This window comes from Panthera tigris, chromosome A3 (genome assembly GCF_018350195.1).
Source record: "Panthera tigris isolate Pti1 chromosome A3, P.tigris_Pti1_mat1.1, whole genome shotgun sequence".
Lineage (NCBI taxonomy): Eukaryota > Metazoa > Chordata > Mammalia > Carnivora > Felidae > Panthera > Panthera tigris.
Window position 1 is genome coordinate 8637873 of NC_056662.1, and position 143385 is coordinate 8781257.

At 46.0% G+C, this 143385-nt stretch overlaps 1 protein-coding gene and 2 long non-coding RNA genes across 13 annotated transcripts; 2 read left to right on the top strand and 1 right to left on the bottom strand.

The window, feature by feature from the left end:
• Nucleotides 1-53276: 53276 nt before the first annotated feature.
• Nucleotides 53277-60649, top strand: LOC102950011. Its single transcript, XR_001510831.2, has 3 exons — nt 53277-53613; nt 54695-54785; nt 60419-60649. It is a non-coding gene; the product is annotated as an uncharacterized LOC102950011 (long non-coding RNA).
• Nucleotides 58451-80433, bottom strand: LOC122237148. Of its 3 annotated transcripts, XR_006215356.1 has the most exons (4): nt 80264-80433; nt 71910-72110; nt 59642-59920; nt 58451-58806 (listed from the first exon to the last, which is right to left on the bottom strand). It is a non-coding gene; the product is annotated as an uncharacterized LOC122237148 (long non-coding RNA). The 3 variants fall into 3 exon arrangements; XR_006215355.1 differs by lacking the exon at nt 58451-58806 and having other exon boundaries at nt 58971-59920; nt 80264-80370; XR_006215357.1 differs by lacking the exons at nt 58451-58806; nt 80264-80433 and adding an exon at nt 76553-77949 and having other exon boundaries at nt 58971-59920.
• ZNF217 (zinc finger protein 217) lies at nt 65181-109670 on the top strand. 9 transcript variants are annotated; one of them, XM_042980120.1, is made up of 8 exons: nt 65181-65834; nt 67271-67334; nt 76381-76457; nt 90827-92595; nt 95994-96110; nt 96753-98171; nt 100069-100200; nt 102119-102631. In XM_042980120.1, exons 4-7 carry the CDS (start codon nt 91203-91205, stop codon nt 100176-100178), a joined length of 3039 nt encoding a protein of 1012 aa, XP_042836054.1. In that variant the 5' UTR covers nt 65181-65834; nt 67271-67334; nt 76381-76457; nt 90827-91202; the 3' UTR covers nt 100179-100200; nt 102119-102631. The 9 variants fall into 9 exon arrangements, with proteins under 9 accessions (XP_042836054.1, XP_042836056.1, XP_042836061.1 ...); XM_042980127.1 differs by lacking the exons at nt 65181-65834; nt 102119-102631 and adding exons at nt 66745-66833; nt 107230-109670; XM_042980118.1 differs by lacking the exon at nt 65181-65834 and adding an exon at nt 66745-66833.
• The last annotated feature ends 33715 nt before the right edge of the window (nt 109671-143385 follow it).

Sequence of the window (143385 nt, forward strand, 5' to 3'; positions counted from 1 at the left end):
TCTGATCGTCTGTGCAGGGAAGTGTCTCTGGTTTGTCCTTGCTGCATGAGCCCACCCAAATCAAAATCGTTCCGTTCCACTCAGATACGCTGGGGCTAACGGTTCCATAGTTAAGAACCAGCACTACCCTGGTCAAGGAGGAACGTGCTTTCCCACCATCGACACATCCAGGTCAGTTTCTACGGCTGCGGTTAGGTCCCAGAGCGTGCCTAGTGGATCCGTGAAAATAGGATTGTTTCCCTCGGGTTTTGATAATCATACCTCGTGGATGCCGAAAAGTTTTATTATTCCCTTTTTGTGCTGCTCCTTCTAACCATTCACCGGCCTCCGCCCTTCCGTACAAGTGGGCAGATTTGAGGGTATTGCATGCAGTGTGTATTCCTAATCTCACTCTGCCTATGCCAGACAGCATCGGCCAAAGCACTTAGGGCCGATGTCCTCCTGGAGCCTTCCTTTCCTCACAAGGCTTTCACCCTACAGCCAATCAGCGACTGAAACCTATTGACTCTTTTTCCTGCAGCGCCCTGGGGACTCCTTCTGCCCGTCCTACTATCAATGCCTTGGCATCTGCATGACCTCTTACCTAGATAATTGAATTCCTCCCTTCTTCCAGCCTCTCCTGCTTCCCCGGTTAAAAAAATTATGAGTCAGTCTTGACCACGTCTTCCTCCTCACCCTCCCTCGTCCAAACCATCCGGTCCTACCAATTCTGCTGCCTAGAAACGTCTCAGGACGGTCCACCAGGCTGCGCTCCCCACCGGCACCCGTGGAATCCAGATTGGACGAGTGCGAGACCCTCGAAACTGGTCCCCTGCTTTCATCTCTGCCCTTGCACAATCCACTCTCCCTACTCCACGGCCTGAGTAGACTTTTAAAATTGAAGACCTCAGGGCCACCCGGGTGGCTCAGTTGGCTGGGTGTCCGACTGCAGTTCAGGTCATGATCTCCTGGCCCACGGGTTCGAGCCCCGCGTCGGGCTCTGTGCTGACAGCTCGGAGCCTGGAGCCGGCTTCGGATTCTGTGTCTCCCTCTCTCTCTGCCTCTACCCAGCTTGCACTCTCTCTCTCTCTCAAAATTATATGAACATTAAAAAAAGAAGAAAAAGAAATAAAATTGAAACTCTGAGCGTGCTGCTTCTCTGCTAGAACCCTTCCCCTTGGGCCGAGAAGAAAGACCAAACTCCTTAACATGACCTGTGAGAAGCTAGGAGATCTAACCCTTGCTGCCTCCTCCAGCCACATCTGGGCTCCAGCCTCAAGTATTTTTTCAGCCCTCCACACACGTTAGGCTTCCTTCTTTCGGGAGACATTTGCATGTTCGTATTCCTGCTGCCAGAAATGCCCTTCCCATCCCAGGGCGCCAAGTTAAAGCGCTGTCTTCTTCAAATCCCAGCGTAATCGCCATTTCCCGGCAGAGCCATCACTGGCCCCTTGGACACAACATCAGGCTGCTCCATGGGGTAGCCTTGTAAGTCCACGCAGCTCTCTCCCGACGCACCTGTCACGGCTGCGACGTCATATCACCTTTCACCCCCACTAGACCGTAGGCTCCATGAGGACAGTGACTGTATCGTCACATAACAAACGATCCCCAAACACAGCAGCTTCAAAAATGGTGATTATTGCAACTGGTATTGCAGGGAGTCAAGAATCTGGCTGTGGCGTAAGGGGACGCATCCAGCTCAGGGCGCCATCGAAGCGTTGGCTGGGGATGCAGCCTCCTGTGAAAGTTCAGCTGGGGAAGGACCCGTTTCTGGCCCATTCACATGGATTCATTCCTCATAGGCTGTTGGGCTGAGGACACAGCTCCCGCCAGGTGGGCTTCTCCATAGGGCAACTCACAATATGGCGGCTGGGTTCCCTCAGAACAAGCAAGCACATGGGAAAGAGCAACGGAGGGTAAACAGGACGGAAGTCTCATCGCTTCCAGTCTCACTTTACCTTTGGAATGACAGTCCCTGACTTTGGCCATCTTCTGTTTATTAAAACTGAGTCACTGGGTTCAGCCCACACCCAAGGGTGTGAATAGTAGGAAGCGGGGGTCATTAGAGCCATTTTAGAGACTGCCTACCGAAGACATTGTGTCCGTTGTGACTCATCATTATTTTCCCAAATTATTTTACTATGGGGCTGGCACACAGTAAATATGTAAACAGTCCATAGCAAACCCCAAGTGATTCTGCCTAAAATACCAATTAAATCATGCTACACCTGTGTTCAAAAACCTTTAATGGATTCCTGCTTCCCAAACGTTGTTTTTATTTCAGATCCTTTGAAACCTGTTTATCAGCTACTTTTTAATTTCAGAAACTACCTGCCCTTAACTAACGACATCTACACGAGCCCACCACCATGGCTTGGCTCACAGCCTTTTCTCTTCCCTACCCATTCATTCCGAATTTCATCTTCCAATTATGTCCTGAAAGTTCATTTATTTCTAAAATTTCAACAAGTAGCAAACTGTCAAAGTCAGAAGTCTAGGGCTTTTTATAAAAAGATTGGTGGGGTGCCTGGGTGGCTCAGTCGGTTAAGTGTCCGACTTCGGCTCAGGTCACGATCTCACATTTAGTGAGTTCGAGCCCCGTGTCGGGCTCTGTGCTGACAGCTCAGAGCCTGGAGCCCGTTTCAGATTCTGTGTCTCTCTCTCTCTCTGCCCCTCCCCTGTTCATGCTCTGTCTCTTTCTGTCTCAAAAATAAATAAACGTTAAAAAAAAAAAAAAAAAAGACTGTTGTTCGGTGCCTGGGTGGCTCAGACGGTTAAGCGGCCAACTTCAGTTCAGGTCATGATCTCGCGGTCCGTGAGTTCGAGCCCCGCGTCGAGCTCTGTGCTGACAGCTCAGAGCCTGGAGCCCGTTTCAGATTCTGTGTCTCCCTCTCTCTGACCCTCCCCCATTCATGCTCTGTCTCTCTCTGTCTCAAAAATAAATAAACGTTAAAAAAAAAAAAGTTCTCATTATAAAAAAAAGATTGTATTGCAAAAACACATGTGGCATAGAGGGAGAGGAAGCAGAGCACAGAGGATTTCCAGAGCAGTGAAAATACCGTGCGTGACACCATAACGGTGGGTGCATGGCATTACACGCTTGTCCAAACCCGTAGAACACGCACCGCCGGGAGCGAACGCCAGGGTAAACTACGGACGCTGGGTGATGATGATCTGTCCGTGCAGGGTTGTCAGTAGTAACAAAGGTACCAGTCTGGTACTGATGGTGGGCAAAGCGACATGCACAGGGTCCAGAGGGAGATGGGAGGTCTCTGAATTCTCCACTCAATTCTGCCGTGCAGCGAAAAGCGCTCTAGAAAAATAAAGTCTTTTCAAATACCACATGACTTCACTCATATGAGGACTTGAAGACACCGAACAGATGAACACAAGGGAAGGGAAGCAAAAAGAATGTAAAACCAGGGAGGGGGACAAAACAGAAGAGACTCTCATACATGGAGAACAAACTGAGGGTGGCTGGAGGGGTTGCAGGAGGGGGGATGGGCGAAATGGGGAAGGGGCACTAAGGCATCTAGTCCTGAAATCACTGTTGCACTCTATGCTAACTAACTTGGGTGTAAATTAAAAAAATAAACGATAATAAAGTCTTTTAAAAAATAAAAATTAAAAATTAAATTGGGAGCACCTCGGTGGCTCAGTCTGTGGAGCGTCTGACTTCGGCTCAGGTCATGATCTCACAGCTTGTGAGTTCAAGCCCCGCGTTGGGCTCTGGGCTGACAGCTCGGAGCCCGGAGGCTGCTTCAGATTCTGTGTCTCCCTCTCTCTCTGCCCCTCCCCTGCTCTCTCTCTCTCTTTCTCTCAAAAATAAAGTTTAAAAAAATAATAACATAAAAATAAAATAAAAAATAGCAAAGTTCTTAGCACAGGACTTCAACAAACGTTAAGAGTGAAGTAATCACGTTTCAGACTGAGTCTTCGTTGACTCAGTGTTCCCAGGGCTAGTCACAGGACCTAGCACGTGGGTGTTTAAAAACACATTTGGAAAACAAACAAATGAAAAACAACAAAAAGAAATAAAAGAAAAAAAGAAAACAGTTGGGTATTTGTTTCATTTTCCAGTCTGCAAGTTATACTTAATACAGTCGAGCTCAATTACTGTGAGCTTTTTTTTTTTTTTCTTTTTTTAAGTAAGTTCTGTGCCCGGCCTGAGACTTGAACTCATGACCCAGAGATCAAGAGTCACAGGTTCTACCGACTGAGCCAGCCAGGTGCCCCTAGATATATATTTTTAAATGCAGTGTATTACTATTATTAATGAGTTACTCATGAGAGGAAGCCAACTCATGCCCAAAATTATCGAGTAAACATATAACATACAAAAATGAGAAGCTAGTTGCTCTATTTTAAAAGAAAGAGAGAGGGAAAGGAGGAGGAAAGAAAGAAAGAAAGAAAGAGAAGAAAGAGAAAGAGAGAAAGAGAAAGAAAGAGAGACAGAGAAAGAAAAGAAAGAAGGAAAGAGAAAAGAAAGAAAGAAAGAAAGAAAGAAAGAAAGAAAGAAAGAGAAAGAAAGAAAGAAAGAAAGAAAGAAAGAAAGAAAGAAAGAAAGAAAGAAAAAGAAAGAAAGAAAGCAGGCCACAGGGTTTCCCCATGGAAAGGGAAAAAAAACCTCACAAATTGGCATAATGAGAAAGGTCAGAAGCTCCACAGCCAATATCATAGAATGACGAACTTAATTTTAATTCTCATATTATAATAATACAGTTTTCAAAACACTTCTTTCCTTCTTAATCAAATAGTTATGGGAACAGTATACCATTTGGCACAGAGAAAGGTGAACAGTATTTTATTAGAGAAGATTAATTAGAACATGTAATATTTCAGCATTTAACGGCACCACAGATTTTCTTTTCTTTTTTTTTTTTTTTTCTTTTTAGTACCAAAATAGAAAACTTTCGGTTCTCTTTTGAGTTAGCAATCCATTTTGTTTTTAAAAAATCGCAACTCGGCAACGGACAGAGAGCCTGGCCGTGAACCGGCTTGGGTAGAATAGCCTGTGAACTGAAATCGGAATTTCTGAATTGGGGCCTGAATTGCCAGCTTCTTCACAGAACTGGCCAGGAGTCAGAGGAACTCCCAAGTTCAACAGAATGACAGCGTCCTCGCCCACAGGCCACCTGCTTCCAGCTGTGAGAAACCACCGGCCCGTCCTCCCCTCCCTGCGCCCCCCCACACATCACAGCTGCCTCTAGTAGGCCCGGGACATAGTCTGAGCTCAGTCTGGGGGCTTCTAATCACGTCCATCATTACGGGGAGCTGGATTCTAGCGTGATCAATAGATGAATCGAGATCAGCCTGCCTCCCGAATTCACGCAAAGACACGCAAGACGGCAACTCAGTGTTTTCAGAAAAAAATATCTGCACAGCTGGGCGAGGTCCCCAGAGATTCAACTTTTTTTGTGTTTAAAATAGATGGGGAATTTAGACAAATTGGCAAAATTCTAGACTCGATTCTCATTAATAAGGCTCACTGATCACCAAACACCAGCCTCTTCAAGGACTGACGGTATTTACAAAATGCTTCCCTGACCTGTGGAACTAGAACCTGTCCCACTGGCCACTGTGACAGTGGAATAAACTAGTATCTGCCCAGTAATTATTTATTTCCAAGTGTTCGGGCCTCTGGGGGCCGGGGGGAGGTCTCGTGTGAGTGTCACAATGTCTAATAAGGACCAGCCCCATAATTTACAGGGACCAGTGTGAAATGAAAAAGGCCCCTTGTTCAGAAATTATTAAGAATTTCAAGACAGCAGGGTGCCTCGGTGACTCAGTCGGTTGGGCATCCGACTCCAAGCTTCAAGTCATGGTCTCACGGTTCTTGAGTTCGAGCCCCGCCTGGGGCTCTGCACTGATGGTGTGGAATCTGCTTGGGATTCTCTCTCTCTCTCTCTCTCTCTCTCTCTCTCTCTCTGCCCCTTCGTGTGGTATCTCTCCCTCTCTCTCTCAAAATAAATAAATTAAAAAAATATATTTCAAGACGGGAACAGCAGAGCATTAAGTGTGGGGTCCTTCTGATGGTGGGGGCCTGTGCAGGGGCCCAGGGCACACGCCTGCGATGCCAGCCCCTGTGTCTAATGATTCCAGATTAGCGATAGAATGCTGAGCCAAAATGGTCACTCGACTGGTGTAAGTCACTACCCAACGCCTCAGCTAAGTCTCATGCACGAATCGGATCATTCTGTGAGTCCACGGGGGCAAAACTTGGGCGTTAGGCTACAAGATCAGGTGTCCTTAGCTTGGGAGGTGAGGAGGTTCACAAATAAACTTGGGGGGTGCCCACGACGCTCCTGAAATTGTGCCCCGAGTGCTGTGTTTGCGTGCTTTTCTCCCGGGGAAACAGTCCGTAGAAAATCCGTGACCGCGAAAACGGGCAGCTGGCACCCCGCCAGGCTTTACCTCCATGAGACCTTTGTACTCACCAACGCTCAGCACCTTGTCTGGCATCTCACGGACGATCAGTAAATGCCAACTGGTGAAGGGTAAGTAGGAGAGGGTAGTGGGTAGGAGACCACGTAGCCTCATTCCGAAGGTGGCTCATGTTCAAATCCCAACTCCGCTGTCACTCGATGCGTGACTTTACCTGAGTCACTTGCATGGCGAAGCGACTCTGGCAACTAAACGGGATAATCACTGAGCACGGCAGCAGGTATGTGGTGAGCCTCAGTCTACGTCAGGGTTCATTTTACCTTTCCTCAGGCCTTCCCGTATTTCTTCTGCTTAATTTGCTCTAATGCCAAATCAGTCCCGAGAAGAAAAGTAAAAACTTCACAGCTCTTACATTGGTATGGTATAGCTCTTCTCACGGCAGTTTATAAAGAAACAAACAACAATTTTTTTCATTTTTAATGTTTGTTTATTTTTGAGAGAGAGACAGAGCATGAGCGGGGGAGGAGCAGAGAGAGAGGGAGACACCGAATCCGAAGCGGGCTCCGGGCTCCGAGCTGTCAGCACAGAGCCCGATGCGGGGCTCGAACCCATGAACCGTGAGATCATGACCTGAGCCGAAGTCGGACGCTTAACCGACGGAGCCACCCAGGCGCCCCAACAACAATTTTTTTTTAAATTAACTTTTGTTCTTTAATTCTTCTTGAAGGGTAGAAATTATCTACTGACTGCAATTACCTAGTAGGAAAACTATAGACTTTTCATTTTCTACTGTATTCCTTTCTGCAGTGTATGTGTTTTATTTTAAAGCAAGCAGATACTGCTTTTGCAAATAAAGCCAAGTAAAGATATACATTTTATAGGTCTGTGGATCTCCAGGTGTGGATCCCAGAACCGGCAACATCAGCATCACTCTAGAACTTGAGAGAGATGCAAAATCTAATCCCCACCCGGGGCTTACTGAATCTGAAACTCTGAGTGTGGGGTCCAGCTCCCTGCACCTTCATGAGTTTTCTGGAGGATTCTTTTTCTTTTGTTTTTAATGTTTTGTTTTTATGTTTATTTATTTTATTTTTTTTTTTTTAGAGAGAGAGAGAGACAGAGCGTGAGCAGGGGAGGGGCAGAGAGAGAGGGAGACACAGAATCCGAAGCAGGCTCCAGGCTCTGAGCGGTCGGCACAGAGCGCGACATGGGGCTCAAACCCACGAACCGTGAGACCACGCCCTGAGCTGAAGTCGGACGCTGAACCTGACCGACTGAGCCCCCAGGCGCCCCTAGGGGATTCTGATGCATAAGTGGAGTCGGAAAACCTCTGCTGCACATCCTGCAAGACGCTGAAGGGGAATCCTCAGCACCCCCTAAAATGTGTTCCTCGTGATGCCAAAAACTCTACCCTCAGTATATCAGTATCCTCTGTGGGGTTTAATGTTTTTATTTGAAGGCCAGTTAGTGAACATCCAGTGTCATATCGCTTTCAGGTGTACTCCTCGTAGCAGGTGCACTCCTTACTCCCCGTTACCAGTTTAACCCATCCCCACACCCTCCTCCTCTCTGGTAATCACTACTATACGCCCTGTAGTTAAGAGTCCCGTTTCCTGGTTTGCCTCTGTCTCTCTTCCCCCCACCCCCCGCCTTTGCTCCTTGGTTTCTTCAGTTGCACATGAGAGTGAAATCATACGGTATTTGTCTCCCTGACTCAGTTCGCTCAGCATTATACTCTATCGCCATCCATGCCATTGCGAATGGTAAAATGTCCTTCTTTCTTCTGGCTGAATAATACAGTATCGTCTGTGTGAACATCAACTGCCTTCAGCGCGAGGATTACAGCAAGAAGTTAATTCAAGGGTCTGAAAGTCCAATGCCAGAAGAATTCGGGAAGATCCTGAAGGATAATAGATCCTAGCAAAGTTCATGCCGATCAAAGTCAAGTCTTTGTTACTTAGCTATAGTTGCCGTGGCGGGGGCGGGGGGATGTAACGGCCAAGTTGCCGGATTTTCCTATTTTTCTAGGGATGGGCTGAATGCGTATGTGAATCCACCCCATTCGAAAAACGTTTAAATACTCAGCGAAGCAAACGCAAGTCTGCAAATGCAGTGTGGCCTCCTGGGTCACCAGTTTGCAGCCTTAAATTCTCACGTGGGAGTGTGGACATCTGGCTCACTCTACCCAATGCATTCTCCAGAATTGTTAATAACCCGTAATAATATAAGTGGTGTTCTATTATTCACCTCAGTGGTATTGCTCGTTCATTTTCTCATTTAATCCTTTTGTCACCTATTAGACCGGTGCCATTGTCACCCCATTTAACAGATCAGAAAACTAAGGCTCCCAAACCTTCCAAACTAGCTTGCTCAAGGTCACACGGCCTGTCAACTACCGTCTTCAGGACTCCCTTGCAGGGCGGGTGTATCTAAAGTTCACGCTCCTAACGGCAACGCTCCTGATAATATCGTTGGTTAGTTCTCCTGACACTTTTGACCTTTTTCGTCTTTCACAATCAGCCCTGTGCCTGCTGAACGGCCCCTTCCAGGCCTTATCTGTCCCTCTCCGCGCAGTGCCTTTTCATATCATCTGATATTCCAATTGCTTCGGGTATAGTTGACGGCTTCTGCAGCGAGGTGCACGGCGCAGACAGGGACACGGTGACACTCATGTCCTCAAACGACACCAGAGTGCATTAGCAAGTAGATAAGTAGACGTTCAGGAAGCGTGTTAGCCGGTTACATCAAACAGCCAAAAGACGTTGACATTTCTGGGAGGAGGGTTTGTGGAGAACTCTTCCTGTTTTACCTGATGCTGACTGTTGTAGAACCTTCCTAGTCTCCTCTGAACATACAGCGCCTTTACGGGTCAAAGGAAAGAAGGCAAAAAGCCATGCTGAAAATTACACTCGTAGTGCTCCTTTCCCCTTCTCCGCGCCCCCAGAATACATTGCGAAAAATTAGCGGAAGCTGTAAAATTCACAGAACATGCAGAACTTAGCCCTCAAGAAGCATTACAGCAGAAGGGTTAGGAAGCTGGGCTCCTACCCACCCACAGGTGCCACGGTCACTGCTATTACTATTGAAGGTCTGTTTTTGGACATATTTCCCTTTTTTTCCTAAGTTTTATTTTTATTTATTTTTAAAAAATTGTTAAAGTGTATTTATTTATTTTGAGAGAGAGAGAGAGAGAGCAGGGGAGGGGCAGAGGGAAAGGGAGAGAATCCCAAGCAGGCTCCACACTGTCAGTGCAGAACCTGATGAGGGGCTCGAACTCACAAACCGCAAGATCATGACCTGAGCCGAAGTCAGATGCTTAACCCACTGAGCCACCCGGCTGCCTCTCTTTCCTCCCTTTTAAAAAAAATTTTTTTAATGTTTTTTATTTATTTTTGGGACAGAGAGAGACAGAGCATGAACGGGGGAGGGGCAGAGAGAGAGGGAGACACAGAATCGGAAGCAGGCTCCAGGCTCTGAACCGTCAGCCCAGAGCCCGACGCGGGGCTCGAACTCACGGACCACGAGATCGTGACCTGAGCCGAAGTCGGATGCTTAACCGACTGAGCCACCCAGGTGACCCTCCTCCCTTTTTTAAAGTAAGCTCTTTGCCCAATTTGGGGCTTGAACTCATGATCCTAAGATCAAGAGTCCCATGTTCTGTCCACTGAGCCAACCAGGAGACCCCTCCCTCTTTTTCTCCCACACAACAACCAATAGCTATTCACTAATACCTATCTAGCTTTATTCCTCCAAGCCCAAGTTAATTACGCTTTCCATAAAGTATTTTTCCACAAGGAAAGAACAGAAGTAACTATAAAGGTGTTTATGTTGGTAAGAATTAAGTCCAACTCCCAAACACTGTGTTTTCTAAAGCATACGAACATTTTCCAGGTACGTGGATTCACAGGCAAACCATTCTATTTTAAGTTATTACCAAACACACAAAAGCTTACTCATCAAAACAGAAGCTAAAGAAATAATTCTAAGCATAATCGTGACCACATACTAGACAACTTCTGATAGCTGCCTTGAGCCAGGTGCTAGCTGAATGCTCTAGACATTTCTCCTTGAATCCTTGTAACAAATACAGCTCATCCTGGAATAGCACAGGCTTGGACTGTGTGGGTCTGCTTTACACGAATTTTTTAACGTAGATCAATATATACAGTACTATAACTGTATTTTCTCTTCCTTACGACTTTCATAATAGCATTTTTTTCCCCTAGCGTACTTTATTGTAAAAACACAGTATATAATACAGATAACATAGAAAACACATGTTATAAGGCTTCTAGTCAACAGTAGCCCATAAGTAGTTAAGTCCGGGGGGAGTCAAAAGTTATTCATGGGGGGGCCTCGCTGGCTCAGTTGGTAGAGCCCATGACTTTCGGTCTCTGGGTTGTGAGTTCAAGCCCCAGGTCAGGCAGTGTAGAGCTCACTTAAGAAAAACAAGCGTTATTCATGGGTTTTTGGCTGTGAGGGGCATCGGGTCCCCCGCACCGTGCTATTCAAGGGTCAGCTATAGGTGGGATGAGTTATTATTAAACGAGTCTTATAGCTGAGGGAATGGGGGTGTAAAGCAAGTGCTTAATTAATTTGCCCAAGGTCTTAAACAGTAGAGCAGGTCGGGTCAACAACTGACGAGTTCATTTTTTTCTTCCAAAATTGTTATCTTGTGTGAAATCGCAGTAGCTTTGAGTCATGGAAAATTCCATGGTGGCAAGCAAAAGTTAGCTCTCTTCCCACAATTCCAATCTTTTGGTCCTTTTGTGTTATATATTTTTTTATTTTTTTTTAACATTTATTTATTTTTGAGAGACAGAGCGTGAGCAGGGGAGGGGAAGAGAGAGAGGGAGACACAGAATCTGAAGCAGGCTCCGGGCTCTGAGCTGCCAGCATGGAGCCTGACATGGGGCTCGAACTCACGAACTGTGAGATCATGACCTGAGCCAAAGTCGGACACTTAACCAACTGAGCCACCCAGGTGCCCCTGTATTTTTTTGTTTAAAAGTAACATTCTCCTACATAATCACAGGAGACTCATCGAGATTAGCACTGATACAGTGCCCTTATTTAATTTAAAAGTCTTATTCAGGAGCCCCTGGGTAGCTCAGTCGGTTGAGCGTCCAACTTTGGCTCAGGTTCATGATCTCAAGGTTCATGGGTTCGAGCCCCATGTCGGGCTCTGTGCTGACACCTTGGAGCCTGGAGCTTTCTTCAGATTCTGTGTCTCCCTCGTTCTCTGCCCCTCCCCCGCTCACAGTCTCTCTCACTCTCTCAGAAAAATAAATAAACGTTGAAAACACTTTTTTAATAAAGTAAAAACAATAAAAGTCTTATCCAATGCAGCGCCAGGCTGGCTCAGTTGGTAGAGGGTATGACTCCTGATCTCTGGGTTGTGAATTCGAGCCCCACATTGTATGTAGAGATGACTTAAAGATAAAATCTTAGGGCGCCTGGGTGGCTCAGTCGGTTAAGCGTCTGACTTTTCGGCTCAGGTCACAATCTCGCGGTCCGCGGGTTCGAGCCTCGCGTCGGGCTCTGGGCTGACGGCTCAGAGCCTGGAGCCTGCTTCCGATTCTGTGTCTCCCTCTCTCTCTGCCCCTCCCCCGTTCATGCTGTGTCTCTCTCTGTCTCAAAAATAAATAAACGTTAAAAAAATTTAAAAAAAATAAAAAATAAAAAAAAATAAAATCTTAAAAAAAAAAAATCTTATTCAAACGTTGCCTATTGTCTGATGAATGGCACTTATAAGAAACACTTGTAAATCTGATCCAGGATCCTATTCATATGTTACACCCAATTTTTTCAAAGCGTAATCTATCACCTGTTTTTGCCACGTTAAACAAGAAAGCGGTCCTTGGCCTGGAGAGTCTCATGCTCTTTCTTTCCTTCCTCGAGAGGTGCTGTTTGTGTCTATTCTCCTCCTACGGTCGCCCAGACCCTGAGCGATAGGTGATTTATGTTCGAAAATTCCACACACATTCCCTAAATCGTCTGTGCCTTGCATTCAGTATTTTATCACTTTGGAGTCGGCATGGCACGCGTTATTTCTTTTTATGATCAAATCCTTTATGATCGGGATTAAAGAGATCTTCCGTCCATTTGTCCGTATTCTGCATCATCACCTGCTAACTATATTTCAACGTGTTATTTGTTTTCTCTTCTGGTGCCACGAGCTTCATCTCTCACTGCGCTCCAACCTCAGGAATTTCCCAAATAAATCACAAAATGGAGGACAATGCAAGTGAAAACCCCAGCATCCAGAAAGAAGTAGCCTGGGCAAACATTTGCTTATATGTCCTCTCACGTCCCTTCCCATCCTAATCCCATCATTTCTCCTCTTAAACAAACACGCACAAAAAAACACACAGCACTTCATAGAAGCTCGGCGGGAAACCCTGATTTATTTTGGTCTCCGGAGGAGTTAGTTATCAGATAGTCTCTGGATTGCTCTGTCTCTGGCCTGCTAGGACCAGCTGAACCTGTCCTTCCCTCAAAGATCCCTCCTCCGCCTCCTTGCAACCCTAATTTTATTTGGGAAGCCTGTGGTCAGAAAGGGCCCTCGGTGGCTGAGATCACCCTTCCCCTTCCCCTCCTGAGATCGTTCGAAAAGCAGCCTGCAGACTGGTTTGAAACTGCAACTCTGTCTACATAAGACTCAGAATCAGCCCCCCAAGGTTACTACGGATCCCAGACGCAGGCTGGAAGCAGGGCTGGTGTTTAAGAATTTCAAGGTAAACAGTGCTTTGAAAACCAGTCTTTAAATTGGCCTTCAGGGAGCAAGTTAGAGTGAGTCCACATTTTTTTTTTTTTTTTTGAGCGTGTGGCAGATGATTTTTCCCTTCTTCAGAATGAACATTTAAATCTGCCGTTGTATTGTTAAGCACTATAATTAGCATTATTTGAACAATGTGGCCATAACTAAACTAGATTATTCTATCCGGACTTAATCTAGCCAGAACAAAGAAATCCATTCACTGTGCCCCGAAATCCGATTTAATACATAAACATGAATGGGGAAAGTCAACACTCTGCGTAACTTTAACGCAGTCCTATGATTTTTAAAGTACGGTATGCCAGAGAACGGCAAATGTCTGAGATGAAAAAAAAAAAAAAAAGGCCACAAACTCACACCTGCCATTACTGTTTCTCACTTAAGGGCCTTCCTAATTCAGGAGGAAACCATTCGGGCCCTTTAGAGCAGCTAGGATGAAACGTATTTATAGGAAATTGCTTTCTGTATCACAGCCGTTTGTATTCCGACGCCCCTCCCGCCCAGAAGCAATGCTCTCTAAACTGGTTTCTTTCATCAAGATGTAAACATAAACCAGTGTTCCATAAAAGGGAAAAAAAAAAAAAAAAGAATACAGGCCGACACGCAAAATAGCAAACTTCTGATAGCAGGTAATGTTAGAAGCAAAACCAGCACGCGTGATTAGAACACGAGTGCGCCTAGTTCTTAAGGCTAGGAGCACAAGACTCACAAAAAAGCGAGTCTGTGGAAAAGACATGTACTTCTGCCTTTTCCCTCCCCTTTATGTCATTTTACTTTGTTAAGTCCGGGCATGTATCTTTCTTTCTTTCTGCCTCTTTTTTTTTTTTTTTTTAACCTGGCAATCCAAGTGTTGGATTTGTTTGTTATTATTTTTTAAATATCCAATACGTTCGAGCCTCTTCTGCCACCACTGCTTTCTGCTTCATGCTATTAATTATATTCTTGTTCAGTCTGCTATAAGCTGGCCCTATCGGCAGAGATTCGAGGGAGATTTGAAAGAGCGAGCATATTTATCAAAGGAGAAAAAATGAAGAAAATAAAGACAGCACGAGAGCATATTGGATATATAAACTGTTCCTTCTGAAAAGATAAATGATTTGGTAATGAATAGATCCTTTAGGCCATAAAAAATCCATTTATTTTCTTTTGAATTTGAATAGAAGAGATTTGCATTTTTCCTGAGCAGTTACACTTAAATTAAAATGCAAAGCATGGCTCTAGCATACGATCAAACTAAATAATAACTGGGGCCTACTGTATTATTCATAAAAACAAAATTAATAGTGTGGGGACAGGAAGCATTTTGGCTGGAAAAAAATGGACATCGACACCAAACACCTACTTGTCGGTGGAAAAAATTCTACAAATTGGTAATAGAAGTTTGGCATTTATTCTTACGTTATTAGGGGAGGAGGGGGATGGGATGGGCAATGTGTTTATCTTGTATGCAATGCCTAAAATGTCTGCTTTTTTGAAAGCAAAATATTAAGAATGTTTCTCTGTATTTTTGACGTCTAATTATATAATAGTCAACAGTTTTGGGGTTTTTTTTTTCCCCTCAAATCAGAGTAGAATCATGATTCCCGCCCCCCCCACCCCCCCCCACCCCCGCCCTCCAAAATAAATATTTCAAGTAAACGTCTTGCTGGGGTTAGTCTGAAGACCAGGATTGGCCGAGAGCAGGAAGATTGAGCAATGACCCTCCATAATCTTGTGTCTTTTCCTTTCTCGGAATCTTCCCCTCCCCCACTCCACGTGCCCGGGAGAAAGTATTCCGATGTCTTTGATTGTCACCATCCTACAGTAGAGAGTTTGCCGAGAGACAGTCTCTCTAGAGAGTCGTCCCTGCTAGTCTGGTGACGACAAAGAACAAAATACAAGCTCTAAGGGAAGGCTCAGAAATAGCACGGTCTTAAAAATCAGGAAGAGAGAGAGAGAGCATGTAAATTTCTTTGAGTTGGGGTAATAATCTAAGATAAGAGGATCTCCAAGGTACACATTCCAAACTTAAAGGAAAGAAAGAAAGAAAGAAAGAAAAGAAAGAAAGAAAGGTGTGGCAAAATCAAGATGCATACAGAGACGAGGCAGGTAGAGAGAGAGGTGAGCCAGGCAGCCAGGTGGGGGCCAAATCGGTCTGGAGGAGGGGCCACCGTTCCTCACCCCTGGCCCCCTATTGCCATGGGGCTGCGAGTTCAGACTTGGTTTGGCCAAAGCTCACGTTTTGTTGAGAAAAGCCAGAAATCCCGATCTTTATGTAAAGGTTACTTGAAAAATGCTGGCCACTATTTCAAAACGTTTAAATACCACCTGAGCAAAACAAAACAAAGCAAAACACGCGTGTGGGCCCCCTTGGCCACAGCTTTGCTGTTGCTACTTCTGGACAACATGAGAATCCGGGAAGGATTGTTCAAAGCCTATACTTACACCCTTCGGTTACCTATTAATAGCTCCTGAATAACTCTGGCTGATTAGATAGATCCTGACTGATAGCGTGGATACTTCACTCTTTAACTTTGTCATTTGCCATGTATTCACTCACCTAGATTTGTTTGTTTGTTTGAATGTTTTATTATTCATTTTTGAGAGAGAGAGAGGCAGAGCATGAACAGGGAGGGGCAGAGAGAAAGAGATACACAGAATCTGAAGCAGCTCCAGGCTCTGAGCCGTCAGCACAGAGCCCCACGTGGGGCTCAAACTCATGAACTGGGAGATCATGACCGGAGCTGAAGTCAGACGCTTTACCGACTGAGCCCCCCGGGCACCCCGCACTCAATTAGGTTTTATTGAATATTTACTAGAGGCCGGGAACTAGGCATTGTATAGTGTGCTCTTGTCGAAAGGGAAACCCAGCATTAGAAACCCATTCTTCGGGACATACCCAGTCAATAATGCCAGGAAAGTTCTATAAAGCAGGCTTGGAAGATGCTATTCACCCTTACATTAGCAACTTGCTCGTTGTACGTGACATAATTAAATCCTTGATTCAATAGATCGATTCATATCTACTTGAGGACACTCATTGAGGATTCCCAAACCTTGGAAATCTTAGAAAAGATGAAACTCTGTCTCATTTGTGTTTGTGGTACAGTACCGAGCTCGGATTTGACCTCTATGCTGCTTAAAACACGAGTAATTCCCTGAAAGAGACATTCACGTTTATCGTTTGGTATTATGTGGGCAAAATGGAAAATTAACTGGTTTCTGTATTGTAGGCATTTTTCTCCCCTCTGGAAGTGATCCACTTCACAAAAGAACTAATCTTTTTCCCTAGGGATAGTAATACTTTTAAAGTGGAGATCGAGAGTGGTCTTATAAATGGTTTAAAAATTGCAGGTACCAAAAGAAGCAATTTCTTGCACATTTGGAATGGCGGTCATTTGGTATAACCCTTCCGGAAGGCAATTTGGCAGTATGAAGGCATATATAAAATACAAGTACCCTTTGATACGGATTTCTTGCCTTTAGAGATTTACCTTAAGGAAAACCTCTCTCAAGTGTGAAAAACTACTCACACGAGTGTGTTTGAGCAAGGCCCAATCTGGAATAATCATAAACTGCAAACAACTGGGAGGTCCCCCCAAAGCGGACAAAGGGTTACAGACACTGCGACCAAGCCACACAGTGGAATATTTGAAGCCATCGGCAAAAATAATGTCTGCCTATGTTTATTATTGCAGAAAAACGGTCTCCGACATACAGCACAGAATTCGTGTACAATTACTGTCAGAAAAGTCAAGAATGATGGTCACAAGATGTTGGGAGTGCGCTTTCCTGTGTGGTAGAATCTTCCTGATTTTTACTCTCCAAGTACTTTTCTCTACGGCTGAACACAGGTGGCTTAAACAACAAGAAAGTTCTCTTTTCCAAAGAATTAGGGATGCATTAGGCAGAGAAACGACGTGGGGCAGGGTAGGGAAGAGAAAAAGCAAAGAAGTAGAAATAAGAAAGCTGAATAAGTAACTTTCTCGATTAAAGAATAGTGTTGACCCCTATTAGGGGTCAGAGGTTAGAACGGTTCACACTTAGGGTACACAGCCACCTCCCAGTACTTCCGCCTGGGGCAGGACAGCATTTCCCTGAATGCCCCCCACCCCTGCTAAAAGGACAGAGAGCCTTTTTATCACACTGTACAAGCCACGCTCAGCGCCTTTTTATTATTTTCTTACAGATCTAGTTCCTGTTCACCAGATCTTCTGTGCTGTCGATCAGCTTTTAAAGCCACCTCTGCCAACCACAAGAATCAGTTGAAAAACTCATGAGACGGCTATTCGGTTGCCTTCCCTCCTGGATTACAAACCCTCCCAGCTCACAGGAAGGTGCCTTCTGGGTCAGGTGCGCATACTCAACGTTTGCTTGAGTTCTTGCAGATATATAGCAAATCATCTAGAGGGTTCCAGACTATGTTAGCCATGATAGAATGAATATACAACAACGATTGCTGTGGTCAAATCAGCGGAGGAAACTTTTTGTGGATTTTCAAAGGGAGGAGGTTGTGTTTCCTGAATCTATTGACCGTGGAACTAGTCCCTCCCCAAAGAACAACTCAGTTCTTCAAAAGGATAATAATGAGTGAGTCATCCTTGCCTTAAAAAAAAAAAAAAAAAAAAAAAAAAAAAAAAAATTTCCTGGGGCGCCTGGGTGGCTCAGTAGGTTAAGTGTCCGACTTCAGGTCAGGTCATGATCTCACGGCTGGCGAGTTCCAGCCCCACTCGGGCTCTGTGCTGACAACTGGGAGCCTGGAACCTGCTTCCGATTCTGTGTCTGTCTTTCTCTGCCCCCTCCCCCATTCCCGCGCTGTCTCTTTCTCTCTCTCTCTTTCTCTAATACAAATAAACATTAAAAAATTGTTTTTGAATTCCTTATTTTTTATATTCTACTATTTCCTGCTGATCCACAACTATTTTATTTCTTCACCCCACCACACGTGCAAAAATTTTTGTATAAGGGACAGTTCGGAAAAACTGAAACTGTTTGTAAAGGCATATACACGTGTGTCATCAAAGTGAAAGAAGTTTATTGCATGGGGTGGGATGTATTTTCATGACATGATCTGCCCACCTTGATGGATTCCAGGGGCCATGATGAGGGATGAGAACATGCCTGACATGGAATAAGTACCAATAAGTATTATAACAAACACAACCATTCTCATAACTATAGTAACTCAGTGAGATGGGCCTTGTTGGCTCACTCAGTTGACAGGCGAGAACACAGAGATCCAGAGCAATTAAGCCAAGTCGCACAAATTCCCACAGCAGTAAAGTCTGAATGAAACACAAAAACCCACATCAACTGATCCAAGAGTTCAAACCAGAATACCTTTTTTTTTTTTTTTTTAATGCTGATGTATATAATGTACGTAATGTTTATTTTGGGAGAGAGAGCGTGAGCAGGGGAGGGGCAAAGAGCGAGGGAGAGGCAGAATCCCAGGCAGGCTCTCTGCACTATCAGCACAGAGCCCAACGCGGGGCTGGAACCCAGGAACGGGGAGATCACGACTTGATCTGAAATCAAGAGTCCAACGCTTGAGCCACCCAGGCGCCCCACCAGAAAAACTTTTAATGAACGTAGCCCTGGGCCCAGCAGAAAGCAAAATCTCACGGGCTCCCTATTATTATGCTCACATTGTGCTAAATGCTTTATTTGAGGGAGTGGTTCTCTGGGCTAGATCGGACTTCAGTCCCACAGATGAAAGACTCAAGAACCAGCTCTGAATGCAGCACAGGTTTATAACCACCTGCAACAGTGACATAAATCCTGTAAGCATGGACAAGATCTCCTCCAATACTCACTCATTCACTCATCCACTCAATTTCCTTTTCATCAACATCTTTTTTTTTTTTTTTTTTTAAAGAATCTCTGTGCCCCCCTGTACCCCAATGTTTATAGCGGCACTCTCAACAATAGCCAAATTATGGAAAGAGCCTAAATGTCCATCAACTGATGAATGGATAAAGAAATTGTGGTTTATATACACAATGGAATACTACGTGGCAATGAGAAAAAATGAAATATGGCCTTTTGTAGCAACATGGATGGAACTGGAGAGTGTGATGCTAAGTGAAATAAGCCATACAGAGAAAGACAGATACCATATGGTTTCACTCTTATGTGGATCCTGAGAAACATAACAGAAACCCATGGGGGAGGGGAAGGAAAAAAAAAAAAAAAAAAAAAAAGAGGTTAGAGTGGGAGAGAGCCAAAGCATTAGAGACTGTTAAAAACTGAGAACAAACTGAGGGTTGATGGGGGGTGGGAGGGAGGGCAGGGTGGGTGATGGGTATTGAGGAGGGCACCTTTTGGGATGAGCACTGGGTGTTGTATGGAAACCAATTTGACAGTAAATTTCATATATTAAAAAAAAAATAAATAAATAAATAAATAAATAAAAAGAAAAAAAAATAAATTTGTAAATATGAATAAAGTAGAAATGCACCAAATAAATGTTTGGTCAAATGCTGAAAAAAAAAAAAAAAAAAAAAAAAGAATCTCTGTGCCCCAACGTGGGGCTCAAACTCACAACCCAAGATCTAGAGTCGCACGCTCCACCGGCTGGGCCAGCCAGGCGCCTCTCTATCTCGAGTATCTAATTAGAACCTAGGTAATTGTGTCCAACCTCATGAACAGTATGTTCAGCCCACAAAGACAAGGTTCCGTGATCCTCATTCGAGCACAAGGGACCAAAACATCGTGAATTAAAAGAGGCTGGAATTGAAAATTAAGTCAGGTGTTTGTTTTCGACCATAAACTTGAAGATAACTTTAATGTGTCCTTTTGGGTCTGAAAATGGATTTCTACTATCCGGCCACAAAGACGCAAGTGCCTCCTAGGCATAACTGATAATGTGTGAGCAGCACAGTGGAATTTAAAATAGTGTGCTTGCCCATACAGTGTTCACGTAGCTGGTAAATCTTAGAGGAAGGTAAGATGTGAAAACCAAGGCTCTGGAGGGCTAAGTGACAGGCGTGAGGTCACACAGTCAGTGACCTTCACCCGGCTATCAGCAGGATGCTATTGCTGTCATTCCTGGTGTATACCGATCATCCATACTTCCAGGTAGCTGGGACGTAATCTCCTTCTTACAAATTTGAAAGGTCTGGGGCACCTGAGTGGCTCTGTTAAGCATCTGACTTCTGCTCGGGTCATGATCTCGCAGTTCTTGAGTTCGAGTCCCGTGTCAGTGCTGACAGCTCAGAGCCTGGAGCCTGCTTCGGATTCTATGTGTGTGTGTGTGTCTCTCTCTGCCCCTCCCCTGCGCACATTCTATCTCCCAAAAATAAACAAACCAAAACAAACAAACCAAAAAATACAAGTTTTAAAGGTCTGGTCCACCTTCCCAAGATAGTAGGGGGTACGCATGTGATTATACACGCGTGAAAACGCCCCAGGACCTACTGTAACACCAAATTGAGATGGAAGTCTTGCTGTCTTGAGAATATGCCAATTCTATGTACTTTCAGTAGCATTAGATATTAAAAAAACATATATATGAAGTTTGAAAGTAATTTTAAGATTCCTTTAAAAAAAAAAGAGTTATATTGGGGCTCAGCCAGTTAAACGTCGACTCTTGCTTTCGGCTCAGGTCGTGATCTCACCGTTCGTGGGTTTGAGCTCAGTATCGGGCTCTGTGCGGACAGTGCGGAGCCTGCTTGGGCTTCTCTTTCCCTCTCTCTCTGCCCCCACCCCCACTCACTCAAAATAAGTAAATATTTAAGACATAAATAAACATAAATAAACTTTAAAACGCATTAAAAAATGAAATAAAAATGGAGAGTTACAACAGTTTTTCTTACAGAATTTGGTCAACCATGATTGCCAGTAACAATGAGATTAACAATAACAGTAATGGTTAAGAATAACTAACGTGTGATGAGGGCCTATCACGTGTCTGACGCTCTGAGCACCTTGTAGGCACTATAGATATGACCCTCCCATGGCTTTATGAGACGAGTACTGTTATTAGCTTTATCTCATAGATGCAGAAACTGAGAAGCAGAAGATTTAAACATTCACTCAAAGTCATATGGTCTAAAAGAAGCTCCTAATTCGCCCTGGAGATACAAAACCCCATGAGAAGTGATCCCTGCCCTCAAAGCTGAGAGAAGGCGGCAGTCAAACAGAACCTTGCCATTTGCAACGATGTGGATGGAACCGGAGTGCATTATGCTAAGCAAAAGAAGGCAGTCAGAGAAAGACAAGCGTCATGTGACTTCACTCGTATGTGGAATTTAAGGTACAAAACAAATGAACATAAAGGAAGGGAAGCAAAAATAATATAAAAGCGGGGAGGGAGACAAACCGCAAGAGACTCTTCAATACGGAGAACATACTGAGGGTTGCTGGCCGGGTGTTGGTAGGGGGATGGGCTGGATGGGTGATGGGCATTACGGAGGGCGCTCGTTGGGGGGAACACTGGGTATTGGGTATAAGGGACGAATCGCTAAATTCTATTCCTGACATCATTATTACACCATATGTGAACTAACTGGGATGTAAATTAAAAAAATAATAATAGCAAACATTTAAAAAGTCAAAAAGAAACCCCACAAAAAACTCAGCATATAGAGCGTCTCTGAAGTGGAGAGGGTGGTTGATCCCCTGGGTGGCAAAGGAAAATATTAAAACTCCCACTTCTACTTGCTTCTTATATAAAAATAGTAAGAAAGACCCGAGGCTTTAATTTAAATTTGACTTGCAGATCAACAAGTCCTTTTTTAGCGTAAGTATGGCCCAACTATTGTATGCTGATAGCGCTTGGCTAAATCGTCTCTCCAATGTTTACATTCAGCAGTCACTGTCTGCCAGATTCGGCTGATTTACTGATTGGATTATTTAGTTTTGCCTAAACCAGTTTTTCCCCAACCGGAATACTTTGTTAGCATTATCTTCAAGGCCTGGTGATACGGGGCAGGCCCTGAGCCCGGGCCTCGAGATGCTTTGTATGTTTCCCTCTTCTTGCCCTTTGGGACTTTGAGACCGTCAGGTGCAGAACTTTGGGCTACTGTCCTGGAGGATGAGGGTGACAAACCGTCCCAGCTGAGGACTCCTCGACTCCCCAGCTGGACGTGAGGGAGGCCATCCATCATCATCCAGCAGCTGGCCAGCTGGCCACAGATGCATGAGCGAGAGCCCAACTGTGACCAGCCTGCCTGGCTTCACCTAGAAGAAGACGACCTAGAAACTAAATGGTTGGGGAAAGGCCGTGCCTGGCTGGGCAGGAAAGGATGCGTCCTTGTGGGAGCAGAAGATACACGGAAAATCTCTCTACCTTCCTCTGAAGTCTGCTCTGAACCTAAAACGGCTCTACTACTTTTTTCAGTTATTAAAAATTAAAATACTTGTTTGTCTCTGTTTTGTTATTTTTTGGTGTTTTTATTCATGTTTGAGAGACGGAGAGAGCCGGGATGTGAGCGGGGGAGGGGCAGAGAGAGAGAGAGAGAGAGAGCGGAGAATCCCAAGCAGGCCTCAGGCTCTGAGCTGTCAGCGCAGAGCTGGACGCAGGGCTTGAACTCATGGACCTCGAGATCATGACGGGAGCCGAAGTTGGAGGCTTACCCAACTAAGCCACCCAGGCGCCCCCAAAAATAGAATAATTTTTGTAACAGTTGGTTGCTTCAAGGTTCTACATTTTGGCACGGTTCATCACACAGAAAAAGCAAACCAACATACTGAGTCAAGATACTTAGGTGGCTAGACCTTGCATTGGCCTATTGGCCTTCTTTTTTTTTTTCTTTTTTTTTCTTTTTTTTTTTTGGCCAAGGCCCAAATTCTCTCTCAGAGGCTTTGTGCTCTAAGGAACTTAAAAAAAAAAAAAATCTAATTGCATTAATTTTTGCATTAATTTCTGTTGTTTACAGAAAAAAAATTTTTTTCTGTTGTTTTTCACTCCTGGGATTTCTGTAACGCTCACCTCTCTCCCACAGGTATATGAATTTCCTTGTTGTTTCTTCTGTTACAGAAAACCCAGTGTATTTCACACACGAGGTTAATTACAGGGGCAATATGTACACAAGCAAAACTGTGGTTGGAAACTTTTAATTGGGCATACAAGTGGCCAGCTAGATGTTCAAATTAAATGGTTAGCCATCCAACCACTACTTTGTAACAAGCAGGGAAAATTTCTCCCCCAGCTGTTCATGATCTCGATCGGTGCCTAAAGTTCAATCTATACAACAGTCGCTGGGATAGACTATTCATTCACTCGCTCATTCATTCATTCAACACAGTTCTTTTTAAGATTATTTTTAAGTAATCTCTACCCCCAACGCGGGGCCTGAACTCACAACCCTGAGATCGAGAGTCATGTGCTCCACTGACTGGGCCAGCCAGGCGCCCCCATCAGCACAGTTCTTGATCGCCTACTATGCGCCAGGCATTTTGCCAGGACGTGTGGGATAGAGCAAAGAACCCAACCTGGCTGTTCCATGGCATCACGAAGCCTGTGTTCTACACCCCGAAGGCTCTGACTTTGTGAAGTTTCGCGGCTAAGGTCAAGTCTAGGAAACTTTATGAGGCATCTACACTTTGAAGACTGTCGGGCGGAACGAGACCAAAGAAAGAATGGCTACATGCTATCTTGGCAATTCTTTATGATACCAGATAACGCATTTTCCTGATAGGTTTGCTTTTTCATGCGGTTACCTGATTTTTGAATAAACAAAGAATATACTGTCTTGGGCACTGAAGATACATCCAAACCACACGGTGCGCTATGTGGGGGCCCGAAGCTGAACGCACACTCAGCGCAACTGGAGAATCGGTAATAAACACCCACCTAACTGAAGCCTCTTGAGTCCTAACTCAAAAGAAAGTGTACTTGGGGGCGCCTGGGTGGCTCAGTCGGTTAAGCCTCCGACTTCGGCTCGGGTCACGATCTCGCGGTCCGTGAGTTCGAGCCCCGCGTGGGGCTCTGGGCTGATGGCTCAGAGCCTGGAACCTGCTTCCGATTCTGTCTCCCTCTCTCTCTGCCCCTCCCCCGTTCATGCTCTGTCTCTCTCTGTCTCAAAAATAAACGTTAAAAAAAAAATTAAAAAAAAAAGTGGACTTAAAAAAATTTTTTTTTGAGATATCACTGACATATCACATTATGTTAATTGCAGGCATACAACATGATGATTCAGTATTTGTATATATTGTGAAATGGTCACCACGCGAAGGCTCCTTAACATCCATCACCACACACAGTTACAAATGTTTTTCTTGTGACGAAAACCTCTTTAAGATCTGCTCTGCGCAACTTTCCGATAGGCAACGCGGTATTGTTAACTAACAGTCACCACATCCCCAGGACTTATTTAGTAATTAGTAATCTTTGGTTTGAATTATTTGGATGGCTATCTCAGTTTTCCCCCGTCATCATGACAGGAAGTGGGCAAATGGGTGTCTAGATTGTTCAGCCAACAAATAATTTTGGAGCAACGGCCGACAAATGGGTGTCGTTCCCACTGCTGGGGATATAGCAGTGAAGAAAACAAGACAAAAACTCTGCCCTCGTGGAGCAGACATGTTGAAGCTGAGGCAACGGGTTAACACAGTAAATAAGAAAAATACGTATCATTGGCGATTATAGTAAGCGCTTTCTAGGAGTATCCGTGTATTCCACAGTGATGCCGGACACATGCCATTTTTTTTCTAATTTTTAAAACGTTTATTTACTTTTGAGAGACAGAGAGAGAGAGAGAGAGATAGCATGAGCAGGGGAGGGGCAGAGAAAGAGGGAGACGCAGAATCCGAAGCAGGCTGCAGGCTCCGGGCTGTCAGCACAGAGCCCGACGCGGGGCTCGAACCCACAAACGGTGAGATCATGACCTGAGCTGAAGTCGAACGCTTAACCGACTGAGCCACCCAGGCCCCCCATGACACATGATATTTACTGTGTGACTGCCAAATACTCCCGATATAATCCTAATCGTCTTTTTTTTTTTTTTTTTTGGTAACAATTTATGTCTTAAGTATGAATTTCACTGTTTGATCCTTTATTATTTTTTTAATGTTTATTTATTTTTGAGAGAGACAGCGTGAGCGGGGGAGGGGGCAGAGAGAGACAGACACACACACAGAATCCGAAGCAGGCTCCAGGCTCTGAGCTGTCAGCACAGACCCTAATGCGGGTGTCGAACCCAAAAACCATGAGATCATGACCTGAGCCGAAGTCGGCTACTTAACCCTTAACCGATTGAGCCACCCAGGCGCCCCTTGTCTTTTTTTTTTTTTTTTTTTTTAATAGCGAAGCAGATGCTGACCACAATGTCTGTCTTTGTTCAGTTCAGATTGACAGACGCGTGCTGAGCTCCGACAAGCACAGGGAGGTGAGAGGAACATTGGTGAAGAACACATTTCCTGCCCCTAGGGAGAGGCAGGTCCACAAGTAAATAGTTTCAATATAACTTGGTTGGCCCTTCCTAGAGCTAACTGTAACACCGATGTTTTCTGGAAACTGCTGAGTTTCCTCTTGAAGTATAGGAGGGAGTGTCCAGTAAAGAGGCATGGAAAGGACATTCCAGGTGGCTAAAAACAGCATGAGCAAAGGCCAGGGGGCCAACACCTGCTCCATAGGAAAGCCAGCAGTAGAGACGGGTAGCTCTCTGATGGCCACAGATCACAAAATGTGAATGGATATTGCCACAATAGGGGAAGCTAAGACTGCAAAAGCCTTTCTATAGTGAATCCAAAGTTCAGCATGCCACAGTATTTACTTTCGTCGAACTCTTTGACAGATAAGTATAATGCAAAAATAAAGCCATCTCTTTTTTTTTTTTTATAGGAAGGGGCTTTATTTGTTTAATGCTTTTTTGATTCCTATTTATTTTGAGAGAGAGAGAGAGAGGGAGGGAATCCCAAGCAGGCTCTGCACTGTCAGCACAGAGCCCAACAGGGGGCTCGAATCTATGAACCTCGAGGCCATGACCCAAACTGAAGTCCGATGCTCAACCGACTGAGCCACGCAGGTGCCCCTCAAACCATCTCTTTTTCACTCCCATTGAAATCTTGTCCCTTTTCAAAATCTTTTAAACAAATTCCTCTTTACCATGGAATCCATTCTGTTGATTTAAGAAAAGATCTCCCCTAAAGAAAAACCATCTTTGATCTCATTTGACAAAAAGAACTAATCAGGGGCGCCTGGGTGGCTTGGTCGGTTAGCGTCTGACCTCGGCTCAGGTCATGATCTCACGGTCCGTGGGTTCGAGCCCCGCGTCGGGCTCTGTGCTGACAGCTCAGAGCCTGGAGCCTGCTTCGGATTCTGTGTCTCCCTCTCTCTCTGCTCCTCACCTGTTCATGCTCTGTCTCTCTCTCTGTCTCAAAAATAAATAAACGTTAAAAAAAATTAAAAAAAAAAAAAAAGAAAAGAAAAGAACTAATCAAACAATACAGTCTATGAGGGGCAGGAAAAAAAAAAGAAGCAAGCTTCTTTGAGCCACATCAAATATACGACAGAGAAAATGCTTTATTTAAATGCTGAAAACTAACACAAACCAGCTTGAAATGTAATAACCTCTGCTGAATAAGTGAAACCACATGTTGGTCTGACATGAGTTTCTAAGGCACAATTAAAGGTCACTTCGTGTGCACACATCTTATTCTGCACTGAGAGGCTTGAATGTGTTGCCGGTGTTTTTGGCCACCGTGGGGCAGGTGCTGCAACCTGGCACGGTCCACGTACCGGGATGAAGGTAATAAACACTCCACAAACCCGAAGCCTGAAACCCAACCATCCCAGGAACCCACCAGCCCGGGATTTCAGCTGTCCCTGCCCCGAAGTCCTAGGAGACAAGAACTAAATGCGTTTGGCAATCCTTGCTAATTCAGAGCCAAGAGCCCTCCCACGGAAGTGGCTTTGCTCAAAAATGAAAACACAGTTTCCTTTCTACTCTGCCCACCTTTACCTTCACCAGGCTCCTGGGTCCACAAGGAGAAGTCTGGGTGCTCCCCTTGGGAGCGTGGGGTGGTCCAGCCCCAGGAGGTGCACTTGAAGTGATCTCCAGGCAGCTGGCCGGTTTCAGTTCAAGAGTCTTTCATGGAAAGACAGGGTATTTGGAAAGTGACTTTTCAAAACGGTCTTCCCCCCCCCCCCCCGTTTGTCCCCCCTTTCCAAGTCCCTTTAAGAAAGGATGTGCTGGAGGAAGACTTCAAAGTCGTTCTTTCAAAAGGGAAATCACATCTAGAAAGCTTTTTTCAGAATGAGAAACAAATTATTTGATTTGAAAGAAAAGTAAATCTTCAGAGCAATGAGGGAGGATCAAAGAGTCAGTTCGTGTGAACTTAAGAAGTGACCCTTTCCAGTGGAACGTGACTTTACTCTTTCCATGCACTCAACGCATTTTGGAGATAGTGAGTTTGCTAGAGAATCAAAATAAAGAAGCTAATCTGCGTTCCAGAAAATCACGTGATCTCTCCCTCCCTCCCTCTCTCTCTCTCTCCCTCCCTCCCTCCTCCCCCTCCCTCCAGCCAGGCTGTGTGCCCCAACTTTTACACAGTCACCGTGGCCCCTGCAGCGTGTTGTGAGGTGCAGGTCTTTGCACACTTGGGGGAAATTCGTGGGTGGGGGAGACAGAAAACGGCTGAGAATCAGGCCAACCGAGCGAGCAGCTGAGTCCCCAGAGTCCCCACCCCACCCCCCACCGCCACCCAGCCCACGCCCTCCGCCCCCGCCCTCGCCCTCCGCGCTGCAGTCCAGCCCTCTCCCCGCCTCCTGCTCTCCGGACCCAACAGGTGAGCCCACCCCACAGCAGATGGTTCAGGAATCTTGGCGTGTTTTCTTTGTATTTTTAATTATTCAAGCCATACCTAAATACTTCCTTCTGGTAAAAAAAAAAAAAAAAAAAAAAAAAAAAAAAAAAATCTCAAAGCCAACCACCCCCCTTCCCACCCCACCCCTCTGTGAGGGCTGAAATCATCTGCTAAGTGTATTTTCCTTTCCTAAGTTCTGGCTTCCTGGTTTCCCCTCCATACCCAGTGCGATTCTCAATATACCTTAAGGCGATATAAATGTAGATATTATCTATCAATATAAATGGAAGAAGGAATGAGCACACTTAAAAGCAGAAAATTTTGACATAAATAAGAAACAACCAAAAAAAAAAAAAAAAAAAAAAAACCAAAACCCAGTATCAATTCCTGGTTCTAAAAAGTCCAATAAAATTATGACACATATTTGGCTGGAATGGGTAAGAAAGACGAGAAAGTACTCACAACAACATCAAGAATAGAAAAACAAATGTAATTACACGCCAAGAGCAGACTTTTTACATTTGTAGATATTCCTATGTTCCACTTGGCTTGAAAACCTACCTTTGTCTAAGCGGGGGGGGGGGGGAAATGAATGACCAAATTAGCCCAGTAAGGTGTCCTGTTTACATCTGGAAGCTGTTACTTTTCCTTACCTGCCTGTTGGATGCAGGTACCTGTTAAATGCTCACTGTAGGAAATTGGGGGGCGGGGGGCAGGGGAAGCACTTACTTTTCTCATGAACTTGGACGTTAGGAGACAAGATGGGACCAACAGTCTAGAATTTCATATATAAAAATAATACCAAGCTTTTAGAAGTTTCTGTGGTAGGTAAGTCACGATATGGGTGAGATAAGTTTTCTCAAGAATCACTGGTTTTTAACACATTTTGAGACTCTTACTATTTAATCCGGTTCCAGACTGAAGAAAGTCGGTACGTTAGCTTTCCTGGCAGTTTCTGAACAGATAACCTGAAAGGGAATGGAAACACAATGGTCAGGTTTTATCGAGGGCTTGTTCTGTGCCAGACATCATACCATACGAGAATCCAACGATGTTTTTCCCCCTTATCATATTTTAACTGGGAACCTCATAATTTCACCCCCAGGGTTCTGTACCTGTTTCACATAGATGGCGCTTAGGAAGAGTGGGTGTTTAAGGTAGGAAAAACATCAAATGCCCTCAGGAAAGATGACTACGGGATTTTAGGAAACTCAGGGAGTGTCAGCGAGGGGAGGTTTACTTAACCGGAAGTTTAGGGAATAAGAATAGAAAGCCCTTACTCAGCCCAGAACTGGCACTTGGGAAAGGTCCCTATAAGTCACCCGTCCATTATGGTGATGATTACTCCATCTTCCGTCCGCTCCATTAGAAGAAAATTCTTTTCCTTTTTCTTTCTTTTCTCCCTCCCCTCCTCCCCCAACCAAAACTGGACTGACTACTGGTTAATCCACTCAGAAGACCTGATTGGCTGTGAATGCCACATTTGCATCCCAAAGGAGAAGAATTCTCCTCGCTGCAGCTATTCAGGGTAGGTGTGGAGAAAGGTTCTGGAGGCTCTGGATCCTTCCAAACTCATCCCACCCGCCCCACCCCCCATCCCTCTCCACTCGCCCACCTCAGGAAGCCGTTTGCACTCTCACCACTGCCCTCCTATCCCCATCCAGAGACACCAGGCAGAAGTCTGTGGGGTCCTGGGCCCAGAATCACTGAGATTCACTTGAGCGAATATTCTAGAAGGGCAGAATTCTAGTTCTCCGAGCGTTCTGTGTGGTTGTAAACCACCCCCAAGCTGGAATCCAGGCCTTTCTTTCTTTCTCTCTTTCTTTCTTTCTTTCTCTCTTTTTTTCTCTCTTTCTCTTTCTTAATTCTTCTCTTCTCTTCCTTCTCTTCTGTTTCTTTTCCATTTTGCTCCTGCCTGGTTCTAGGTGTGTGTGTTACCTGTTTCCACACCAACTGCCATTTGCTACAGGGAGACTCATTCTTTGAAAGGCCCCTAATTGCTTTCTGTTAAAGGGCGTGTATGTCCCTTTTGATGTGATAAGAACAACACGAACCATTTTCCTTTCTTGAAACCATAACTCCCTTGCCTTTTTAAAACAAACTTTTCTGTGAGCAGGGAGAAAAAACAACCCACCTGCATTTATTTCCTAAGTTCTGTAAAGCCTGAGAGCCAGCCGTGTTGTCCTAACTGAGATAAGTTTTCTCTTTATTTTGTTGTTTTGAGTGAATTTGGTGCTACTTCAGAAATCCTTCTATGGGTGGTAAGATGCTTCTGGCTGACCTTTCCAAATCCTTTCTAATAATGTGAGCCTTGTTGTAAATGTGAAATCAATCAAGAAGCAGGAATACATTAGCTTACCGCCCGTGTTTTATAGTTTCCCCTTCTCAGGCTTGTTATTTTCAGAGAACACACATTGAGCAACTTGTTTCTGAATTAAAGTATTGCTCAATCTGCTTGCTTTCTTAAGAATTACATTAAACCACTAAACTAGGTACGTATGGGATCCTGGTTTTGAACAAGGCAGCCGTGAACTTTTAAAGTTTAGTCTGCCAAGATGAGTCAGTGTGATGGATTCATTAATTAGTAAAAGCCATCCTCTGAAATTACCTTACATTAATCACAATTCATGAAAAATATATTCAATTAGTTTGAAGATATAGATTTGACAAACTATCCCTTCTTCAGAGACCACAGTCAATTTTATTAACTCTTGCTGGATAAATCATTTATGTTCAGCCCGAAATGACGGGTGGTTGAGGGAATTCCCAAAAGGACAACGGACTCCTTCTGGCAAAGCTAAAAGCCGAGGCAGAGACAGGGAGGCTGGGGGAAGCAGGAAATGAGATCCTGACGGTTCTGGATATGCTGGTATCTGTTGCCACTTGTACCAAAGGCATCCACTTGAATTGGGTTTTTCTGAGTCAAAGGCTGGTGGAAATATAGAAACCCACATAGGCAGGAAAACCCCAGCTGCCAGAACTCAACCTTTTACTTAAGGGTGGCTAATGCCTGTCCAGGGCCAAAATAAACAGATCCACTGGAGAAAAGGTGGACTGAGGGGTCACCTGGCATCCGGGACGTCCACCTTTGCGTGATCCACATCCTATGCCTGCAAAATCGTACACGTCGTAGATCTTAAAATCTCAACTCCCGGTGGACCCACTTTACAGATGAGGAAACTAAAGGTCCTAGAGGATCAGTGTAAAATGACATGGCGAAGTCAGGACCAGAACCCAAGGACCCTGAGGCAAGCAAAAGAGCTTTCCTCAGCCTAAATTTCCCTTCGTATAATGACAGAGCTGGGATAAACAAAATTGTATGATTTCCAATTCTCAAGGGCTGTGGTTTTAGTACTTTGACTTCAGGTCGACTTTCTCAAGAATGTCACTGAGCCTGAGTATTTATATGCGTATATACATGTATAAATATACATATATATTTATATGTACATACATATATATATACATATATGTATATATATGTATATACACATGAAAATATGATACTTCAATTTACAGTTCTATAGAAACAAAGCTTAAATGATTTGCATATGACAATTTTTAAAACCTATTTCTCATGCGTCCACTTCCTATTACTACATTTTTTGACCTACTGACTATAGAAGAAAAAAAGGGAAGCCGGATGTTTCTGCAGATTTTTAATTCTCCATTTTTGAGATAGTACGAAAATGATTAGAGAAATAAGGGAAAAGAGTGAGTCTCCTAAAAACACACCTCATCCTTGTACTGCAAAGATTGAAATATCTAGACCTTCTTAGACAAGAAAATGCTGCCGGATGGATCAGTCCAAGTAGCAGGACAGTGAATTGTATGAATTCATCTCCTAAAGATAGTTCACTGTCAGTGGAGTGTGGTTCCTGAGTTCACTTGTGAGCCGAGAGATTAATCAGAAATGTAGTTAGGAGTAGGATTTGGAGAGATTTTTAAAAAGAGGCAGAAAATGCACATAGATAATGTGATTGGAGGAACTCTTTCCCTTTCTTGACATGCTAGACATTTTGTAAAGTAAAGTGCCAAACCCTCTCGAGTATTAATGCGTTCTCAAGTACTCTGGATTATTAAGAGACGGGAAGAGAGAGAGAGAGAGAGAGAGAGAGAGAGAGCACCGTGCCACAGACTGGAAAATGGTACATGCAGAGCCACTGAAACACAAAGGAAGCTTCCATATTTAGAAGCAGGAGTAGTTTGGAAAGACCACCGTTGGAAATGAATCTAGTGTTTCCTTAACTTGGAAACTCTGAGCTCTGGATCACTCTCCCCCGTACCAGGCTTCAGTTCTGCACCTGAGGAAGTTAAATCTGAGGCTGAGCCATCCCTGGGCTGAGCCTGTCCTCCGCCCAAACTTCCCCTGCATCAAGGATCCTCACCCCGGTTCAAAAAAGGAAAGTGTGTTTTGCGGTCGTTCAAATGCCGCCTTGTGAGCAAATACGTAGCAAGGAATGGTACCTTTTAGGATGAATTTACAGAGCAACTGAACTTAGCTGAACTTTTTCCTTTTCTTTCTTTCGTTCTGAAGGCCTCTGGGGAAGTTGATAAAGTTATGATTTATCGTTTGGCAAGGGACATTCCAAAACAGCAGTTTGTTTAATTTTACTTTTTTTTTTTTTAAAGACAAGCAAAGGTCATAGAGACCAACTCAACTTTTAATCTAACTTCAGGAGGATTGTTTGGAAAAAGAGGGGTATTTAGGGGTGCCTGGCTGGCTCAGCCGGGAGAGCATATGACTCTTGATCTTGGGGTGGCGTGGGGCCTTGAGGTTACTAAAAAAAAAAAAATAGAAGAAAGAAAGAAAGAAAGAAAGAAAGAAAGAAAGAAAGAAAGAAAAAGAAAGAAAGAAAGAAAGAAAGAAAAAGAAAGAAAGAGAAAGAAAGAAAGAAAGAAAGAAAAAGAAAAGAAAGAAAGGAAGGAAGAAAGAAAGAAAAGAAGGAAGGGTATTTAGAGAAATCTGGAGCCTTTTATTTGTGAAGAATAATTTCAAAAAATAATTTAAACTCTAGGATAATATCTCAATGCATTCTAAATGTTTAAAAAAAGTCACTATGTACACAAGGTCTAAGAAAAAAATGGATTTCATAAAAGACATCCAAAACTAATCAGTGGGCATCATCATCAAACATATTTAAAGGCAGATTGAGGAAACAGGGTGATAAGTTTCCAAGTGGAAACACCGGAATCCTAAAACCAAATTCTCACAGCTTCCTACACGCCTGAGCTACATTTTTTTTTTTTTAATTGAATTTTTAGCAACCAGCTGAGGCCCTCCGCTTCCTTCAAGTATGGGACAATCCTAGTTACTTCCTCCTACTCCTTCCCTTCCGTGGGCCCAGAGAGCAAAAAAAATTCCCCCATAAACACTGATACCGTGTGAGAGCCACGGCTGTTTCCCTGAGCTTGGGTAGGCCTTTTCTCAATTTTAATATGTGTCGGTTCCCCCATCCCCCACTGCTACTAAAGCAAGTCTTAGTTCCTAACCATGGCTTTGCAAACCCTTGCTTGGCTGGAAAGATCTACCTACTGCAAAACAGAAATGGCATTTTAAGAATTTTAGTTTGCAGATAAACACATCTAAAGGCAGCGATAGCTCTTGAGATTCTCATTCCCAGCTTAATCTTAAATTGCAAGTTCCCGAAATGCAGTAAACCTGAAATGCTCTTAAAAAAAAAAAAAAAATGAAACCCTAAAAGCTTTAAGGATCCATGTCCAAATTACCCTATAAAGAGTCCTTTCAAAATAAAACAAACAAAACACCACAGTCAGAGATCCATGACAGGGGATCTATTGAGAACTATATCATGTTGGTCTGAAGCGATCCTGACAACAGAAGTGAATTTGCCTCCGTTGCAGAACTCACAGTTCAAGGAGCAAACAGGAAAAAAAAGAAAAAAAAAAAAAATCTGCGTGAAAAGTGTTTAAACATCGGCTGCTCTGAAAAGAGGTATAAAAATGGAGGAACTGTTTTCTGCATGCAGTGGGAAAGTTTACCCAAATGACAAGCTGTCATGGGGGATGCTCCAGTGGCACTCTGAGGTCCATTTCCTTAGATCAAAAAGGACAGACAGAAGCCCAACACTTGTATCTATGCTGGTTGGTCATGCTCCCCTTTTCCTAGAGTAATTATATGCTACATCCATGAAGCAATGTGGCTAATACCTTAATGCTCTGAGTACAAAGACGAGTGGGGTCATATGACACTGCTAAATTTAGAAAAGGGCTCTGTTTTCTGTTTTGCTCAACCCTCACAATTTTCTGCTCTGAAGAAAGAGGAGTTTCAAATGCACACTGATCTGTCTCATATCGTGAATGAACCCAACGAGCACCTGTTTTCAACTGCCAAAATACGTTCTTTTTTTACAAAAGGGAAAGAGAAGCCTGTGTACTCTTAATTCATCATAGGAGGTAGAATTTTCCCCCCTGCTTTCTTCAAAAGAACATAACCAGAAAGGTACAGTAATAATATTTACAAAATGTTATAAACGCAAAAGCATAGGTTTAACGAAACAAAACAACAGTGGGGCTGGTGATGATATTCCAAGGCAGTTCAGGTGAAATTCTTCCCCCAAAATACACAGAAAAAACTCATGAATCTTGGGAACGGCTAGCTCATGTCACTATGCAAAGTGACTGTAAAAAAAATCAACGGGGGGAAATAGTTTATTAGTTACAGAAACGGTCGAGTCTCCTTTTTCATAAAATGTCTAGAAATGCTGGTTTCAAAATGGGCAGTTTTTCTTTTAAATTGAATGTCAAAAACCTCAATCGAGTACAATGAGCCCAATCTCTTTGAAAGGATGCTTCTGACTATGAATATTCTCTCTGTGGGAGTAGTCCAACTATTTTCCTCAAGTCGAAACTTGGACTGATTACATCGGTGGACTGTATCGTGTTTGGTCTGAAAATTAGGTCCAGTCTCCCATATGCACAGAATTCTTTCATTTATTTATTCAACGTTCAGTAACATCCACCTCCTAAAAATGGTAACTGCCAACTTACATATCCAGGATAGAGACAGGACAGGTGCTCAGGATTTAGGTGGATTTTAACATAGAATCATTGTAACAAAATGATGTGGAGTTAAAAAAACAACAATGACACGCCGGTTAACCGTGGCATTGCTAATTTAATTAATAAAATGCCTGTGCAAGTCCCCCTCGTGTTTGTATGATGACAGACTTCCATCTACTTTCTTAGAGCATTTGTTGCTGTTTTATGGAATTTGTTAAAGTTTTCTTTCTTTCCTTTTTTTTTTTTTAATTAAGTAATCTCTACACCTCATGTGGGGCTCAAACGCACGATGCCGAGATCGGGAGTCACATGCTCTTCCTGCTGAGCCAGCTATGTGCCCCCATTTTATAGAATTTCTACTGCTGTTTATGAGCGGAGACTCTTTATAATTGTAGCTTTAACGAATTATTTCATTTAGTCATCTTTTGTTCGGTAGTTATTATTAAATGGTACCAGTCTAGATGCCCAGGGATCCTAGAATTTCGATGATATGAACTAGCCACACTTTCCAAAACAAATACTTATTGAAACACCCAATCTTTTGGAAATAGATAATACTTAAGACACGCCTTTCTGCTTCATGGCCATGGAGTTGGGGTGACGGTACCACAGTTGATCAATTCTAAGGTTCACGATAATTTTTACATTTTAACATAACCGAAATTGGTGTGTGCGTTTTGCGATCGATGGCATCTTGCGATTGGAAGCGGAAGCAACTCTTTCTTCCTCAAGAGTTCATACGATAACAGAGCGTCTTACAACGTGATGTTTTCGGTTCGACAAAATACGGCACCTAGCCCCTTTAGTTTTCTGGACTCTTTTGACGTTATTGCTTAAGTATTTCTTCAAGCGTGACGGGTTTCCATAGGCTTAATAACACTGATGGAAATAATACAATAATCATTACTGCCATTTACTGAGCTCCTCCTGTGTGTCAGCAGATGTGCAAATTCCCTGACATTTAATCCGCACAAAGGCCTAAAAGGGTGATGCTGTTTTCACCCCGCTTTGTAGAGATGGCGACCTAAGAATCTCAACGCTGCCCACGCTTGCCTCGCCTGTGCCCCGGCCCTGGGTCGGGAACCAAAATTCAGATCCAGGTAGTCTGGCATTCAGATCCATTAGTCTGGCAAGGGGACACACCCTGTTGCCTTCGTGGCGTTTGGTGCAATCAATAACAATGGACTTGTTCCCTCATTGCTCGTTGATGAATGTCAGCCTCTCCCTGGGATGTAAGCCCCAGGAGGGCAGGGAAAACATTTCTCTTGCTCACCACCGTATGGCCACGACCTGGAACAGAACCAGCCCACACTCCCTTTCAGCGGAGAGCCCCGAAGACCCGCTACCTGTCAGATGCTGTTTTGGAGGCTGGTGATACAGCCGTGAGCTGTGGGGTCTGTCTTCGCGGGCTACAGTCTTTGCAGAAACAAGTAAAAAACGAAAGAGAGCGAGGCCACCTTGGTGGAATGAGCGCTGCTGAACACTGTTTCTTGGCACTAACTGGAGAAAAAGTGGCTAATGCAAAACTGGCTGGTTCCCAAGCGACTTCACGTTTGGCTTTCAACGTACTTCGTTGGGGCTAAGAGCCTTGGTTTTCTTTGTTTCCTTTTGTCTTACAGCAGTAGTAAAAATAAGCTGTAAAGACCCACCAATGGGCAGCAAGACGGGGCAGCCCACGACTGTACGTGGACTGCACTGGGGACGCCAGCCCGCCATTCCCCGTGTGTTGTGGGGAAGCCTGGAGTGTTGCCTCTGGTTAGGTTCTGCTTGGAGGTTAACATGCCTCCCTTTAAAACAAGATGTGCCCGCTGAGCGTACTTAGAAACGCCCGTACTGGATCCTGGTGCGGGACTGCATCCTACTGATCTGCCCCCGGGTTGGTGATCTGATGACACCTGCTCCCATTCTTTTCCTGACGTCTCTCCCGTTCCGTCTCCCCCCTGTCGTCACTGCATCAACCACTAGCCAGTACCCTATTTCTATGTTGTGTCTACTCTAAAAGCTGACTTCCGTGGGGTGGAAGGCACCAAAACACACAATCTGATGGGCGCCTGGGTGGCCCAGCCGGTTAAGCGCCCGACTCCTGGTTTCAGTTCAGGTCACCATCTCACGGTTTGTGAGTTTGAGCCCCGCATCAGGCTCTGCACTGACAGCTCAGAGCCTGCTTGGGATTCTCTCTCTCCCTCTCTCTCTCTGCCCCTCCCCCGATTGCGCTCGCTTGAGCTCTCTCTCTCTCTCTCTCTCTCTCAAAATAAATAAACAACAACAACAAAAGAATGGTTTAGAACCCACAATTTGAAGTTTGCAGAATACACTTATGCTTCATCTTATGATCGTTACAGCCTGAAAAATAATAAAAGATAGCAAAGTTGGTCCCCTACATCAACCAACCCCCCTCTGTGTGAGTGTAAGACAGCTGAGTGGCATTCCAATGTTACATGATTATTTGCATTCTAACTGAAATTACAGAATACTGAAAAAGTAAACGGGTCATTTCAAGTTAGAAATGTGCCTGAAGTTTTATTATTAACTAGTTTCAGGGGCTTCCGGGTGGCTCAGTTGGTTAAGTGTCCGACTTCGGCTCAGGTCATGATCTCACAGCTCGTGGGTTCGAGCCCCGCGTCGGGCTCTGTGCTGACAGCTCGGAGCCTGGAGCCTGCTTCAGATTCTGTGTCTCTCTCTCTCTCTGCCTCTTACCCACTTGCATTCTGTCTCTGTCTCTCTCAAAAATAAATATTAAAAAAAAAAAATTAAAAAAAAACAACTAATTTCATCTGAATGCTGTGCTATAACTATTACATTTCATTATCACTAATTACTCTAACTTTACTTTGTATAATGCACCTAATATGTGTAAGGACTTTGCTGGACCCAGGGAAAGAGTGATAAACGGAACCTGATGTCTGCTCTTGACTTTACATTAAATATAAGTATCAGGTATCTTCCAGGTGCAAAAGACTGTCCCGAATGCTTTAGCTCAGGAGTCAGTGAACTTATTCTTAAAGGCCATATAGCACATGTTTTAGTCTTTGAGAGCCATTCAGTCTGTCTCAGCCACCTTCACCAAGTCATGTGAAAGCAGCCATAGATAATCCACAAATGAATGGGCATGACTGTGTTCCAATAAAACTTTATTTGTAAAAACAGGCACTTGCCCAGATTTGCCTCTGGGGGTGGATGGCCGAGACCTGCCTTAGATGTACTTGGTCATTCAGTGGTCACAGCCCACCCTCGAGGGGGAGCAGCAGCATCCCATTTTATTAATGTATTTATTTAGCAGGATTATTGTATTTTTATTGCATTTATCACATATACTGTAACAAAGCTTTGGACATAATGAATATTCTATGACCTTCATGTAGATGACTTCTTGGCGTCTTTTAATTTATCGATGTTGTCAGATTGTGGCAAGAGGATAGTTTAAAGGGACTCAAAGTTCTTTCACAGGAGACTGATTAAATACAGTCAGATCTTAAAATGAAACATTTTGAAAGCTGTTACCAGGCTGTGATACATCTATGTGAAAAGCTCTCCAGTAAGTTTTTTTTAATTTTATTTTTTTAATTTACATCCAAATTAGTTAGCATAGAGTGCAACAATCATTTCAGGAGTAGATCCCTTAATGCCCTTTACCTATTTCGCCCATCCCCCCTCCCACAACCCCTCCAGCAACCCTCAGTTTGTTCTCCATATTTAAGAGTCTCTTAGGTTTTGTCCCCCGCCCTGTTTTTATATTCTTTTTGCTTCCCTTCCCTTATGTTCATCTGTTCTGTGTTTTCATGTCCTCATATGAGTTAAGTCATATGATATTTATCTTTCTCTGACTAATTTCGCATAATACCCTCTAGTTCCATCCACGTAGTTGCAAATGGCAAGATTTCATTCTTTTTGATTGCCCAGTAATACTCCATTGTGTGTGTGTGTGTGTGTGTGTGTGTGTGTGTATACACCACATCTTCTTTATCCATTCATCCATCGATGGACATTTGGGCTCTTTCCGTACTTTGGCTCTTGTCGACAGAGCGTCATCCCATTTTAGAAGGGGAAGCTTAAACTGGATGGAAGCTGAGTCACTTAGCCAGTGACTACCGACACTGGCGTCTGAATGCCCATTTTCCCTGTTACAGAAACAAGCATCACGCTAACTCTAACATCAGTGGTGCAGACTCTGGAGCCAGAGTGGTGGGGTTCAGGTCCCGACTTCTTCACTCACTACTTGCGAGAGCTTGCGCCAAGGACACGAATCCCCCCGCCTCCTCTCTTCGTCTGTAAGACGGGATCAGCATGGTGTCTCATCTTAGTAAGGTGTAAAGGAGGCAGTGGAGAGGAGCCTGGTGCAAAGTCATTGAACAACTGCTCCCTCTTATGATTACAAGGCAAATGTGGACGAATTATGGGGAGTGGGTGCGGGTGAGAGAAGGGTCGACAGAGAGGCATCCCGCCCAGAGGCAAGTCAGAAGAGAACTGGGAAAGGACGGTGGGGATTGATGCCATAGGCAGGGCAATGCTTCCCCAGCCCCGATGTTTCCTTCCCTGCAGGAGGAGTGCCACTAGCGTGACCCCCTGGCCTCTCGCCACTCGCGCCTCTGACCCCAGGCGGGTCGGGTCTGTGGTTTAATCCGATGCTGAGTTTGGATGGAGAACTGGTTGGGTTAGCTCCGCCCCCTTTGCTCACGTGGGAGCCAGCCAAGAGCACGTGCTGCCAAAGCTTTTTATTGACAAGCTTCAAGTCAATGTCCTGCCCTTGCGCCGACGTCCTCTGGTGGGCCTGGGCCGCCTGTCTCTGTGGGATGAGCCTGGCCAGCCTGGAGTTCGGTACCAAGAACCTCACCGCTTCATTAGGGCTGGTTTGCTTGGTCTCCATTTGTCTCATCCTTTTTTCCCCCCTCCTTATTTGTCATTTGGGTCAAGCCAGTCCTGCTGAGTCCCTTAGCACTTTGGAGCTCTATGACGATTGTAGGCATTTACCCAACTGAGCCCCCCAGACGCCCCCCCAAAAAGTATCTTTTGCAGCTGGTTTACCCAAACCAAGATGCAATCCAGGCCCCGGGCACGGAATTGGGTTGTTATGTCATTCTGGTCTTTTCTAGGCTAGCTCAGTCCCTTCTTCCTTTCTCCGTGCCTTGTTAAACAGGCCAGGCCAGTTGTCCCATAGGATGCCTTTTTGGGGGGATGTGTATGACTGTTTACGCATTCTCCAGGATTTTAAGTGTTAAAAAAATTAATTCATAAAAAGTGAAACCAGACACATACACACACACACGAGATCACTGTGAGAACCCATGGCACCTCTCAGCGAGCCGTATTTAGCTACCAGTGCCCAACCTGCAATGTTGGGGCTGAGTCCCTGCAGCAGGAATCCGAAGCCACTGAGACATTCCAAGAAGGTGAGTGACAGGAATTGTGTTCTAGAAAAATGGCTTTTGGGGTGCCTGGGTGGCTCGGTTAAACGTCTGACTTCGGCTCAGGTCACGATCTCACAGTTCGTGGGTTCGAGCCCCGCGTCGGGCTCTGTGCTGACAGCTCGGGGCCTGCGGCCTGCTTCGGATTCTGTGTCTCCCTCTCTCTCTGCCCCTCCTCCACTCATGCTCTGTCTCTCTGTCTCTCTCTCTCGCTCTCAAAAATAAAATAAAAACATAAAAAAAATTTTATAGAAAAATGACTTTTGTGGCAAGAAGGGAATAGGAGAGATTGACGGGGACCAAGACGCTGGGTAAGTGACGAGTTAGGAGGCCAACATAGTGCCCCAGCATATCCTGAGGCATACTGACCCCGAACGCCTGGGTTCAAATCTCCCACTCACCGCTTAGCTCTGTGAGCATGAGAAAGGCGCTAGAGCTCTGAGTCTACCTGTGTGAAACGGGAACATAGTAGCACCTGCCTCACAAAGTAGCTCCAGGGACTCAGTGAGCAAATGGCTGTAAAGTACATAGAACAGTGCTCAGCACACAGCAGGGTCCATGGAGGTGTTTGCTGCGATCGTTTTCCCCCAGCTTAACCGAGGTGTAATTGACAAATAAGATGGTAATATATTTAAAATATACAAAGGGGTGGTTTGCTGTTGTATATACACTGTTAAATGATTACCATAAGCAAGGTGACACCTTCATCACCTCACAGCTACCTTTTATGTGTGTGTGAGAACCCTTAAGATCTGCTCTCTTAGTGAGGCACCTGGGTGGCTCAGTCGGTTAAAGGTCCAACTTCAGCTCAGGTCATGACCTCGAGGTTCACGAGAGTTCAAGAGCCGCAGGGGCTCCACACGGACAGCACGGAGCCTGCTTGGGATTCTCTCTCTCTCTCTCTCTCTCTCTCAAAATAAATAAAGTTTAAAAAATCTACTCTTTCAGTAAGTTTCAGGTATAGACAGTAATATGGTATTATTTTTCTTAATTTTTTTTAACGTTTATTTATTATTGAGAGACAGAGAGACACAGAATGTGAGCAGGAGAGGGGCAGAGAGAGGAGGAGACACAGAATGCGATGCAGGCTCCAGGCTCCGAGCTGTCAGCGCAGAGCCCGACGCGGGGCTCGAACTCACAAACTGCGCGATCGTGGCCTGAGCCGAAGTTGGCCACCCAACCGACTGAGCCACCCAGGCGCCCCAGTAATACGGTATTATTAACTATAGTCACCATGCTGGACTTTACTTCTAACTGTAAGATGTACCCTTTGACCTGCATCTCCTCATTCTGCCCCCACCCTAAAGGCACCCCGGCCCCCCGCCAACCCCTGGTAATCATCAGTTTACACTCTGTTTCTATGAGTTCAGTTAGAAAAAAATTCTCCATGCAAGTGATACCGTATAGCAATGAGCTCCCTCTGTCTGGCTTATTTCACTCAGCATAAAACCTTTCAGTTTCATCCATGCTGTTGCAAACGGCAGGATTTCCTGCCTGAATAATATTTCAGAGCATGAACATCCCAGAATATCCCGTTATAATATATAGGGGAAATATAGATATATATTCCATGATATATATTCCAATATAATATTTCCATTATGTATCATATATACTTTCCCTTTATCCATTTGTAACCTGGTGGTTACTTAGGTGTTTGCATATCTTGTCTTTCGTGAATAACACTGCCCTGAACACGGGAGTGCAGATATTTTTTTCCAGACGGTGATCCCATTGCCTTTGGGTGCTGTTGTGATCATGCCAGACGAACAACTTGCCCAGGTCCGTGTGCCTGGTGTGAGAAGCCAGACTTTCTGACTTCCGTTTACTCCTCTTTCCATTCAAGGCTATATATGGAAAATAAAATTACCCAAAGCAAAAAAAAAAAAAAAAAAAAAAGATAAAGAAACAAGCTGAATATTTGTATCAACTTAACTCAGTTTCAGCTGTAATCTGGAAAATCAAGATTTTGTCAGATGTATTCAAGTTTCGTAGAAGCATTCACTTGTTTTTAAATTTCATCCACCAACTTGAGAAAATGGCAGCATCACGGAAAAAAAAAACACCTCAAGAACTATATTGTTGCCAGATTCATATTTCAGTTATAAATGTAACGGAAATATTTTTGTATTTTTTTCTAATAATAAAAGTAAGGCATGATCATTACAGAAAATGTTTACAGTACGAAGCAGAGCAGTGCAAACCCAGAAAATAAACATCACTCGCACCTTTACTCTTCCTCAGCTAAGGACCTGAATGGTGTGAGTGCATACCCTCTCAGTATTTTACGTACACATGAAACTATTCTTTGTTTTATATTGTTCGCTGTTTTCTATGTTTGTGGCAGATGCTGTTGGCTGTTTCCACAACACAGCAACTATTCTGTTCTTTCTTGTTCACAGAACCATGACTGTCTCTGGGTGTTTTTCTTCAGAGTGAAGGCGGGACCCACCCTTGTCCCAGAAGGTAAAATTTGATTCATCTAACACGCAAATCTGGATGTCCCATTATCCTTGCCAGTGATCAGTTTAGAATAACATTTCTCAACCTCAGGACTTTCGACATTTGGGGCTGGATCATTCTGTTGTAGGGCTGCCCTGTGCTTGCAGGATGTTTGGCCTCTACCCTCTAGATGGGGTATGCCACCCCCCCGCCCCCATCCACCCTAGCTGGGACAACAGAAATGTCTCCAGACATTGCAAACGTCCTCTGGAGAGCAAAAACCCACCTGACCGACCACCAGTAGCTTAGAAATAAGTAGGTGATGCAATCCTGGTCAATGAGCCATGTTATGACATATCTATGTTACTCTTCTTAATGACTTCATAGTATTCCATAGTGAAAACAGACCATCATTTATATAACCATTTATGTAACCACTAATGATGGCCATTTCCTTCTTGGCTCTCTGCTGTTCTGGTTAGTCAACGATATGACTTTCTATATTTGCACACTTGTGGAAAGGAATTTATAGAATAAATGCCTGGACGTGGAATTTGTGAGTTGGAGACTGTACACAAATTGACATTTCAATAGATGTCACCAATATGTCTTCCAAAATGTTCCAAAAAGTCAATGCTGGTTTACCCATTAAGTGAGTATTTCCATAGACCTTCACTAACTCTAGGGAGAAAATCCATTAAAAAAATTTTTTGTGTGAGGGGCACCTGGGTGGCTCAGTCGGTTGAGCGTCCGACTTCGGCTCAGGTCGTGATCTCGCGGTCCGTGGGTTCGAGCCCAGCGTCGGGCTCTGTGCTGACGGCTCGGAGCCTGGAGCCTGCTTCGGGTTCTGTGTCTCCTTGTCTCTCTCTGCCCCTCCCCTGCTCACACTCTGTCAACCTGTCTCTCAAAAAATAAACATTTTAAAAAATTAAAAAAAAATTTTTTTTGGCATTTCAAATACATTAAAAAATGGTTATTGAAAACTGATTTTCTTAGTGAGGGAATAATATTCCATTGAGGTTCCAAAATTTATTTATATTCCCCTAGTATGAGCATTCAGTTGATTTTTATTTTACATTGAAGGTTTTTTTAAAAAATATAAATGTTTTTCATAATTGTGACAATTCACTGACAGACTTTTTAAAAATATTTTTTTTTAAATCTGTCTTCTGTCACTGGTTTTACGATTATTTAATCTGTGTTTCTATAAAATGACATTTCTCCGGAGAAGACTTCTGCATTAGACACAGCAGGCCCACAAAATAGTTTGGGGGTTTGTTTTGTTTTGTTTTGTTTAAGTAATCTCTCTGCCCACGTTTGGGGCTCAAACTCAGGACCCAGAGATCAAGAGTCACAGGTTCCACAAACAGAGCCAGCCAAGGTGTCCTCGTTTTAGTATCTATTAAAATCAGAAGTATCTATTTAAAATTTATTAAAATCATGACCTTTTAGATTGAAGAAAAAATTTTAATGCTTAATATATTTGTTTTTCTACCAATGCAGTTATGCAATATAGTTTATTTTATTTTATTTTTTTATAAAGGAAAGAACTCATGGAAGTCATATTACAGCCCTACCTAATTTTAGCACGTTTGTTCAAAACACATGGATCAAATCAAACACATAGTCACTTCCATGTGGAATAAGAAGAATTAAAGCAGCAACTTGAATCTCAGAGTGTAAAATATTTAGATAATTTTCCATCAACGGTGATCTATTTGCTTAATTTTTTTGTTTATGTTTATTTATTTTTGAGAGAGAGCGGGGGAGGGGCGGAGAGAGGGGGAGACACAGAATCCGAAGCAGACTCCAGGTTCCGAGCCATCAGCACAGAGCCCGACGCGGGGCTCGAACTCACAAACTGCGAGATCGTGACCTGAGCCGAAGTCGGACGCTTAACCGACGGAGCCACCCAGGTGCCCCTATTTATTTTATTTGTTAATAGATGTGTTTCATTTTTACAACTCTGGACTTATTCTGGGCATTTCTGGTTTTATTCACTTATTCACCCAACAAATTTAGGTACAAAATTAGAAGAGAGTAACCTGAGGGGTGCCTGGCTTGCTCAGTCCAAGGAGCATGCACTCTTGATCTCGGGGTTGTGAGTCCCAGCTCCATGTTGGGTGTAGAGATTACTTAAATAAATTTAAAAAGAAAAAAAACCTTAAAAAAAAGTATTAAAAGAAAAGAGAGAGAGAGTAGAGAGTAGCCTGAGAAGGACCTTGGAGGCAGATGAATGGATGTGGATAATTAACAAATCGCGAAGTTGCAGGTTTCTCTTAAAACTTAAAAATAGAGTTCCCAGCATCAATTTTTTTTTTTTTTAAATATATTTGGAGAAAGGAACCAGAGAACAGGAACAGAGCTGGTGGGAAAAGGCTACACCAGGCGCAGAGCAGTTCTGAGGGCAAAGGCTAAGCTGAGAAGGCTCTGATGCCCCCATAGCTGCTCTGTGCAGGTGACACAGTTAAATGACCTACCTTCTTCCCTGGTATTAGAACACTTTCGGTTACAGTATTGTGGTGAATCATTTCCTTCCAAGGCTCAGGGTGATCTATCACACGGGTGCCTTGTGTAGATTTTAACAATATGAGTAAAAAAGTTTCCTCATTCCAGAAATACAAAACAAATTACATAAGAGATGTGTCCTCTAAAAAAAAAAAAAATCCACATACAAGTGTAATAACTGGGAAGGAAAATTAATGCATGGGAAGACACATCTGTAAAAAGAAAAAGTAATAAAAATGCTTGTCGAAAAAATGAGTTTTCTCTCCCCTTGTCTAATTTATAAGAGTGAAATTCTTTTCTTGCAGGCAGGAACTGGGCTGGGGGCGGGTGGGGGAGGGAGTCTGGGTGGATTTGCCTTTTCTGAGCCGTGCAGGATTTCACTAGGGACCCAATGAATAAGGAAAGGTGATGGTTTAGAAACACTGGCCCTGGTGTATTACTGCATGAATTTTTGGTGCGAAATCAATACCTTGGTTGTCCTTGAAAACCCTATAGGTCTGTTTTTAATAGCTGGCTACATGGCTGAAATTACACTGATTACTTAGCAAAGCCTCACCTTTGATCCACTGATCTAGTTGGGGACGTGTGACAGAAGAGAGATCATTAACAAATTAAAAGAAGGAAGGGAAAGCTACAAGTTACAGAAATACAGGAAGTCTGAGGTTTGTCCGTTGTTGAAACATTTCATACCGTCTTTTAAGAGTCACAGCTCTCTGTGGGCTTTCTTTGGATGACAAAATACTGAGAACAACAACAACAAAAGCAAACTCGCATACAGTTCAAACTCCAGAACAGTGGATCAATATTCCAAATTAAGGCATGGCGGCTGACATTGTTTTCCACCTCATCCTCTCAAGAGATAGCTATGCCTTAAAAGGTTTCTATTTCCCATCTGTATGACAGTAACACCAAGGTTTGCTCTCATTAAAAAGTGCGCCCTTTAAAGTTTTATTTGTCATAATTAATAGACCTTACTGTTTAGAGTGGTTGTGGGTATACGGAAAAATAGAGCAGAAAGTCCAGAAGGTTGCCATATGCACGCCACCCCTCCCCTGCGTAATTTCCTCTTTATTAACCTCTTGCATTCGTGTGGCACATTTGATACAACTGATGGACCGATACGGATACCTGATTATTAACTAACATCCATCGATTACATTAAGGTTCACCCTTTATGTTGTAGTTCTATAGATTTTGAAAAATGCATAATGGTATATACCCACCATACACCATCATCCAGAACAGGTTCACTGCCCTTAACAATCCCCCCTTTGTGTTGCTGCTAGCATCCATTCTGAATTCTGTACTTTTTTCTTTTCTTACAAACAGAAGTCTCACATATTTATTACTGAACAAACCTACTAGTGCAGAAGCATAGGAACAGAGAAAAATCATTTCCCTGATAAAATATGTCTATTGTTCAGGTAGGAGTCATGTTTACAGAATGATAGGATACGAGCATGTGACTTTCATGCGGCATAAATATGTGTCTCATCTCATGTGTGATCTCTTACAGACCCAGCCTGGTACTTCTCCAATGCCTCCTCTTGGAGTTGTACTTTATTTTATTTTATTTTATTTTATTTTATTTTATTTTATTTTCATTTCATTTCATTTCATTTTATTATTTTCTTTAAATATTTTTAATGTTTTATTTATTTTTAAGACAGAGAGAGGCAGAGCATGAGCAGGGGAGGGGCAGAGAGAGAGGGAGACACAGAATCTGAAGCAGGCTCCAGGCTCTGAGCTGTCAGCCCAGAGCCCGACACGGGGCTCGAACTCACGAACTGTGAGATCGTGACCTGGGCTGAATTCGGACGCTCGAGCAACTGAGCCACCCGGACGCCCTATTTTATTATTTTTTAAAATGTGTGCTCATCTTTGAGAAACACAGACAAGACAGAGTGCAAGCGGGGGATGGGCGGAGAGAGACGGAGACGAAGAAGCCAAAGCAGGTTCCAAGCTCTGAGCTGCCAGCACAGAGCCCAATGCGGGGCTCAAACTCACAAACTGGGAGATCATGACCTGAGCCAAAGTCGGGCGCTTAACTGACTGAGCCACCCAGGCGCCCCTGTACTTGTCCTTGATTTTATTACTAGTTTTCATCTGAATCCACTGGGGAATGGGACAATTCTGGTCTTGTTTCCTGGCCAGGAATAGCTTGATCCTAAAAGTCTTGTGAGAAGATCTGGCAAGGGGCACCTGGGTGGCTCAGTGGGTTGAGCGTCTGACTTTTGATTTCGGCTCAGGTCATGATCCCCGGGGTTGGGGGATCGAGCCCCACACTGGGCTCTGCGCGGAGTCTGGAGCCTGCATAAGATTCTCTCTCTCCCTTCCTCTGCCCCTCTCCCCCACTCACATTCTCTCTCTAAAATTAAAAATTAGAAAAAAAAAAAAGGTAAAGAAAAAGACATAGCGAGTAACAATTAACCACTCCCACCACCATGGCGGAGAAGAGGCTAAATTCTGTACTTTCAACATAATTGCCATTCCCCTCCCCCCTTTTTTCCTTCTCCAAGGGACTTTTATTTTAGGAATAGATGACAGCTGATTCTCCTTTCTGGCAGAGACCCACAGAAAGCCACTTTGTTTGGCTGCAACTCACATATCTCTGGAAGATCTCCTCTCCTGGTGTATTTTTGCCCAGACAGGAAAATACCAAAACTTGCTTTGCCAAATACCCAAGAGGAAGCCCCTTTCCTCCAAATGACAGAGCGAACAAGCCAGAAACTGGAAAGGGTGTGTCCAACGAGCATCTGCCCCTCACCAGGTTTTATAGTTGCACAGCCTGATTATATATTTTTTGTAATTTATCATTTTTTTAAGCAATTTTCTAAGTAACCTCAACACCCCACATGGGGCTTGAACATGTGACCCCGAAATCAGGAGTCACGTGCCCCCCTGACGGAGCCAGCCAGGTGCCCCCTGATTATCTTACTAAGCTGCAAGGACACAAAATTGTTTCTTGCTGTCTCTGAAGATGTGACATCTTGCTCACGATCCCCTTCGTTGCCGCATGCCTGTCTGGCGTTGAGCTCCTAAGCCTACAGTTGTGACCAAAGACGTGTCAACGGAGGGTGTAGATGGTAGAGGGGTTAGATAGTCTTTGGTTGGACAATGCAGGCTATGAAAAGTAGAAAACTAGGGGCGCCTCTGGGGTTCGGTCGGTTAAGCATCTGATTCTTGATTTCGGCTCAGGTCACGATCTCATGGTCCGTGGGACTGAGCCCCGTGTTGGGCTCTGCACTGACAGCATGGACCCTGCTTGGGATTCTGTCTCTCCCTCTGCCTCTTCCCTTCCCCCGCTCGCTCTCTCTCAAACATAAATAAACATTAACAACAACAACAAAAAGAATTCCATTAGCTAGGGGCGCCTGGCTGGCTCAGTCAGTGGCGCATGATCTTGGGGTTGTGAGTTCAAGCCCCATGTCGGGTGTAGAGATTACTTGGAAAATTAAAAATCTTAAAAGAAAAAAAGAATCCCACTAGATACATCCCAGCAATTCTACCACTTTCCTGGTTCAGCCCCTCATCACGTCTTGCATAGCTTCTCGGAGAGCTCTGCTCTCAGAGCTGGATTCATTGTTTCTATTCTCCCCCACCCCCTTTCAGTCTGTTCTTAAAATAGGGAAATCTGTTAAAAGAAGCCAGACCGGAACACCTCTCACCACACAACCGCGCTGGCTCCCGTCTTGCTCAGGCTCGGACCCCAGTCCCTATGATGGACTGACTGCGTGGGAGCTGGTCCCCCGTGCTTTCTGCCCTCGTCCGCTCTGCTCCCATCACCACCAGGTCCTCGTGTTGCCAGGAATACACCGGGCACGGTCCCTCCTCAGGCCTTCGAATGTACTGTGTCACCTGCTCCTATAGTCAGAGTAAACATGTTAGGCATTTGGGCCACGTGGTCGCTGGGGCAACAATTAACCCTTCCATTGCCGTGCCAAAGCAACCGCAGACCGCAAACAACGAGCGGCGCTGTGTGCCAATAAAACTTTATTTGTGGACGCTGAAAGGGGCTGTCCTGTAATTTTCACGTGTCACGAGATTTTTGTCCTCTTTAAAAATGGTTTTATTCCAACAGGCTGGAAATGGAAAAAGCATGCTTAGGCAGTGGGCTGGATTCGAGCCCTGGGTCCCTCGTGCGTCAACCCCTGCTTTAGGGAGAGCTTCCCCGGCCGTCTGCCCAGACGTCGTACGTACACGCGCACATCCACACGTCCGCACACACTCCCCATCTTTCCTGTCCCGTCTTAACAGCGTGTCACAAGTGGACGCCCCACACGAAGCCGGAAGTCGGGTGGCATCTAGTCTCAAGCATGGCCTCCAAGGTGCCTTTTTGGAGCAGACGCTCGGGGCAGGCGTCAGGCTTTATGCTTCGAACGTGCCAGACGTAGACGGCTTTCCAGCTGAGAGCAGGGGGGAGCGGGGGGGGGGGGAGACGACATGTTTGTGGAGGGCGGCGTCGTGTGGTTGGGCAGGGATGCGGTTCGGTTCCCAGACCTGGGTCCGCCTCGGAATAACCTGACGGGATTTTCCAGAAACTAAGTCTCTCAGGCTGCACACCACACTGCCCAACATCAGAATCCCTCGAGAGTCAGGCAGTTGGAGAGATTAAATCCGGACCGCACCAAATACTGACTACGTGACCTGGGACAAGGTACTTAATGTTTCTGAGTGTTGACTGCAAAGCAGAGATCCTAATGACCTCATAGAATTGTCACGAGGATTCCATGAGCTAATGTAAGTGAATCGCGGCGCACAGTGCTTGGCACATTGTTTTTGCGGTAAATAGCAGGTATTGCTTACTTTTCATTAGAAAGGCGTGCGCACTGTGGAATAAGTAATGGCATAGAGATCAGCAAGAATCAGGCAAAAAATAAGGTCATTCTAGTTCCCCAAAATAACTACTGATAATGTTCTGGTGTACGTCCTTCCAGATTTTGATCTCTCTGTGTGCTTTTTTTTTTTTTTTTTTTTTTTTTCTAACACACTACCTACAATCGGGTTGCCCTGTCATCTTATTCCACCCCAAGGAATCAACTCTGAATTGGATCAAGGTGGTAAAGTCTAACTGCTGGTTTATGGGGAACACAGAAGACAGAGAAGCATGTTAACTGACCATGAGGGGTTGCCATCAGCAGAGTTTAAATTTTTTTCTGTTGATTTATTTTTGAGGGGGGGGGGCAGGTGTGAGTGGGGGAGGTGCGGAGAGAGAGGGAGACATGGAATCCGAAGCGGGCTCCAGGGTCCGAGCTGTCAGCACAGAGCCCAACGCGGGGCTCAAACCCACCAGCGGGGAGACCGTGACCCGAGCCCAAGTCAGATGCTTCACGGACTGAGCCACCTCCATCAGCAGAGTTTAAAATGTGTGGCTCTCTACATGACAAACACCCTCAGCTTCTTCAACAAATAAGTTGCAGGGAAAAAAGGGGTCGGGCATCCTCTAGAGCGGTGCTCTTCCGCTGGAGCGGAACTTCCGGCACCGGTGGAAATAGTCTCTGTCTGCACCGTCCCGCGTGGTAGGTGCTATTGCACAGCACGCGCGGCCGTTGAACCCTTCAAATGTGGCTTGTGTGGCTGACTGAATTTCTTATTTAATTAAAATAAGTTTATTTAAATAGCCACATGTGGCCAGTGGCTACGGTGCTGAGCTGTGCAGCCAGATTAAAAGGTACTTAGAGGCATGCCGTCCGACCACACTGGAAACACCTTGTTGGTTCCTCCCATCCAGGTACTAAGCAGGCCCAATCCTGCTTAGCTTCCGAGAGCGGGCGAGATCGGGCACCTTCAGCGTGGTATGGCCGTAGACAAGACCTTGATGGTTTCTCAAACAGATGAACTTAAAAAAATAAAAAACAAAAAACAAAAACCTGTGAAACAATGAAGGAAATTTATTTTATTTTATTTTATTTTACTTTATTTTATTTTATTTTATATTATTGTTTTATTTTTATTTATTTATTTATTTTTTGAGACAGTAAGGGAAATTCAAACACTGGCAAAAAACCTTCTATCACATTAAAAACTTTTTGATGGGGCACCTGCGTGGCTCGGTCAATGGATAACACAAGGGTTCGTGAGTTGATAGTTGCAGAAACTGTAGAATGGGTAGGTGGAAAGTCATTACTCCCTCCTCTCTCTTTTGCTTGAAATTGTACATATATAAGAAAACCTTTGTAAAAATTATGCAATCATCTGGCTTTATGCATTTGTCTTTCTTCCTCAGGGAGTTGCATCATTAGCGAACGCGGACATTTATAAATGGAGAGCCGTCAATTCTAAAGGTATTATTAGAGTTTGAGGAGGAACATAAAACAGTGCTTTTATAAAAATCACAGCCGGGCCCAATGTGACCGGCTTCCTTTGAGAGGGCTGAGATCATTCCCGTTCTCTGGAGTATCACGTGTCAAACTCAACTGGCCAGGCCGCCAGGACAGACCACAGTGGCCCCAATATCTGTCTCCCCTTCTCTGTCAGTAATAGAATCCCAACTTTTAGCTGGCACATGGCCACCCAGATAGAAGAAGGCTTCTATCAAGCAAGCTTCCTTTGCTTGTGACTATATTCTAACCAATGGTCTGTAAGGGGGAGTGGTATAGAGGACTTCCTGGAATTGTCTTTAAGGGAACATGTCTCTTTTTCTGACCTCCCTGCATTCTTTCTGCTTACTGGAATGTGGTCTGATGGCTGGAGCTTGAGCAGCAAGGGTGGGTCCTGAGGCTGGAGCCACATGAAAGGCTGGCCAAGCAAGAAAATAGAAAGGGACAGGTTCTGACATGATGGAGTGTCACACAATGTTAGACACAAATCTGTGGGGCAAAATAAACTCTTACCTCGTTTTTCTGTTACTTACAACTGATTCTGATCCTAATTAATATCGTTGCTAAATTTTATTTTTATCAATTCCCTAATATTTATTGAATATTTACTCTGTGGGTTGGATCGTGCTAATTGCTTTGAGAGAAGCAAGGTAAAGGTCATCGAATCAGCACATAAAGGATTTTTCCATCTTACTGAAAGATACACGAATATAAGATTAGTAAGATGTGATTAAATAATAAAACTAACTAGCATGTATTGAGTGCTTATTATGTACCAGACATTGTTCTAAGTACTTTACACATATTAACTAAGATAGTCCTCACAGAAAGATCGAGGGTTATTTACAGGTGAGTGTGAGTAAACAGAAGCGGCACAGAGAGGTTGAGCAACTTGTCCAAGGTCACACAGCTCATAAGCTGTGAAGACAGGACAGAGAGACAATATTGATTAGGAAGGTTTCAGAAGGAGAGATAAAGCTAGGGTGGGCTGTCACACCCTTGTGAAAAAGAGACAAGGTCCCGATTCATTCAACACATATTTATTGAATGCTTGTTGTGGGTCAGGCACCTTTCAGGCTGAGAATGGAACAAGCATGGAGCCTAAATTCCAGTGGATATGAAAAATGCTCCTTCCTACCTCAGGACCTTTGCACATTCTGTTCCCTCTCCTTAGAAACCTCTTCTTTTTCTGACCTCCCCTGCTCATTCCTCCCTACACTGCCTATAGCATAGCTGGTTTCTCTTCTCCCTGAAGATATCAGCTCCATGGTCCCTTCTACCTGGAAGCCTTCTCCACCCCCCCGGCACCTCCGGGATCAGATCCCTTGTATATATATTCCCATAGCACCAGGGCTAAACCATAGCAGTTAGGGACCCACAGTATTATTTAGCCTTTGTGAATCCCTTCCTCCAAAAAAAGGATATTAAAAATTCTATTTTGCCATGGCATTGGCCTAAAGATGCATATAACCCCGGCTGGACTATTGTTATATATTCATTATTGTCAGATTCATTTTTCTTCTGGCTTTGGGAGAAATTAAAATAAAAACATGTTTGTGGGCCCTGAAAAGTATCACAGGGCCCAAGTACTGACCCTTATTCCTCGGGGAGAAGCCGGCCGCCCCAGTGCCGTGTAATTTTTCTGATTACTTATTCCGACTGTAGTTAAAGACTTCCTGCAGGGTGCGGCTCAGGACTCCTGCATCTAACTCCCCTGGGGTAACACTCAGAATGCGAGTGACCCCTAGTCTCCCAGGGAGGGCCTGGCCACTATGCATCCTTAATCAAGCTGTTCGTAATCCAGATGATTACAAATGGTTGGATTCCACTAGAATTCGCCTGTTTAATGTCTGTCGACCCGGCTAAATAGAACTTCGCCTCTGGCCAGGACCTTTTTGCGCGTGCAAGTTTGCATTTCTGCACCAACCCGGATTCTGGCACACCGTAGGCGCGCGATACATTTTCAGTGAAGAAGAAAAATCAAAAACAAAAGGAAGGTGCCGGGCCACAGTTTGCAAGACTTCCATTTTGTCATGGCTGTAAGAAAGTAAGTATGGTTTCAAGGACCTGTGAGTCTTTTTTTTATGTGTAGTTATTTATTATCATCATTATTATTTTTGAGAGAGAGAGAGAGAGCATGCTCGCAAGCTGGGGGGGGGCGGGGTTGGGGGGGGTGGTGAGGGGCAGAGAGAGAGGGAGACAGAGGATCCGAAGCGGGCTCTGTGCTGACAGCGGTAAGCCCGATGTGGGGCTGGAACTCACGAACCCTTGAGCTCATGACCTGAGCGGAAGTTGGATGTTTAGGTGACTGAGCTGCCCAGGAGCCCCCAAGGACTGTGAGTCTTAAAGGACTCAATAGACCGCCTTCCCCTAAAATACTGCCCAGCAGAGTAGGTCTGCAATCGAAGTATGCTGTTGAATGGCTGTCCAGGGGGGTACGATTTTCATATATTGCACACGGTCATGATTTCACTCAGATTACAGATGAATCGCTTCGTAAATATTTTTATTTATTTGAATCCAAGATCTGGAATGCCAAAGACGTAAGAAGTCCATGGATTTTACACAGATGACTCGTTTGCTGTATTTTCCTTTGGTTAAGGTTTGGGTGAAGAGTAAACATCCTGTGTTCCTGTGTGTGGTGGGGGGGAGGCGACTTCGCTGTGAAGGCACCGGGGCAGCATTTGGCGCTCACGGGGTCTGGCTTATCGGCGTAAATCCATTTTGCTCGATAAGAAGGAAAAAGCTCGCTGAGTTCCTTCATTCGGTGAAATCATTTCCACTTTTTCTTGTGGGATGTGCACTGGGTTTACTTTACGGTGAGAGCCTTCAGGTCTTTTCAAACAACACCGAATGGAAAGCTTAATTAAATTATGCTTGTCACAGCATTGCATGTGTCCCTTAGTGGTTAGCAACATGATAATAAAGGCAAGTCTTAATGACCCGTGTGAGTGCTGCATACTTCCCTTATGTTGCAGAGACAGTTTTTCTTTCTCTTTTTAAAACTGCACTGTAATATGCATAGTGTGTGTGCTGCATTTAAAAATGTGTGTGTGTGTGTGTGTGTGTGTGTGTGTGTGTGTGTGTGTTTAAAAACCGAGTCCTTTATTTTCGCACTTTCTGTTTAGGAGGAGGAAGAAGAGATAACCATGAGAACAGAACCCATATTAGGAATTTGGCCCCAGGAAAGAAGTTTCCAGGGAAAGTCGTAGAGTCCACGTAGGTACAATTTGACTTAATGTTCTTTCTATTTCATCATGGATGGTTATTCAGTACAGAATGAGGGCACTGAAAAAGTCTGAGTTATCCAAGAAAAATGACACTTTTTCGACTCGTGGTTTAGTTTATTGGCATCCAAACCTGCTTCCTAAAAGATGACACATTTACCACTTTGCGTGTTTAAAGATTAGGAGGTATTTCTGGGGCACCCGGCTGGCTCCGTTGGTGAAGTGTTTGTCTCTTGATCTTCGGGTTATGAGTTCAAGCCCCATGTTGGGCAAATTGGGTGTAGAGATTACTTAAAAATAAAATCTAAAACTAAATAAATAAGTGAAAACGTTCCTTGTATATTTAAAAATGTGCAAGAAAGGGCCCCCGAGGTGGCTCAGTCAGTGAAGCTTCTGACTTCGGCTCAGGTCATGATCTCCTGGTTCGTGAGTTCGAGCCTCGTGTCGGGCTCTGTGCTGGCAGCGGGGAGCCTGCTTGGGATTCTCTGTCTCCCTCTCTCTCTCTGTCCTTCCTCTGCTCACACTGTCTGTCTCTCTCAAAATAAATAAATAAACTTAATTTTTTTTTAATTAAAAAAAGATAAAAGCACACAACAGTGCCTGAGACATGGTGAACAGCATGTAAAAGGGCTTTCCATCACAGCCACGTGAGCTGGTGACAGATTGCTCTCACCCAGTGGCTCTTGCTTCGCAAAGAAGGGGCGGGGGGGGGGGCGGTCTCTGCCCACTAGGGGGAAAGTCATTCGCTAAAAGCACAAGATTTTCTTTCACAGATTTTGAAAATGGAGTCTCTTCTGCATGGTAAAAGCACCAGTAAGGGAGAGAGAAAATGCTGACTTCTCCCAGCCTGCAGCAGCCGGGAGGAGGGACTTTTAGAGCCAAAGGGACTTTTAGCTGAGTAATAAAGCAATATCCCTCGCGAACACCACCTTCCGTCCTCTCCGTGATTGTAAAACTGTAACAGAATGTTCAAGGTCTCCTAGGTATTTTACAAAAATCAGTGGAGAAAGACTGCCCCGAATCATCAATTTTTAACCAGTGCTTACTGGGCATATTCTAAATAAGCCAGACCTATGTCAGTGTAATGGTTTGTCATGAAGGTCTGCAATATTTTTCCTTCTGGTGTTAGTGATAACCGCCCATGAACTACCCCATGTGAGCGACACAAAAACAATAAGATAGTTTTTAAAAATATGCTGCTTCCTAAATGACCAGGAAAAAAAAAAATCTTTGTTAAAAAAAAAAAAAGTGTGAAAGAGCCACACACACACACACACACACACACACACACACACACACACAGGAAATTTAAAATCCCTGGTGATTGTTAGTAACATCTTAGTGGAGGAGAGTCTTTTGTTTTAAAAAGTCCCTCGTACGCGGTGCGGAGTCTGGGATTTTTTTGTTTTTAGGTGTTGGGATCAAATTAATACCGTAATAAATTCAGGGAGAAAAAGAGGAAGTCATTCTACACGAACTCCAGAGCCTGGACCACTTCCTGGTCAAATAGGTACATCCCCCGTTGCGAAAAAGGACCAGAATCTTCAAAGTAGGGGGCAGAAGTAAGATTTTGAATATTCCTGGGAATCCTAGGAATTGGAAACACAGGCTGCGGGGCAAAAGCAACAGACCCGGGAGCCTACAGAGCCCGGACACACAGCCGGGAACATCACACAGAAGGGAACATTCGGAGCCTGGTTACAAGGGACGGGGCGAGGAGGGGGAGGATCGGGCCTCCTTGTCAGGAGTCCTGGACCGAAGTTCGGGCTCTGCAGTTGACTGAGTTTGTGGCCTTAGAAAGGCCGCGGCCTCTCTGGGCCTTGGTTTCCTAATCTGTAAAATGGGCAAGTGCGCTTCCCCCTTCTACCTCGCAGAGTCGTCTGAAGATAATGTATCTGTAAAATCCTTTGAATAGTACAAGGCAAACATAGGGCGTTGTGTTAAGGAGGCGCCATTCCAGGCGTTTCCTGTATTGTTTGGACCAAAGCACTGTTTCCTTGTCTACATGATTTATCTACATGGACTTCTGGGTGTTTGTAAAGATGAAAACGGGAGCTTTCCCCTGTGCCTATTCAGAAAGTTTGGTGGTGTCATTCTTAAAGTACTCTGATCTAGAGTCGTGTTTTTATTTACTAATTTTTTTCAATGTTTATTTATTTTTGAGAGAGGGAGAGAGAGAGACAGAGAGAGACAGAGAGAAAATCCCAAGTCGAATCCATGCTGTCAGTGCAGAACCCACCATGGGGCTTGAACTCATGAACCGTGACATCACGACCTGAGCCAAGAGTCAGACGCTCAACCGACGGAGCCACCCCGGTGCCCCGAAAGTCATGCTTTTAAAAATAAGTACCTGCGGGGCACTGGGGTGGCTCCGTCGGTTGAGCGTCTAACTCTAGATTTCTGCCCAGGTCATAGTCCCAGGGTCGTGGGATCGAGCCCTGCAAAGGGCTCTGTGCTGAGCATGGTGTCTGCTTGGGATTGTTTCTCTGCCCCTCTTCCCCCTTGTGCTCTCTCTCTCTCTCTCCTAAAATAAATGAAATGAAATGAAACAAGTGAAATAAATAAGATAAAATAAAGTAAAATAAAATAAAATAAAATAAAATAAAATAAAATAAAATAATCAAGTACCTGGAAACCCTCTTCCGCAGCAAGAGAGAGAGGAGGGGGTCAGAACGACCTGACTCACACTTTATTCCTGACCCACACGCGTGTTGACTGTCTTTGGACACTATTTAATGGCCTAAGTGGAGACACCCTCGATAAACGGACCGAGAAGCTGCCATTCCCTCCCCGAATGCATTCTCGGCTGTACCCCAGCTCTGGCCACATCGTGCAGGGCTCTTGGCCGTGAGTGTTCACTGCCTCCTTGGAACACGGGCCTGCCTATCTGGGGGCCCACGCCCATTTGTTGTTCCACACGAAACTTGGAGGCAGGCCAGGGGTATGGCCAAATAACCGCTGTGCCAGAACTGGTTAATCACGGGCTCCCTCGGAGGGAGGCGGGGACAGAGGCCCCTCGGCTCTGGACCCAGGGAGGCTGGCAGGCCCTTTCTGGCCTGCCAATGGGGTGAGACAGGAACCCTCTGGGGCATCGGGAGTCTTTGTTAAATTACTCCATTCTTCGGCTAATTTGGCCGGCTCCCTGGATTTAGGCCACAGTTACTGGTTGGCTTTTCTGAGCCTGCTTTTGGCACAGGTAGGAAAGGAGGAGAAAAAAAAAAAAATGGTGTAAGCAAGTTTCGAAATCTTAGATCATTTCATGAATGACTCAGTGTTTCCTTTTGGAAAAGTGCAATATTGGATTTCATTAATAACTTAGCTTTGAGAAAAAGGTTCTAAATATTGAGAAGCCTTTTGTGCTACCTGAACACAGCCACCTTCCAGCCTCCATTTTTTACAGCTTCCAGAGGGATTTCATTCACTTGACACTGTGTGCTTGTTGAAAAATAAACTGTCACATACTTCCTCCTTCAGGCTTCCTGTTCTCTCTGAGAAAAGCATTGGGGTTGTCTTTCTCTTTCCTTTTTTTTTTTTTTTCCATTAAAAGACATCTGTCAAAATCGAATGTATCCGATCAACAGGTTGTGCACCTTCAACTTCCACAATGTCGTGTGTCCATTATATCGCAGTAGAGCTGGGGGAAAAAAATGTTCAAGGTACTCAGCCCTCACTCTTGTTTGAGAGGCTGGTTATAGCCGGCTCAGGAAGGGTATATAGTCTGCCATTTCTCTCCCCGCAGAGTGAGACATTCTCATTCATACCGCATATTGCTTTAGGGTGTGAAGCATGTACCTAAATATATCTCAAGCATTATCTTTAATGTATTTGAGCACATTTCACTCTTCAAATGAAACAAACAAAAACAAAACGGAAACTCTCTCTCTTTCTGTCTCTCTCTACGCACAAACAATCCCGAGGTTTTTAATACAGAAGACATCCATTCTTCTGGCATTAATGCTACTGAATCCAGCGTCCGAGCTGTAAACGCAGAAGATGCCTCCAATGACTCATTCCTGGAATAAATGTTTCTAATGTTAAAGGTATGCAAATAGCGTATAATGGGTGAAGGCAGGCTCTGCAGCAGGAGAAATAAAGCTGAGAACCAGGACGGTGGTGGTCGCTGTGGACTCTATTTGCATACGGGGCTTATCTTGTTTTTAAAGGTGGGGGGGGGGGGTAAAAAAAAAAAAAAAAAAAGAGGAGGAAGAGAAAAATCCCGACTTTCACCACAGTTCCAAACACAACTTCATGACAAGGCACCACGACAGTTCAAGCCCAAAGTGCTTAGTGTGAAAGGATCTCAAACCCATTAAAAACGTTTTCTAGAACGTGGAAAGCCAACCTGCTGAGAATATTGCGCAATCAGACTTTTTGTCACTTGAGTCTGGTGTGGCAGGTTGTTGGGCTCACCACTACCTGGGTCCCTGGCTGGTTCTCCAAGCCAGACACACAGTCTGATGAGAAGAGAGAAAGAAAGACAAAAAAGAGAGACGCCCCGCAGTGGATTCTCACGCTATGTATCAAATTACCAATCTTGCAACGTTTACTACAAGCCAGAGAAGCACCTGTCCTCCCTTTGGGAGGGAAGCTCAAATATTACATGTTTTGTTTTTTGTATGTCTGTCTGTTTGACATCTCTGTAAATACATACTATCCACGTGTGCTCTGGAAGAAAGCGCGCTCCTGTGTTCACCCATGAAGGTGGACATATTTCAAGGAAATGGGATGAACAGAGTCCATACTGACTCAGAAGGAGAGTGCGTCTAAGTAAATACTTCAGAAAATCTCTGAATTAATCCCACACGGCGGAGTGGGAAGGCGTGGAGGAAGCCCTCAGGTGGAGCTCACCGTAGCATCTCGCTCTGGACTGCGACAAATCGACAAATCGGACATCGGTTTCACTCCCAGGAGCCCGCTCACCATCCTCGAGGTCGGGTGGGTCCCGAGAAAGCTGAAACAGGCTGGAAATAGACAAAGTACAAACGCCACGAAGAGTCCTTTCATAAATTACCTGTCTCTCTTTTATGTGGCCAGGTAATCCACTTGGGAAGGCACCTTCAAGGCCTCTCTGACAACGTACTCATGGTCAAAATGGAGCAGGTGTTCTGTTTTTAGTGCCGTTTGATTCTAAAGTGGAAGGTGAGAGGAGGAGGTGAGGAACCTCGGGGGACAGAGGTGGTTACGTTTTTTCTTTAATGCGCTTGATCCCTTAAGACTGCAATTCAGGCATATGTACTTAAAAAATCTACGTCTGTATTTTTAAAAGAAGTGAATGCCCTCTTCTGATATCAAATTCAGGAAGCACAAAGGGTACACAGAGAAACTCGGTACCCCTCCCACTGTGGTTCTCCAGCCACCCAGGGCCCTCCCTCCAAGTCACCAAGACCAGAGCTAAGACTTTTTTTTTTTTTTTAAGGAGACAATTACCCTCTCAATTTGGTTTACCTTTACAACGTGAATACCCCTTTTGTGGTCTTTATTCCCAGATAATTTGCTCTGAAATATCTTAAGATAAAGGGGGGGGGGGGAAGAGTTTCCTGGTATGAAAGTCTTTACCTGTTAGGGTTTGAATTCAACTGTGAGTGAAACTTTTTTTTTTTTTTTTTTTTCTGTTTCACTTTTCAGAGAGATTCTGCACCACCCTCCCTGACCAGAAGGTGTTGTATGTGGAAGGCGGATGGGTGAGCCGGTTGGGGGTCTGTACAGCATTCATATTTTGTAGATTTTAGAAGAGAAAGAAAACAAGACGTGATTGGAGAATCTGACATTATTTAACACCTGAGAAAAACCGTCACTGTGAACCCTCAGATGAGGACAAAGCACGATCCTACCAAATACTGTGTCTTTTTTAAAAAGGTGCAGGGAAAATAAACAAACAAACAAATGAATAAAGGTGCAGGGAGACACAGCAACGTAGGAACCGTGGCTGTTTCTGAGTGTTTGGTGTCAGCTTTCGGGGTATTTTCTGCGGTTTTCAAATTTTCTACAATGAACAGTAAGGCTTCCAATCATAAAAATAAAGTGGCATTTTTACGGACTTGTCGACTGCATACTGGAGTATACATCCTGTAATTTTTCCTACGAGGTATTGTAAAGTTTGAGAGCGCTTGTATTTAAAATAAGGCAGGTCCGTAGACCTAATGATATTCTTCGAGCTCATTGTGGAGTTATCTTGAATAATTCTGATTCATCTCCCGTGGCTTCTACTATCTTCCGTTTACGTGTGTTCCACACACACTTTATATATAGTTGCATCATAGGCCTCTTTTTAGTGTCTATCCCCACAGTTTGGAAGAAGGTATAGTTTGGAAGATGTATTTTTGACACAAGGCAGGATATTCTGTGTCAGGTCAAAAAGTAGGAATTTGAATATTGGGAAGCTGATCAGTGTTTCTTAAAGGGCTGGTCTTGACCCCTCCGATAAGCCAAAGCGTGGATGATAGACATTCCATCCAGTATATTCCATAAAGACCCCTGACAGTAGCTTCTTGGCTTGATCCGCCTGATGACTCATTCATGCTTGTCATATTATTTTTCAGCTGTACACCTCTGTGTGCTTAAAGTAAAAAAGGACAAAAATAAGTTTGGGGTGGGGGGGGGGAAGCATTTTAATTGCTTTCAAATGTTCCAATAAGCTCAAACCCATATAGTTTTGCTCAGGAATGTCTTTGCCAGGTTATGATACACTTGCTTGCCAACTCTCTAGCTCTCTCTTATTTTCCCTAATCTTGAGAACTATAGAAGACAGAGAGTGTTGCTAGCTGCTTGGAAAATGTAAATATTTTCAAAAGACTTCAACATTCAAATGTCATCGGAAAGCTTTAAAAAAAAAATCAGATCTCTGTTCTTAAGAAGAGCTAAAAGTTCAAGAATCAGAAAATAACGAAACAATCTTGAGCCCCCGAGAAGAAAGAGGTGTCCCCCCCCCCCCCACCGCATTCACGTCTAAATAACCATTCTGTTATCTTCAACCGTAGTTCCTACTGAGAACATCCCAACGAACGGCCAGGCTCTATGACTAAGGAAATGCTCCAACTAATGATCCACTGATAGGCAAAGAACTATCAAGAAGGCCAGCAGGGTTTGAAGGTCCTATCTAACAGACAGTGGCAGCAGCAGTGGCCCCAGCTCGATGATGACGTAGCAGTGGCTGTACCCAAACCATTACACGTTTGCTAAGATTATTTTCAGTCCATTGAACAGCTCCAGGTGGGTACCATTCATCTGGATTCTATGTAAACAGAATACAATAGACTATGCTGTCAATGGCGGGTGCCCTGGATTCCAAGCAGAAACTTTGAATGATTCCAGGTTGAAATTCCAGTGTTTCTCTGATATTTACAGTGTTTTGCAGCATACTTGGAAAATGAAGAAAGCCATAAAAATCTTTCATAATTTGGAAAAGTGAAGAAGAGGGCAGAAATTATTTGCTAATGTTCAGAAATGGAAGGAGACAACACTTTTTAGAGTGAATTCGGATATCATTTTTTCTGAGCAAAATTCTCACTGACATGTGAAGACTATCCCCCAAATATTAATTAAAACAATTGTGTTTCAATCTCAACTTCTTTGAAAAAAGACTCAGCTTCTTGGGTTCAGGGTCAGGTCTTACACTGTATTGCTTGTATAAACTTTATTTTCTCTCTCTCTCTCTCTTTTTTTTTTTTTTTAAGATTTTGTTTTTAAGTAATTTCTACACCCAATATGGGTGTATCTCAGACTCACAACCCTGAGGTCAAGAGTCATGTGTTTTTCCAACTGAGCCAGCCAAACGCCCCTATAAACTTTATTTTCAAGAAAAAATTTATATGACCTCTTTAGGTCTCCAAGAAGACAATATCATAGTCATGGGGCACTTTTTATGCCCCTTACAGTGTCTTGTGATATAAGGAGGGAGTAGGGAGACTGAGTCAGGGATAAAGTCAAACCCAGCTCTTACATGACCCAAGAACACCAAAAGGCCAAAGTCGATTTAATTTGGTTCTGGATTCAACTTGACGTGATTGTTATTTAAAGTACATTGATTTTAAAATACGCTTTTCATCATAATTATCATGTAGTGTTACAAGGAATTCATTACTCTCTGGGGTCAGAAGGAAAGGCTTTTGTTCTTAAAAGATCTAATCAGGGGTTGGTCTGCCCCACTAAATAGCATCAGACGTTCTCAAATACCAGAAGAGGTTTTCAGAAGAAATAAAATCCCCAAGTGGAACTTCTTTGCTCTTAGACCCCTGAGAACGTGGGTTTGCCACTGAGGCAAACATTTGCTCTCTCCCGGGGTGTTAGACTATGAGCTTTTCTTATCTACTCTCTTACAGTTAAGGTACTTGATTAAAAAGCAAATATAAATCTATCAACCTGGTGGTCAAAGAGGAGAAGAATTCTTTGAAAAGACATAGATTGAGGAAGGGAAGACTGCAAGGGGAAAATGGAATAATGCATCATAGAATGGATTTTTAGGGTCCCTCAAAGGGCAAAAATAATGTTTTCCAAAGAGTATTTTTTTTTTCCGAGCAGTATTTTTTTTTTCCCAAATAGTATTTTTTTTAAGCATCTGTCAAATCTGTCAGTCACCTGCTTAGGGTTATTGTACATTTCTCCAAAACCTCTGAAGTTCACAGTAAATTATTGTTACAGTGGTTAAATCCAATGAGAATTTGACATTTCAATTAAGGTTGCAATTGTGTTGCCCCTGCCTTTTCAAAGATGATCAAATACATCACATTGGAAAACCGTGTAAAATCTTGTTTGGAAATCTTCCTCATGCACTTGTGTCCTGCCTGAGTCGTGCCAGAGAACTTTAATACAAATCAGAAACTTAATTTAAGTAATTGGTACTAAAAAAGAAGCCTCTGGTCCAGTACTTTGAATCTTTTTGGCTATTAATAACCAAGAGGACTGTATTTTCAAGTGGGTGAAGTGTTCACGTATTCTGTTCCCAACTGTGATCTCAGTATCTCCAGCGTGTCCGTGAAGTCTGGAGACAAAGGACATACATCATGCTACCACGGACACTTTCAATCTGCAAAAATCAGCATACAAGAGGATGAAGAGTGTGACGAATAAAACAAAGCAGGATAAAGAGGAACAAAGGGAATTATTAAGATAAATTAAAGAACACTGTCTCTGTTTCCAGACTTCATGGCACTCCTCTGTGAGAACCTGTGGGGTGGGTTGAGCCCAGGAGTAGCTGGATGAAATGGGAAACTCCAGTGCAGGAAGTGCTACTTTTCTGATGCTGCTAATTAAGGAATGTGGAACCTTCCTTCTGAGTCAGCTTGGTGGCATGTTGAACTCCGTGCTGTTTGATGCTTACATGATTACTGCATGAAACTTTGGAAGTAAAACCAGAGTCTGTTGCCACTTAGCACCGAAGAGGCAAGAAGTGGGGTGTGTGTGTGTGTGTGTGTGTGTGTGTGTGTGTGTTCCTAACCTTTAAAATGGTCCGTGGCAGCTGGACTTTTTATCAGCCGATCACATTTACAGCATAGTCTTAGATGGCAGGGTGCTACCCCAGAGAGAGGATTTGGGCCATTTATGAGTTCAGTGAAGGTACACAGGCATACCACAGCATTCTGGGGATTCACTACTATAACACAGCAATAAAAATGTCTCTGTGGGACTGCCAACTCTTCCTGTTTTCATAGAAAAATCATTTAAGAAAAATTGGAGGTAAGAAAAAAAGGTCCTACGTATTCTGTTATCAAAAAACAACCCCTTAAATTTTTTTTAAAGACTTTTTTTTTTTAATGCTGACATATTTATTTTGAGAGAGAGAGAGACAGAGTGTGAGGGGAGGAGAGACAGAGACACACAGAATCCGAAGCAGACTCCAGGCTCTGAGCTGTCAGCACAGAGCCTGAGGAAGGGCTCGAACCCACGAACCGTGAGATCATGACCTGAGCTGAAGTCAGATGCTTAACAGACTGAGCTCCCCTCCTTAAAAATTTTTAATGAAAATTTTGCAATGCATGTAAAGGTAGAGAGGATAGTAAAATGAATCCCCCCCCATAGCCCTCACCCCGTTTTGCAATTTTAAGCACATCGCTTCAATTCTCCTGTTTTAAAAATTTGCTTAAGTATTATAAATTCTAACACGTCATTCTCCTCCTGTATGTTTCGGTATATATCTCTAAAAAATATGTGCATTTTTTTCAAATAACCTACTATGTCTTTATCACAATTAGTGAATTAACTGTTAGTTCCTGGTATCACATAATACCCAGTCCATACTAAAACGTCCCTGATAAGAAAACCAATTGAAACAATTTTACATATACCTGTATCTGCCTTTTTTGCTTACTAATAAGAAGACTTCTATTTTATTAAAAATGTGATTCTTGCGTCCTGAGTTTTCCACTTGCTATTATAACTATTTCTCAGTGGCATATTTTCGCAGCTTTTAAATTTTGAAATGGCCGTGGGCAAGAGCGGGGATAACTTGGAAGACGAACCCTTTCTTTATTCGCGTGTTTCCCCATAAACGGGGAGGGAGTATGTGTGTATTTTCCTTCCCCTTATAGTAAATCTTGTTGCCATGAACATCTTTGTTCGCAGCCCCCTTGTCCTCTATTAGGACTATTTCCTTAGGACTGATTCCAGGAATGTTCTTGCTGCACCCAAATGTATGAACATTTGTCAGGCCCTTGACTTGCCTCGCGGAGTTGTTTACAAAAGGACTGTACCAATTTACACTTCCACTTACAAAGGATGAGAGCGCCTCTATTAAAATGCTTAAAGGCACTGCTTCCCCGAGCTCTTATAAATCACTGGCTGAGGCTGGCTTCTGTTTGTCATATGGTCGCAGCCATCACAAAATAAATAAATACACATTTTCTATAGCTCTAAAAACACGGCATGCACAGACTGCCAAACAACCACAGACTAACTCTGATTACACGAGGAAACCGGGTCTACTTGTTGAAAATGTGGTAATGAGATAGTTTCCACCCAGACGGGAAGCCCGGTTCTGGCGGGGGAGGGGCGCCCGCATTTCTTCTGGTCTCTGTCTACCCACCCCGAGGAAGGTAGAAATGATCAGGTCAGCGTGCTCTTCTTTTCCTTTACCAATTTTTTTTCTTTTCCTTTTTTCTTTTTTTTTTTTTTTTAAAGCTGGGTGTCTTACTTGGGTCCATACGGCTGAGCGGGCTGATGCAGAAATACTGGTGAAAACTAGCAGAGACTTGTGATGGCATATGTGTTTCCTGCCAGTGCAGCCTTGCAGCTCGGGGGAACCGGGGATTAGGGGCAGAGCCATTTTATCGTCCAAATTCTACTTTGTTTCCTTGGGGACACGTTGTGCTTATTTGTTGACTTCAAATGAGAACTGCTTCGGGAGCGGTTCGTTTCTGTTCAGAGATTCTTAGTTTCTTACAAATCCTCGTAGAAAATTCGGTTGCGTGGGTTTGGGAGAAATTTATGGGACAGATTTTTTTTTTTTTTTTTTGGAGGCAGGGAGAAAGAAGAAACTATCTCATTACTGTCGTGTTTATGGGGGGGGGGAGGGGAGAAAACAAGAAGGAACTTGATAAGAAAATACTTAGCAAGATGGTCCTTAAAAGCCCAGAATCTGAATCTTGAAATTCTTTTTTTTTTTTTTTTTTGTGTGTGTGTTTTGTTTTTCTCGAAAAAGTTCAGGAAAGAGGTTTTATTATCCTCCTTTGCTTTCTTGCTGTTTTTGGCCCACTCAGTGGCTCCGAAGCAGTTCCTCAAAGCGAGTGGGGACAAAATATAATCTCTTAAAATATTTTTAAGAGGACGGGCAGGCTTGGTATTTGTAAAAATACGTCAACAAAATGTGCTAAGCACAAATTTTTTTTTTTTTAAGTTGTCAAAGAAGCCAAAGGGATTCGTTAAGCGGATGGGCTGTTTTAGAACGGAGACGTTCGGAGACAATAATGACTAAGGTCATTTTGGCTGATGTTTACTGAGCTGATGGCCGTGTGCCAGGCACCGTTTTAAGGTTTGGTTGTGATTAGCTCCTGTAACCTTCCAGAGCGGGCCCCGTGCAGCGGGCGGCGATGTTCTTCCCATTGTACAGGTGAGGCAGGCAAGTCGAGTCAGGAGGCTGAGGTTTCCCAGCAGCTGAGCTGGGAGCCAGGGTTTGGGTCTACGCTGGCTCTGAGGACCGTGTTTGATTCAGTTCCGGTTTCTGAGAAAATCTGCATGTTCGTTTTTGGGAGCTGCTGAGCCGAAGAAGAACATTGGCTGCGAGTGAAATAGTGGGGTAGCTGGCTTTGGGTCCACCGCACTACGGAGGACCAAGGCAGACGGCCAATCTTCAGTGTAGACTCCTGATTTCTTGGTCACTCTATACCTACCAGGGGCGTGGCTCTAACCTTAATCTCCTCTCCAGTATTTTCCCCAAACCCCAGCATCCTGTTTGAGGGTGTGGCTGGAGAGCTGTGGTCGGGAGACAGGGGCTCAGCCACCTGGCACGCTTCCCTGGAGCCACTCACCTCTGACCCTCTTCTTTAGGTGCCTCTCCTGTCTCGCTTGACCTCCAGTTTGGAGAAGGTGTCCAAAGAACCCTGAAAGGCAGGTAGGTATCTCCCAGCTTCCTCGAGGATCACTCGGATTGAGGGATCTTTCTTCAAAGCCTTCCACTTGCTTTGTCTACACTGAGGAGTCGTTCTGGTGGTCAAGAGCTGCTCAGGTTCTGGAGTGGACAGACCCGGGGCCAGCTCTGACTGTCTGTCTCACGTCATAGAAACACTCTTGCTTCTCTTCTCCCGCCCAGAATAAGGGTACCAGAATAAGTACCCTGGCAGGGCCGTGCGGTGGTTGAGAACAGACCTGGTTCTGAGTGCGGGCGAGCTCCTGTGTGGCCGTGGGCAGTGGTCTTTGTGACACTAGCCTGTCCTAATTGAACGCTCGCTATGTGCCAAATTCCCCCCAGGGCATTTTAGTAGTGAGGACTTATTTATTCCTCCAAATACACCTGTCAGTGATGACTCTCACCTCCGTCTGTAAAAGGCCAGGGGTGGAGGTGGGGAGGGAGCTCCGGTGAGACGGCAAAGGCAATGGTTGGGTAGCCCGGGGTCTTGGTTTGAACCTGGAAACCCGTTTCAAGAGCTCAGCCCTAGAACTCACTACCTGTCTCACCACTCGGAGGTGTGGCTTCTAATCTGGGTGACGAGGGTACCGATTCTGCCTGGGTATCCAGAAATGGTGCAAATAATGTACTTGGCCCATAAGAAGTACTTAATCGATGGTCACTATTATTATTCTCTAGTCTCCTGAGGCCAAAGTCAACCGCTTAGTACAGAACAGAATGGCATGAGTCAGCATGGGCTTTGGAATTTGTTCGGGCTAGAATTCTACTTCATTCTTGTTGTAGAATCTCAAGCAAGTTAAAGAAGTTAGTAAGGCAGAAAGTGAGTTAACCTTGAATGGCTACGGTCTCCTCATCTGCCAGATGAATTTAAGTCTACAGGTTATCAGGAGAACGAGAAAACACTATGATCGGGTAGATCAGGTGTGGAGTTAAGACTCTGGCACATAGCAGGGGCTCAATAAATTGTTTTATTTTTCCCTTTTTGTTACGCTTTGTCTTACCTCTTCTTACTGTTACTATTATCGTTGTTGTTGTGCTGTTGTACTGAAAATATGGACACGCTTAAATAGCTGAGTGATTGCAGCAAAGGAGGACTCTTGGTTTATCAGTTTGTTTAATAACACTCTTAATACCTCCGCCAGATCATTCTTCCTCTGTTCATACCATTCACCGGCCCTCAGGTTCATCCAGAGTAACGTCCTGTCCTCACAATGCCCCAAATGGTGTGGATCTCGTCCACCCTCATTTTATGACTTGTGTCCTCTTAGTGCTCCATGCCAGCCACAACATCACGCCGGCTTCCTTGCTGTTCCTTGAACCACGGGGCATAACGCTTCAAGGTCTTTGCATGCTGATCCCTCGGCTGGGAGTGCTCTCTCCCCAGAGAGAGCCTCTGCGTGGCTCCCACTGTCACCCCTTCCGATCTTTACTCAAATGTCTCCACCTGAGAAGTCTTCCGGGACTAGCCTGTTGAACACTACCCTCACCGGCTCCCTCGACTCTCTGGCCCCTTTCCCCGCCCCCTGTCTCCATAACATGAATCCTTTAATTCTTTAATTCTTTTCTAAAGATTTTACTAAAAAATTTTTAAAGTTTATGTATTTATTTTGAGGGAGGCGGGTGCAGAGAGAAGTAGAGAGAGAGAGAGAGAACCCCAAGCAGGCTCTGTACTACCGTTGGTGCAAAGCCCGATGTGGGGCTTGATCCCACAGATCATGAGATCATGACCTGAGCTGAAATCAAGAGCCAGATGCTTAACCGACTGAGCCACCCAGGAGCCCTGAGATTTTATTTTTAAGTAATCTCTATACCCAGTGTGGGGCTTGAAAGCACAACCCCAAAATCAAGAGTCCCGTGCTCCACTGACTGAGCCAGCCAGGTGCCCCATAGCGCCGATCATTTAATTCACTACAACATTAAGTGCTAACTCCATGAGGATCGGCATTTTGGCGGGTTTGCTTTCCTGCTGTGTTCCCATCACCTAAAACAGTGCCTGATACCCAGTTGGTCTTACTATTTGTTGAGTGAGACAGTAAATGAATGAGTGAATGGAAGAACCAGGGAGCATATTTACTTCCATTGAACAGCTGAATATTGGGATACTTTCCTGGGTGCTGTGATTTGGAGGAAACTGGCCTTCCCGTTGAGGAGACTGTAGTCCATTCAGACAACATCTGGGGCTGGGCATAACCCAGCAAATGTCATAAAGGAGGCACCGAACAAAGAGAGTGACCGAACAAAGAGCATGGCGGCATGTGGAGAGGAGCATGGGGGATGGGTAGGATGACTACAGACTGATTTTGGACATATGTGGCATGTGGGTTTGGGGAGATTCAAAACGAAGGTGGGACAGGTAGTGGGCACAGAGCAAGGAGAAGGGTAAGCAGAGAATAGTTCATTAAAAAGCAGTATGTGGGAAAAAAAAGCAGTGTATGAAAATACTAAGTATTTTATTCTCCATTTTTAATTTCTCAGAGTATTTAATGTAGTTTGGAATTGTATGTTAATAGGCAGCTAATTTTTACTTATCTGGGTCAAATATGAGTGTGTTTTGCGTGTTAAAAGATTAAAATATTTAGCTGCCAGTAAAGGGTCCTGGATCGTTGCCCGTATTTGAGAATTAACCAGCTTTTATTCATGCATTTGCATATACATTTCTTTCTTATATTGAGACATGATTGGCATATAACCTCTTAGCTTGAGTTGTACAATATAATGATTCGATATTTGTATGTAACGTGAAATGATCAGCCTATATATTTCTGAGCCCTGTGTAGTATAAACACGTGTATATATTATATATAATATACAAACGTACACATACATATATGTTGTGTATATATATATATGCATTTCCTTTAGAGAATATACTATTGTGTGTGTTTAAACAAAAGAATGGCATACCTTTTGTGGCTTCGTTTATTTATTTACTCCATCACGTCTTGGTGATTTAGCACATGGGCATATGTAGCACTATTTCATTCTTTCTAACTGCTGTCTATATTCTTAAATTTGGATATATCATAGTTTATGTGGTCATTTTTCTCTTGATGAACTTGTAGGTTGTTTCTTATTTGTCACGATTATAAACAAGGCTGCAATGAATATCCTTATGTACGCCTCTTCGAGCCCCTGAGTGATTATCTCTTCAGGGTAGTTACTATAATTATATGCTAATATATTTTTTTTTGTTTGTTTTAATTTGTTTAATGTCTGTTTCTCCTATGAAAATATAAACTCCATGAGGACAGCAATCCAATTTGTTTTGTACCTCACTCTTTAATTACTACCTAGCCAGTGCCCGGGACAAAGGAGTGGTCAATAAATATTTATGGAATGAATCTGGCTGAAAGGTTGGCTGGGGCCATGGTGTAGTTTTGCATCCTAAGAGAGGGAACTAGGACTTATTTGGGTAAATTGGAGAATTTTGTACAGGGCAGCAGAAGGATGGTTATTTGTGGTATTGAGGAAAAATTTACTAGGCTGAGAAGAAGACAGGTACTCGAGACCCGGTTATGAAATTATTATGCAGATCAGAAGGAAAAGACAGGATGGTAGGAATATGAAAGGAGAGGGTGCACTTGAGAGCTACTTGGATGATAGGATCTATAAAACTGAGTAACTGATTAGCTGTGAGGGGCCATGTAAAGGAAGGCATGGAAAGTTGACATCCATTCTAGGACATTTTCTCTTGTTTTCTTTTCTTTTCTTTTCTTTTCTTTTCTTTTCTTTTCTTTTCTTTCTAGGACATTTTCTCTTTTTTCTTTCTTTCTTTCTTTCTTTCTTTCTTTCTTTCTTTCTTTCTGGGACATTTTTTCTTTTCCTTCCTTCCTTCCTTCCTTCCTTCCTTCCTTCCTTCCTTCCATTACTTTAGAGAGAGAGACACAGTTCAAGTGGGGAAGAGGGGCAGAGGGAGAGAGACAGAATCTTAACCAGGCTCCTTGCTGAGCTTAGAGCCTGATGTGGGGCTCGATCCCACAACCCAGGGATCACGACCTGAGCCAAAATCAAGAGTCAGACACTCAACCTCAACCTACTGAGCCATCCAGGCGTCCCTAGGACATTTTTCATTTCACAGACGTTTATTGCCTCCCAGCTGTGTGCAAAAGAGCACTCTGCTAATTGCCTTTGGGACGTGAATTTGCATGACCTTTCTTCCCTACCTTCAAAGGAGATCTGGAGTCTACTGGGGACTTTGGAGGACTTGGAGGAAGAGTAAGCAGGTACATCAAGAATGCCAGGGAGGGACTGAGGTGGGAGGGGCTAGCCCCGGGGCAACCAAGTGAAATATTGTTGTTCCAGGATTGGGGGTGGGGAGGAATGCTGGGTGAGGATGTTTCAACCCTGCCCCAGAGACACTCACTCATGGCTGACTGGTGAACATTCAGGAAATAGGATGTCGAGAAATGTGCATTGGTGTAGATTTTTAGAAGAGAGGAGATTTCGGCTGGTGACAGAGCTGGGGTTTGACATAGGGTTCAAATGGCCCACTGGCCTCACTGTCATCTGGAAGGTTGGGGAACCAACTGTCAGCTGGGTGGCCTCAGACGGGCTACTTACTCATCTTGAGTCTCAGTTTCCTCTTGTTAAAGCAAAGGCAGTGATAACTTCAAGGGGTGAAGATTCGGCTAGTCCAGTGGCCAGTATGCTTATCGGTGACAGCTCTGATTCTCTGAGCGTGCCCTCCACACGGGAGAGAAAGTAAACGGACAGCGGTGTCCCCCAATTTGCCACGTCTTCTTTGTTGCACCAGGATGCCACCTTTCAGGAGAGAATCAAGGAGGAAACACTTAACTTGAAGTTCAGTGGGTCGGTTTTTCTTGCGTTTCTTTCCAGTCACATCCCAGTGTTGGTGGGATAAAGTCCCCCCACCAATCCCGCCTGCCGCATTATCAGGGATTTTGTTTTTATTCTAAGAGACATGGGGAGTTTTAGGCAGGACCCTGATGTAATCAGATTTGACTTCTGAAAAGATCAGTGTGACTTCTGAAAAGATCGATGTGACAGAGAGGTGATGGTCTGCGCTTCTGCCGGAATGGTAGCTCGGTCCACGTAGAGCTCCCTTCCCTTGTAGTTGCGTCCCAGGCCCGTGGCAAACAATGCTGGCCACATTCTGTGGGTTGAATGCATATCTGACCTCTCTGCATTTAAAGCAAGGCTAAAAGTAGCCGTTGTGTTACTAGGAGGATGTGATGATAATAGATGTAAAGTGCCTGGCACGCAGTTATTTATTTACTTATTTTTCCGTCCAGTATTTAATGAGCATCTGCTATGTGCTGGGCTTGGTTCAAGGTCCTGGGGAAGCACCAGCAGGGTGTGGGGGTAAGACTCGGCCAGTGTCTACACAGGAAAGGAGGCTGCCGTTTTATTGCCTCTGGGCCTTGGGAGAGCTGCCTAATCCGTCTCTGCCTGGGTTCTTTGTCTAATAAATGGAAAAATATAAACCCTACCTCACAGGGTCATTAGAGGGGTTAAATGAGTTACAAAGTGAAAAAGCACACATTAAGAATTCAATAAATGTTAGCGCTTATCAGCTAGCCTCCCGGCCTGCCAGCTGTGCTGTTGGCAGAGGATCTCTTTGAAACTTTGGTGCTCTGGTCCGCACCGTCCATCCATCCCAAGGCAGAGAAATAAATGCAGGAGGTATTGCTGGGTGGGAGTCTGGACAAGTCCCTGCCCTTAGTGGCATTAACAGTCTGATTCAGACCAAAAAACAAAAAACAAAACAAAAACCACAAAAACAAAACAAAAGAAAATGAAATCTCTAACCAGCTACACAGATAGCCCACTAGACCCTTAACTCACCCAGGAGGGAGAGATGGAAGGAAGAGGAGAAAACAGGACAAGGAGCCCGTATGCTCTTCTCAGCAAAGGGTGGAAGCTTGGGTTTCGGGACTCCTGTAAGTGCTGCCAGGGACGCTGAGGCCAGAGTCCCAGGTATACTCAAAGACAGTCCCACGTGGGGCGCCTGGGTGGCTCAGTCGGTTGAGCAACCGACTTCGGCTCAGGTCATGATCTCACGGTTTGTGGGTTCGAGCCCCGTGTCAGGCTCTGTGCTGACAGCTCGGAGCCTGGAGCCTGTTTCAGAGTCTGGGTCTCCCTCCCTCTCTCTCTGCCCCTCTCCTGCTCATGCTCTGTCTCAGAAATAAACATTAAAAAAAAATAGCCCCACGAAAAAGTAGAGCCCTTTGTGGAGGGATACTCAGTGTTGACGAGCAGAGTCGTCATAAAAGCCGCCCTGTGTTGTCGGACATCCAGCTCTCCTGTGGTTTGACCCCGACAAGCCAGCCATCCAATGAGGCAGGCAGGGAAGGGGTTAGAATCCCCATTTGCAGATGAAGAAAGAGAGCCAAGATCCCAGGGACTGGCCTGAAGACCCAAATCTCAATTCCCTCCCCACCGGACCTCTCTGCAGCTAAGCTGCGTGTTTTACTATTCCTTTCGGTATGCGTTTGTTGTGAGCGCATCTACTGATCACTGCTGTGGGCAGACATCTACGCAGAGATGGAGTGGTAGTTGGAAATACGTTTTCAGAGTTGAGGGGAAGGGCATCTGGGGGGCTGAGTTGGTTAAGCGTCTGACTCTTGGTTTGGGCTCCGGTCCCGAGCTGGCGGTTCACGGGTCCAAGCCCCGGATCGGGCTCCGAGAGAGCTGACCGTGCAGAGCCTGCTTGGGGTTCTCCCTTCCTCTCTCTCTGCCCCTCCCCATCTCATTCTCTCAAAATAAATAACAAATATATGTTTGGGCCCTCAACATCTAGATGGCCTTTTGGGCCGTTGGGCTGTGGATGGAATCGTCTAGGGAATGAACAGGAAAAGAGACCACAGGGCACCAGCAATGGGCCTTGGGTGCTTCCAAGGCTGGAGGTCAGGGAGAGGCAAAGGAACCAGCAAAGGGTTCTGAGAAGGAGCCTCCAGTGAGGACCAGAGGGGGCGGTGGTGGAAATCGATAGAACGTGGGGTTCCAAAGCAAGGGAAAAAGTGTTTCAAGGGTGAGGAAGGGGTCGGCTCTATCAATATATGAGGCAGACATACTATCTGTTGTCTATGTGTTTGTCTCCCTCTAAAAAGGGGCAAACGCTGGGGAGCCTGGGTGGCTCAGTCGGTTAAGCCTCTGACTTTGGCTCACTCCGGTCACGACCTCCTGGTTCGTGAGTTCCAGCCCCAAGTCAGGCTCTGCGCTGACAGCTCGGAGCCTGGAGCCTGCTTCGGATTCTGTGCCTCCCTCTCTCTCTGCCCCTCCCCCCACTTGTGCTCGGTCTCTTTCTCTCTCTAAAAACTAAATAAGCATTAAAAAAATAAATAAAAAGGGACAAACGCTTTGTTTTGCTTCCCGCAAGCTCTGTCTCCTGTGCCTAGAACAATGCCGGGCCTCCCCACTCGCCCCTGCAAAACTCTGGGTTCACAGCTCTGTAGTGCGTCTCATTTGATTCTCCAGAGTCTTCTAGAAAAATAGGTATTTACATAATACCTTCCTTTCCAGTTTTATTGAGGTATGATTGACATATAACCTTGTATAAGCCTAAGGCGTACAACATAATGATCTGATGTAGGCATACGTTGCAAAATGATTCGTTAACATCCATCACTCCATATGGTTACAGTTCTTTTCCTTGTGATGAGAACTTTTAAGGCCTTCCTCCTGCTCTTCCACCTCTTCATCATCACCACATTTGGTGGAGAAGAAAACTGCAGCCCAGAGAGACTAAATCATATTCTAAGGCTAATGCAGCTGTCAGAAGGTGTGATGGAATAGTTGAGACAGGACCCGTGGGGAGAAGAGGTCCCGAAACCTTGTCGGAGGGAAGCCACCCCCTCCCCACTCCCAGGCACAGAAGCCACCATCTTGAAAGAAAGGGTAGGGGGCGCCAGGCAAAGGGAGCCACAGGTCTGAAGGCTCCGGGTCAGAGGGAAGGCCCCAGGGCTGAAGCTTAGAATCCCAGGCAAGGGCTTCCCAAAACTTGAAGCTGCAGGTTAGGCAGGGGCCAGATGTACAGAGTTGGGGAGGCCAGCTCTTGGAGTTTGTTCTTTAACCCCCCTTTCCCCTCCCCAGGCCATAGGAAGCCATTAAGCAGGGCGGTGGCAGGATCTGATTTACCCTGTGAAAGATCTCCTGGACTTAGGGTGGAGCTTGTATTGAGGCAAGCTTAGAAAGGAAGAAGCTGGCAGATGCCTTATGTGCTCCATGTATTTGGAGGAGAGGGTGAGAGGTGATGGTGCTGTGTTAGAGACGGAGGTAAATGGACAAGGTTGAGCTATATTCACATAGAAATTAGTGGACTAAAGGTGCATGTAGGGTGATGGAGATGGAATAGAGTTGGACTTCTGGGTTTTGGCTTGAGTAAGTGGGCGGATCCACGTATGGAGATGAGAATGGGCATCAAATTTCAATAAACTTTGTTAGTCACCTTCCTCCTCCAACCCCTCCCCTTGTGCCAGAGCTCCCATCTGGAATATCAGGTGAGTGCAGAAAGGTTTCAAGGGGTGCTCTGAAAGCCATGTGACACATGTAATTAATATATATGTGTATATTTTATGTTTATTTATTTTTAGGTTTACTTTTGAGAGAGAGAGAGAGAGAGAGAGAGAGAAAGCACAAGTGGGGGAGGGGCAGAAAGAGAGGGGGTCAGAGGATCCATAGCGGGCTCGCTGCTGAGAGCCCGATGTGGGGCTCGAACTCGCGAACCCATGAGATCATGACCTGAGCTCAAGTTGGGCACTTAACCTACTGAGCCACCCAGGTGCCCCGACCCATGTCATTTTTTAAAGAAAGTTTATACATTTACATTGTGAGTGAAGTCAGCCTTGAAAAGCATCCAGGATATTGGCAGAAAACAAAAGTCGAGCCCGAAGAGTGGAGGGGGAATGGGACAGATAACAGTTAAAAATCAACTGTGCTCTTTGCACATCATCAAGGTCGATTAATTTAATCAAGTCATGATTGCATCAAAACCTCAATTTGAATTGAGCCTTATACTTGGCCCCTCCCTTTTCGGTTTGCTTGGAAAAACCAGTAATCTCATCTCTTGCAGTATTGTTCGGAGCCAGGTGGGCTGGCAAACTCCGAGAGAAGTCTCCAGGCTCCAGACGCTGCCTCCACTTCTGAAAGGTGATTTCTGCGATTTATTTTTATCATCTATTATTGCGATGTTTTATAGAGGGCTTAAAATTTCGAGAGGACTTGAGTGGGATCAAGAAACTTACTGGAAGGAGAGTTGTGTGGCTTTCCCTGGAGTTGTTGGGTGATCCGTCCTTAATTTAGTGCATTCAGTCGTGTTAAAAGGGCTGCCCTGGTTTCCTTCTCAAATGTCCTTTGTAGTTAGCAGGAGCTGGCAAGGTTCGCCTTAACTTTTTCATTTTCTTTTCCTGCTGACTCCTCACTGCAGTTTTTCAGGTTTTCCTGCTCTGAACACTGCATTCTTTTAAGTCGAGTGTCTATGTTGGCTCCATTTCAGCTCCAAGGATTTACGTACAGTTTCCAAAACTGTTTTTCTGTAATAGTTCCACAGTAAAATAAATACTTGTGAAATGGGAAGATCGTATTGCATTGTTCTTCTAATGAAGGCGAAGTCTCCCAGGATGATTCCAATAAATGTTAAATGTAGCAAATTAGAAGGGTTTTTGGTTTTGTTATTAGATCTGAGAAGGCTGTGTCGCAGGCAGCATCTGGAGAGAAAACCAGAAGTTAGGGAAATGAAGAGGTCTCCTATCACGAGGATTAAATCAGAGATAATGGTGCAATTTTCTAAGCGTACACTGGGAAATATATCTTGAGGAGGGCCGGGCTGTTTGGATAATTGTGAAAAACGAGGTGTAGCTGATGTTTGTCGCGTTAAGGAGAGGTGAAGTGGGGCTTTTTCGACCTTTCTCCAAGTAACATGTGCAGAGCATCAGCTTCTATGGGAAGGGACATTTCTGGTCCTATTCTTTGTTTGTGTTGCTTGCCTCTCCGCAGCACCTGACTCCTTTAGAGATAGTCTAGCTAGGAGTGATGGCAAAACAGGATTACTCGTGGGTGGAGCTAAGTTTATGCAGACCAACGCTTGGTTTTCCATTTTCATTTCATAGGATAATAATGAGTTCTTCCGCTTTTACTACAAAACCAAATGCTCCTAGTGTTCTCCTTTACTTTTGGAGTTTCCACTTTTAATTGTTTTGACTATGCATGCTTTCCAAGTAAATCTTAAGCGCGAGTCTTCCTGTTTGAAAGGGGGAGACTGTGTCTCACAGATGCCCTTACAGCAAATGCAGATCGTTCCATGTCCATTGAAAAACACAGTACGTGTTTGCAACCCAGCCCTCAGTCACTGGCAGAATTTTTGCAACGATTTCCCAGTTTTATTGGCACATCTCCAGGAACAGGGTTCTTTGTAATTCTTTGCTCAAACATAAGGATGGCATACAAAACTCTGAGCCGATAGATCAGTGAAGACAATTCTCTTTTAATTTTAAAAGCTACAACATATACAAGGTTTTGGGGGGTGGGGTGGGGGGAGGAGGAGAGAAACAGTAACTAACAAACCATAGGATGCTATTATGCTAACAAAGTGGTAGCTTTGTAAGGGCACAGAGAAAAAGCACAACCTTTTTTTTTTTTTTTTTTTTTTTTTTGCTCAGAAAATGATTCAGGAGCAACAAGGTCTGAGAGCCAGAAGCCTCATTGTTCTTAGTAGAACCATTATTTGTCAAAACATTTGATTGTTTCCCTATCCCTTCTGAAAAGTTTAGACTTCTCTTTTTGCTCAGTTTTGACACTAGAATTTTAACTATCAGTGCTATTGTGTTTACAGCATTCAAGGTTTCAGAGTTCAAAGGTTATCCATTAACATGTAGAGTAAGGCTACACTTAATGTGGAGACTCAACCTGGTTCCACTTGCTCATAGTTTGTTTTTGTAGCAATGCTCCAAGCCCGCTGTTTGGAGAAGTTAAACGAAGTTTCTTGTTTATGAAGAGTGCCCTTGGATTGCGTTTTAGGATGTGACTACTTATAAGGGTTTAAAAACTATTTGAAAAGAAGGTATTTGTCCTCTCTGAGAAAAGGAACCTTAGTACTAGAAATGATCAACATCAGTGTACTTGGGTGGAAAAAAAAAAAAAAAAAAAAGAGGTCTGGCCGAAGAATTTACTTCTGGCACTGCTAATTGTGAGTAAGTAATTGGTTCACTTCCTTTTTAAAAAAGACTAACCGGACCATATGTGGGGTTAGTAGTTATATATAAAATGACAGCAAAACATCACACTTGGCAAATTCTTCCCCTCTGCTAAGAAGCTGTCTCTCAAAATTCCATTTTCTATTAAGAACTCCATTGCTCACCAGCAGAGCATTTATATAGCCCCCCCCTCCCCCCATTTATTAAATATATCCTTTAAGTGCCTTTCTTGATAGGTTTTAAGTTTTTCCATTTTGGATACACCCATATCCCATTAAAAAAAAATACTTTGCTGTTTTGTTTTCGGTGAGTTGCCTAGCTCTGTTTACATTTGAATTCGTTTGCATTTTGGGGCAGAAAACTTAGTGGTTGTGATTGTTGCTTCTGTGGTTCCTCCTGGGGCGAACCTAAAATGAGGGAACACAGACAGGCCTTCGGAATCGTAACCTTTTTTCTCCTTTTGTGAGCAGGGAAGGGTAGGAAACGCTCTAAATACGTTGTTTCTGGGAAGGAGGGGGCAAGGCTAGTTTTGTCCCCCCCTCCCCCCCCCGCAGTTTAAACTCGGTTTCCTCCACGTGGGTTTCTATCAAAGCCAAGTGGATTCTTGGAACCCAGGCCAAGTTTAGAAATCTCAAGTTATAATAGCGGCGCAAGTCGAGCCCTTTTGGAAAAACAACAATTACAGGATAGCTTTATGAAGATACCCATTAAACCATTTTAATCATGTCACCTCCGCGACCTTGCTCACACTTGACGAAAATCTGAAGATATGCTTGTGCACTTCACTTTCTGACCTGCTCAAATGGGCGCAGAGGCTTCTGCTGGTAATTCGGGATGACCCGGAGTGCTGCTACCCGCCCCTCCCTCGCCTGGGCACACCTTGCGAGGGAGGGGGAGGCGGCGAGGCTGAGGCCTGGATCTGCGCCTGCGCGCTGCCCCCGGTGGGGGGGGGGGGGGGTCGTGCCCTCCCCGCGTACCTGTCACTGGAACCGCCGGAGCGCGCGCGGGCCACGTTTAGCCGGATGGCGGGAGGCGGTGTGTGTGGAGGGGCGGGGGGTGGGGGGGGGAACTGTGTGTGGGGGTGGTGAAAGGCGCGCGCGTGCGCGGGAATCTCAGGCGAGAACGGGAGTGCGCGCGCTCGTCGGCTCGCTCGCGTCCCGGAGGCGGAGTCCGCGGCGGTGGGCGGGGCAGGGGCGCGCCTGCGCGGACCACGTGGCTCGGGGGCGGGGCTCAGGGGCGGGGCCGCCGCGGCCGGTGAAGGCAGGAGGCGGGGCATCTCCGAGCGGCCGGGCCGAGGGAGGGCGCAACAGCTGCTCCCAGAGCACTTTCTGACCCAACAGTCCCCCAGCGCCGGACGCGCCGCGCCCCGGCGGCTCTAGGGACCCCCCGCGCCTGCACTGTCCCCGCGCGGACGAGTAGGGGGCGCCCGCGCCTTTGCCCCCCGTGCGCACCCCCGCCCCGCTCACCTTAGCCCCGCGCCCGAGGTGAGCCCGGCCCCCAAATCCCCCGGGCGGGGGAGGGGTGGGGGCGGGGGGGCTCTCCCTTGTTGGGGGGGGTGGGTCTTCCAGGCGCGGTTTCTCGAGGCGCCCGGGGAGATGGTTTCGCCCCGCGTCCAGTGGCCCCCCGTCTCTTTTGGGGGGCCGGTGCGGGCGCGGAAGCCGGGAGGTGTCCGCACAAAAGGCCCAGAGAAACTCCCCGTCGCCTCCCCTCCCTCCTGCCTTCCCCGCCCCCTCCCCTCCTCGCCTGCTCCCTCCTCATTCAAACCTCGGCTCGCTCGTGTGGTGTCAGTTCAGTCCCGGCCGCCGCCGAGCGAGGAAATGGCCGAGGAGCCGGAGCCGCAGGTAAAGGGGGTGCGCCCCCCGCCCGCGCCGGGCCCAGGGGCGCCGCGCGCCCCCTCCGGAGTCCCCCCGAGGCGCCCTCGAGTCTCCCGTGCTCGTTAGCTCGCCCCCCTCCCCGGATGACCCCCGCCCCGCCCGGCCCGGCCCCCGCTCCGGCTCTCTGTTCCGCTCCTCTAGGGCGCCCCCTCCCCACCCGGCTACGGAGCGATCCCGGCAGTGAGGAGGTGCCGGGCGAGCCCCCGGTGTGTACAGTGTTTTACCATCACACTCACTCTCGGGGACTGACGGGAGGGCTTGGGGGCGGGGGAGTCCCCCCTTCTCCGGCCGGGGCCGGGGGGCCGGCCGGAGAGAGCCGGGGGCTGCGTGCGTGCGTGGGTGGGTGGGGGGCTGTTCCGGAAAAGTTGGGTGGCTCCGCCGGGCGGCTCTCCGGGTTTGCCGGCTTGGCCGTGGGGGGCGGGCGGAGGTGAGGGGGCCGGCGCAGAGCCCCCCGCGATGGCCCCGAGGGGGGGCCGGGGCAACTTGGGAACAGCCAAAACAATGCGTCCTAACAGGCGTCCCCCGCAAACAATGGCCGGGACCGTCCACACGGGCCGGGCGGAGGGCGCGTCTACAGGGGCCGAGGGAGGGGCTTGGCGTCGCCGCAGACCCCGACGCACACCCCAACGAGCCCCCGGGCGCCCCCAAATCCGTCCCCGGGATTCCCGGTCTCCTGCCCATCCCTGAGTAGGCGGTGCACGGGCTGCGATTCCTGGATGTGTGTGATAAGGTGTTGTTGTTGTTGTTTTTTTTTCTCTTTAATTTTAAAGATTTTTTGAAACTTTTTAAATAGCCATTAAACGCTTAAAGAATATCTTTATAACTTAATTCTACTTGGAGTCCCAAAGCCAGCTGGAAGCAGAACTAGTAACTCTAAAGGGCAGGAAGGATTGAAATGTTCGCCTATAAGTGTTTCTTTCTTTCTTTCTTTTTTTTTTAAAAGGGAAGTTTCTGCCAGGAGGCGCTGAGTGGCGAAACCGCGCAGTTTCAGATGTAGAGCCCTCTTCTCTCTAGCTTTGGCCCCAAAATGCGAGCTGCACGGGATGGGGAGGGGAGACGAGGGCGCTGCTGGGGGCCCCTGGAGGCCGGATTTGGGGCGGCCTGAGCGGTCCTGCCCGGATGGGGGCCAGACCTGCAGGCCGGTACCTGCGCCCCGGGGATCGGGACAGACGTCCAGGTCCCGGGTTGGAACCCGCATTTTGGGATTCAGGGAAGGGCCACCGAGGACGGGAAGTAGCATTCTTGGGCGGGTGGGATGGGGGTGGGGTGGGGTGGGCAGGCGGGGACTTTTCCTAAAGGTTTAGTTACAGGAACAGGAAAGAGCCACCAGTGGCCACTTCTGGGACCCCAGTGGCCTGCTTACACAGGGAGTAGCAGAAACTTTATTTTTTCTCTTTTTTTGTTTCCCCAAGAAAAGAATAGTCGCTTTGGAGTTTAAGGCTTTGCTGTGTTCCTCTTTGAAATTCCTTGAGCCTCAGTTTATCTTTCTGAATCAGCCTATAGGGCTTGAAGCGCTGGCTTGAGCATTCCTAAACGAGTATTAAATGCAGGGCTGTTGTTGCAGTGGTCCTTGGGCCAGTTTGGGGTCCTGTGGTATTGACTACTACGTGCTACATACTAGCTGGTTTCCTCGCTTTCTAGATCATTTGGAACCATTAAGCTGTATGTTTTAAGAAGCCTAGGTCTGATTTAGTTCAGGTTGATTCAATTATGTCTTCATCGCTTTTGAGTTGGTTGAATGAGTTGACATGAGATTAAGCCCAACAAAAGAAAAGGCAGGGTAGCAACAGCTGCCGGCCAGGCCTGGCGACTAGGTAGGGGTCTTGGGAGGCCTTGCACCTTCTCTTTTGTATATGTTAAGAAGTACATTTAGAAATGTTCTGTTACTGTACGCCCCCCCCTCCCCTCCCCCGCCCCCCCATGGATGGATGCCCTGGTGGATATCAGCTAAGACTTAAAATACTAAATTTTATAACACTTTGAGTGAATAATCTAGCGTTTCTAAAAAGGCCTGTCGTGTCTGGAGGGGCAAGTGCGGAGTAATAACCTAATTGCTTTTTGTCTGAAAAATATAGCAGTCAAACCACTGGTTTGTGCTTGCTTAGTTAATGTGTCTAAGAACTTTTAAGGTGTGTCCTTTAATGGTAGATGACTTTTTCTGAGAAGTCCTGTTTATTTTAGATACTGTTTTGTTCAGTATCCCAAAGACTCGTAGTAGTGTGTGCGCGTTTGATCCTGGTGTTCTAGTGAAAAACCCCTCCCACCGCCCCAAATTGCTTCCATTTTTAATCAGTTCTAGAAGGTCTTAAATTCAAGAGGCAGTGTGACTTACTTAAAAATCCTCTTGTCAGTAGCCACAAGGCACACCATTTATTTGGCTTGTTTGTTCGAATAGGGTTAATAATCTGATTGCTTGGAATGTTAATTATTTAGCGTGAAGAAGAGGAAGCCTCCTCCTCGGGGGCTCCACATTGGTTTGCGTGCTGGGGGAGGAAGTGGGGGAGGATTATGACTTCTCCAGGCGAAGGACACACTTTTCCTTAGTGTCCAACTTGGTTCCAACCTTTTATCTTCACGGCGCCTTCCAACGCTTGGCAGTGTGACCTTTGCTGTTTTTTAATAACTTGTTAAGATCGAAGTTTAGCAGTGGTCTGGGGTTCCTATCCTTCCCTTTCACTTCCTAATCAAAAAAAGGAACTAATACACCACGTTGATAAAGTTTGTAGAAAATATTTTCCCCCTTCACCCTGAAGAATCTATTTAGATAACAGCTTGATATCCCCCCCCCCCCCCCCCCCCCCCAGGTAGTAGAGGGGAAGAGGACGGAGGAGTGCTAGGGTTTGCCTTTACTCTTAAGGTGGAGGTTGATTTGCATTCTCTTTGTAAGCCTCCATTTTTTGGCAGTGGAACTTCTGGGAGGAGTAGCCGCCCGTCTCCCTTCCAGTGGACCTTTAAAGAGGAAATCAGAAAATAAGACTTCATCATCCAGTCGCTTACAAACTGATGAAATCATTAAGGAATATAATGGCCTGGCAACGACAGAGTCCCTCTCTCCTCATTTCAGATAATCACTTTACTCTCTTTTAACAACATTTATGATGAAATGGCATGTTTTTGCCACAGCAGGGTTGCCTTTTCCCAACCCTGGAGCACTCTTAATTCCGAGACGCTTGATTAGAGCCTCAGGGGTCCCCAAAGATGTGTTTTCCCACTTTATAAAATTACATTCTTTTCTCCCTGTTGTCACAAAAATGATATTGGTTGATAAGAACTTTTGAGTAGTTTTAATGACTCTTGACTGCCTACTATCTACTACTTGATTAAAAAAAAAAAAAGATACTTTGATCTGACTCTTTTAGGACTGTGCATGATCTGGACCTTTTTTTATGTTTCACGTGAAGCTGTGTTCCCATTTGCTCAAAGACCACTTCAGTTCACATGGTCCCATCCCACACATGCCAGGATGGCCTGTGTGTGAGTTTTTTTGAGGTTGCTGGGGATGACTTATTTTAAATGGCTCATTGCTAATTTCCTATTTCAGTGTAACCCCCTGGCAGTTTGTTTAGTAAATGAATTGGGAAGTTGAAGCCAAGGTCCCGAACAATGGCTATATATTTTCAAGGTTTAGAATTGTACAGTAGGAACGAGAAACCTGAGACCGTTGTATAAGCTGATGAGTATTCCACTAGAATAAAGTAAGTGCAAGGAGATTTTAATTTAAACGACTACATCTGGAATACACCTAATAGTTTTCAAAGAGTTACTGAGGTGTTACAAGTAAAAACCTGGAAGGTGTTTACAGAATAGCTACTGAGCTGAAATGAAAGAAATCCTAATCATATTAAATGCTCCAAGTAGGGAAAGGTTTAGTTACAGCCTGTAAACTAAAGGAGGCTGGAAGAGTCTCGATTTGTACACCTCACCTCCAGATTTGGGAGGGGGAGGGGTGTTAACCAGATTAAAATGCACGTGGAAGAAAGAATGAATTACACAAAGACAGCAGGAAATTTCTGAAATTCGGGAGAGGGAAAGCTTGATCGTCCTAACCGAATGGCCTGCTTTTGGGGGCAGCAGAAAGTTCTTGAAGTGTTGGCTGTTAGGAAGGGAGGCGATCTGGACGATTCCTCTCCGACCGATCACACAGTGAGGCAAATTGGTAGTGGTGTGTGGGGCAGAGGATTTTGAATGGAGACCACGAGGGCAGCTGGAAGTCTGACTTTGAGGAAGTGCGACCACCGTCCTTCTCTAAAATCTGCCGTTCAGGACGAGGAAGCTCAACTCTTGTTTAGAGCTAGCTTCCAAATAAATGCTGGGGCTCCCCCCCCCCCCTCCAGCAGCCAGCTGCCGCCACAGACCGCCCCTTTATGCTTAACATTGGAATGTTCATTAAACGACTACACATTTGAACATTTGTTGACTGACTGTTCTTAACATCCCATTACTTCCTGCCCAGGCTAACTACATAACTGAGTTACTGGAAATCAGGGGCCAGTTTGGTAATTTTATGATCACGTTGAGAAATAAAATTACTAAACCTGAAAAGACAGCCGGGGAAGTTAAATGAGAGAATTAGTTTGAATTCCTGGGCTTTTGTTCCGAAGCTTTACCTAAGTTGTTTTTGACCTCCGCATTCCTTCAATTCGGGCTGAAGAGCTTCTGTTACCCGGAGTCAGATGCCAGTTTTTTAATGGATTCGTTTGTGTTTTGTGTATCGTTGTTCATCAGTTGCCAGCGTGTCAGGAAACGTTTTGAATTTAAACTATGGTTCTGTGGACCGGAGCTAGAGTCCACATCTGTTTTGTTCTCGAATCCCATTAGGAGAACTGCTTGCTTGTTTGTTTGTTTGTTTGTTTGTTTGTTTTTTCTCCTACCTGTGTCCATCGGGGTGACTTCAACACAGTTCATTTACACCAGAAGACGTGTGTTTTGGGTTTTTTGAAATCGGTGGCTAATTTTTTTTTTTTTCAGTCCAGCATACAAATCTAAGGAACAGTGATTCTATACGTATTAATTGAAAGGAGAGCTTTTCCCTGAATTTTGAAAGCAAACAGGTGACTTAAAAGAGCCAGACCTACAACCTTAGTATTTACTCAACAGAGATAGGGAGGGGAATCTTTAAATGTTGGCTAAAGAAAGAGCGCCTGCCTTAAAAGGCCGTGCCCGTGTTTATATTTAATCTGGTTGGTTAAATTGGGTATAATCAAGAACACTCACCATTTGGCCTTGTGGAAAAAGTGGTGTAGGTGTGTGGGGTAATGGTTCTAGTTCCTTCTATACCTATATATGCAGTTATCTGTGTGTGCAGATACACAAGCGTTTCCTTTGTGGGGAGCGAGAGAATATAGGTAAAGATAGGTTGGCTTTTTTTTATTGAAATCTCTCTTTTTGGTGCAGTTCTGTCTAACATCTTTCCAAAAGTAGTTAAGGTGTACTACTGGTGAAGTAGCAGGAATGGAATCTCCCAGATCGCAAGGCTTCATCTGATGGCTGCATTAAAAGTCTTGTTTTATTCATTTCCCTTATAGTTCTCTTTTTCCGATCAGGATGGGATTTGTCAAAGCCAGTTTACAGACCACAGGATCTGTTAATATTGATAATACCGAAACTAAAACTAGTTATGTGGCTTCAAGTTCACGTTGAGATCCTTTAACTGACCTTAATTGATTTGGAATGAATCAGGCAGAGTTTTTAATCCTGACACTCAAATGTACGAATATGACTGTATATTTTTATAGTACTCTGGTCTCTAATTGTATTTAGAACTGAGCCCTTATTACAGTTTCAGGAAAATGAGATGGCCGTAGGATCTTCCCAGGCCTTGCCTTTGAACCGGCCAATGGCTTTTTTATTTTTAAACCATTTGCTTTTGACTAGTTTTAGATTGTGATGCTGAATATAACCTTTTGAATATTTTAATCTTTTCACTGAACTTTTAAACATCTTTTCACAGCTATATTAGGAAAGTTGGGTTGACCATTCAGCTCATGGGTGTGACCTTGGTGATTTCCTTGAAATAGTGTTGAAGGATTTAAAGTTACAGGTTTGGATTGTCGCTGTGGCGTAACTATGTACAGTTCTCCTCACTTGTCGGATTAAGGAAAAAACTCATATGTGTAACGTACAGAAGGAACATTTATAGAAAAACTGTTAAGTTTCCTGACCAGATCTTGGAGATAATTTCGCCCTTTACAGGATACAAATGAAACAGGCCAGAGACTAGCAGTTTGTTTGGGTGAAATATTTTAATGATCATATATTTGGACACTTGAGTGACTCGGAGGGAAAGAGTAGAGTTGCAGGAATACTGCATATTACTTAGTTATAAACAGAATTGGGTGTCTTTGACAGTTTTTGAGGACTTTGAATTCCTCTTGCTCCATCATAGGGTAATAAATATTCCATATCAAAAAATGTAAGATAACCTGTTTAGCTAAAGTGGAGGCATGCTGTCTGTAAAGGTTAACAGTGTGAGTACGTTTGTACATGAAGGACTATTCCCAAGTCACAGCAATTGTCAGCAAGGTGGCGTTTCCTTCTAATTTGCTGTGCTTAAGCACAAATTATTGCATTTTTTTCATTAAGCATTGTATAATGTGTAATATTTGCTAATTTCAAAATCTGTAGATAGTGGCAGAATCTCCTGAGCTTTACTCCCCACGGAGCATCTGCTTTAAAACAAAACAAACAAACAAACAAACAAAAAACAGAAATCGCCTAAAGAGCATTAGACTTCTATTTTAGGCACTTCTAAGCAATATGGTTCCTACTGTTTTTCGAAGATTATGTTGTTGTACATTTTTTTTAAAGTATCTAATCACAGTATAAAGTAATCACCAGTACTCTTGCGGAATACGAGGTTATGGCGGATAACCTCTTGCCTCGGGTGCCTTGGGGGTGTATAGCTGAAGGTTAAGTGTATCGTCTCCCTGACTAAAGGTTTAAGAACGTTTTTTTAAACACTGACAAACAATTTTGCAAACCGCCTTTCGGGAAGCCTAGTATGTTCTGAACGCTCAACTTCTCTGTAAACTAAAAGCATTTAGATTCTAGGGGTCGGATTAAGATCCTCCCCCTCCTTCCTCCTCCAGTTCTTTGTGAAGACAGACAACTTCCTGGGCCGGCAGTGCCTTGGTGTGCCTGCCGTGGCTTCTGTGTTGCTCCACCTGGAGAGCGAGGCTCTAGGAAGGCTGTGTGTGGGTGTGCACTTCACTCGACTGGAATGGTTGTTATTAACAGTAATTAGATTAGAATGTGTCTTTTTTGGTAAGTTTTGTTATTATTCAAGTATTATCGCAGTCACTGTTAAAGATTGGGGGTTTTGTTTAGCAGATTGGTTTTAAGTGATACAGGTAATTGGTTTATAGTTTAAGGAAGTGTTTAGTCTGCAAACGGTTTCTTAAGTCAAGAGTCCGAGGCGTTTGTTGTCAGATTTTCCTAGCTTGTCCTGCACGTCTGTCTTGGTGGGTCAGTAAGGAGCGTAGTTTTAAATCTAAATGATAAGGTTTTGCCTATGCTGGTCAACTTCATGGTAGGATTAATTAGGATCTTGTTTTCTATTATTACACCCTTGAAACTGCAGAGAATGGTAAATTAGACGGCAGCCATGGAGAGCCGTGTAGAAAGAAGTTCTCATGAACATTCGGGTTAATTTTAATATCAGATCAGTTCAGACTGGTGACTGTGGCCAGAGACGTGCATTACTGATTGTATACCTGTACTGATGACGTTAGTGTTTGTTAATTTATTCACCAGGGGTTTATTGAGGGCCCGACCCCATGCCAGGGACCCCTTCTAGGCATGGGGACATCATGGTGAACAAGGTCGACAGGGTCTCTGCTCCTGGGATCTTCAAACAGGTGGCCCAGGGTTTGCAGATCTTGGGTGAGTAGTAAGGATTGCCATGACTCACCGGGAGTCTAGTGCTTAGGACAGTTGGGCACAGTCGATGGCCATCACAATCTGTGCCAGAAGCTTCCCTTGAGGAGGAAGTGCTTCAGGTTTTGCCGGGGAGGTTCTCCTTCCCCATCTGACCCTCGTAGGAGACTCCTCGTAGGAGACTCTTGCAGCTGGGGGGCCTAGGACGTCCTTCCCCTCATCTCCAGGCCTCTGTTCTGCTCCTAATTTTTTTTTTTTTTTTTTTGCACTGTGTCTCCTTTACTAATCCTCTAGGTCTTGTGTTAGAAGCTGATGATGACTTCTTTAACCCAGATATTTGAACATTTCAGAGACAAAAATTGAAACTAAACTGAGGCATTTCCTTCTGGTCACGCCATTACCCTGGATTGGAAATAATAGGGATGTATGTACCCACACCATGTTTCTAATTCAGAGGTTGAGTTTAGGAGTGGTGTCTTTTGGGGAAAGATTATTTGTAGGAAACTGGAGTTCCCCCAAACTTAAAATATCAGAGAGTAGTAAAATTTCTTACATACGTACACACACACACACACACACACACACACACACACACACACACATACACACAGGTCCAACATAGAGGACTAACTTTGATTTTGGCAAATTAGGACATTAAAAAAAGTACTGATTGCTATTGCCACTCTTTCATTTTAAAAAAGCTAGTTTGCAACCCCCAAATAGAAAGGACCTCAAATAGAGGACAGCCTCTATTCAAATTCAAGTGTAGGACTCACTGAGTTGTCTCTCTGTTTTTCATCTAGACGTTGCCAGTGAAGACAGTGTTGTCAGTTTGATAACTGCTTGTCTAGAGTATGTACTGTTATTTCTTCAGTTAAAATATTACCTGGTACACCGGCATTCAGTAAATACAGACTACATAGAACCCTAAATTATCAGTTACGTGTTTCAGATATCACTTAATATCTTGATTGGGAAAGCATCAAATATTCTTTGGTGTCTGTCTATCCATACGTGTAGATCTGCCCCTGGAACCATAGAAATTTGGAACTCTTGAGGGTGATCCTGTAATTTAACCGCCTGCAGTAGGTAGATGAAGGTGAGGTAGGTAGGTGGTGGTGACAACTTTAAGGTTGTGACTTAGCCAGAACTAGAACTCGGGTCTTTGGAGTGTTCTGTTAAAGCCCACCAAGCTGGTAGCCAGCCCAAGAGTTTTATCCTCCATTGTGATCACAACAAAGGACTCAGAAATTAAGATAAAACACTTCAGTACCTTCTTTCTTTTCCCTAATCTTTGATCTGCAGCCTTATTTAGAAAAGCTTAATGTTAAAGATCTAGTGTATTCAAAACTAAAGATAGCAAAGAGCATGAGAATTTTCTTCTATTATGAGTATAAAGAAGGGGAAGAAATGTTTCCTTGTCTTTTCTGAGCCTAGAGGCCCTTGCTCTTTGAGGAAGTGGAGAGAAGGAAAGTCAAGTCAAGGTGGTGGGAGTAGTTTGCAAGTCTTTTTGTTCTGTTGGGTGGAATTAACAGACTTCAGGTTAAGTAGCTGAGTCTATTTAGAAACAATTCTGTGCTTGCCAGAAAGGTGGAGGGGAGGGTGTTGGGTTTGGAGGTTAATTCTTCTCCAAGAATGAAAATTGGCTTCTAAATCTGAGCCTGCAGAGCCACATAAAGTAATCATCCATTTTTCACCTGGCCAGTGCATAATGGGAAGGGTGGGTTAAAAGTGGGAGGACCCGTTTTCTGATGAAAGACTGAGCCATGTTGACCCTGCCGTGTGGAGGATTTTCAAGTGTACCCTCACCGAGTAGCCTGGTGCGTGTGTTTCCTTATTTGTTGTGTGCACAAGGGAGCCCTACCCTGACTTTTGTTGAAGGCTGTTTCTGCCTTCTGAAAAAGCAGCTGGGATCTGGGCGGTGGGTCGAGGGCTAGAATATCCTGTGAACCAAAATGATTCAGGTTCCCCTTGGCCACGATGAGCCTCATTCTGAGGTGTTCTGTAGTTTCTGAATGTGGATTTTAGGAAAGGTTCCTGTTCTCGTGTGTGTTGTTGGCCTGTGCGTGTGTGATCTTCGAGGGTGCTGTTCGGCATTTGTGTCTCTGGGCTGTATAGAAGACAGTTTGAAGTTCGGGCTTTAAACGTTTTATTTAGAGAGGGCCTTACTTGGCATTCTTCACAGTGGGTATCGTCTCTAGATTTGCAGGGGCTCTTTGTAAGGACACACATTGCATTGCAGTGGCATTTAAACTGCATTCAGCTGAATTTAACCGTTTCTGTCCTGAATCTTAAAGTTTAGACTTCAATCATTAGAGCACCACGTTTTCAGTTTCTTCCCTGGATGAAAATCCAGCGATTTGGTGAGTGTCCTCATTGGGTAAAATGCTAACGATTTAATTAACAGGCATGTTTAACAGGATGCGCGATGTTAGTCGAAAGTGGAGTGGACGAACGAGGCACCTCTTCTGCCACGAGCGGACCAGCTGTGCGTCGTCCACACCGGGCTTCTCTTCCCTCTGGCCGCAGCCAAGTAACCATTTCTGTGGTTTTTGGTTTTTGTTTTTTCCCCCTCTAGGTTTTGGAAATCCCTGGTCTCCAGGTTGCTGGGATTGACTTCTTGCTCAGTTGAATCACTCACTCAATGGAGACAAAGAGAATGAACGCTCCGTGCTGACTCATATTTGAATCAAAGCGCTGGGGAGTCTGTCTGCCTTGTTTGTGCAAAGAACCAGTGGTTGGCTCTGCCACCGAGCTTCCTAAGACTTCTGAAGATAAGAAGCTACAGGAATATATACTTTGCTTTTGAACTTTTGTAACAAATACTTGTTCTCGTTTTAAGTCCAGGGCTGCTGGGGGCGTGAGTGACAAGTCTTACAAGTGGCCTTATTCCAGTTCCAGAAATCCCTCCACCGGATTCTTATTTTGTATACAATCCTAAAGTGCCAGGAAACATGCCAACTCAGTCCCTGCTGGTGTATATGGATGGACCAGAAGTTATTGGCAATTCTCTTGGTACCCAGATGGAGATAGATGATGCCGTGTCCATAAAAGGGACCACCACCGTTCCTTTCCGAGCTACGCAAGAGAAAAATATAATCCAGATCGAAGGATATATGCCCTTGGACTGCATGTTCTGCAATCAGACCTTCACGCATTCAGAAGACCTTAATAAACATGTCCTGATGCAACATCGGCCTATCCTTTGCGAGCCGGCCGTTTTGCGGGTGGAAGCAGAGTACCTGAGTCCTCTGGACAAGACTCAGGTGAGAACGGAGCCTCCGAAGGACAAGAACTGCAAAGAAAACGAAGAGTTCAGCTGTGAAGTGTGTGGGCAGACGTTCAGAGTCGCTTTCGACGTCGAGATCCACATGAAGAAGCATAAGGACTCCTTCACTTACGGCTGTCATGTGTGCGGACGGAGGTTCAAGGAGCCCTGGTTCCTTAAGAACCACATGCGGACACACACCGGCAAAGCGGGGGCCAAGAGCAAACTGCAGCCGGGCGCCGAGAGCCCCGCCACCATCAACGAGGTGGTTCAGGAGCACGTGGCCGAGAGCATCTCCTCTCCTTACAAAATCTGCATGGTTTGTGGCTTCCTGTTTCCAAATAAGGAAAGTCTGATCGATCACAGGAAGATGCACGCCAAAGACACTGCTTCCGGCAGCGGAGGCACACAGACAGACTCTCCGCAGGGGGGGATGCCAGCTCCGGGGGAAGAGTTCCTGCAGTTCTTGAACTTGAGGCCCAAATCGCACCCCGAGACCGGGAAGAAGCCCACCAAATGGATACCTCAGCTCGATCCGTTCACCACCTATCAGGCCTGGCAGCTGGCCACCAAAGGAAAAGTCGCCGTGTGCCGAGAAGTGAAGGAGCAGCCAGGGCAGGAGGGCAGCACCGACAACGATGATTCGTGTTCCGAAAAAGAAGAGCTCGGAGAAATTTGGAACGCCGGAAAAAGCCATTCCGAAGGTTCTGGAAAGCCCAAGCCAAGCAAAAGCGGCTGCGCGGGCCTCTCCCAGGACAAGGAGAAGCCCAGACCCTCCGGCGGTGAAGTGCCTTCCGTGGAAGCCGACCCAAAGCTGTCCGGGAACAAAGAGAAGCCGACGCACTGCTCTGAGTGTGGCAAAGCCTTCCGGACCTACCACCAGCTGGTCTTGCACTCGAGGGTCCACAAGAAGGATCGGAGGGCCGACGCCGAATCGCCAACCATGTCCGTGGACGGAAGGCAGCCTAGGACGTGTTCTCCGGACCTAACCACCGCCCTGGACGAGAATGGAGCCGTCGATCGAGAAGGCGGTTCTGAAGATGGGTCTGAGGACGGACTTCCGGAAGGGCTCCATTTGGGTAAGTGAGGCGCTCCGTCGCGTGCTGTCCTTCCTCCGCCTCCAGCCCCGGACAGCGCTGGCAGGTCGGGGTCGGAGAGCCGGCTTTGAGTCCAGGCTCTTCCGGTACCCTCCGCGTTGTAAGTTCACCTAACCTCTCAGGGCTTTGATTTTTCTCAAGGTTTCTTCCTCTTCTGAAAACTTGTGTGATTTTTTTTTTTTTTTCTTTTTTTAAATATCTGGCTAACAAGCGACACACATTATCTTAACTGGGGCAGTTTTGCCCCCAGCGGAACCTGGTAGTGTCTAGAGGTCTTTTTGGGTGTCACAACTGTGTTCGTGTTGTGCTGCTGACGTCCGGTGGGTAGAGGCCAGGGATGCCGCTGAGTGTCCTCCAGTGCACAGCACGGCCCCCCCAGCAAGTCATTGTGTGGTCCCAGTGTCCCGTGAGGTCAGGGTTGAGAGACCCTGGGCTTCGCTCCGTTCTTCCGGCCAACCTGATCTCATCTACAAAAACAAGTTATCCTTCGATGCAACAGACTTCCCCTTCCTTCAGGACCCAGCCCTCATGCATTTATTCCAGATGGTTTTCTAGGGTCACGAAAGGCACTGGGAATGATGATCAGCCAGAGCAAGGGTACTGAGAGAGTTTGGTGAGTACTGAGAGTTTGGGGCTACCTGGTACCCTCTCCTCTCATGTCTGGGGGGACTAGTGTTCGTTAACAGTTAGCTCAGGAACTAAGTCCATTTGTGTTCAAAATAGAGGGAACGCGAACGCACCAAAGATGTTTTAAAGGAATCTCGCTGCTCAGGTTTTCAGTGTCCTCATGGCTTTTATAGGAGACAGAAGCTGTCACTGACACATTGTGTCTTGAGGCCCAGTGGACATGATATCTAAGGCAGAGAGATCCCACCTGTGTGCTTCAAGCCTTGCCCATCTGCGCTTAAACCAGAGACTTGGCATATCCATTTAGTAAGATTTGGTTTGAATAAAGGACTCTCCTGCTGGAAGACAGTTAAAAGAACCCCTGCGTCGTCTTCAGCAGCCGAGTGATGGGAACGTAAATTAGTCTTAGAGAAACATGATCATTCACAAAAGTGGTCTTTGGTTTCAGCCGCTGCCTTCTTTCACTGTAACTTGATGGCTGGCTAGTCAGAACTCGAGTGTGAGACCCAAGATGAGTTTGACCAGATGATCCTCCCCAAACCAGTGCCCTGGTTCTTTTTCTGATCACATGATGGATGTGAGAACAAGCTGTTAGTTCCTCTGGAGTATTTAGAATGGTTGGACTTTGATGGGACACAAGGAAACCTAGCACTTAGCATACTACAGCCTTCGGGAATCTCGAAAGCACATTATGGTGTCTTAATGACATCATAAAGAAGGCCTTGAACACAGACCTCTATCTTTATAGTGGTCCCTGTTAGCGTGGGTCCCATTCTCAGGGGCATGTAGTAGTAAATGGGGAGATAATTAGGTCCGCCAGCTGCCCTGAAAGAAATGAAATGGCCAGTCACATTCTGCCAGCGGGTGGTGTGGGTGGTGTGGGCCGGAGAACCGGGTGGAAATCTTGGGTGGAAATCTTGGTGGTTGGGCAGATAGAATGCCCCATGATAATCGCTGGGAGCGCCGCGACTTGCCTGGAGGCGGGTTCTCCCACTGCATTGTTTTGTGGCGGATTACAGGTTGCTTAACATTTCTTTGCCCTGATTTCTGTTTGCAAAATTTGGTTCGTCAACCCTTGTCTTCCACCTCCCAAGGATCATTTCAACAGCCTATTGGTAAAAAAAGTTTGCAGTTCTTTAAAACTCAGAGGTGATGCCCAAGGAGCAGGAACCAGGTATATGTGGGCGTTTCGTGTCCTTTCTGTTAAAAGAGAGGCATTTCATAACTTTTTGGGTGTGATGCAACATAACAAATTCTGATGCATACTCGGGAGTAGGAAATTGCAGTAAAGTTCAGACTTGGCTAGGTGGGTGTGATTGGAAGACAAAGCTAGGCATTCTGTGTCGAGAGAATTGATTCTCCTCAATTTGTATCTTGACGGGGGTGGTTTCCATTTGGCTTACTGTTTTTTACCATCAACCTGGCTCTCTTTTAGATTTACTTTAAAGAAGATCAAAAGACAAAGTAAACATTTTGTTTTTATATTTGTTCTACTTGAAAATAGGTTTAACAGTGGTTATTCGTGTAATTCTTTTTTTTTTAAGTCTTCATGACATCTTTTTCCATCAGTGCTTGTTCCCGCTGTTTGAGAATGTTTAGAGCTGGATACATTTTCCTCGGGGAGTTGAGGGGGAATCATGCAGTCTGGTCTCTGTCGTACTGGAGGCTGCCCAAGGTTTGCTTATACACTGCTTTTTAAATCTGTAAACCAAATATATACAGTCCAAAATGCAGAGTGAGGAAGGAGCAGGGAAAGGAGGCCTTTCAAAGGTTGGAGTTCGGTTTTCAAGGCAAAATGGCCAGTTTAGTGATACTCAATTTTAAGAGATGACTACTTCCCTTCTCTTGTCCTCATTGTGTAGTGTGTGTAGTAAGAGGAGGTTGATCTCGAACTTTGACAGTCAGTTTTGTGGGAGTGGGCATCTTAACTGGAGCAAACGGAATGGTCTTTTGGAGGGCTGGAGTTTAAATACAATCACCCTTTAAATTAGCATCCCCGGCAGACCTTTACTCTCTTGTAGCAGAGATCTATTCTCCTGATCAGTGCAGAGTTTGAAATTTCAAGTTTAACCCATTGTCACTTGGGGACGGATTCTGATTGGTCTCAGGTATATCTTGTCCACATGCGTGCTGGCGAATGATACGGTTTGCTTTCCAAAACATGCTAAATTTTGACAAACAAGGTGTTTGACCCAATGCCAAACCTTTTAGTTTCTGTGAAGATTAGGTTGTGCTTGCTACCCTCTAGTGGTAGCTGGCCTGATCTTAGGATCGCCGCCTTCTGTCTGGTTGGGGAAACTGGCAATTTATATTGGCTCAGTTTTCTAAATCAGTTGCTCTGAAGAAGCTGGATATTGCAGCCAGCGAGTGTAGGTCCAGCAGGCATGTCGCAGACGTGTTGGGAGAACAGAAAGTTGCCCATGCATGTCAGTCTGTTAAGTGATCTTTCCTGTGATTGAGGCAAATGAGGAACGGACTCTTTTAACGATCCACTAAGTTGGCTGTACTCAGGAAACAAAAACAAAACAAAACAAAAAACAAGGCACGCATGCTAAAAAGCTTGCAAGACTTCAGATGACCTCCAAACAGTGTTTGGTATGTTCCTACCCTTTCTGGTTTACCCCAGCACTAATATATAAAAGCTATTTTATGCTTTTCCAAAAATGCTTCCATCAAGAATACTTAAAGCCCACTTGTCTTACTCGTGTACTCGAGCTGTCTTCTTACATAAATATTTTTGTTTCTGCTTCAAGATAAAAATGATGATGGAGGAAAAATAAAGCATCTTACATCCTCGAGAGAATGTAGTTACTGTGGGAAGTTTTTCCGTTCAAATTATTACCTCAATATTCATCTCAGAACGCACACAGGTAAGGAGCTTCCTAGATCTTTAATTCTTACTGGCTTAAACAATTATGATGCGGTTCTTTGTGTTTCTTTGTTTAATACTGTTGTTCGACTATTCTGTTAGACCCTTGGAGAATAGTTTGGGTCAATGTGTAGTGTACTAATGGCAGTCTGTTAGTGTCATTTTGTAACTCGAGCTGTTCCTGATTTTGAACTTAGTTTATTTACTTTCTGACGGTTGTAGCCACTCATCTTATTACAACTTGCTCTTTATCTTTAGTATGTTTTAATGCCACAGCTTTTTTGGGTACTGGTTTTTATGACTTGGGATGAAACGAGAATATGTTTAGAGTTTCCTTGAGATTGTAGAAGCAGCTGTACCATAATGGTTTATGAGGCTTAAGATGAAGTAAGTTTAAGGCGCACTATTTAAGACGCTATTCACATTTTCAAATACTCAGTGGAGTGAGGGTGATGAAGCGAGCAGCCGGGGAAAAACCCCGGATATGAAGGTCAGCAGGGAGAAGGGAAAAGGAAAGACCCTCTATTCTCTCTTAGATGATTCTAGTTTCCAAAGATCTGGTTTGATGCTTTTGTCACTTGGGGACAGATTCTTCATTTATTCCAGATAAACTCGTGTAATACGGTGACATTTGTTGTTTTAGGTGAAAAACCGTACAAATGTGAATTCTGTGACTATGCTGCAGCCCAGAAGACCTCTCTGCGGTATCACCTGGAGAGACATCACAAGGACAAACAGATTGATATTGCCGCGGAAGTCAAGAACGACGGGAAGAACCAGGAGCCCGAAGATGCACTACTTACCCCCGACAGTGCGCAAACCAAAAATTTGAAAAGATTTTTCGATGGTGCCAAAGATGTTAAAGGCAGCCCACCTGCAAAGCAACTTAAGGGGATGGCCTCTGCCTTTCCGAATGTTCTGGGCAGCACTGTCCTCTCACCAGTTCACAAAGATACTCAGGATTTCAATAAAAACGCAACGGAGGACAGTACTGATAGAGTCTGCAAAACTCCTGCCCCCGCCTATTTGGATGCGTTACCCAAGAGAGCGGCGGGTGACCCTCAGGCGCAGGAACCCACGTGTAGAACAGAGGTGGGGGTCCCCGGAGGTGCGGCCCGTGCGGCCGAGGTCGGTCACCGGGAGAAGCACGCGGGGACGGCGACGGCGGCCGAGGGCAAGCACAAGGCCGGCGCGGACTGCCAGGAGAAGCCTCTGAACCTGTCCCTCGGGGCGCTTCACGGCTGCCCGGCCATTTCTCTGAGCAAAAGTTTAATCCCAGGGATCACCTGCCCATTTTGTACCTTCAAGACCTTTTATCCCGAGGTTTTGATGATGCACCAGCGACTGGAGCATAAGTACAACCCCGACATCCACAAAAACTGCAGGAGCAAGTCTCTGCTGCGAAGCCGGCGCACCGGCTGCCCGCCCGCGCTGCTGGGGAAGGACGTGGCCCCGCTGGCGCACTTCCCCAAGCCCAAGGCCAGGCCCGCGCCCGCGCCGCCCGCCAAGGCCGCGCCGGCCGACCGGGACCGCGACCGCGACCGGGGGAAGCCGGGCCCCGCCGCGCCCGCCAGGCCCCCGCCGCCCCCGGGGCTCGACCCCAGCACTTTAGCGCCCAGCAACCTGAAGGCGCCGCGGCCGCCGCACCAGCCGCAGCCGCAGCCCGGCGGGGCGCAGGGGGTCGCCCGGCCGCCGGCCGACGCCGCCAACCCAGAGAGGGGCCGGAGGCCCGAGGCCAAGGCCAGGGCGCCCGCCGGCCCCGCCCCGCCCGGTCCTGCCGCCGCCAACGGCTGTGCGGAGCGTCCCTGGGCGCCGCGGGGCCGCGACCCCCCGAGCGGCCGCCCCGCCGAGCCCGGAGAGCCGCTGCCCAAGCGGCCGCGGCCCGACGCCGAGCCGCCCGCGCCCACCTTCCGCCGGGCCTTCGAGCTGCCCAAGTACCACGTGGTGCGCGGCCTGCAGTCGCTGCTGCCCGCCGAGTGCGTGTGCCCGCCGCCCGCCGCGATGCCGCCCAAGCCCCGCGCCGCGCCCGCGCCGCTCTTCGCCTGCGGGCCCGCCGCCGAAGGTGAGGCTGGGGGAGGGGTGCGCGGATGCTCTGGGTCACCCCCCCCCCCCCCCGGAAGGTGAGGCTGAGGCTGCGGTTGGGGGGGCTGCGGACAGGCCCTGGGCCCGCCGCCGAAGGGGAGGCTGAGGGGGGCCGGGGAATAGGCCCTGCCCTGCCCTCCCCCTTCCCCCAAGGGGAGGTCAGGGGAGGGGTGGATAATAGGCCCTGGGCTCGCTGGCGAAGGTGGAGGGGGTACGGGCCTAGGGACCCTAGGCCGCGGGAGTGGAGGAGGGGCTGGGCCCTGGGCCTGGGGGCTGCTGAGGGTCAGGGGTGGGGAGATGGACAGACCCGGGGGCCCACGCCCTCCGGGCTGAAGGCCACACTCCCCGCCCGCAGCCAGCTCACAATGCTAGTGAGGTCCGGGGGGCCCTGGGCAGTGCTGGCTCCCCACCCTTCATGCTGAAGCCCTTTGGAGCCCAGCCCAGTCTGTCCCTTCGCCGGTATGAGTGGTCTGTGGGTGGGCAGTGTCCCCACTAGCCGGTGACAGGTGCACTGTGAGCCCCCTAGGAGCATGCGTCTTCCACCAGGAGCAGAAAGTATGAGAACCTCAGTGGACATTCTTTTGATGCTGGGACTCTAGAATCAGACCGTTTTTTGTTAAATATTCAGCGCATTTTAAAAGCCTCACCCTTTTCCCATATGGACAATTTTTTTCTTAAATGATGAAGTGTTTTATTTAGATTTGGTCTTTCTTCATCTTTTGGAAACTCTGAATGCCGCAAGGTTAGAAAGTCATTATATACATCTTGTAATCCCTTTCTTCACATACTAGGCACACAATATACAGGGTCATGCATCAATGTAATATTATCAACACAGCATAAACATTTAAGCAGTAGATAACGTTTCACGTAAAAGAGGCTCTATGCATCATATGGCCTGACCCCACAGAAAGCAAACATTAGAATGCCATTTCAGCAGTTACAGTGTTGGTAGAATCAATAGAGTTAATTTGTCTCATACCCATCATATATTTCCATAAGACATCCATAAGGAAGAAGGAAGGGACAAAACCCGTTTTTCCCATGTGGGTAAATTGTTAAAAGTCGAAGATTACTTTGGAGTTCTCCCCATGGAAGTGTTTTCAAAACCCCTGTTTCCTTCCGGCCTCTTTCCCTTAGAGGCCTGTGGCGCTTTACCTGTGCAGGTGAAGAGGTCGATCAGAGTGTCCTGGGGAGCTGTCCCACGAGGCCGACTTAATTAAACCACCCTTTGTCCGATATAAGCCCCGCTGGTCTGTGCAGCCCCAAAGAGAAATCCATTTTCAAACCTCTCGGTTTGTATTAATTTCAAATTAAGGGTTCTGTGTGGCGACGATACTCTTATCAAGGATAGCTTGATGCCAATTGATACGGTAGGGATAGCAAATTGTAAAACAATTGCTTTTTACACACTCCAGTGAATTTTCTAAATCCTGTGATGAAATACTAATTTTTACAGCCTTTTGATTAGAAGTGTCTATTTTTCTCCCTATCGGTTGTTAAAACGGACGTGAGTCAAAACTTTGCCTTTACTTGAAGAGTAGGGCTCTATGTTGCAAGTGAAAGCCTCTTTTCAAACATCAGTATTTTTTCTCCTCTTCCCCACGGTTATGGTTCATGATGCATGTAGGTTTAAGATAACGTCTACCACCATTGTTTGGGGCTTTATTCCCCCCCCCCCCCCACTCTGGTGCCGAAACCCGAGATTGTAGCTTACTTACAGTTACCAATGTCATTCTTACTAATGACCACATGGCACTCAGATAATTCTGGCTTCAGTGATTTAAAATTTTGTGCTAGCAAATGTCCTCGAGGCACTTAAAACCATTTCAGTTGTAACGTGTTTTTATGCGTTTTTTTTTTTTTTCTCCAATCAGGAAAAAGACCTGTGTCCTATCAACACTTATCTAGCAGCATGCTACAAAAGAGAAACTATGAGAATTTTATTGGGAATGCACATTATCGACCAAATGATAAAAAAACTTGATTTCCTGTTTCGGGTAAGAAAGGTAAGCATATATGATCTATTGATTTTAGTTAATTGGAAATAAACCATCTGGTTCATTCAGTAAAATATAAAGTAAAATTAGTTTTGATTTTTAAAGTGTTCTTAAGACCTCCAGTGCTCAGGGTCTCCAGATATCCATGATGATGGTAACTAATAACAATAGTACCGACTGGAATTTACTAAGCATTTATTTCGTGCTCAGCCTGGAAGTGTTTTTATAATCATGACCTCATTTAATCCTTCCCACATGCGGGGTGGGGGGGGGTGGGCGGGCATTAGGCCAGGGATTAGCAAACCTCCACCTGCTTTTGTCTGCAAAGTTTTACTGGCACACAGTCGTGTCCATGCCTTTCCATATAGCCGATGGCTCCTGAGCCACATCAGCAGAGTGGTAGCTGTGACAGAGAGCGCGTGGCCTGCAAAGCTGAGAATATTTACATTTACATTCTGGCTCTTTACAGAAAATGGTTGCTGGGTTGGGAGGTCCCGTGCACCCTTTACGGATGAGGGTACCGAGACTTGGGTCGCATCCCACTCTTCTTAGTTCTGTCCTAGCATGACCCAAAGCCTGGGCCCCAACCCTCATGCTTAAGAGCTTGTTCAAAACCTCGGTGCATCCTTATTTGTTGAGGGAGGGGAGCGGGACAAGAGCGCGGAGGTGCATTTTGACAGTGTGGTTCACTTGGCGAATGTATGTAACTGTAGATACGCAGAAGACTCCAGCAGGACCCTCAGAGTTGTGTTAATTCCGTTGAGTTAATTCCGAGTTTGGCTACAGGGCCTGATGTCCGCACAAGTTACTAGACCTCATTTACCAATAAATTGAATGACAAGAGCTGGGTTTATGGACAGGTTTGAGTTCTCTCCCAGAACCGCTTTTCTTGTCTAACGCCCACCATGTACTCCCAGTCTCCCTCTTGTTTGCAGTGAGACACATGTGGGGCCCATCGGGCTGATGCAGATCTATGCTCCTTTCTCCCCTCACTTAGTGAAAGGAGAAGGAGAAGGAAGTGTTGTCGCAGGAGCGGGATTCAGCCCCCTCTCCATGAAAACAAAACAAATCGTTGATGGATTATAAGGCACAGCTAATTTGTAACAGGTTACTTGCACTGTAGGGGCACAGTCTGTCAGTCACAGAGGATGCCACTGTCCTGTTGGTCCCGCCCCGGCCTCTTTCTGTAACCTCTGAGCATCTCTGCTTGCATTTCCTCTGCCTGGAACGTCCTTCTGCATTCTGGGTGCCAGATCACCTCTCTCTGATACGCGGGACCGGTTAACATCATTTCCTGAGGACGTCTGCCGGGAACCAGGGACTTCCCTGGCCGCTGCCCCTTGCTTGTGCAGTTCACCCCCACGTCTGCCCCTCTTACCTGTGTGCCCCAGTTCACTGCTAGCTCCGCTTGAGAGGAGATTGCTTTGTTCACTGCCTCCTCACCCGCTGCCGGCACCATCACTGATCAAACCCATTAGATGTTGGCTGAACAGATGATGTTACAAGCTTTCGGTTTCTTGTGGTGGTCTTTGCCAGGCTTCGTGTAACTGATGCAAATTCTGATTCTTGGTGAAATCCTCTTCGCTAAATCACTGTTCAGAATGTAGTAGTATCCTCTGGGGTGGTGCAGCGTTGTGCAGAGTCCTGGTCCTTTCATTGCAACAGTTTTTTTTTTAAGCTTTAATTTGTTAACCTCCACCCCCATCGTGAGGCTCGAACTCACAACCGGGAGATCGAGTCACATGCTCCACCCACTGAGCCAGCCAGGCGCCCCTTCGTTGCGACATTTGAGCTTAAGGGGAACTCGGTGCATTTCTAGATCCCTTTGGTTCTGTTTATTACACTTCTTTATTAAAAGAAAAAAGATTTTCCCAAGCTGTTTTCAGTTTTATCTTGAGCCGCTCTCTTGAACCTTTTTCCCCCGTAGGTCCCGATGGATGTGTGTTCTGTCCATGAAATTGAGTGAGTCCACCCTTTGAGAAGGCAGATGGCGGAAGCTCGTGAAATAAGCTGTGACCGTGCCGTGCATGTAACATACCAGGAACACTACGGTTTTGTAAAGTTGTTCTGTTAACTTTTGTACCAAATAGCAATAAAAACCATAGTTGGAACAGTTGGGTTGTACACAAATGGAGACTGCAAATCTCTATTTTGTCCCTGAATAATATTTTTTTTAGAGTTGACCAAATAAGGAGTCTTTTGCATACTTGAGCGCTGCTGAACACAAACCATCCGGGTGGGGGGGCGGGGGGGGGGAGAGTCTATAACGAACGCTTGCACCTCAGGTAACTCTGTACATACGTAAGTTCGAAACCTGCTTGTTCAGATACTGTGCGTCCCCTTTCTCTCTCCTGTAGCTCATCCCCATGAGCAGCTCCTGCTGTTTGTGTGTTCTTTCATGGAAAATGTATGTTTAAAAAAAAAAAAATTCCCGATGATTTGTATTATGTTAAATCCTCCTCAGTGCGTCGTCTTAACAAAATTGTGAACGGAAGTATCGACCCTCTGTGACTATGTGCTGCATATACTGAGGTCAGCCATTCTGAATTCGGTGCCCTTTCATTGCAAGTTTTCAGTCCGTCAACTGAGGAAGAGTCCCGATCTGCGACCCTTGTCTGAGAGCAGCCTGTGCCCCGTAGGGTTTTTAAGCGGGCGTGTCTACAGAGAAGTGCGTCTGTCCTCTTCAGGACAGCCCCATATCCAGTAAACATACCAAATTCTATGTGGAGTTACTTACTTTCTGTCAAGTTCATCACTTTTGTTGGAAAATTCAGGGTTTTTTTGGCTTTCGCTTAAATTGGTATGTAAAAAACCTGAAATGCTGAATTAACACACGTGAATTTCATATATTGGGAGCGGTTTTAAAGGACGTGAAAGCGTTTGGGTAAATTTTAGGTTTGTATCTGGAAGTCCTGGTGTGCCTGGCCTTTGGGTTAACCGTGGACGTACACGAGTTAATTGTAGACACGTTGATTCTGAATAAGGAACTGCCTGCCGAGCCTTCTGGTAATGGGGAGGGTGCGATCTGGTTCTTGACCTCAGTTGTCTTCCCATTTTTGGTTGTGTTGAGCAACCAGATGTAGTTTGGGTTTTAAAGCGAGGATGGCCACCAGCTGGCTTACTACTAGATGTTTTAGACTTTTGTTCCCTTCCACATGCTGTCCGTGGCTGAGTTTATTCAGCAGTACGTGGGTTTAGCAACCACAAGATATTTTATTAAGAAAACTGTTTCAAAAATAAATTTGCACTGTTAAGTTTTCTTGCCCTGCCCTTCTGCGTTAGAGCGAGAGTAAAGTCCTACAAGAATCCTGATTTTTTTTGTTTTCATTATGCAACACGAAGCGTACTTGACCGAGAAGTCTTAACTCCCGTGGGAAAGGGAGACCTGATTGGTCTGTTGGCCTTGTAGTGAAGTGCTTTGTATCAGGAGAGAGTAGTACACTATCCACCATTTTTCCTGTTCACAAGCTGAGCCATATGTACATAATCTAGATTTTTGTTTTCATAGTTTTGCACTTTTATAGCCTATTTTTGAAGATTTAACACATTTGCAAGATGATTGACTTGATCTTTGCCTAATCCAATGAGTGTTACAGAAAGCTCGCTGTGACTATAAATGTAAATCTTTAAAAGGGGATACGAGATAATAGAGGGCTGAAATTTAAACCTGTATTTAAAAAAAAAAAAAATCACCAAATCTATTTGAAAACAAGTCAATTCATGTCATGCTGAAATTTGGGGGGGCTTTCAGATTTCTCTTTTCTAACCACATTTCTCAATTTCTGAATACATAAAAATGTCCTTTGTTCCACAGCCCTTGTCCTCCAATTTTTTTTTTTTTTTTTTTTTTTTTTTTGTCCATCAGTATTAACTATTGGGATACTACTGGTTTTGTATGTTTTTTTTTTTTTTTTCCTTTGAGACAACAGTACATATAATAGAGGTACAATCCGTTGGATTTTTGTTTATGTATTTATTTCATTCCAGTTTGATTTATTTTAATTGTTGATACTTGTCAAACAGTAGACATTACTTGTTTTATTTATGATATATTTCAGCTTAAAGTTATGTTATTATATGTGGATGTAAATATAGATTTGGTGTTTTGCAGTCTTGGTTTGGGTCTTTATTGCGTCCCTCGTTTCTGCTTTTAACTTTTTAGAACTACAACTTTAAGCCTACAGTTTAGTAGAGGGGTTCGTGTAATGAGTCCTCACCCTCGCCAGCAGCATTTTTTTTCTCCCCCGAGTATTTTAAAGCGAGTCTCAGACACGATTTAGTTTCATCCCTACGACCCTTCACTGTGAGTCCCTAATGGATAAGGGCTTTCATGGTCACAGGTAACCAACCACGATGTCCACACAGCCTTGCAAAAGTGTCGTCTTAGATTTGGTCAGTTGAGTTGTGATCAAGACCCAAACAAGATCCACTTAGTTTAGAAGATCGTTTTTTATTTATTTATTTATTTTTATTTATTTTATTTTATTTTAAAAAGAAATTTTTTTTTAACGTTTATTCATTTTTGAGACAGAGAGAGACAGAGCGTGAACGGGGGAGGGTCAGAGAGAGAGGGAGACACAGAATCGGAAACAAGCTCCAGGCTCCGAGCTGTCAGCACAGAGCCCAACGCGGGGCTTGAACCCACGGACCGTGAGATCATGACCTGAGCTGAAGTCGGCCGCTTAACCGACTGAGCCACCCAGGCGCCCCTAGAATATCGTTTTTTTTTTTTTTTTAAAGCCTGTTTTAATTCACATCTCCCTCCACACACACCTTAGAGGACATTTTACTTAGTGAAGAGGCTGCGTCATTCGTCCTGTAGAAGTTGGCACCTTGTTAGGGTTTATTGCATATTTGTGGTTTCATCTGACCTGTTTTTCCAGTCTATCTCCTATAAACTGGTGAATTAAATCTAGGGGTTTAAAGTAGATTTGAGCTCAGTTTTGGGGAGCAGGGGTCTGTGTGCTCCCAATCGCATCACCTCTGGACATGTACAATATTTGGTTTTCCAACCTGTAGTGACGTTTGATCAGTGGGTTCAGGTGTCAGACTAACCAGCCGTAATAAAGTTCCCCATCAACCTTTCTCCTTTGGGTTTTAGCAGCCACTGACGAACATTAGGGATGTTGCAAAAGGTGTTTTTTTTTTTTTTTTTTAAGTTCTGTCATTTCCTCCGCATTTATTATTGGACAGAAGACCTCATGTGATTATTTGATGACCTTGAAATACAGCTTAAACAAGACAGGATAAATAAAACTTGATTCTCCCCCTTGATTAACCAGCCTTGAGAATAATGTCTGGTCCCAGACAAGACTGGTGAATGGACTTTCGAATTTTTTGTTAAGAACTCATTGTACATTTGACAAGTTGTCAGCAAATTGTAGGCATCATTTTGACGCTCAGAATCTTCGGGGTCTCTGGCCGACAGGGTCTCCTTCAAGTTGGCTATGTTTTGGACAACACTCTGGAGGCTTCTTGGTTTTAAGGCAGGCGTTCTGAGCTCTCCTTGACCATTTCCTGACCCGGACCTGGAGAGTTACTTACCTGAGGACCTTGGGTTCCTTTCCTGGGAAATGGTAATTAGAAATGGTGATTTGGGGGTAGGCTGCTTCAACCCCAGGGCCTTCATAACAGAGAAAGGATATATATGCTCTTAAAGAGTAAAACAAAACAACACTTGAGTGAATTATATTGCTGTTTTCTGCCCTGCCCTCCCCTCCCCTCTTCCCTCTTTCTTTCCTTCCCTCTTTCCCTTTCTTCCTCTTTTCTTTCTTATTTTATTTTTAAGCAATTTCTAAGCCAAAGAGGGGACTCAAACTACAGCCTTGAGATGAAGAGTCACATGCTCTACCAACATAGCCAACTAGGTGCCTCTATATGGCTGTTTCTGTCTCAGAATTAAAATAGTGCTTTTGTTTCTTTGATTTTTATATTGGATTCTCTGAAAAGTTGGGTTCCCGATACCCACATGGCTTGCTTTACCCTACTACATACAGCAAGGAAGTCATGATGCCAATATTCTTACCAACATTCTAAGGGAAGATTTCAAACTTGTTCAATTTCACTTGTTTGTAAGTGGGTTCTCTCAACTGGTGGTCCCAGATTAGCAAAATCATCATCGCTGGGAAGTTGCCAGAAATGCCAACCATCAGGCTCACACACCCGCTGAATCAGAAACTTTGGGGGTGGGGTCCGGCAGTCAACGTCTTCCGTGGTCCCTGCTCTCTACTGCGTAAATTCCACTCCAGAAACGCAAGCATGGTTGAGGGAGCCCAAGCTTCTTTATGTGGGCTTGCCAACATACGCTCTTGGGTTCAGTGTTTTCCATCTTTAGATTCTACTTTGCCTTTTTTTCCTTTTAAATACAGTTTCGTTATGTAAAACAGTTTCTTAAAACCATAAGACCAGGTATATAGCCAGAGAAGCCCACTAGCTTTTCGTTCGTTCCAGCCTGCTCCCTCCCTTCTATAAAGTAACCATTTCATAAAATTAGTTTTTGATTGATCCTTCCATTGTTTCTTTCGGCAAAGATCGAGGTGCATTTCTGTTCAGATGCCCTCATGAAAAGGAGCACGTAATACACGGCAGTGCAGGCTGACTTCAGTGGTTTTATTTAATTTTTTCTTAAGAAAGCACGCTTTTCTCCTGAAAACCTAATGGCTCCAAGGGGATAAAAAAAAATTACATCTGGAGAGGTGAAGAAAGTTGGTGGCCTCTCTGCCTGTTTTTAATTTTTTTTAATGTTTATTTTTGAGAGAGTGCAAGTGGGGGAGGGGCAGAGAGAGGGGGAGACCCAGAATCCGAAGCCGCTCCAGGCTCCGAGCCGTCCGCACAGAGCCCCACGCGGGGCTTGAACCCATGAACTACAAGATCATGACCTGAGCCGAAGTCGGACGCTTAACCGATGGAGCCACCCAGGCGCCCCTCTGCCTGTTTCTATTCATTCTGCGTGTGTTTGTTTGCCAAGTGCTTCGCGCTGGTGCTGGGCGCGGGGGGAATCTGTGTCCCATGAACCAAAGTTGCTCTTCTACCTTCCAGAGCTAACGTCCTCCAGGCGGTGCCGAAGACGGGCTGAAAACCCGTAAACGCAATTGTGACCAGTTGCAATAATGGAAGGAAGCCAGCAGGAGACAGAAGAATGTGGAGCACAGAGCTGGGGGTGAGGCCAGCTTCTGAACAGATAACTAAAGGATAAAGGCTGCTGGCCTTTTATTCTTTGTTGCGGCTCTTCTGTGCCACCCACGGAGGGTGCTTGGCCATCGCTCCGGCCCCCGCCCACCGGGGGGCCAGTAGCACCCCTCCCCGCTGTGGTTTTGTAACCACCCAAAGTGTCTTCAGGCAATCCAAAATGTCCCTGGGGTGCCCCACTGGAGCACCGTGGCTCCTGGGACGGATTTGGAGTTCGGGCAAGAGTCCGAGGTATTGAATCTCGAGGATTTGGGGCCATGACGGAAGTGCAGGGAAGGCCTTTGGAGGTACCCGGGCCCATGGTGGCATCAGATTTACGTTTTAGGATAACTCTGGAAAAAACCAGAGAAGCAGGATGACAAGATGTCCACTCTTCGCGTTTGTACAAAGTCTTACCAAAGAAGAAAAAAAAAAAAGTCAAAACTTTTTTCCTGCCCTTTTTACCCTTAGTCACCCGGGGAGATTTCATCATCACTTTGGCCCGCACATCAGACTCCCGAATTCCTGTGGCTGTTCCGGCCTCCCCCTCAGAATCCCACTCCCAAGCCCTGACCTCCCCCGGATCCTGACCGACACACCAGGGATTCTTTACTGTAGAGTGAGAAGTTACCTAAGCTTCCTAGATTTTCCGGCATCTGTAATCTCATTAGAACGATAATTAAAATGTCCTCGAGCTAAGTGCCTGACAGGCATCATCTTTGTTGGTCTAGGGACTGATTGCCACCCTCAACCCCGGGGGATTTTCCCTTTAACCCCCAGCAGCCCTGGGCTGGGATTTTAGGAACAGATGAATCCTTTCCAGTCCCCACCTCTGACGACACAGGACCCTGGGGTTCAGAGGTCTGAGTGCATCTGTCTGCGTCGGGACCGCCTCCAGCCCTGCCCCTGAGGCCGGCTGTGTCCCTCGCGGCCGCTGCCTCCACGCAGCCACCCAGGCCTCACTGGCATCTGAACTCGACATGCGGACGATTAAAGCACCAGCCACAGCTTTCCCCCGGCTCCACGGAAGGCTCCAGACCCTTCAGCCGCCTGGGAGAACTCATTTCCTCGTCCAAGCGGAGAGCAAGCCTGCAGCCTCTTTTCCTGCAAAACCTCTGGGCACACACACAGATTGCCTCCTGTCTCCTCCGTTGCTATCCCCTCGGCCAAGCCACTCTTTCCCCGGAGGGCAGCCATCGCCTCCCGTCCCCCTTCCTCCCTGTTCAACCTCCTCTCCCCCGGCCGAATCTCTACGTGGGTGTTGGAACTCTTTTTTAACATATAGATAATTTTACCCAGGTCCCTGTTCAAACCCTCCACGGACTTTCAGTCGTAGGATAAAACCCCAAATCCTTGGCCTGACCCCTGGCCTCGCTTAGCCTTCTTCCCTCATTTATTACGGCAGCCACAGAGGCCTTGGTTCTCCTTCTGGAAACTTCTGGGCACCTTCCTCTTTCAGCAGTGGTATCCTTGCTATTTCGAGGCCTGGCAACACTTTTATCTCGGGTAGCCTGCCCCGCTCCCTGACTTCACCCGATTGTGCTCGTACGTCACCTGCCCCGAAGCCTTTCCAGCCTCCTTACGTCTGTATCTGGTGTTATTTTTCCTCGTAGCATTGACTTGACTACCACCCGCCGTTAGGGTGTGCACTTGAAGGTGGGCTCCCCAGGGGAAGGAATGTATTGATGTTTCCCCTGGGCATAGCACAAAGCTCCTCTCTCCTTCAATATGTGCGGGGAGGATGGAGGGATGGATGGATGATGCATGGATGAATACGATTTATTCCAGCCCAGCAATCCTTTAATGGCAGAGAGGTGGTCTCCTAGAATTATCTCCGAATAACCTCCTACCTGTGAGATTATCCGCTGAGTCACTGCAGGTAAGCATTTCCATCTACCTGTGGCAAAAACGTAAAGCACACTCAAGGCTTGTTAGTTTCTTATCCCTTATACATCATCGTACCAAGTGGAAGGGGTTTCACAGGCTATGCATGGGTGGGGAGGTACTTAAGAAGACTAAAAGGTAATTAGGATCAGGAGAGTTTTGGTCTGGAGTATTTGAAAGGCTTTTTTTGAGGGCGTGGGTGGGTAGAGCGAGCGGTGAAGACGGCTGGTGGGCAGAATTTGATAATCGCATCAGGGGACATTGGAGACACTGCCCGGAGACAAGTGTTCCTCACATCTGAGACGTTTACACTTTGACAGGTAATCTAAACAGAGAAAAGCTTCTCGTGGTCCACGCCAATGCAAGCACCGTTCATCATAAGAAAGGTTAACATCGTGTGACCATTCTTTTTTTTTTTTTTTTTAATGTTTATTTATTTTTGAGAGAGAGACAGAGACAGAGTGTGAGCGGGGGAGGGGCAGACAGAGAGGGAGACACAGAATCGGAAGCAGGCTCCAGGCTCCGAGCTGTCAGCCCAGAGCCCTGATGCAGGGTTTGAACTCACAGACCGTGAGATCATGACCTGAGCGGAAGTTGGACCCTGAACCTACTAAGCTACCCAGGCGCCCCTCTTTTAGTTTTTAAAATGCTTGTTTCTTTATTTTGAGAGAGCTTGAGCAAGCATGAGTAGGAGAGAGAGAGGGAGAGAGAGAATCTTGCACAGTCAATGCAGAGTCTGACACGAGGCTCCATCCCACGAACCGTGAGATCATGACCTGAGCTGAAATCAACAGTCAGACGCTTAACTGACTGAGCCACCCAGGTGCCCCAATGTGGCCATTCTTAGAACTTCTGGCTTCAGAATCATTTGTAAAACGATACAAAATATTCAGGGTCCTCAAAAGTTTTTGTTTACGTGGGTTATGCCTATTGGTATTTGCCATAGTAGAGTTTAAAACAATTAAGACATCTATTAATTCAAGATGAAAAACAATTAACCCCCTACATGTTAATATGAATAACATATTTTTTTTTCATGGTAAATAAAATTCCCAAAGCGAAAGAAATTTTCCAAGAAGTGTGGCAATGTTTCACTTCTTTGTTAACTCTTTAGCGCCTTAGTAAAAGAGTGGGATGGTCATCTTTGCCACTCACCCTGTCTTTCTTGACGTCCCACTTCACGTGGCCCATGGAAAGCAAGTAACTTCATAATACGTCTTTCTGACCTGTGGACCCCCTGAGGGGCTTGGGACCTGGTGCTTCTGGAATAGGACCGTGATCAAGGGCTTTGCACGGGACAGAGATAGTGCTTTAACCTCTATTTTCTCCATTAAGAACCCACATTTTGGGTGCCTGGGTGGCTCAGTCGGTTAAGCATCTGACTTTTGACTCAGGTCATAATCTCCCGGTTCAAGAGTTCAAGCCCCACGTTGGGCTGCCTGCTGTCAGCACGGAGTCCGCTGCTTCAGATCCTCTGTTCCCCTCTCTCTCTGCTCCTCCCCTGCTTATGTGAGCTCTCTCTCTCTCAAAAATAAATAAACATTACAAAAAACCAAACAGATTTTGGGGGTGCCCAGGTGGCTTAGTGGGTTAAACATCCGACTTCGGCTCAGGTCATGATCTCGTGGTTCGTGAGTTTGAGCCCCGCGTCGGGCTCTGTGCTGACAGCTCAGAGCCTGGGGCCTGTTTCAGATTCTGTGTCCCCCTCTGTCTCTGACCCTCCCCTGCTCATGCTCTGTCTCTCGGTCTCTCTCAAAAAGTAAACATTATAAAATAAACGCATTAAAAAATCTCCCACATTTTGCACAAAAGCACAGGTAGCATATGATTCCACTTATGTGAGGTTCCCAGAATAGTCCAATCTACAGAGACAGAAATTGGAATGGCTGTTGCCTGGAGTGGGGGTGGGGGTAGGGAGGAGGATGGAGAGTTTGATGGGGACAGAGTTTCAGTTTGGGAAGATAAAAACATTCTGGTGATGGCTTCATAGCAAAGTGAATGTATTTAACGCCACTGAGCTGCACACTTAAAAATGGTTAAAATGGGAAATTTTATGTTATGCGTATCTTACCAGAATATAAAAAAACCTCCTGATTTTAAAATTACAAGCACAATACGTCTTTACAAAAAGGCAAGCCTTGTGTAAATCTAGAGTAAAGAGAGTGAAACTCCATCCTCTAAAGGGAAACACCTTTAATAATTCAGAATCTGTGTCTTCTGATTTTCCTCTATGCCCATACTGTTACTTATTACTATTATCAGAAATGGGATTATTCTATAGCTTTCCTTTTGTTTTTTTTAAAGTTCACTTATTTATTTTGAGAGAGAGAGAGAGAGAGAGCATGAGGAGGGGAGGGGCAGAGGGATAGAGAGAGAGAGAGAGAGAGGGAGAGAGAGAGGGAGAGAGAGAGAGGGAGAGAGAGAGAATTCCAAGCAGGCTCTGTGCTGTCAGCACAGAGCCCGGTGCTGGGCTTGATCCCACAAACTGAGATCGTGATCCAGGCCAAAATCAAGAGTCAGACACTTAACCGACTGAGCCCCCCAGATCCCTCCCTGTAGCCTTCTGAATATTGTTCCTTTCCCCCCTCAACTTAATATATAAATACTGAGCATTTACTATGTGCCAAAGACAGCACTAAGGGACTTCACGAGAATTATCTTAGGTGGCCAGTTTATCCTCCCCATTTGACAGATAAGGAAACTGAGGCCCAAAGAAGTTGAGTAAGTTGCCTGTGGCTGGTAAAGGGGTTGAACTATGTCTGTGCTTTTAATGGATAAGTAGCTGGCTACAGTTTATACACGAGTTTTGAAATAATTTTTATTTTATTTGTTTTATTTTATGTATGTATGTATTTATGTATTTATTTATTTTTGAGAGAGAGAGAGAGAGAGAGAGAGTAAGCGGGGGAGGGGTAGAGAGGAGGGAGAGAGAATCCCAAGCAGGCTTCGTGCCGTAAGCACAGAGTCCAACGTGGGGCTTGAACTCACAAACCAGGGGATCATGACCTGAGCCGAAGTTAAGAGTCAGATGCTCAGCCGACTGAGCCACCCAGGCGCCCCACATGAGTTTTGTAAAAGGTAGATATTTCTGTGAATTTAGCTGAAGCCATCACTGGGGTTTGATTGCATTTGGATTACATTTGATTATATTTGGAACCAGGTACATTTGGAACCTGGTCTCCAATTATGGTGAAGGTGATGAGCACAATATCCTCCTGCCAAGTTGTATGTGAGAAGTGCGTTCTTAAAGACGATCAATACTGGAAATTTTGAATAATTCAAGACTATTTTTTTCCGTAGAACTAACTAAAGGGAGGACCCCAGGCATTTTAGCTCACGCTGGAACGTGTTCAATAAACTGCACCACCAGGTGGCGCTGTTACAAACAAACTTCCTCTCCCGGTCCCACCGGCTTTGACATTCAACTATTTGGGACAATTTTTCAAAGAATATCTGTGATATTTTATTATTTTATTTTATTTTATTTTATTTTATTTTATTTTATTTTATTTTATCTCATTTTATTTTATTTTATCTGTGTTATTTTAAATGTTGCAGGGCGGGGGGTGGGTGGAACCTGGATGGCTCAGTCAGCTAAGACAACTCTCGGTTTCAGCTCAGGTCATGTTCCCAGGGTTGTGGGATCGAGCCCCACATCAGACCCTGCTGAGTGTGGAGCCTGCTTGGGATTGTCTTTCTCTCTCCTTCTGCCTCTCTCCCCTCCTCGCTTTCTCTCTCTCTCTGAAATAAAAAAAAAAAAAAATTAAAATTAAATGCTGCAGGAAATATGAGACTCTATCGTGGTTTTATTGAAATATTTATAATTTTTATAGTTCAACATTCCATGAGCTAGCCTTTACCTTCATTAACCAGTTTATTCCTCATACATAGTGATTGTAACCCTGAAGCAGAATGACAACATTCCTGTTTGGGTATTCGATTTCCAGTAATGTCCAAAATTCAGTTTAATTATTTTATTTTATTTTTTTAAAGAAAGAAACTCTGGGGGCGCCTGGGTGGCTCAGTCGGTTAAGCGACCGACTTCAGCTCAGGTCATGATCTCATGGTCCGTGAGTTCGAGCCCCACGTTGTGCTCTGTGCTGACAGCTCAGAGCCTGGAGCCTGCTTCAGATTCTGTGTCTCCCTCTCTCTGACCCTCCCTCATTCATGCTCTGTCTCTCTCTGTCTCAAAAATAAATAAACATTAAAAAAAATTAAAAAAAAAAAAAGAAACTCTGGTTGTCATTGTCGTCCTCACTGTGTCCTCAGATGCCGGCTTCTCAGAGAGAGCCCAGGCAGGAAGGAGGCGTCTGTGGCTTTTGGCTTGCAGGGAGGATGTAAGGCGAATAGGTGCCTGATGAGGGGTGGAGTCCTAAAAGAAAAGGAAATCTGGAGGGGCGCCTGGGTGGCTCAGTCGGTTAAGCACCTGACTTTGGCCCAGGTCATGATCTCATAGCTTGTGGGTTCGAGCCCCACGTCGGGCTCTGTGCTGACGGCTCAGAGCCTGGAGCCTGCTTGGGATTCTGTGTCTCCCTCTTTCTCTGCCCCCTCCCTGCTTGGACTCTCTCTCTCTCTCTCTCTCAAAAATAAATAAAACATTAAAAAAAATTAAAAAACAAAAGACTATGAGTATGAGGTCCATGGGGGCAGGTCAGGCTCAGCCATGCACTCATTATTTATTTATTGAGGGCCTATCATGTGACAAGACAAAACACTTTGGCATTATGGAGTAATCAATAAGTATATTATATAGTATGTCAGAGCTTCTAAGAACTAGTAGAAAATTAATTGGTAAAGAGGGGTCAGAACTCAGGTTGGGGTTGGGGATTTAATTTCAAATAGGATAGCAGAAAAGTCCTCACCCAGGAAATGAGATTTAGACAAAGACTTGAAGGAGGTGAGGGTGTGAGCCACGTGGTTATGTGGAGAGAAACACTGCAGGCCAAGGAAACAGCAGGTGCAAAGGCCCTGCATTAGTCAAGGACAGTGAGAAGGTGCAGGTGGCTGGCTCGCCCAGTGGCTGAGGAGAGGGGAGGGGAGGGGAGGGGAGGAGAGGAGACGGGGGGGGGGGGGGGGGGGAGGGGAGGGGAGGGGAGGGGAGGGCAGGGGAGGGGAGGAGAGGGAGTCTTGCTGACCAGATGGAAGAATTTTGGCTCTTACTCCCAGCCACCAGGGGGCTTGCGCAGAGGATTAACATGATTAATCACATTAGTGTGACTTAGTCGCAGCTGCATCCCCAGCAACTAGCCCAGGGTCTCCCCATGATGGGACACGGTCACTGAATCATTGATCCAATGAGCCCACCTTCGAATGGGGTTGGACGTCCGTGCCGCAGAGACAGGTGACAGGCTGCTCACGTCGAACTTGATTTCCATTTCTGGAAGACCCCATCTGTTGGTGAACCTGACCCCCACGGGGAGGGTCTGGAGGGCTTCCTGGCAGAAGTGGCATCTAATCTGACACCCGCACGAGGAGTGGTTTGCACCTGCTGCTCCCTCTGAACCTCCCTCCTGGGAGCCTGAGGGGAGCAAGGCTCACTTCAGGGATCGTCGGCAGGTGGAAACCACTTGAGCAGAGAGTTTTCCGCCAGGGAAGGATTAGGGGTGCCAGCCGGGGAGGCTCCCGTCATCTTGTGGCCAGTGGGAGGGACCACGCGGGGCTGCAACACTGCGGAACAAGATCCATGGGTTTATCGACCAGAAGCGGAAAGGCGATGTCAAAGAATCAACGGCAGTACTTGAACTTTTGGTTGAACTTGTATTAACTCTCCCTCATTATTATCGATTCGGTTTTGAAGGTGAGCAGGCAAGTGTAGCGAATTGGAAAATGGAATCCTCTAATGACTCCTTTTACTGCTTTTTGTTGATCCTTAATATAAAACAAATAACCATAGATCACAGCCGGCCCGACGGCCCCCTTTCATCTACAATACAAATGACACCTGGAGGTAAGGAGCTTAAGGACTTTCAGAAGTAGCCTCAGCCTGACTGGACCCCGGCTGGCTGGGTGAGGTCCTATTTTACACAGGTTTGAATTATGCATTTTCTAAAATTGTGGATTAGACACGTGGGGAATGGAGTTCCGCCTGGGTACCGAACGTGCGTGACCCCCAGAAGATTATTTCTTCCCCAGGAACCTTATTTCACGCAGCGGGAGCCCAAGATGGTGGAGACGTCATTGCCACTTGGTGGCGTCTCCTCGTCACGTAAGCAGAAATTTGGGCAACCCGTTGTCGGGATTAGGCTGGAATTTGGGGGCGTCAGAGCATGTCACGGCTTTGGGTTTTCTCTCCTTGAGAAGCACGCAGCTCCTCTGTAGTCCCAGACTGGATAGACCTTTGGAACCAAAGAAAACATTGATTTTTATTTTTTAAATATCTTTTTAATGTTTATTTATAATTTTGAGAGAGAGAGAGAGAGAGAGCGCGCGAGAGAGAGCAGGAGCGGGGGAAGGGCAGAGAGAGGGAGACACAGCATCCGAAGCAGGCTCCAGGCTCCGAGCTGTCCGCACAGAGCCCGACGCGGGGCTCGAACTCATGAACCGGGAGATCATGACCTGAGCCGAAGTCGGACGCTCCACCGACAGAACCACCCAGGCGGCCCTCATCTTTCTTTTTTGACTTTAATAGAAATTGAAGTGAAAACGTCCTCATGGGCCCCCAGAGCTCACAGACCTAGGCATGGCACCTTCTGGGGCTAAGGGAGGGATGGGCCCCCAGGGGATGGAACAGGAAGTTACAGGGGGAGGCCTTTCTTCCTCCACAGAAACCTGGCCTCACCAGGCCTCACACTTCCCACCAAATCTCTGTCCTTCAGGGGGAAAGGGCTGAGCGGCCAGCACTGCTGGGCAGGCCACCTTGGCTTTTCCAGGCCCTCTGTGACCTCTGGCCCCCTGCCTGGGTTCCCTTTCGCCTCAGAGACGTCCCCCAAGAGGCCCACTTCCTGTATCGCTTTCATTTGTTTCCAGCACCCACAGCCTGGGGTGCCCACCCTTCCCTGCCTGGCTCTTACCCTGCAGGGCTGAGATCACCAGCTTCTTCTCCCACTGTCCCCAGCAAACCATAAGCTCCTGGGGGAGGGGGGCAAGAATGGAGTTTGTGATCCATCTGTAAATTAAACTTTAATAAAAAAATGTTAGTCAGGGGACGCCTGGGTGGCTCAGTCGGTTAAGCGGCCGACTTCGGCTCAGGTCATGATCTCGCGGTTCGTGGGTTCGAGCCCCGCGTCAGGCTCTGTGCTGACAGCTCAGAGCCTGGAGCCTGCTTCCGATTCTGTGTCTCCCTCTCTCTCTGCCCCTCCCCGGCTCATGCTCTCTCTCTCTCTCTCTCTCTCTCTCAAAATAAATAAACATTTTTTTTAAATGTCCATTTTTAGAAAAATAAGGCTGATAGGCTATTGGTGAAATCGATAAGCGAGAACCACACTTTGCATCATGAAGAAAAGTCCTACTAACTGTCCAATAGAACGTGAAAGACCGTGGATCTCCCGAGCAGGTCTATCATGTGGAGAATGCTGGGATTTTGTTTGAAAAGATGAATACTTCCCAAGGAAATCTGCTCATTTGTGTAGATTTCAATTTCACCAACTTTATTACATTCTCAGGATTCTTCCAGCAGCTTCTCGGAGAGCATCTCAAGCTTCGGTTAGTTAATATTCAGACAATTACATTTCATAATCAGTCACAAAATGGTACTTTGCTGTTAAAGCTGTTGAGAGATGCCTGTTTTTAAAAAGCTGTTAAAGGTGTTCAGAACACAGGTGGTAAATTTGGCAAGATGATCATTTGGTAACTTGATTTTCTCAGTGAACTCGGCTTTGTTTCTTGGAAAGCGGGAGGGGTGGGCGACAGACTAGGACTTGGAGTATGGACAGGATCAGGAAGGCCCCTTCTTCTGGCGCCCACGGCTCACAGCGGGTTTTCACACACACGCGTACGTACAGACACATATCTGCACACACGTACGTATGTTTGTTATGGACTGAATTTTGTCCCCCCGCCTCCCAGATCCCTATGTTGAACCCCTAGACCCCAAAGTGGTGGTGTTAGGAGGTGGGGCTTTTGGGAGGTTATTAGGTCTTAAGAACCAAGCCCTTACGATAGATGAGTGCCCTTATAAGAAGAGGCATGAGCTCTCTCTCTCTCTCTCTCTCTCTCTCTCTCCCGGCCACATGAGGACACAGCAAGAAGATGGCCATGGGCGACCCACAAGAGCATCCTCACCAGGAACCAGAACGGTCAGCCCCCAGATCGTGGGACCTCCCAGCCTCCGGGACCACCCAGTCCATGGAATTGTGTTACAGCAGCCTGAGCAGACTGTGTTTTTCTTCTTTAAATACATTTTTGATTCGGGAATCATTTTATACTTAGAGAAAAGTCGTAAAGATAGTACAGACAGCCCCTGTACACCCTTCACCCAGGTCCCCTGATGCTGACGTCTTATGGACCCATGTTGGTCTGTCAACACTAGGAGGTTACACCGGCCGATTTCTTTGCTCTGAACGTACTGGTTCTCTTACTGTTGTCCTTCCTTCTGTTCCCAGATCCAGTCCAGGCACCACTTTACGTTTAGTTGGCCACGTCTCAGACCCAGTCTCTTCTGGTCGGTGACCGTTCCTGATTGTCATTTTTTTTTTGGTGACTCTCACAGTGGTAAGAAGTGTGGTCAAGGGACGTCTGGGTGGCTCAGTCGGTTGGACGTCTGACTCTTGATTTCAGCTCCGGTCATGATCTCAGTTTGTGAGATCGAGGCCTGCGTCGAGTTGTGCACTGATAGCATGAAGCCTTCTTGAGACTCTCTCTCTCTCTCTCTCTCTCTCTCTCTCTCTGCCCCCCCCCCCCCAAAATAAATAAATAAGCTTTAAAAAAAGAAAAAAGTACAGGGCAATATATTGTGGAATGTCCCCCAATCTGGGCTTGTGTGCTGTTTTCTCCTGCTTCGCCTAGGGCTATGGGTTTTGGGGACACACACGGCAGGTGAAGGGCCGCCCCATCACATCATTATCGGGTGTATAACGACATTCACAGGCAGACATCAGCCTTTTTAAGTGACCAGGGTTACACGTGTATTTTTACGTTGTTACACGTTTGATTGTCACGAGCCATGGAATAAACCCAGGGAAGCTAGGATGCCAAACAATGTTTCAAGCCAAAGTATTGCGGGTTTAACAAGGAGGGCCAGGCCTGGCCCCGTCTTCAGGGAATGGGGAAACTGAGGATTCCAGAATCTATGTACCTTTGCCCACGTGACCCAGCCTGTGGGCGGCAGACCCAAGATTTCAAAGTGGGTCTAACTCCAAAGTCCCCGTTTTGTGTTTTGTGTTTTGTTTTGTTTTTCTTTTTTGCAGCAGTGACTCCAAATGACATAACTAATAACAAAACGCAATGGCCAAAACACGAACAAAAAGTGTTTGCTAAAACTTCTTCAGACCTGGCTGTGAGCCCGGCACGGTGTCAGTTGTGATGCGACCATTATCTTGTTTAATCTTGACTGTTGACTCACGACAAATAAACCGTAGATTCCTCTATTTGTCAGATGAAGAAACTGAGGCTCTGAGAGGCTAAGGAATGTGTTCAAGGTTATAAAGCGGGCACACTGTTGAGCTGGCATTGGAAGTAGGGTGTTCGACTCTAGGGCCCAAGTTCTCTGCATCCCTGTATCACACACACTGGAAATGCTTTTAAAATATCCATCCGGGGCGCCTGGGTGGCTCAGTCAGTTGAGTGTTGACTCTTGGTTTTGGCTCAGGTCGTGATCTTGAGGTTCGTGGGTCTGAGCCCCATGTTGGGCGCTGCATCGGCAGCTGGGAGCCTGCTTGAGATTCTCTCTCTCTCTCTCTCTCTCTCTCTCTTTCTGCCCCTCCCCCCACTCATGCTGTCTCTCTCTCTCTCAAAATAAACTTAAAAAAAAATCTATCCATATTGATACATGGCAGGACATGGACGGACCCTGAAAATGTGATGGTAAATAAAAGAAGCCAGACGCAAGAGGCCACATATTGGAGGATTCCATTTTTATGAAATATCCCAAAGAGGTCGATCTGTACAAAGAAAAAGCAGCCCCGTGGCTGCCAGGGGCTTCAGGGAGGGGAGAACGGGGGAGTGAGGGCCAAGTGGATACGGGCACCTTTTTCCAGTGATGAAAATGTTTCGAAACTTGATAGAGGTAGGAAGTCACTAGAAGCTATTATATCGTACACTGCATTTATTTATTTATTTTTAAATACGAAATTTATTGTCAAATTGGTTTCCATACAACACCCGGTGCTCATCCCAACAGGTGCCCTCCTCAGTGCCCATCGCCCACCCTCCTAGTTTATTTATTTATTTTGCGAGGTTGGGGGGGGGGCAGAGGGAGCAGAGAGAGAAAGAGCGGGAATCCCAAGCAGGCCCCGCACTGTGAGCGCAGAGCCCTGTGCGGAGCTTGATCTCACACACTGAGATCATGATCTGAGCCAAAACCAAGAGTTGGACGCGTAATCAGCTGAACCACCCAGGCCCTCCTCCCCGATTTTTAATCTAAATGATCCTAATTGCACTTTGTGACTATTCAGTCTCTAATGCTTGGAACACTGACCGACACACAGGTCCCTGAATAAGGGTATTGGTGACCCTTAGTGACAAAAGCCACCAAAACTTCTTTTGTGCCAGTTGATGAATTTGTACCTTATTAATGACCACATTTGAAAAATTGTTTTAGGTATAACACATTCTGGGCATATAATTGAGGCTGCATAAGAATTGAATAGTAGGGGTGCCTGGGTGGCTCGGTCGGTTAAGCGGCTGACTTCCGCTCAGGTCATGATCTCGCAGTCTGAGTTCGAGCCCCGCGTCGGGCTCTGTGCTGACAGCTCAGAGCCTGGAGCCTGTTTCAGATTCCGTGTCTCCCTCTCTCTGACCCTCCCCCGTTCATGCTCTGTCTCTCTCTATCTCAAAAATAAATAAACATTAAAAAAAATTAAAAAAAAAATTGAATAGTAATGAATGCTTTTTGAGCTCTTATTCATGCCAAGGAACACAGCCTGTATTTTGTTTTCAATCTGTCTGTCTTGATTTCACAAATCACGTGTGGGGCCCAACGTTCCATTTTATTGATTAGGAAACTGAGGCCTGAGGGAGCGTTCTTTCCGAAGTACAGCCTGGATTCACACTCCCATCCTAAAGCAGTCTCTATTTAATTGGGTTACGTTCTCCCTCTGGAAGACTCTAGAACCCTCAGAACCCAGACTCAGGCAGAGACCCAACTGTAGTTTTATTCAAATCGCCTGTCATCACCTCCTTAAACCGTGGGCCGAAGGAAAGGTTTTCCCCCAGGCCATGGTAACGCAGCCTCTGCCCACACGGGGGCAGTCTTAGCTAAGAATAACAATTACTGTGCTTTGGGAACAAAGGCCGGCCGCCCCAACGGAGAAGCTGGCTGCCGCATTTCTAGGCCAACTTTAGGAAATTAATCAGCAACTGTAGAACTCTGGGTAAACAAATATAAAACAGATCAGGCACCAGCTCAGAAAATCACGGCAAGGATTCGCACCTATTTAAGGGGAGGGAAAGGTCTTCCGATCTTGCCCGGAGGTGACCCGGGGTTTACTCCCCCTGGGCTTATGTTGTCACAGACGGATGGTGACCCCCCAGGAAAGGGCATCACTTAGCCGCGGAAGAACGTTCTCAGTCTTCCTTCCTGAGAGGGCAGGCAATTGCCTGGCACGCTTATTCCAAAAGCAGATAAAAGCAAGTGTCCAGGATGACCTTTAATTTTGGTGGGGGGCAGAGGTTCTCAGATTTTCGGAATTCATTAACCAGTAACAGTGAAAAAAAAACCCTGGTGTCATCAGAGGGATGGATATCAAGGCTCGATCTTGACAGTTAAGGGTATTAAGAAAAATACGGTTGGCATTTCCTATTGCCATCATTTTTATAGGCAAGACAGTTGGAAAAATGGAACCGAACATCTAAAGGAGGACAGTCCTTTAAATTGACCAAAAAAAAAAAAAAAAAAAATCCTCTTGAAAAACAAATGAAGATTGGAACAAAGATGGGGCGCCCAGGTGGCTCAGTCGGTTAAGCGTCTGACTTCGGCTCGGGTCATGATATCACGGTTTGTGGGTTCGAGGCCAGCATCAGGCAGGCTCTGTGCTGATGGTTGGGAGCCTGTTTCAGATTCTAGGTCTCCCTCTTCTCCCTGTCCCTCCTCGGTGCGTGTTCTCTCTCTCTCTCTCTCTGAAAACTAAATAAACATTAAAAAAAAAAAAAGACTGAAACACAGATCCACCTCGGGAGGCATTATTCTAGAGATGTGAATTCTTTTGGTTGGAGAAAAATTTCAAGAAAACACAGGACAAGGAAGGCGTGACAATTTCCCTAAAGGCATTGGGCACTCCCACCAGACAGAAGAGCTCACCTTTCCTGGGCATATTCAATGGGCCCTGTTCCCCACCCTTCCTTCCCCCCATTGTCTCATTTGATTCTTAGAGCTCCCCTCTGAGATAGGAACTTTGCAAACTTCCCGTTTGGAAACCAGTCCTGCAAGAGTTGATGTAACCTGCAGGCAGCTAGGGAGGCTTTGGCCCTGAGATTTGAATCCAGACCTTGGCAATATACCCTTCTGGGCACTCCCCACCCCCAACCATTGGGCTACACTGCTTTGCTCTTTGGTTGTTCAAGTTGCTTTAGAAAGAAAAGCTGTGGGTTTCCTGATCATTAAAACACAGCCACCCCCAGCTGGCCGTCAACAAACAGAATCACTCATCATCTTTCAGTTCCAAGGTAGCTAATGTGTGAGCATGTTCTTACTGTTATTAAAAACAAAAATGGGGGGAGGGCACCTGGGTGGCTCAGTCAGTTGAGCGTCTGACTTCGGCTCAGGTCATGATCGCACGGCTTGTGGGTTCGAGCCCCGCGTCGGGCTCTGTGCGGACAGCTCGGAGCCTGGAGCCTGCTTTGGATTCTGGGTCTCCCTCTCTCTGCCCCTCCCCCACTCGCGTTCTGTCCCTCTCTCTCTCAAAAATAAATAAACATTAAAAAAATTATAAAAAAACAACAAAATGGGGGAGGATTTGAGGTTGAACTCTGTAAGTAAACTTGCGTCTTCCTTAGCTGGCTTAATAGAATGCGATAAAGCATTTTTCCCAGCTACTAATATCCTCCATAGCCATCATTAAAAAAAAAGGGTTTTTTTTTCATTTCTGAGAGAGAGAAAGAGAGAGAAAGTGCATGAGCGGGGGAAGGGCAGAGAGAGAGGGGGACAGAGGCTCTGAAGCGGGCTCTGTGCCAGCAGCAGAGAGCCCCATGTGGGGGTCAAACCCGTGAACGGTGCGATCATGACCTGAGCCAAAGTGAGATGCTCAACTGACTGAGCCATCCGGGTGGACGCCCGGTAGACATGATTTTTGAAAGTTGTAACATCTTCCACTGATGAATGAAACATGTAGTTTGACAGTGCGATCCTCTGCTTCGTTTTCTTAGTCTGTAACCAAATGCCACAGACGCAGTGGCTTATAAACAAAAGAAAGTTATTCCTCACAGTTCTGGAAGCTGGAGGTTGGAGATCAGGCAGTGTTAGCACGGTAGGGTGGTCTTCCCTTTCCTGGGCAACAGATGTGGCAGGGCAGGGGAGGGCTGAGGGCTTATGAGGCCCGTTCCTATGCAGAAAGGTACCCCCTCCTCCCCTAATCACCCCCCAGAGGCCCCGCCTCCTAACGTGATCACACTGGGCATTAGGTTCCAACCCAGGAATTTGGGGAACACACACACACACACACGCACACACAGACCGCAGCGCTTACCTTACGTTTCCAAAAGTTCGTCGTTTCTAGAAAATACTGCGTTGGGCACCTTATCCTTGTGCATTTAGTGTTTCTCACATTTCAAATTTCTTTATGGTTAGATTTTTCAGGGGTGGGGCTAATGGGTCAAAGGCTAGAATATTTAGCGACCCCTCAGAAAATATGCACAACGGACGCACGTTTTGATTTCACGGTGGCCCAGCAGAGACAGCCGTACTCGTTGGATGTATCACACCGTGGCCAAAGCACCAAATTTGTCCAAATCCGGTTAAAAGATCGCGTTTACCGTTTCTGCCAAAAAATGCGGCTCACATTCTGCTAGACTCTAGAGCGCCAGTTCTCAGATGTGGGCAGTTTTGTCCCCCCAGGAGACATCTGGTAATGTCTGGAGACTTTGGGTAGTCGCAGGTGAGGGGAAGGAGTGCTGTCCCCAGCGAGTGGACGGAGGCCGGCAGGCTGTTACGCACCCCACATCGCACAGGCCAGCTGCCGGCAAGGAAGTATCTGGACCCCAGGCTCAAGCCCGCACCGGAATCCAGAGTTGTAGTTCTACACGGGGTAGCTCGGCTGCTTTTGCGTTATAACAGCAGAGCGTTTCTGCTGGTGATGTGGATGGTATAACCCACAGAGCCTAAAATGTTTACTGTCTGGCCCTTCACAGAAAAGGTTTGCTGATCCCTGATCTAGCATCGTTTTATTTTATTATTATTTTTTCATGTTTATTTATTTATTTTTTCTTGTTTTTAAAAATTTTTTTAACGTTTTATTTATTTTTGAGACAGGGAGAGACAGAGCATGAATAGGGGAGGGTCAGAGAGAGGGAGACACAGAATCTGAAACAGGCTCCAGGCTCTGAGCTGGCAGCACAGAGCCCGACGCGGGGCTCGAACTCACGGACCGCGAGATCGTGACCTGAGCTGAAGTTGGCCGCTTAACTGACTGAGCCACCCAGGCGCCCCTATTTATTTTTGAAAAAGAGAGAGAGCATGACCGGGGGAGGGGCAGAGAGAGAGAGGGAGACACAGAATCCGAAGCAGGCTCCAGGCTCCGAGCTGTCGGCACAGCGCCCGACGCGGGGCCCGAACCCACAAACCGTGAGATCATGACCTGAGCCGAAATCAAGAGTCGGACGCTTAACTGACTGAGTCACCCAGGCACCGCAATCTAGAGTCTCTTTAGAATGTCTGTGTGTTCCCCTGAAAATATAATTCTTGAAGAAACTCCTGGAATACTACGGTAACCAAGCATAGTCTCAGTTAAAATAGTCATTTCCATAAAATATGTTCAAATTTCTGTTTTAAGTCCTTTGTGAAATGAGGCAGGACATATATTTTAAAATGTCAAAATAAAAGGCCATATGACTTAATCTAATATATACGGAAATATCTATAGATTTTCTTATGGGAAAAGAAAAGTATCTCGTTCTATTTGGTCATTTCTGGGACTGGTCTAATCAAGACATCTTGAAAAAATTACATTTTACTTTTGGGGAAAATAATCTGAACGTAGAGAGAAGGGGGCATATTCCTCAAGGTCCTGCCATTCCAAGACCGGGATTAATTTAGTCAGCTCTGGTTGCTGTAAGAAATATACTGGGGACAGGAACTCAAACCACAAATGGATTTCTCACAGTTCCAGAGGCTGGAGGTCCAAGATCAAGGTGCTGGCCAGTTGCGCATCTGCTGAGAACGGGCTTTCTGGCTTGCGTGTGGCCATTTCCTTGCTGTGTCCTCGCAGGGTAGAGAACCGAGGGAGGAAACAAGTCCTCGTCTCTCTCTCTCTCTCTGTCTTTTAATATTTATTTATTTTTGAGAGAGCACGAGTGGGGGAGGGACAGAGAGAGGGGGACAGAGGAGCTGAAGCAGGCTCTGGGCTGACAGCAGAGAGCCCGACGTGGGGCTTGAACTCAGAAACCTTGAGATCATGACCTGGGCTGAAGTCAGATGCTCAACCGACCGAGCCGCCCAGGTGCCCCTCGTGTCTCTTCTCACAAGGGAACTGGTTGCATTATGAAGGCTTCACTCTCGTGACCTAGTTACCTCCCTCCGAAAATCCTGTTGGGGAGCAGGGTTTCAACCTAAGAATCTTAGGGGGCCATATACACACACGCAGTCCATAATGGATTATTGCCATTGTCTTCCAGATGGTCGTTATTAGTATTTTTTTTAATGAGCATCCTTTTAACACAATCCAGATCATTCCGAATATACAGTGCTGGGTCTTCTGTCTTCGTTTCCCACCCGTTGCCATCGGAAGCATTTTTGTCATGGGTTCTCCCAGTGGGGCTGAGCAAGGCTGAGAGTGCAGTGATAGGGCAAAGGAAAGAGGGAAATGGGACACTGGATAGGGGTAGGGGTGGGGGCGAGGGTTCAGGAGAGAGCAGGAAGGGAGGACGCGCGGAGGGTCCTGATGTTAACAAGCTTGCTTAACTCTCAGAGCCAACCGAGCCCATGGTCTTTTTCCCCCCTCTTTAACTTCCTTTATCATTTTTTCCGGCTTAATTGAGATATAACTGACACACAACACTGTGTGAAGTTCCAGGTGTGTAACCGTGTTGAGTTGATACACTTAGGTATTGCAAACTGATTACCACCCTAGCCTCGGCTAATGCCTCCACCGTGTCACCTAGTAACCATTTCCTTTTTGGTGAGAACAGTGAAGATCTACTCTCTTGGCAACTTTCAGGCACATAATACAGTATTGTTGACGGTAACCATCATGGTGGACATCAGGTCTCCAGACCTTACTTGTCTTCGAGCCTCTGCTCTTGACCTCGACCTTTTCTCTGTTCCTCCACCCTAGACACACCTTGTGATCGGCAATTCACTTGATGTGGGTTCACTCTCACCCTGCCTCTCTGCCTGCAGCCTGGACTGCCGGGCACCGATCTTCGTTGATAGAATGAAGGAACACCTCTAGGCTTTCCTTTCTCGCCAACGCTCCAGTGATATGTGGTTTCTTCTAGTGGCTTCTTGCCGGTAATTAGGGTGTGTGGGACGTCCCTGCTTGCCACAGCCCCCTGGGGAGTTCCCTGGGGTGGTTCTCAGTGGGGCTCAGGAGCAAAGCTGGTTGTAGCATCTGATGCCTGCCCGCTGCAACGGTGCCCTTGAAGATGTCACTCTCTGTGGCAGGTTCTGCCTCTCGAAGTTCCAATGGTTGCCCATCCTGAGGGGCCAGGGTGGTGCAGCTTCCCTGAAGAAGCTTCCAGAAGGTTTCTCTCCCCAGCTCATTTATCCATGTTGTGTCTCAGCTTCTGATCCTGTCCTTAATTCAAAATGTTGGCATTATCTTCACCATGGCTTTATTTCGGGCCATGAATTTAAAAAAAATTTTTTTTTTTTTTACTTAAAAGTTTTTTCTTCAAAATCTGAAGTGTCTGATTTATTTATTTTTATTTTTAATTTAGAGACAGAGAGAGAGAGAGAGGAAGCACCGGTGGAAGAGAGGGACAGAGGAAAAGAGAGAGAATCTCAAACAGGTTCTATGCTCGGTGCGGGGCCCATCGTGGGGCTCGATCCCACGACCCTGAGATCATGACCTGAGCCCAAATCAAGAGGAGGATGCTTAACCGACTGAGTCACCCAGGCCATCCCTAATTTTGATTTTTTAAAATGTCTTATTTTATTTTTGAAAGCGAATGCAAACAGGGGAGGGGCAGAGAGAGAGGGAGAGAGAGAGAGAATCCCAAGCAAGCTCTGTGCCGTCAGCACAGAGCCTGATGCTGGATTCGGACTCACAAACGGGGAGACCATGACCTGCGCTGAACTTGGATGCTTAACTGGCTGAGCCACCCAGGTGCCCCCTTGATTCTGATCTTTTAAAATATGCCTTAGAGGGGCGCCTGGGTGGCTCAGTTGGTTAAGCGTCCGACTTCAGCTCAGGTCACGATCTTGAGGTCCGTGAGTTCAAGCTCCGCGTCGGGATCTGGGCTGACAGCTCAGAGCCTGGAGCCTGCTTCCGATTCTGTGTCTCCCTCTCTCTCTGCCCCTCCCCCATTCATGCTCTGTCTCTCTATGTCTCAAAAATAAATAAACGTTAAAAAAAATTTAAAAACATGCATTAGAATATCATTCCCCCTGATTACTGAGGTTTTCCTTTTACATTTCATCCTCAACATGGATGCCTAACATTTCTTTCCAGCCTCAGCTCTGCCCAAGCAGTGATGCTTACGCTTAGAGTCTCGTAGAAGCTTCTCATGAATCAGGTCCTCTGGCTGGTGTCCCCTCTCTTGAAGCTGGTCCCAAAGATGACCGCTATGCCACCCTCCTCGATTGCCCTCTTCCCTCCAACTCACGCCCAGGGGTGATGTTCCACCGAAGCCAATGCCTCAAACACACGTCCACGTGCGGACACGCAAACAGAGCCCCACTGATGAAATGCTGCAATCTCCTCCTTCATCCAAATCAAAGGCTCGCGCCATTAACACGTGCAAGGGGACTTCTCCTGGAGGCCACCGGACTGCTAGTTAGCTCGGCAAACAGCTGAGCTCTGAATCAGTTTGGGCTTGCCGGGCTCTCCCTGCTGAAGAGGGTCGATTTTTCTTCCTTAAAGAGAAGACAGCTCAACTTCGCAATATCTCCGCACTCCAAAGAGAGAACGTGAATCTCTGGAAGACTGTTAGCACCCTTACCAAAACACTCATTTACACCGAGGTGTTAGCCACCGATGACAATTCAAGGCGTCCCCAAAATGTGCTGGTAGAGATCTAAATGTTACGCTAAGGAGAAGAATGATCGGGATGGGATTTTAGGCATCTGAATAGTATTGGGTTTCACTCCTTTAGGCCCTGAGACCCAAATATTAGGTTGTTGAAAGAGCAAAGAAGAGGGGTTTTAGAAGAGGGCTCAACCAAGTCTATGCCACTCTACCTTGACCTCTGTCCTCAGCGTTTCACTGTGGTGTGGGGACTGTGGGCTCTGCTTTCAACTTCCAACCCCGTGCTTTGAGTACATGGTCTGAGCCACGGTCTCCTCATCGGTGAGATTTTCGTTTTCTGCAAAAAGCTTTCTTGTTTCTGTTTGTTCCGTGGCTCGGGAGAGGGCGAAGGGGTGGTTGAAAAGCTGTCTACTGGCTGCGGGAGACACTCGGGCACCAGGGGGATGCCAGAGGGGCACCGGGGAGGCTGCTGGGCTCCAGAGGCTCCTGGCTGTGCTCAAGGGCGAGTCTTTCAAAGAGATCCTGGCCCAGCCCCACCTGGAGGCGGCCAGACTGCGGAAGTAAGTCAGGCGGTTGCCCATCTTCTTGATGAGTTGCACCTGCTCACCTAGGACGTGGTCCCCCAGGGGAGATGGGGTATCGATGGTACCAATTTCACACCGTTGGAAGGATTTCATGAGTGCATTAGCCCCAGTTGATGGGGGCCTGGCACATAGTAAACACTCAGTTAAGGCACGCTCTTCTGAAGTAATTTTGTTTTGGTTATTCGTGGAGGTGGAAAAACATGAGAGATTGACTCTTGCTTTTCCAGAAGGTTCTTCCGGTTTTTAAAAAATTTTTAAAAAATATATTTTGAGAGAGAGAGAGCGAGGGAGAGAGCGAGTGAGCCGGGGAGGAGCAGAGAGAGAGAGGGAGAGAGAGAATGCCGAGCGGGCTCTGAGCTGTCAGCACGGAGCCCGACGTGGGGCATGATGTACATGACATCATGACATCGTGACATCATGACCTGAGCTGCAATCAAGAGGCAGAGGCTTAACCAACTGAGCCACCCGGGTGTCCCTCCCTTATGATTTTCTTGATAACATTTTCTCTTCTGTAGCTTACTCGGCTTTTCGACCGCCCGGGGGGTCGGCACCCCGACGTCTGCATTGTACAAGATGCACCGTGTGTCCTGTCTGGGGGCTTGGGGGGGAAGGTGCATTGCTTCTCTCCTCCTGTCATCTGAGGTCAGCTTCTGCCCCTTGATGAAGGAGCATCACAAGTCTGCAGACATGCTATCAACACGGGGCGGTGCCCCTCTATGCATGGCTCGCCGGACCTCAGCCCTCTGTTACAGGTGCCATCACCTCCCAGCCCTTCCTCTGGGAGGGGTTCTCAGCCTGGGCGTTGCAGGGATAGAATTTAGCAGATCTGAGAACTTGCAAAGGAAAAAGTCTCACACATTTACATTCACCAAGCTGACTTCTTTTTAAAAATTTTTTTGGGGCGCCTGGGTGGCTCAGTCGGTTAAGCGTCTGTCTTCGGCTCAGGTCATGATCCCACCGTTGGTGGGTTCGAGTCCCGCATCGGGCTCTGTGCTGACAGCTCAGAGCCTGGAGCCTGCTTTGGGTTCTGTGTCTCTCTCTCTGTCCCTCCTCCACTCAAGCTGTCTGTCACTCTCTCAAAAGAAATAAATAAACATGGAAAAAATTAAAAAAAAATTTTTTTTAATGTATATTATTTAGTTTTGAGAGGGAGAGAGAGAGAGAGAGAGAGAGCATGAGCGGGGAGGGGCAGAGAGAGAGAGAGAGAGAGAGAGAGGGAGACACAGAATCTGAAGCGGGCTCCAGGCTCTGAGCTGTCCGCACAGAGCCCGACACGGAGCTCGAACCGATGAACTGTGAGATCATGACCTGAGCCGAAGTCGGACGCTTCACCGACTGAGCCACCCAGGCAACCCCCAAATTTACTTCTAATGTAGCAATTTCTTGATTACCACATAGTAGTAGCAATACCCAAAGTTTTGCCAGCCGTGGAAGCCACAGATACTTTGCTATCACATCCCGGCAGTTGTGGATATCCGGAAATATTATTCGCTCATCATTGACGTTGGGATTACGGCAGGTATTAAACTCTGCTCTCACTCTTGTTACTCAGTGCGTTCATCCAGAAGCACCTGTGTTCCGGCATCTCAAATTTGTTTTTTATAGACGTTTCAGTGATTTTATTTTAAAAGCAATTGACTTTGCTTGTAATCCTATGGATTTTATTTTATGTGGTTTTCGACATTCTTCTGAGCAGGGTTTTGCAGGATTCACCAGACTGCCCCGGGGGGTCTCTGCCACACACAAACAATTCCAGAACCCCTCCTTTGGACCAACTTCCATCATTTGGAAACAGCCAGCCTGAGCGTGAGACCAGAAGAGAAGGCTGCCACATTCTCTTCCATTTCTGTCATCCGACAGCGTCGAGCGGGGTCATCCCACATTTACAAATATCTCAGTGGCAACAAGGAAGCTGGCAGCCAGGAGGCCGGGGCTCCAGTTCCACTGTGGCGAGCTGGGTGGCCCCGGCTATGCCACACAACCCATCTGGCATCAGCTGCCTCCGGGGAGGTGAGGGGACGGCAAGCTCCAATGCTGTCAGGGCCGGGGGGCCACAGGGTGGCTCAGGAGCGTGAGAGGATGTGTGTACCTGTGAACCCGGGAGGGGGGCCTGGGGCCCTCGACACATTTAAAGAGAACAGTCGCTACTTACCCACAGCCAACGGGTGCCAGGTGGGGATGCGACCCCGAAGTTGCCAAGTCTCCGGAGTTTTTTTTTAGAAAAGCCGAAATCTTGGGGCGCCCGGGGGGGCTCAGTCGGTGAAGTGTCCGACTTCGGCTCAGGTCACGATCTCGCGGTTCGTGGGTTCGAGTCCCGCATTGGGCACTGTGCCGACAGCGGGGAGCCTGCTTGGGATTCTGTCTTCCTCTCTCTCTGCCCCTCCCGGCTCCCTCTCTCTCTCTCTCTCTCTCTCTCTCTCTCTCAAAATAAATAAATAAACATGAAAACAATTTTAAAAAATTGTCACAAAAAAGCTTGAAATCGGGATTTTTATGGGAACTCTCCCTTATGAGAATATTGGTTCAAAATTTAAAAGAGACCTCGGATAAAAGCAATACCTTTGCAAGCTTCCGGCGGATGTGCCCTGGCCCCCGTGGCTCCGATAATAACGAGGATGAGGACAATGATACACGCAGGCACGGAGCACCTGTTCTGTGCCAGGCACTCGGGGCTCACGAAAATTCTGGGAGGCAGCGCTGTTATTTCTGTATCTTAGACGAGGAAACTGGGTGCAGAGAGGTTAAGTACGTACCCAAAGTTGCCCAGCTAGGAAGTGCGCAAGTGGGGTCTTGAATCTAAGGGACCTGCCCGCCGACGCAGCCCTGAAGGACCCCTGACCACGGAGGATGATGCCCCTGAAGGCGTGTGACGTGCTGTTCCATTAAGCACGTCCCTCTGCGGCATAGTGACGGTGGAGGCCCCGTACAGACAAGGGCCTTTTTCTGGGTTGACTGATGGCTGAGGACCGATGCTCTACCCTCACCCCACACCTGTGCCGAAGGCCCCAGGCCGTTTGAGACTTGAGATGGGCAGGAGCCCCAGGAGGGCCGAGGTGACCTCTTCCAGGGGCCCAGGGGCCTTCAGGATCAAGGTCTGATATTTGAGGACGTGTGGCTTGCATTGTATCCTCCCAAAAGACTTGTCCGTCTGGAACCCCAGAATGCGACCTTTTTTTTTGGAATAAGAGTCTTTGCAGATGTAGTTAAGGTGAGGACCCCAAGATGAGATCATCCTGGCTCAGGGTGGGCCCCGAGGCCAGTGAGACAGAAAGAGGAACCCAGCAGACACAGGGTGATGGCCAAGTGCACCCAGAGGCCAAGATTGCAAGGACAAGGCCATGAGCCAAGGGGCACGGAGCAGCCAGAAGCTGGGAGAGGCAGGAAGAATCCTTCCCTGAGGCCCCAGGAGGGAGCTCGGCCCTGCTGTCACCCGTTGGGACTCACAGCCTCCGGGCCTGGGGGAGGAGGAGTCTGCCGTTTTAAGCCGCTTAGTTTGTGGTAATTCGTAGTCACAGCCCTCCGAAGCTCAAACAAACAAATAAGTAAAAATAAAAAGAGGGAAAAACAAAGCTCCTCTTCATTCAGTCTCCGGATGGAGACCAGAGCTGCTGGGTGTTTGTGGGAGGGACACGCAGGTGCCTCACCTGCTCGGGAATGTGGCTCTGAATTCTAAGCATCTTTCATGCAGGCGTGCTCGTGCATGTGAGCACACACACACACACACACACACACACATACACACACACACACACACACGCCTGTGACACGCAGACTTGTCTCCTGGCCGTGATCCGTGGCTTTGCTCTCGCCCTTCTCTGCACGCATCAGGGGCCGAGCAGGCTGGAACCCTGGCCTCCACACTGACAAGGGCGGTTTGAGCGGCCTCCGTTTGCCCGAGTGCAGGGCGAGGGCCGCGCTTTTCCATCGAAGAAGGAGTTTCAGGCTTTGATAAATGACCGTTTAATGCTGGCAGCACAGCTGGCTAATCACTGGGCAACACCAATCATCATAATTAGTGATGGACTAGAAGGGCGAGGTCCCAGCCTGGCCGTCCTTCTCGGCCTGACTCCTTGCACTAACCCTTCCTGGGCCCCGGGGACGGCAGGAAGCAAAGGGGATCGTCAGAAAGAGGGATGTTCTCTGGAAGGCGGGACGGGGCCTTCTGAGGAGCCCCAAACCTGAGTGGGCTCGGGGGGGGGAGTTGGCCTGGAGGAGAACCACAGACTCGCCAGATCATCCAACTTTTCAAGAGAATCCAAAACTCCAGGTTATTTTGTTGTTTACTGTGATTAAACAGACACAGTGTAAAACTGACTGTCTTTGCCATTTCAACTCTGTGACATTAAGTCCATTCCCACCATTCTGCCCCCGTCACCACCCTCCGAGTCTAGAACGTCTTGTCTTCCCAAACTGAAACCCCGTCCTCACTAAATCTACTCTCCCCTCCCTGTCCCCCCAGCCCCGGGCAACCACTGGTTTACTTTCTGTTTCTATGAATTCGAGCAGGTTATTTTTTAAAGAGTGAAATCTCTTCCTTCGAGAAAGTGGACTCCTTCGCCACGGGCCACCAGAATGCACCCGGGATTTCCGGCGTTCCAAATTATCACAGCCCAAACCCAACCCTTGACTTTGCCATAGGATCGTGCTCCCTGTTCGACCTCTGTCCTCTCTTACCCCAAATGCAGCCATCAGCCAACCCCGTCAGGATGACTGTCCACAGCCGTCTTGAACCTGATCGCTCCTTACGATCTCTTCCACTTCGGTCCTAGGTGTTTCAGGCAAAACACCTTGGCCTGGACCTGAGTGGTCAGCATTGCCCCGAGGGTATCTCGTTTCTCCTTGGGGGCCCCACAGTCTGTTCTTCTCCCTAACATCTCTGGTGGCTTTGGAACCAGACAGCTTGGGTTCAAATTCTGACTGTGACTTCTTGTTCACATGATTTTGGATGCATCTCGCAGTGTCTGTGTGCTTCAAGTGGTTCATCAGATGAGTAGAAATAGGAGTGGAACCCATCTCAGGGGATGGAATGAGTTTATCCATATAAAGCCAATTAATGCAAAGGATTTTATTATTACCATCATAAAACAACCATGGTTTCTATATCTATGATTTCAAAAGATAATTATTTGTGTGTCTATCCATCTCCTACTTGGAATCCCTGGAGAATAGGGACCTTAGCTAACTGATCTGTGTTTCCCGAGTCTGGACCATGATTTGAACCAATTTAGGAAGTGCTCAATTAAAATTTGGGGAAAGAGGGAAGGAAGGAAGAAGGAAGGAAAAGAAGGAAGGAAGGAGGAGGGAAAGAAGGGGGGGAGGAAGGGAGGGAGGGAGGGAGGGAGAAAGGAAGGAGGAAGAAGGAAGGAAGGAAGAAGAAGGAAAAGAAGGAAGGAAGAGGGAAGGAAGGGAGAGAGTGAGGAAGGAAGGAAGGAAGGAAGGAAGGATGGAAGGAAGGAAGGAAGGAAGGGTGGAAGTTTCTCCAATGAAAGGTTAGGACACACTTAATGTACCACGTCTGAAGAGACAACCTCTTCCAGGGTCCTGGGATGGGTGGGATCCCCACTTTCACCCCAGATCACAGGAGCACATTCCCTTCTTGTTCTAATTATTGACAAGTAACAAACTATCCCCAAGCTCAGTAGCTTAAAGCCACGACCAGTATATATCTGTTGATTTTGTGGGTCAGGAGTTTAGCCAGTGGGTCACCATTGCTCTTCATGATGTCAACCAAGATCACCCGAAGGCTGGTGGATGGGCTGGTCTTCAAGGTACATTGATTTCACTCAATGTCTGGTGCCTTGGCAAGGATGGCTGTGCCGCTGGGCTCAACTGGGATTGTCTACGACACATGGCCTCTGCGGTATGGTGACGTCAGGGAGTCAGAGTCCTTCCGTGGAGGCTGGATTCCCCTGGAGGAGGGTCTCAAGGGGCTCAGGTAGAGCTGCAGGCGGGGCCTCTTATGACTAGCCCCCAAAGTCCCAGAACACCTCTTCTGTTGCATTCTACTGGCCAAGCAAATCACTAAGGCCGGCTCAGATTCCGGGGGAGTGGGTTCAGATCCTACCTCGCCGTGGGAGGAGTGGCCAAGGACTTGTGGCACCATTGATCTACCACACTCCGTCTCTCCTTTGCAAGTGTTTTAAGCCAGGGGTCACTAGGTCTCGCAGACAGTTTCTAGTGACTCTGTGGGTGCCCTGAACGTGGTTTTGTACAGATGTGCAAAATGCACATTTTTTTCAGGGAGACGGGCTGTCAGGAAGACCATGAATCATCCCTGCACGGTGGTCTTTCTTTTTACTGAGCCGTAACTCATCTCATGGCTTACACAATTTTTCCAAGAAAACATCAACAGGGTCATGGAAGCTATTCAAATCATGCAGAATGGCAGGCCACCCTTTCATCCCCTGCCCTCCTCCTCTCTCCTTGGAGAGAATCCTTAACGTATCTTTCAAGATGTTTCCCATGCTTTACATAGAGGTGCAAAGTTTTTGCAGATGTAAACAGCCTCATTCCCTGCATCTATATATTTGCATATTTTTTTAACGTTTATTTATTTTTGAGACAGAGAGAGACAGAGCATGAACAGGGGAGGGGCAGAGAGAGAGAGCGAGACCCAGAATCCGAAACAGGCTCCAGGCTCTGAGCTGTCCGCACAGAGCCCGACGCCGGGCTCGAACTCACGGACCGCGAGATCATGACCTGAGCTGAAGTCGGACGCTCAACGGACTGAGCCACCCAGGCGCCCCAATATTTGCATATTTTTAACTTCAACATGCTTACAGGAGTTTGGCTCATGTCAGTACCCTTAGACTTATCCCATGTTTGAAAACCGCCTCTTTGAACCCGGCCCATCAGTGTATCCATTACACATGTCTCCGTAACACCGACGTACCTGGGGTTGCCTCCGGTTTCCCATTCTTGCACGTAAGCAGCTTTGCCTGCCCTCTTGTGCACCAGTGAGGGTATTTCTCGGAGGCAGGTGCAGAGTGGTGAAACAGGCGGGTTACTCGGGGTGTGCATATCCCATCTGAATTTTTATCCCTAAATTCGCGTCCAACATACACGCGCACAGTTATATGCCCAGTAACGGGGTCTCACAACGCCACGCTCTCCGCACTCTTGCCTCAGTTGAATATTCTCACTCTTCAGAACTTCTTTCCAATCTGGTAGCTGAGCATCTCACCATTTTATACAGCACTGCTATCCTGCTGACCGTTAAGAACATGGCCTTTGGGGTGGGGGTGGGAGGCGCCTGGGTAGCTCAGTTGTTAAGCAGCCGACTTCCATTCAGGTCATGATTTCATGGTTCCCGAGCTGGAGCCCTGCTTCTCTCTCTTTCTCTCTCTCTCTCTCTCTCTCTCTCTCTCTCTCTCTCCCCCCCTCTGCCCCCTTGGGATTCTCTTTCTCTCTGCCTCTCGATCACTTGTGCTCTCTCTCTCTCTCTCTGTCTCAAAAAAAAAAAAAAAAAAAAGGACATGTCCTTTGGGCTCAGGGAGAACTGACATCCTGGTTCTGTCATTACCTTTAAAGAAGTGATTAAATCACGTGACTTGAATGAGCTCAGTGGCCTTCTCTTTAAATGGGCACCATAATGACCCCCCCCCCCCCACCGCCGACTTAACACTGTAATGGTGCTTCTATGAGATTGCATGGAAGGTTCTCTTAGCAGCATCCTGACCACACTAACGTTCCAAATTATTGGCAACAATTTCTATTATTATTATTATTATTATTATTATCATCCTCGAAGTGTTTCCAGTGTAGCAGTTGTAAGGGGATGGCTGCTGAATAAATCAGTCTTGCCAATCCAAGCTACTCCCCCATCCTTTAGACCCTTCCTGTAGAGGCTCAAATATCTAAGGTTAAGTCTTACTCTTCAGTGGAATAATCTTTTTTTTTTTTTTTTAATGTTTATTTATTTTGGAGACAGAGAGAGACAGAGCATGAATGGGAGAGGGTCAGAGAGAAAGGGAGACACAGAATCTGAAGCAGGCTCCAGGCTCCGATGGGTCCGCACAGAGCCCGACGCGGGGCTCAAACTCACGGACCGCGAGATCATGACCTGAGCTGAAGTCGGACGCTCAACCGATGGAGCCACCCAGGTGCCCCTTCAGTGGAATAATCTTAAAAGGCTCACAGCCATGACTCATTTCACTGCGTCTGCCAACTGGCCGATGCCCCCGTTTTAGCCTCCCTACCCTATGAGAAAGGGCCTCTGATCTGACCCATTTGACAGAGAAGGAAGCTGAGGCACTGAGAGGTCGAGAAACTGTCCTGAGGTCCCATCTGTAGCCATGTGGAAGAGCTGGCACCTGAATCTGTCGGGCCCAGGGCTCATGCTGTTCCCCATTAGTTTACAGAATTCTCTGGACTCAAGCGGGGGTGATTTGCCAAGGACGAGGGAGAGATGCAGACACGGGTTCCTTAAAGAGGCGCCTGCTGAATGCTCTACCTTTCAGTGAGACCGGCACCTGTTGGCGTTCATTCTGTAAGGAATGAGCCGTGAAAACAGAGGCTACCCCGGTGTCTGGCATTGGGAGCCCAAGATAGCGAGAGGGGGCAGCAGGGGAGGGTGGAGGGTGAAATTACATCTCATGCAGGGGTGGTCACAAGCTTGGAGCCACTCTCTCTGGGTGGTGTCCTCGCCTGCTGCTTCCTACACATGTGATTTCAAGCGGATTACTCCACTTCTCCTGCCTTGGTTTTCTTTTCTGTTACTTGAAAATGAAATTGTTTACCTTGCGTGACAAGGGACACCTGGTGATAATGTATGTGGCAGTGATGCGGACAGCGTATAATGTATGTGGTTACACGTGATGCCTGGCACACTGTAGGTTCTCAAGAAAATCTAGTTCCCCTCTAGGGTCTCGCTGTTCCTGGCCAAGAAGGAGGAGTTGTACATTAGGAGGTGTATTTTGATGGTCAGGCTATCATTTCTCTTTTTGGGAATAATCCCTTGATTTTTTTCCTTCTGAGGGCTTCCCCCCCACCCCCCCAATCTACCTCTGTGGGCTCCGGGTGGAATTCACTCTACCCCTGAATCTGGGAATGAGCCTGGAACTCAGGGCTTGGCCACTGGTACCCTCTATCCCTCTGGCCATCTGGTTTGGGGATAAGCATGTGACACAGTGGGCGCCCTGGCCAGGGTGATGTCATGCACTGAAAGCTGGTCTTCCCTGGTCACCTAGGCCATGCAGGACAGAGATGAACACAGAAACAAAGTCTGTTAAGTGGGGAAGAAAGGGACACGGTGCCGGGTAAGGACCCAGCAGTGCCCAACACAACCGTTTTCTCATTTTTAGAGCTGAAGGAGCAGAGAGATACAGAAACTTGCCTGAGAACAGCCACCTGATTCCAGACTCCATGTTCTTAATCATAACTCCATAATTTGCATTTTTGCTTGCACCAGGGCACGTTGGTTTTCTGTATAACTTTGAACAGATGGTAATTTCCTTGAGGGCATGGGCCATATAGGGACCCCCCTCCAGTGTATCCTCAGGACCCAGCCTGGTGCTCGGCAGAGTTGGGGGTTAACAAACGTTTGGTGAATGAATGATTGAAGAAGAAGGCCATGGAGCGGGGCTGGGGGTGGGGGGTGGTCCTAGATCTTTCGGTCTCCAAGAACTACTCGAGCCACCTTTTAGACTCGGATGGGTGTAGAAATCACCTGGGATCTACCAAGCTTTGGGAAACAAAGTCTGGATGACCATGTTTCCCTGTGGCAGTGACTAGCCGCGTAAAGCTCTCAAGCATTTGAAACACGGCTCATCTGCGCCGAGATGCGCTGTATGCGTCAGGCACACAGCGGATTTGGACGATTTATTAAAAAAAAAAAAGACTCTGTGGAATATATTTTATAATGTTTCTATTATAGGTTAAAATCATTTTTTTGGATACATTGAATTAAACAAAATATATTATTAAAACCTGGCTCTTGTTTCTTTCAGTGCGGCTACTAGAAATTTCAAAGTACATGTGTGGCTCACGTTATATTTCTCTTGGACAATGCTGGTCCCATGAGTGAGAAAATGTGTCTTCAATTGCTGAGTGTCTATCCCTACCCGACCCTGAGTCAACAGGGCCGAACACCACAGAGAAATCAAGAGGGAGGAAGACTGAGGAGAGCTGTGGATGCCAGAATTTTCTAGAAAGAGCAGGGTGTCAATGGTGCCAAGAAAGGGGTGACATTCTTGACTGCGGGAGAGGATGGGGAGACTGCGGGGATTAGGTGTCTCTGGTCAAAAATTTGATGACATTTTGTTCCGTGTATGAAAAAACCCGTCGGGTAAAGGGGGTTTTCATGGGCACGCTCCATGACTCTGCTGTTCTTTCCCCAGGCGGATCCCTAGAAAAACTTACACCCATGGACCAGGAGTCAACTTCAAGAGTATCTCTTTGCCAAACACTGTAACAAACAGAAGGTCTGAATCAATTGATGAGGAGCAGAGTGAATCAATCGATCAGGAGAACTTTTGCCCCAAACGGAGGAAGCTGGGATTGTGCTTTGCAGCACGGACACAGCTCAAAAACTAACATCGAGTGAAAAGCGAGTTGCAGAGAGATAAGTACAGAATGATACCATTGGTATGAAGTTTAAGGAACACGGAAAACAACACTATATATCATACAGGGATAAAAATATAAAGATATTCACAGGCACACATCACATTCGGGATAGTGGTTATCTTGGGAAAGAAGGAGCAAAATATGATCAGAGAGGGGAGGGCTCACAGGGGTCTCCTGTAAAAGCACTTTGGATGTAATTATTTCTTCATTAAAGAAAAACAGCTGCTCAAAGCCATAGTTCGTTATGAGCACAGAAGATACAGCCACTGTAATCTTACTGTTAAAATTCCTTCTATGGCTCGGTCTGCAATTAGTTTTAGTTTTTAATCCCTGCTTTCATTTTTTTTTGTGTTTATCACAGACATGCATACCCATGGTTAAAAGACCCAAATCACTCTACAAGTATTGTTAACTAAGTAAAGTTCCCCTCCCCGCCCTTTTTTTTAAACCAGGTGGTAAGAACACAGGTGTTTGCTTTGCTATTCTCCAATACCTTTTTATAGATCTGAAGGATTTCATCACAAATGCTCAGACATTCGTAAAATCATTATAAAAATGAATAAGCTTCCTTCAGAGTAGCTCTCTGTGTACAAACGTAGTGATCTTAAGCTTTTCTAAAACTGGGGTTCGTCCACCTCTCATCCCCTTAGCTTCTTTGTTTTCTTGGAGTCGATGATCGCTCTCACTGTCTCTTCTGTTTCCCACTTGCCATTGGAAGTTTGGAAGTTTGGTGGGGGGGGGGTTCATAATTCAGGTGAGTTTTTCTAAGCTCTGTTGGGTGTGGTCTGGATACAGTTTAAAAAGTATGATCAGCTAGAGAACCTCTTGCCCTTTGATATCTAGGCGAAGAATGCCTTGAAATCCTCATTCCTTGAACCAGAGCAGTTCCAAAGCTTTCCCAAAGATTTCCTCTAATTCCTGTGGGGATTTAGGGAATTTAGGGGATACTTTCTCTTGGTCTCTTGTTTCTGTCTCTTGTACTGTCTCTTTCTCCTCCTTGCCTCCCTGAAACTCTGCCCTGCCTTCATTTTCCACTACAGAAACCCAGGGCGCTTGGGTGGCTCAGCTGATCAAGCTTCCGACTTCTGCTCAGGTCATGATCCCGTGGTGCGTGGGTTTGAGCCCTGCATTGGACTCTGTGCTGACAGCTTGGAACCTGGAGCCTGCTTTGGATTCTGTCTCTCTCTCTCTGCCCCTGCCCTGCTCATGCTCTGTCTCTCTCTCAAAAATAAATAAACATTAAAAATAATTTAAATGACAGAAATCCACTCACACCAATCATTTAATAGGTATTGAGGACCTTATCGACCATTTCTTGGAACAGAGAAGGGTTTTACATATCAACATCTGAACATATTTTCTGGGGATCGGTTGGCATTGGTCTTCCTAAAAGGTCTGTAGGGGCCTTTGTTGGTTTTGCGTGTCTAGTCTCCTTCCTCTTTCTGCTGGTACCACAATTTGTATTTTCTTTGGGAAACCAACCTACCTAGCTTTCAGGTTTCTGGGTGAACCAAAGCTCCGTGGGGGTAAGACTAGGTAATTGTTATTATCACCATTTTATAAAGAAAAAAAAAGTGGGACCTCATGAGGTTTGTGCGTGATAATGAAGATCAAAGGGCTAGTGAGTGTATGACTTGGAATTTGAATTCACATTTAATACTAAAGCTTGTGTTCATACCCACTATGGCATAAGAATATCATAATGCCGGTGATGGCCATATGGTATCCACTCCTGGGCTCTATCTCCCTTGCAGATTCTCCATTGAGCTCCAAATCTGTATATTCAACTAATATGTAATAACTCCAATGGAATGTCTGATAGGCATGTGGAGGGTTTAAAAAAAAGGTTCACAAGCTCTTTGACACAACATCCTTCAAGGAGTGAAGCTTACTTTCCCTCTCCTTGAGTGTGGGTTGAATTAATGACTTGCTTCTAATAGAATATTATGGGAACGACAGTGTTTGAGTTCCATGACTAGGTCATAAAAGGCATTGTGACTTCTGCCTGCCTCTTTCAGATCACTCACTGTGGGGAAAGCTGGCTGCCGTGATGTGAGAACACTCAACAAGTCCTATGGGGAGACCCACATGGTGAGGAACTGAGGCCACCTGCCAATGGCAGTGTGAGGGCGTCACCTTGAAAGTGGACCCTCCAGCCCCAGGCAAGCCTTCACGTAAGACTGCAGCCCCAGCTGATATCTTGACGGCCACCTCATGAAAGACCATGAACCACAGCCATCCAGCTATGCTCTCCAAGTTCCTGACTCACAGAAACTGTAAGATAATAAATATTTGTTGTTTTAAGATACAAAGTTTTGGGGAAATTGATTATGCAGCATTGGACCGTTGACATATGCAGCATATGCACCATTGACACGTCCAGAGCTGAGCTCCGAATCTTCATTCTGCGAATGTAATTCTCCCCCCATCTTCTCTATTCAGAAAATGATAACGTCATGATTCTTGTCCCTCATGATAAAACCTTGAAGTCATCCTTAAAGCCTGTCTTAATTTCATAATCCAAATCAAATGGAAGAGCAATCTTATTGTCCTAACTTTAAAATGTATTAAAAAATTCAATCATCTCGTCCTACATCCTCAGTTACTACCCTGGTCCACCCCCATCACCTCTCACTAGGTTCGCTGCAATTACTATCTACCTAATATCCCCCTTTCCCTGGTACACCCAGTGTCAATTCTAAATACAGCCAGAAGGATCCTTTAAAAATATGAGACAGATGGTCAATTCCTCTGCTCCAAACCCCTCCTGGTTATTTTTTCTCCAGATCTATGAGCTACTCCCTTCTTTCACTTCCTTCAGATATTTGCCCCACTATCACCTTCGTGAGGACTTTTCTGACTCCTGAGCATTCTTCATAGTGTATATTTTGCTTGTTTATTTTCTCTCTGCCTTCCAAGACGCCATCTACTCAAAGAGAGGGACCTTATCGTCTGGTTTGCTTACTGCCGTGTCCCCAGAACCCAGAATGATTCTTGCACGTAGTAGGTACCCTATAAATATTTACTGAATAAATGCATGTTGTTTCCTAAGAGCTCTTGTCTTTGGTGTATATCAGACCTAGCTGGGAAGCCAGTTACAAATAAGAATGCCCAAACACAATCTTAGGTACCCAGTTAGAGTCTGATGAAAAGTAGGGGATTGTAGGATGCATCCCTGGGAATCTTTATTGCATTAGTCCTTCTGCTCTTTCAGCAGAATTTGTTATTTCTGCTTTAACAGAGGCAAGGAAAATAGTAAAATATATTGAAATTGGTTTGTATTAAAAGAACTCTTTTGTAGTTAGGGCAGTAAATTATCGACATAGGATTCAATATAGGCCATAAATTGAATATTTCAGTGTGAGTAGAGTTGTATCGACTGTTCCTTTGGGGATTAGAGTTTATTTCCTAAGCTTTTGTTCACTACATCATGAGTCTTTTCAATAAAACGATCTCATTGCCTGACAGCCAGACAAGACTTTCAGTGATGCAAGGGGATTTTATCGGGTGTGGTTAACTCAGAAAATTGTTCTCTGAAGATACTTTATGACCAAATATTTACTAGTGTCCCTTAGCAGGCCTGGTTAATTTTCAGAATACCTAAGAAAGCCAATAAATGTGAACGAAGACACACATGCGCATGTGCGTGCACGCACACACACACACACACACACACTTTCACAAATACACATCCACTATTTTTGCTATTCTGCTTTAAGTAAAGAAAAACCAAGAAGTGTTACTGAAAAAGAAAGCTTAATGATATCATGACCTTGATATCAAGAGTTCTTGGGCAGATGAAAAAGATTAGGATTGGTGGGCGTGTCACACAGAAAGTTAAATCCATCCATCCACCCATCCCATTGAGCAGGTGGGCATTTGCTTTATAATACTTGGGTTCAAGGGTTATAATTTATTACTTTTCTAACAAAGAAAATTTGTCCTACCCTTTATCAGCGTTTGATGGAAGCAAGAAACAAAATCGACTCTTCAGTTTTGAAATACACAGGGTAATTGACAAACCACCAGGGGAAGCACTGGGCTGGGGGAGGACAGGAAATGGGTCAGCTCTGGGGACGTAGGGGTGAATCAAGTCTCTCTTGGATGAGAAAGAGTGTGAGCAGCCCTCACCCCTGCCTACCCCTTGGCGAAGTCTGAAATGGTGTGGCAGGCAGCCTCTGAGATGGCCCCTTTTTCCCAGTGTTCATGTCTTTGTGTGATCCCTTCCCCCTGAGTGTGGCTGGACCTAATGGCTCATTTCTGATGAAGAGAATGAGGCAAACGTGAGGGGAAATCACTTTCGTATTTGTTGTAGAAGACTGGCTTCCGTCTTGTGGCACTCTCTTGTTTTCTTGTCTGCTGGCTGCATCGAAACAACGATCGTGTGTGAGCTACCCTAAAGAGAATCACACGTGGTGATGAACTGACAGAGGCCTCCAGCCAATAGCCAATGAGGAACTGAGGCCCTCAGTGCCACAGCCCATGAGGAACCGATCCTGCCCCCACCACTGATTTCACTTAGAAGTGGATCCTGCCCCGTTGGAACCTTGAGATGAGCC

Coding starts and splice junctions, on each gene's coding strand:
- ZNF217 (XM_042980120.1), top strand. CDS start 91,203: ATGCCAACTCAGTCCCTGCTGGTGTATATGGATGGACCAGAAGTTATT. Junction 92,596..95,993: donor TCCGGAAGGGCTCCATTTGG/GTAAGTGAGGCG, acceptor TTCTGCTTCAAG/ATAAAAATGATGATGGAGGA. Junction 98,172..100,068: donor CTGCGGGCCCGCCGCCGAAG/GTGAGGCTGGGG, acceptor TTCTCCAATCAG/GAAAAAGACCTGTGTCCTAT.